The sequence below is a fragment of the Rhea pennata genome, chromosome 1 (assembly GCF_028389875.1).
Source record: "Rhea pennata isolate bPtePen1 chromosome 1, bPtePen1.pri, whole genome shotgun sequence".
NCBI lineage: Eukaryota > Metazoa > Chordata > Aves > Rheiformes > Rheidae > Rhea > Rhea pennata.
Genome location: NC_084663.1, coordinates 142,109,627 through 142,253,805, shown reverse-complemented (window position 1 = coordinate 142,253,805; position 144,179 = coordinate 142,109,627). Strand labels below are relative to the sequence as shown.

The window sequence follows — 144,179 nt, the reverse complement described above, 5'->3', positions numbered from 1 at the left end:
CTAATCAGTTTCCAAGCCCAGAGGACCAAATGAGACAGATAGTCTCCCATATCTATAAACACGGAAATAAGAATTAAATTGTTTACCCTCTTCCTATTTTGAGATCTCAGAATAGCACAGCATCCTCTCCTAGTAATATGGGAACCTCCCTTCTAGCAACTAAAATATCCAGAGGTGGAAATAACCAGTGGTATTTTCTCCTTTCCCTCCATTATTATAACTTATTCACTTCCTCTGGGAAGCCTAAGAGAGGAATGTTTTGCTAAGATTGTGAAAAAGGGAGCTGAAGCTTGCTGAACTTGGGTCAGAGGGTCATCTCACCCATCAGGAGCAGCACTGAAGGTCCAGCAGGAAGGGAAGGGGGAGAGAGAGGAGGCAGGAAAGTCAGGACACGAAACACTACACTGAAGGGTTACTGGGGGCAGAGAAGTAAAATAATGCATTGATCCTTATGCCAAATCTGTGCAAATTGCCATAATAGGAGAGAGTAAATTTATTAGAAACAAGTATTGGTGGTCCAGAAGAGTTGAAAGAGGTAAAAGCAGAAAGGTAAGAAGAGAGGGCAGTTGAGGGAAACAGTGTAACAGAAGTAAGTATAAATGAGGTGAGCAGCTTCTAGAGAGGAGGAAAAAAAAATAAAAGCCCTGCTGACTTTAATAGAAATTACACATTCACATTAGGGAGAAATATGAGATCTGCTGAAAAATGATATCCAAAGAAAAATGTCTTCTCAGAAAGCAGTCTGCAGGTAACTGAATCAAATAAAAAAAACAGGAGATAGAAGATACCCTTTGAAAAGTTCTAAATAAAAACAGGTAAGTCAGAAAATTTTCAGTTATTTGTTGATGTGGGAAGTGTGAGGAAACCCTACTTCAGCCTCAATATGAAATCTCAGTGCTCTTTTCTTTGCACAATGACAAACAAATAACCAAAAATTCTAGCTTCTTAACTTGAAATTCAATTTTGATTTTTAAAACTCTTTTAATAATTTCTAAAATCATGCTATTTTTTAAACATAAATATTATGAATAAATTTTAGAAACACTATAAGAGGTTGAAAAATATAGAAGTACTATAAGAGATTAAACATGAAATCTTTTGATTCTTCTGATTTTCCCTCTTCTGATTAGTTCCTGAAATTTCACTAAATTCTGTAATAATTACAGCTCCGAGTAAATGATAACTTTATGTGAATAAGCAGTTGTTTGAAGCAAAAATGAAAAAAATACATTTTACAAAGCTGATCCATGAGAACACAACATATTTTTCATCCCTCTTCTTTAAAAGCTGAACTCTGACACACTTCATATCAATTATAAAAAACTGAAATTGGATATAGATTTATTACCAAAGCTGTTTGCACTGAAAACAAAAACACCAGTGAAAAACAAACAAAAACAGTTTCAGAACTGGCCACTGTGTCTTGGAGCCCCTGAAATACCGTTCACAGTGGGCCTGTAAATTAACAGCATTTTTATTCCAAGGAAGGCAATTTCCTTCTGAGAAAGGCATAAAATGAGTCATAATTGTTTCTCAAGGCACTCTCCCCAAAGAACAGTGAGATATTGCTCAGCTTGAAATTTGGCAGCAGCATGGACTTATGAGTGGCTGATTGTCCTTTATAGTTTAGTAATTGGAGAAAACATTCACCTATGGCAGAAAAATTTCTACTGTATTGAGTATTTGGGAGTGAAGAATGAGAACACAACTCCCAGCACACGAATGGAATCACCTGTACTGAGTTCTTCTCCCCCTGTCCCACTCCCACCCCAGCTTTTTCCCTTGCATTTATTAATTTTCCATTATGCCTCTAAGAGTTCTTAATGGAGTATCATCATCAAGTCCCACTGAATGGGAGCTCTCAAGAGCTCGGCATCTAATTTCCACAAGCTCCTTTTGAAAATCCAGACCACCACAGGGGAAAAATACCGTCCTACTGAAGAGCAGGCTTTACTCTGTAATAGATCGTAAATGTTTCTGCTAACCTACTGTTTATGATCTATGTCTCGATCAATATCTTATGCCAGAATTCACCAGTCCGTAATTGTCCTGGGATATTACACTTGGCACGAGTTTGATACTTTTTTTTCTTGTGCTGTTATCTTACATTGAGATTTTGACCTTTCAGAAATAAAGAACGTGCAAGAACGTTTGATCTCTTTTTCATGGCTCACTCATTTTTCTTAAAAGCAGTCTATTTTCATTATTTTTGATGATAGAATTTCACCTGCTAGAACAGTGACTACAAACATGAAGACACAGCATTACAAAGATCATCAGTGACTTCAATGCCTTCATGACTAAGAGTTTTGATTTTCATATTCAGTATAGTTCTAGCTTTCTCAATAACTTCATGTTTTATATTGTTCTCAAATGAGCACAAATTTAGTAAACAATAAAAAAAATGAAATGTAATACCCTCTTTGACCGTTTCACATTGTCAAAGGAGCAGCCCATAGTTTGAAACTGATATGCAATGCAAGTATTAATCATACCATTACAGTCAGAATCATTAGTCACCTCATTAAGTTCTGCTTTGTATCTAAATCACTTCAGAAAGGCAATGGTAGCTGAAGGCTGTTCAGTTTTGCAAAGCAGCAGAGGCAATTCAGCTGATTAAATACACAGATCAAGGAACAACCAGAAAAAAAGAAGCTTCTTACAGCTAAAAAACTGATTCTACTTCATTCTAATAGGAGTCTTATTACGACTACAGTGAACGTTTGGATTAACAACCATGTTATCTTAATCTAAAACTATAAATTGGTGTAAATTGGTATCTTCAATACTTCCAGTATGTCTGATTAGTTGCATGACATGTAAGCATTCTGAGGAGGAAGAAAGCCTGATATTCTATATAGAATATTCAAAATGCAAGAAAGAAAACAGAAAAAAGACTTTATTCAGAAGATGAAGTCTAGTAGATGATATTAGAAATTTGGTAACATAGCTTTAAATTTCTCACATTAAACTCATAAACAATCTGAAGCTAACTATGAATCTCATTGCTAAATTGTGAAAATTTATATAAACATTCTTTTTCAGATTCAGTGGAATCATTTATATAATCAATACACATATGAATTGAACATCTGCCAAAGCATCCAACTAACTGTATACATATATTGTAAATCTAAATGGTCTACTGGTTAAAACAAACTATTTCCACCCAGAGTTTTAGGGTTTTCCTGTCTCTAACACTAACAAAGGACTCAATCTTACATAATACTCTGTATTTTCAATTACTGCTCAACTGGGATTAATGTGTGGATAAGGAAAAGGGGTGTAGATGGAAAGTTATGTACATGCAGCCAAAGAAACAAGATAACTCCCTAAATGTTATTTTTACCATGCTTCCTGCAGAAATGATACATATTATAAGTAGTTAGCTGAATAACTGAACAGAACATTTTCCTTGAAAATCCTAAAGGTCTGAAGTGAAGAACTAGCTCCAATGAAAGCAATTGTAAAGCATTATAATTTTCTTTATAACTTTGGTATAAATGATTCCATGGGATAATTGCACGGTCTTGTCTCAAAAGGCAGATATTTAAAGACATAAAATAGATTATTTTGCTATTTTATTAATTTTTAAAACTAATATCGAACATAGTTAATTTTATCCAGAAATAATTCACAGAGAATGCACCTTTCCTGAAGTGCGGTCATCAAATGATCCAAGCGTTTTTCAACTTTCAGACTGTGAACATCATTTATGTGTTACATACTCACAACTATGGCACCAGTGATAAAAGGTATAGAAAGGAAAGCCTAATGAGAAGCAAACTATTTATTTGCAAGTTTTTCAAAGAAATTACATGTGAAAGGTGAGATAAGTTGTGTACAAGTAGAACGTGTTTTAAGATCTTTCCTCTGGGAAGAATATCTCCTTTTTTGGAGGCGTATGGTGGCCTCTAGTGGCTCCAATACCAAGACAAAAATATAATAGCTGCCTTATTTTTAAATATACATGATGAGTAGGTTTATTTCAAACATATGTTAGACTAAAAGACATATTTATTAGCTCTATGTATTTGTAACTGCAATTAAGTGCCAAACATTGTTAATCTGCTGGAATAAAAGTTGCCAGAAAAATATAAATACATATAGATCTAACGATTTAAGATAAATATAAATCAGAGCTACACTTGAATCAGACCCCTTAATTGAAACATCTTTATAAAAACATGAGAAGCTTGGGTTCAGATCCAAGGTTTTGAGCTCCAGAACATCTGCACTGCAAATGCCCATGTGAGACTCCTTCATTTTAGCTTATTGCAATGTAGAGAATAATAGTTGAATGAAAAAAAAGTATGCTCCCAAGTCCAAAGCACAGATCCTCAAAACTTTTGCTTAGACCTTACCTAAACCTAGAGGTACCTAGAACTTGTAGGAACATTGAGTTCCTTGAGGTTTTTTCACAGATCTTTAGGACCTTTACAGTTCTGATTTGGTGCGGGTCCACAGATCCTGCAGTGCTGAGCAGTAGAGTAGTAACTAATGCTTATTGGGTCAGGGTCCATACATGAGGTGTTAGTTTGCCTCACTTTCCTGAAGCAGGAGTTTTCTCCAGAGAGCATGCTTGCCAAAATGGTCTTTATACAAGACAGTAGGAACTATCTCTTTGCTCCTAATTTCATTCTTTTACCTTTTACTGCAATTGGACACAGGGTAACTAACCTCTTGGGAAACTGTGGGATGTCACAGGGGGTAGGTAGGAGATCATTTGTCATTTTCCTCCTCTGCTTGAGAGAATTCAGACTGATATTTCTCAGTTCCCTAAACCCCAGACGATACTCTGTTCTAGTGTGGGAGTGTTTCCTGTCCTTTCTGATGAATCTGCACCACTTTCCAGGAAATAATTAATAGTCATTGGCTAAGAGCACACCTCACTAGTGGTTAGGAAGTGGTCCAGTCCCAGCTCCCAGGATTATTTATTTTACATTAACTCACTCACTAGATCAAACAGAAATAGTCTTTGAAGGCAGACACAAATTTAAATCTCATTTTAAAAGGCAGCTTATTCTGAAGAGTCTAATTCTTCATGTTCATTGAAGAGAGAGGATAGTTACTGAAATCGACTGAAATTACTGAAATCTGGATGCCAGAAGCCATATCAAAGTAACTCTGACTGTCATAGCTCCTACAGTGCATTGCAAAGTTAGGATGAATGACAGTCACACCCTACAATTTGTAAAGCCCTATCAGTCCTGATACACCTCTACAAGGAAGTTATCTACAGCTGAGCCAGGCACTCCTGGAAGCCCTAAATATCAAAAGAGAGAAATGGGTGCTTCCAGGGAGTGGTTCATCTGATCTGTTTGAGAGATCTTAGGCATATGCTGAACAACAAGTGTATGCAAGTATTTAATTAATTCAGCTGTTAATTAATAACGTAATCATTATTAATAATAACTAAATGTCTGGTTTTCAGCAATTTTCATAATTCGTGAGCAAGCAGGATTTGAGACCTACAGGATTACACTATGGAGACAGTCAGTTTTAGTCTATGGATATATTAATAAATATCCACAAAACTCTTAACTGCGTGCAGTTGACCACTCTGACAGGCTGAAAAATAATGATTGATATTTTATTAGTGCATCATTGTGCAATCTTAATTTGGCTAATGAAATAACAAACAATTCATCTGGAATAAAGATGCTCTGTTCCCTCTCTTTGGACATTGATTATACTTTTTAGTTTGATGATATTAAATGATACAGAGCTCTCTTTAACTTCTTCTGGCAGCCCAAGTAGTATTTTATACTGTTATAAAGATGAGCAGTGCTGGATGAGTTATAGCACAACTGGCCTGTATGAAGAAGTATCTAGCATGACCTGGATGAAACAACAGAAGAGATTTTGTGGACACAGGTAGAATAAGTTGAACCTATTACTGTCCTATTTGTCTCCTCCCTTTCTCTGATGGAAGTTATTGTCTTAAAAGCAAAGGCAACAGAAATGATTATTCACCTCCTCTCAGGTCTTTGAGTGCCCAGCACTATAAATTGATAAAAACTAGGGTATACATTCTTTCTTGCCATCACAATGTCAGGTTGGTTATATCACTCTGACTGCAATACAGATTTTGTGCATTTTGTGCTCTCTGAAATAAAAAATCATAAAATATCTCTTAGGGCTACATGGCACCACACTGGCCTGAGAGGACTCAGGCTAATTCGTACTGAGTGTGGATATGGACTGTTTGCTCCAAAGGAAACAGCACCAAACAGGGTCCTCCACACCATTTTGCTGGGCAGTGAGTTCTTGCTGGAGAGTAAATGTGAAGACATGGCTTAAGCTGTGCTTTGGCCTGGACTTGATGCTCCTCAGGACTGATTATTAGCAGCTGCAGAAAGCTGCCTTCACTTCCTCTCATCTCCTAATGCTGAATATTTGCTTTGTCAGCGATCCCCCCCTAGAAAGAATATATTAATACAGACTACATTATAAGAGCACTTTTTATTTTTAGGATAATTCACAATTGTTTTAGTTGAGAAAAGTTCTCAAGAGATTCCCGAGAAGATAATAAACAACATAGCTGAAGTGTATAGTCTGTAATGCTGCAGAAGAAACCAGTTGAACAAACTGAGCTGAGAACATTTTTGTCCAGAATGAACCCTTTTGCTGATGTTTTAACAAACATTATTATTATAAGTCAAAATTTGAAAAATTTGTCTTTCTTTCTAGGTTTTAAAAGAGTTTCTATATTGATTCCAGCAGCTTGAATGGAATCCAATTAACACTGAAAATAATGTAGTATGTCCTGAACTGTGACAGTGTCAGAGAGCTTTACAAATAGAGCAGGCACTCAGTATGTCAGGAAAATTCCATCATCTGTCTAAAATAGCGATGTCTGGCTATGGCTGAAATACATTAGTATAGTCTGTGTGATGTCAGAAATGCTTTCATACTGAGTATTTGACTGGGAAAATCATCCCTGCTAGTACCATGCTAGTTCCAACAACCATTAACACAACTTCCTAGTGGCAGCATGGAAATTGCTAAAAATTTAATTACGCAGTAGAATAATTTCAATACTATTTAAAATTTTATAAATAATTGTGAAACAACAAACAAAGAAATTAGACGGATCCACTGGGAAACCCTCACTTGTAAGAGCAGGTGGAATGTTACTCTCCTTTCAGTACTTGCACAGTAGCAGATATTTTTCCAAGTTCTTTTAGTGATCTCTGGTCTACTGGAAATGGGCAATCCTACATATTTCTGAAAGTTCATGTTATCAGGAGTGTTACCTAAGGTTTACAAAGTCCTAGAATACATTCACAATAATCTCAGGAAGCTTCATGCTGGCCTTCAATAATTTCCTCATCCATATTTCATATGGCTGTGCTCTGGAGAACTCCCAGATCTAATGCTCTCCAGAAATCAGAGACCAGGTTCTACTTTTGTCGTATTCAGCTAAGCTGTACTGTGCTTATCTAAGAGATGAGGGAAAGTTATTATTACTACTTACTTCCTCCAGATTTGGATACAAACATGCTCTTGGAGGTCACCACAGCTCCACTGGTCATAGTCCTCTCCTTACTGGCTCACCTAAAGCTTAATCTTTTGCTCACTCTCTTATCCAAAGCTGTAACATTGGCTCATACAAAATCCTACACTTGGCAAATTTTATATAAAGATTCTGAGAAATCGTTTTACCATTTTAACCTTAACTAGTGGAAGCTTTCTTTTGTCCAAAAGGAAATATATGTCTGGAAGTAAATCATATTAGCTTTTAGGCATGATTTGCCACTTCTATGTGCTACTTTCTTCCAGTTTATCTCTGTAATTTTTAAACTGGAATCCATATGCTTGAGAAATAAAGTATGTTATGAATGGACTTAAATTCACTATATAAGGCAGAGTGCTTCATCAGAAGGGTTTATAGGTTGGCAAATGGGAAAAGGTTGAAAACTAGTGATTTGGTCTAGCCTGTTTCTTGAGGACACCATGTACTTACTGCATCTGGGAAAAAAAAAAGAAAGAAAAAAAAAGAAAGAAAAAAAAAGAAAAAAAAAAGGAAAAAAAAGTATCCAGAAGAAACCTCCTCCTTCAAAACCCATCACTTTTCATCAGTCTTCCTCAGAAATGAACAACAAAGGCAAGGCACTTTCTAGTTGGTGTAAGATGGTTTTTGCCTTATTCATCTCAGATTGGCAAAAACTGTGATTTCCCTGAAATAAAATCAATGAAAATTTCCTCACTATTTTCCAGTATTTTTGAATTATGATATTTCAATTTTTCATTTTAAAATATTTTATACTAAATTTATCATTCTTATACAACTTAAAATATACTTTACGTGATCTGAAAATATTTCTTCCTTTGACTTCTATTTTGCTTCACTGACAAAGTAGAAATAATCATTTATACAGTGCTGTTTTCCACTCATTGCTTTTCAGTTCTTTTTTTTTTTTTTGCATCAAAGGATGCAAAAAGTTCTGCTCGAAAGTTCTCCCAATGAGCCTACTGATCCAAATTTGGATGGCATCCAGATGCTTCCACATTTTCAGGACTTCCCACTTATAGAAAAAAAGATCCTACTTTCCAAGGCAGCTAATAGTCATGGAGCTTCCCATGGTGCTTTTCCATTCTGCAAGGTTCCCAAAGCCCAGGGCAGAGCGTGAGCACCCTAAGAAAGACACCTACTCTCGGCAGTATTGAATTCCTCTTCACAGACATTAAACGAGCAAAAGGAGAGCCGGATCCTTTCCCTGAATAACTGTGGCCCTTTCCTCCCTCTTCAGGCCTGCTGCAGCAACATGCAGCTATTTAGCTGTTACCCACCTTGGCTCTTATAAGACAGATGAAGAGCATCTCCATGGTCCGCTTAGACACCTTTCTTCCTCCAAAGATTGTAGTAGCTGTTATCTCTGTAACTGAAGCACCACATGTAGGACTTACCTTTCCTCTTGCGACCCAGTATCTAGGGCAATCCTGACTGGAGAATAGTCTCAGATTTCTCTAACAGACTTTTTTCCATTACAGTCACAAGAAAAAGAAATATGGTTGCCATTTGCCTTTAGAGACTGACAAAAGGAGGATTGAGTAGTCTCATTTATACAATGAGCTTCCTGGGTTAGTTTTATATCATTTTGTTTCCAGGGGTTTTCTGGTTTTGTTTTGTTTCATTTTGATTGGTAAACTCTTAGAAAAGGAGATAAAGAAGGCATGGATCTGTTTAATCCAAAAGGAAACCAGAAAGACAGAATGAATTTGGATTTTCAGTGTCAAATGCCTGGACGTCTACCATTAGAAAAGCAAAAATATGGAACAATTTCTTCCCCTTTTTCCAAAGAGAAAAAAAAATAGCTCCTTGTAATTGTGGAAGGACTGTGTCTTTTACAGTGGGTGTGAACCTGTTACAGCTTTTTATCTCCAAACGTGAATACATGATTTTGTCTCTGGGAGCCCTTTGGAGGCCACGATTGTTGACCCTCCAGCAGCTGTTTCTCGTGCTGATGGTCCAAAAGCAGAAGGCAGGTGGCTGCAGCGTGCCATGGGCTTGACAACCCGCAGATACCTGGGTGCATCCTGCCTCCCCGCTCCTGTCACGAGCCGTTTGCCTTCCCACCTCAGCACCATGTGAGTAGGTGAGTGGCTCTCACGTCTTTCGGGGAAAGAAGGAATTGTGGAGGAACTATGTCACCATTTCAAAGCGTTAGTGTTATAACCACAGTCTCTGATGTAGCTTTGTAGTTTGCAAAAACAGTTCAACAAATGGTGTCCAAAGTTTTTTAAGGAAGACAAGAAAGCAGGTTTCAGATATATCTTATATGAAATTAACAGTGTTAATAGCTTCACAACTTCATGTCTTCCAAAAAAAACTTGAAATTAATATGGCAGACACTCAGATCCAGAAAGTTAGTGGGAAAATACATTTCTACTGCATCCTGAGGCACATAACTCAAAACTGCTCTCTTACAGTATTTAGGAGACATGGAAAGTGTTTTTGGCATCTCTGAATGGAAATTCAATCATTACTGGTGAGCTTGCTTAGAAAAATAGCTCGTTCCAAAGTGTCTGGGTGTGGCTGTTTGCACATGAATTCTATACTGTGCAAGTGTCCACTTATAGGTGTCTGCTGTTACAAAAACACAGACCTATAAATCCTGAAACATTGAAGAGTTCCATGCAGGGGTTTAGGCAAATCATTTTCCACTGTTATTTTATGCTTTAAAAGTAAATATATATTTTTTGAACAACTTACCACCTTCTGTGGGCAAATCTGTGATCAAGTTCTGTAACATTACCTACCTCCCATAACTGCTATTTGTTCCACATCTAAAAATATGAAAACAATGGTTTAAATACTGAAAGAAGAAAATAATAAACATTTAAATGAAAGCAAACATTTAGATAAGACATCTAAGTGAAGGTTGTAATGGTTTATCTCTATTCTAGCTGAGATTTGTCTTTCTTTTCCCTTGAAAACACTGTGTCAGGATACATATTCCAAAAGGCTATTAGTAGATGGAAACATGAAGCCTGCTTCTTCACTGCTTTCCACCCAATGGAACCGTGACACAAAACAACCTTGCAGGAGGTGTCAAACACCATTTAATCACAACGGGAACACAGTGAATTTCCTCCCAAGTGGTGTAATGACTATACCAGGTGTACTTTAATGCAGAATCAAACTTGTACAGTCCAACATACTTATTTGGAATATCTCTAGAGGGATTTTCTATTAGCTATTTCTTTGTCATTTTCTCTAAGTATCATTAGCACCTATGCTGTATTACAATACAGCGCATATATATAAATCTTTACCAGGGTTTGTAACGGAATTGGTGCCAAGTACATTCCCAAGAGAATGTTATTTCCACTACTTTTAACACACACATTTTGCCGCAGGTAGCTGTGTGCCATGGCCCACCCAACCAGCAGCGGATCACAGCCTGTGTTAAATCATTTATAATACACATGATCGTGGGTTGAGAGTATTACAGTCATTGCTGTCCGCCCTGAGTTGGAATGCACAGAAATTCCCAAGGAGCCCATTCCTAGCTGTGCGGGGTCCATCACTTGCACAGTTACTGAAGCTGTAAAGCAGACTTGTGCTGCACATTGTCAGCTTCATCGGCTCTGAAAACCATTTTGTTGCCAGTGTCACAGTATCTGCTGCCACAGGCAAGCAATATCTGTGGCAAACAGTCCTTCTTCATTACAGTACATCTCAGTTAAAGGTCTCTCTTCATGAAAGTAAATTTCAAAAATATAACATTCTAGGAAAAACACTTTGACAGAATCACAGGTGTTGGCTTGGAGGAATGTGCTGATGAAAATTCCAGCTCAGCATCCTTAGAATAAAGCTGGAATTTTATAATTTAAGGAGAAATTATGATTTGTCATTATTTAATTTAAATTGACTGGAATCCAATTTGGGAAGAACACACAGGTGTTTAAACATATATTTATACACATATACATTTATACATATATACGTATATGTATATACGCATATATCTGTATGTCTGTGTGTCTCTGTGTGCATGTGTGTGTTAAAATTTTATATTCATCTAACATCTACCTCTGCTATAAGGAATGTATACAGTTGGGATTTCAAATATGTTGTTCGATAAAACATGCCTGATTTAAAATATAACTTAATTGCTCAAAATAATCTATTTTTTACACTGTGTTCATCATGCAATCTAATCAACTGTACGTTACATTTACATATGACATTTTTGAGTATTAGCATTGAAAGAATAAAAGAAATTTTTTTTCCAAACAATTTCTTTATGACCTTTAGGGGGAATAGGTTCTTATCCTAGTCTCTCTCTCTTTTAGGTTTTAGGACTGTTACTGTGTACTGTTACTTAAAAAAAAAATAACAAAATAAAAGAAAACAAATACCCTCCTGAGATATTAAAGTCTGAAAGTTCTACATGACTTAATGAATTTTGTGCATTGATATTCCACAATTTGTGCTACACACTATATCTGCACAGTAATACAGTAACGATCTCTTTCTATCACTGATCAGTTGATGAAACAGAATAATGAAAATCACTTTCTCTTCTCAAAAAAAAACACAAAAATTTTCTGAAATACTTTTGTATTTTTAAAAAATATTTGTATGCAGCACCAACTTTTTGACCGAAATGACATTATTTTTACTTAGTCAAAGTTTTTTTTGTTCTGTTTTGTTTTATAGTCTCTATCTGTGTAAAATGCTAAATATGTCAGATGGCCCTATAACAACACAGAAGAGGGTTCAGACAGAAGCCGTTTCTGAAGAAGTGACATCAGTTGTCCAAGCAAATTGTTTTTTCTAGGTTATATCTCATCCAAGCACTGCTTGGTCTAATCTTACACTCTGTACAACTCTGACTTTTCCTGACAGAAGCCCCCATCCCTAGGGAGATGAAATTCCTTAGGTCTCTTTACAGCTTTCCACTAAGTCTGTTGTTTAATCCAGGTTCATCAAAGTCTGCTTTGTAGACACTAAAAGGCCACTTTGTCCGCCTTGCAGAAGCCAGGCTCAAATACCTTTAGCATGTAGTCGTGTAGCCAGAAGTATCAGAAAATAAGCAAGCAGCACTTGAGAGAACTTCAAGAGATATTCACAGCAGTCTCCTCAATAGGATTAGCTCTTCCTATCTCACTTTTATCATAGCTGTCTTTCTTGCTCTTCAAAGCTACAAACTCCTCAGCCTCCTTCACTGATCTAATGCAGTCTCCAGTAGCTCACGAGGTTACTCGTGTGGCCTGCAGAGGCATGGGAGCTATCTAAAATAACTATTGGAAGGCATGAAAGGTAACAGGGAATCTGAGAGCCAGGCACAGGTAGGTGCTCGCCAATGGTATGCACAAAGCTTGGAAATCACACGCCTGTTCTTGGACCTTCTCCTTTGCCTTTCGGTATAGATACAGTCAAAGAGCCAGCTGGAACAACTTCTAATTGTATGCAGAAGATCATCTTACAAAATATTGATTTGTTAGACCTCTGCCAGTAAGGCAGACCTCTGCTAGATTGCAGCTCTGCCTGGTTCCGAGCAATCATCAAATAAAAATCTTCAGAAAAATCTGATGTAAAAAGTAAATGCTTTATTTTATCGTTCCAGAAAGATGTTGAATAAAAATAATGAATGAATTTATTTATAATTAACTGCTAGAGTCTGGGGTGAAAATGCCTTGGGGCACCTGAAGTAGAAAGCCAGTAAAAATGAAAACTGGAAAGTTCACAAATAAAACAAGACTTAGATCAAAAAATGCATTAATTAAGTCAAGCAATTCATTCTTCCCTTTGAACCAGTTAACTGTGCAGTTACAGCTGCAGGAGGGAGAGGAAGGCATGAAGAATGATCACAAACGAAACACAGAAACAAGAAGTACATAAATAGCTTCTGCTGCTGCAATTTTCCTCAGTCCATGCACTTCATCCAAATATGAATCCAACTTGGAAAAGAAATCAGTAAGCCAACAGGTCATTAAAGAAAAGGAAGATACTTTAATTCAAGCTGCCTATTACAGGTTTACTTCAACTGCTTCATACTCATACTAGATATAGCCCAAACTGCAAAAGCAGCCCCGTTGTTTACTGATGAAGATCTGAACTCTGCAAAGGATGTTTACTGAACAATTTTCTTAACAGTAAGGTTTGAATTCAGTCCTGAGACTGGAGGAAGAGAGCATTGAAAAAGACAGTGTGACATCTGCTCACACCTGGCATCTAGTGTTTTATTTTTATTCTATTTTTTTTCTTTTACAAGGTATTTCAAAGTTTCTAAGTTTCCGTATTTCTGCCATTTATATCTAAGAAGTCTCTATTCAGAAACTGAGTAATAGTACAGCATTTGCCTTAAAAATCCATTCTGTTATGATTTTTTTTTTCCTTTTTTATAAAGAAAAAAACATATCTCATATATCTCTATATATCTAGTTCATTCCAGAAAAAAAACTCTCATCCCTCATAATCTTGTTTCAGTCTTCTCAAAGTAAAACCTGAAAAATATTTTAAAAAAGAAAATCTAAAAACAAGTTGCCATTTTTTGCAAGTCAAGTTGATGACATCACCTTCTCACAGGAATAGACTTCAGTTGCAAACATAAGTACATACCTAAAATTTATGGAAACGTATTTCTATCTGGATTTTTTGTTTCACCCTTTTTTTTCTTACAGGTTCTGAATCCATATGGAAACTCTTCTGGGGTTCCTCCTTCCAACACCAAGCTGTCTAAGTTATTCAGTTCTTTCCTGTGCTTTAGGTGTTAGTGATCTCTTCATTTACTACTGTGATACTACAGGACAACTCAGGAACCCAAAGCTCAGTTCTTAAACAAGTGAAGAGGACAGTGTCATTTCAATATATTGTTTTACACTTGTAGATCATCTTTTTACAACTCCATAGATATAATCATATCAATTTGGACTTTCAGAAAACATCTTTTTCTGTCTTCCGTTTTTCAGTAAAATTTGTTTTTTTTAAAACCTTTTTTCTTTTCCTTTTTCTACTAAATCCTCCTTGCTGTCTTTCTAGGCGAAGGAGTGGAAAAACAAGATTATAAAAATAGAAAAACAACATGCAGGCAAGTAACAGAGAATAATTGTTTTGGTCATTTAAAATTTGTACAGAAAGAAATGCTAGAAAGATGTGGCGAATACAATATCACTTTGTCCTCAGCACTACTGATGGAGCAATAAGACAACCGTTTCATATTTTAGTAACTTTCTCTTACTTCCCAGACAAATGCTATATATCTTAACTGCAGCAGAGTCATACCGATTCGTGCACAGAACTGTTGGAACAGGCCAACATCACTGAGAAAAATAATCTGTATGAGTTCTGCTTGTTTTTATAAGAGGACTTGGTGGGGGCACATGACTTTCACACATCAGCTATGTATATGAATGGGGGTGCCTATAGTTTGAAGGCGCAGGCTACTTGGCAAGACTTGTAGAGTCTGCCACTGGCTAAGTGGATATTACCAGTCCTCCGTATTTAACAAACCTTTTCATGCAGAAGTATCCAGAGCTATAGCAACAAAGAGTGCTTAATTTTTATAAGAATCGGTGGTGATATCTTTTCCAGACAGATAATTCATCAGAAAACTTAAGCCTTCCAGGAAAATTTATATTGTCCAATTTAAGATCAAACCAACTGCTTCCAGAAGCTTCAGTTTCTGTTTAACACCATTTCAACAGATAACACATCATCTACTTTCACTATGTTCATTGCATTTGTCAAGAATCTTAATAAATTCTAAAAAAAAAAAAAAAATAAATCCGTAGCGTATACATCTGATTTGAAATAAGCCTTTGGACATTAAAATTTTTTTTTTTTTCCTTTTGCTGGCTCTATCCATTTCAATCTGTCAGTTAAGTGACCTCAGAGCCAAGGCTTACTTTCCAAGTAACACAGATGAAGCATGTCACACCCGCCTTCTTCAGCCATTTCCCTTGAATTGCTTTTAGTCTTGCATGTTGTATCTCTAAGTTTCTTTCTGAGACAGAAAGTCACCTGGCTGGTTCTTTATTAAATGGTGCTCGGTTATTCTATGTTCTTTCATAGATTCATATCAAGAACTGTTAGAAATGTGTTTTCCCTTATACGGCAAATGAATTAGAAGTAATCTCTTTAAAACTTGATTAAAATTCTGCTTTCTACTTTTGTGATTTCAGATAAACTTAAATATATTAACATCTGTAGCTAGTTAGATACACTGTGGTCCTTTGGGGAAAATTCTTGTGTTATTTCTTTAATTAATCTATTATAAAATTTCAAGAATTCAAGAAATCTTATTCCTAGAAAGGAATGTATTTTATGAAGAAAATTCTGATACATTTACGTTTCAGCTGAATTGGTAATCAACTGAGGCATTCCTCAGTGAAAAAGATTCTGAGATTTTTGAAAAGACTACAGAAATAGGATTGCTTGTTTGAAAATAAGTTCAACTGCATTTATGTATCAAAAGATTCTTGTTGTTGTTTTCATCTTTGCAATAGGCCTAGTTTCCTGGAAATATATAACACTGCTAGAGTCAACTAATCACTGATGACACCTGTCAGTAAACTGTCTTGCAGCCTGTACCTGGGACTGTGTTTCTACATCTGGGGTGAACGTTCCTTTCTTCTTTTTTCTTTCAGGATCTATTTAATCTTGAGTATGATACAGAACGGTCTCACTGGTGCCTGAAGTTTATAATTTCTTCATCAAAAATATAGCTGAGCATAAAAATATAGATGTTTACTGCAAACTTATTATATGGATTCCTACTTTAAAACCATCGTCATGATTACCTGGGCTACCTACCTGCATAGTGAAGGCAATGAATTTTATTTACAAATTTCTACATCAAGTTTATAAGGTTTTTTGTTGAAAATATTATCTAACTCCACTGAATTAACAATAGATATCAGCCTGTTTGGAATAATCTCTCTTTGTCTCCTGTAGCTTTTACTTATTTCTCCTGGACATCCACCCTCATTAACCCTCATAACCTTATTAACCAAAATAGTACTGCAAAGAGATTATATAAATAATTTACAGGATAAATTTATGTCCAGGATACAAGAAAAGAGGTAAAAGTCAGTTTCCATGCCAATCAGGAGAAGAGTATGTCATATTAAAAGAAGTCAAAACCATCTGGTCTGTCATTTGAGAATGAAAGATTTAATTACTCAGATACTTAAAAAAACAACCAAACAAACAGAGCAGCCAAGTTGTATGGAAAACAACAAGGTTGAGATCTATACTTTTGTAGGAAGTTTGCCTCTGCGTTCCTAATGATGCCTAAAGTTCTTTTTATTAAAATACTTAATGTAAGTTTTAATTGTGTCTTAAATACTTTAGCTGATACATATAAAATACTTTGCACAGCTCTACCCAGATCAGATGGAAAGAGGTAAATTCAAAGAGGTAAATTACTAAAATGTTCAAAGAAAAAGTTTTGAAATGGGAAAAGGCTTTCTGTTTTTATATCCTCAATTTTTAGGAAAGGAAGACTACTGAAATCCAATTATATATAACTGTGTCCTTTGGGTGAAAGCCAACTAGTGGCTCTGTCTCTTATCATCTCCTCTGACTTCTAGGGCTTTGACTCTGGTCTGTGAAAAATTAGTAAGAAACTAAGTGATATAAGTCGTATACTTTAATCTGGCCTTCTATTTATTTTCCCTCAGAAGTGCTGCCTCTGAATCATACCTGTTTTCTCACACTGTCATGGTGGTCTTATGCTGGTAGAAGAAGTGGTAAGCTCAGGTCTCATTTTATTTTTGGCTTACTTCCCCTTTCCTTCAGCAATGATTTAAGAAAAAAACTCCAACAACCATATCCTTTATCCTTTCCCCCATATACTTTGGGATATTGATCCTTTAAGGAAAAAAAAAATACCCTCCCAAACACTGTTTAAATTTTCAGAATCAATAAACTATCTCTAGTTTGCAAGAGTAAATCATCTGAATACAAACACCTCTTCAGAGTACTAAAGCATGTGGTATTGAAGAACATAAGTATAAAAAAATCATAAGAAACATAGTTATAAAACAAGGGGTTATATTCATTTACCATCTGTCTCAGTAAAAATAATTTAAAACTAAGTTAGCACCAAATAGCAGGACTTGCACAAAGTCTGTCTGGTTGCACATTTTTTTTAAGTACAAAATTTCAGTTTTCCCTGAAGAAAAATAAAATCAGTACAATTTTATTTAATCTGATATCAATATAGATGCTGTTGGTCCCTAACTGTGAATGTAATAAGAGTAACTGAAACTTTAATAAGTCTGTACCTAGAAAAGTACCAGTGTTTTTGTGTTTCTATGAACATCTACCCTGAATCCTACCATTTTTAATGTCTTCTGCAGGGCTGACAGTGAGTATACTCTGAGGGCAGAACAGTAGTTCTTCCTGTACTGTAAGAATATGATGGGCTTTCAACAGAAAGGAAGGTAGCCATGGGATCACTACCTACTCAATTAGCCTAATAACCCATTGCCACAAGTAACCTGAATAATACAAATGCACAGATAAGAGAAAACAAATGTAACCTGGCCTAGAAGAACAGGGACAGAGACAGCGCTGGTATCAGCAGAGGTGGAAGAAGTTCTGAGATGGAGCTGACCTGAGCTTGGAAGTCCCCATGTCACATAGGACAACACAGTCCTCCTGAAGCTGTGTTGTTTCATATAGGCTTATTAAGTAAGGAGTCTCTGTATCAAAAAAAAAAAAAAAAAAAAAAAAAAAAAAAAAAAAAATCAAAAACTCATATCGTCCACCCCTGAATGATCAAGACTTGGCTATAATCTTCCCAAACTGATGGGCTTAACAATGGGTTTCCTTCAGAGTATGTCAGGAAGATGGCAGAAAACACTCATATCCAATTAACCTTGATAGTGCTTGTTCTTTTATTACCATTCCTAAAAGTATGGGTTTCAAGAAATGGTAATTTTGAGTGGCTTCAATTTGGAGCACTTCAGTATTTTCAATGAAATCCAACACACTTAAAATACAGGGAGTTTGGTCGATGGATACATTTCAATAACTACTGTTCAAACAGCATGTTGGCTTCACTAACAGTTTTTCTTGAGTACAGTAGTCTCCCTCCTCCCTTATTCATGTAGTATTTCTACTTAATTTCTTTTAAAAAAATGCATTCCTATCTGAATTCACAAGAAGGCAGCCATCAGGTTTTTCTATAGAATTAAGAAAGCTGATACAATTGAAAAATGAAGCATATTTTTTCTGGGAATGTGGTTGGAAGTAAAAGAGGAAGATTGCTGCAAGATGGCAGTTCAGAGGTCCTGTGAGGAAGGCCTGAAAACAACTCCTCAGAGAACTATGTTAGAGAATCAACAAAGCCCCTAAACCTCAGAAGTAACTGCATTAAAAATCACTGCATTTTGAAGATTACAAAGGTTCTCATTCCATTTGTTATTCTACTTAAGGCCTTGAATCTACTCTTTGCATTTCCAAGGTTTCATTGTCAGAAGGTAGAGTAATACATCACATTCCACTAAAAGACAGTTTTTTTTGAGAGAGGCTTCACGTAAAATAGGCAAGAATGTAGTGTTAGCAACAACGTCCTACCAGGTAACACTCTTGTATGTTCATTCCCTTAGCTTTCCCCTTTGCATTGCCGTGTTCATCTTCCAACCGATTACCCAGGAGGAATAATTCATTAGAATATTCTTTATAGTGAATCCATGAGACTATATTCTTTACGATTCTTGGTGGCTATTCCAGCATTATATAAAGCAGACATCAGGCTGACTTATCCTACTCCATTATGATTGGGGACCTATTGTATTATTAAAGCACTGGAAAGCAGTAAAACAGCACCCATTTTAACATTCATATAAAATATTAATCTGTATTGGGTAAGTTTTTCATTTTTAATGCCTAACATACCATTCCTAACTTTAGTGGCAGAAGTTGACGTTTTTTGAATGTATTTATATTTTTCATAGGAAAAGAGATATTTTTTAATTTCTGCAAAAGAATGAGAAAACTTGTTGAGCTGTCTACAGCCTCATGTTCTCAGTAAAGAGCTAAAATGTTCAGTTAGCAACAAAAGCACTTCTCGTTTCTTAATTATCTCCTCACTTTGGCATTTGACAATTCTCCTCAGTTTGGATATACGGATGCACTTTACCTCCCTGCCAGAAATGCTAACACCTCCAAGACATCCCCAGAATCAGGGGACTGAGTCTATGAAACGTGCCAGTGAGGCCATAGCCTCAGTACAAGTACTATTCACAGGAAAAACTGTATCCTGAGGTTGGAAGATTTCAGCCTTTTTTTCTGACTCTTTCACTCCTCTGATTTTTCTGGTATTTACCTTTTCTCATGTGCTCCTCTGACCTAGAGCTAGCATTTTACATTTGCTAACAACAGACTTTCATTGAAAAAAAAAAAAGAAAAGGAAAAAAAAATGTTAGGGGAAGTGCTAAGTCCTGCTGGAGCTCTCCCATGGCTTTTGTGCACACAAGTTCTCAAAGAGTGGCAATGTGTTTTTTCAAAAGAATTGCATAACTATTAAGAAGGCAAATGAAGATAGGATATTGATACCTATAATGCTTTTTTTAATGTCATCAGCCATCAGTCCTTGAGTCAAGACACATGATTCTGGTTGTTTACTGTTATTTTACTGATAGACAAAACCCAGTTCCACTTAAACTTATCTATCCTTTACCCTTCTTTTTGTTTATGTCTTTCCCCCTCTCTCTTTTTCTTCACAATCCTAAATAAGAGCCTTTTCTAGGCATTCTTCTTTAGCCCCATACCACTGAAACTTCACTTTTTTTCCCCTCTTCATTATGTTGATAAGTTCTTCCATCCCACTAACTGTTGATGCAAAAAGAACAGTTGCATTCTTATTCAGGAAATTTCAAATAAATAGTACATATAAACACAAAGCATAGTCAAGTAAGGGAAGATTTAATATCATAACATTGTTTGAAATGCCTGGGATTTCAAAATACTAAGAAAAGTGTCTAAAGCAAGTATTAGGGGAAAACTACTAAATAAATTGAGTAGATGTCTGTATATATATATATATATGTGTATATATATATATGTATATATATATATATTCTGAAACTGTGAAACAAATTATCAGAGACAGCAATGCACAAAGAAATACAAACTAGATCAAGGGGAAACTCAGGAGAACTTTTGTGGAAAAAATAGTATACAATGGTGCAATTATCAGCTATTTTGGAGTGGGTGGGTTTATGGGTTGCAGATGGCTTCACATACTCTAAAACTGAAATGGCCAGAAAGCTAAGTTTCGCCTTATTCAGAAGTATTTTAAAAATAGAAGAATTTCTATAAAACAGTATTCCTGTTTCGAATGTATTTGCACGAATGTTTGACTGGCATGTAGGGAAGCATGGATGAAGTACTGTGAGTGACAGCTAATACTGTAGTAGCATCACACAGATCGGACTAAGCTACCAATTATTATTTTGAAATATGCTACAATTGGCAGGGCTCAGTCAGGGCCAGAACCCAGTATTTCTGAACCCTGCTCAAGTACCTAGGAAAGCCCTTGCTTCTGTGCGCTTGCAGTCAGACAGACCTGTATTCCTCATTTCTCTCTGACAGCTTAAAGATGAAATAAGTTAAGTAATCCTACTTAGTAGCTGGTCCACAGATGCAGAGGACCTAGAGAAGTCAATGACAAAAAAAACCCTCTTGCCATAAGGCATGTGATCTGTTTTTTTCATTCCTGATATCTTGATCTTTTAGTGCTTTTATGTGTTGCAGGGCTCCCATCAAGCCAAGATCAGACAAACATTACCAACCAAATTATAAAAATGTCAAAACAAATTACTGGTCTATAACCCATGACTGAGTCCATGAACAACAAATAATGACAATCAAAGACTCAAAACTAATGCTTGTGGAGAACTGGCCTTCTACATGTATTCCATTTGTTTTCTCCATTTGTTTTTTCCATGTTTATACACTTCCTTTATGCAGCTGTCTCATCTGTCCACTATGAATGTAGGCTCTGTGCTCTCTAGGGTGAGGCTATCCTCGTATTGACTGTTTATACGACACACAGCAGAGTAGGGTCTAACCAGGACTTGTAGCTGTGCTGCAAAGAAAACAAACATGATTAATAAGAGAACTTAATATTATCTGAAATTTTCCAACTGAAGAACCAAGAAAACAATTTAATAGGCTATTCCATTTACCAAATACAGTCTAATTACAGTTTGCTTTTTTTCGCCTCCTCTTCTGGTAAATGTATTCCTGCATATGCTAAGATTTTAGAAATCCTACAATAAAGGATAGGTATTTTGTATCTCTTCATGTTATTTAATGTGTTCAACCCAACAAGGCAAAAAGAATTTTTATGGGCTGCAATATACTCCTGCTCTTCAGAGAAAACTAAACGTTATATCACTGCATTTACAAGGAATTTACAAGGTAAGTGGGAGTTTCAGAATCTTGTTCTGAGATAAAGATTCCATATTAGGAGAGGGAAAGAGTTCAATGGACACTTGCGGTGGGGATGGGGAGGTACATCTGGAATATGGCATGGTTATTACTATCTTAAGTACAACTTCTGTATTTACTGCACAAATATTCCCATAGTATCAAAGTACATTTTAGGAGAAGAGCATCTCTCAGAAAGAATAGCTTACTGAAAATGGAGTTGTAAGTCCCAGAATAGAAGGGTAAATGTGAAAATTCACTATATCTCCTAACATATTTAGATCATCTAAATATCCCTTCTGTTCACAAATAACACCTTCCGGATCGGTTTGATTTCCCTACACTACCTTTACTCCCCTTCACTATATTTCCTCATAATGGTCATTTTTGTTAAAAAATCCAACATGGAATAGTCTGGTAATGATGTGTTTAATATGCATTTTGTATTTTTAACAGCGTCCTACTTGCAAAAGGTTATTTTAGAAAAAAAAGTTGGTGCAGAGCACTCTGGGAGAGACCTGAGTAGCTCTAGCAAAATGGGGTCCCCTTGGGGGTATTGGTGGTATAAAATACTATCAATTCTGCCTGCCAGGCTTCCTTTTTCAGGATATTACTGTAGTGCATCTGAATGTTCTTTGACAGGGCCAATGCTTTTTGCTTTCTTATTCTGGGAACTATTTGTTCCTTCCTACACGTTTGTGTCTTTCCGTTAAGAGAGACATTAAATGATTGAACAGATCCTAGTCTTATTTTTGGTCAGTAAAAGTCAATGAATTGCTGTTTTTTTTTTTTTTTTTGTTTGTTTGTTTTTTTTTTTTTTTTTTTAATTCTTGGTTTTACAGAAGCTTCAAATCAGCCAAGAGAAAATACTATACCAAATTTTCCTTCTGCAATCTTGGGAAACCCCTACTTTTGAGTCATTTACTTAAGTGCTAAGAATACATCTAGATGCAGCAGCCATGTAACTTATAAACTTACGTTTAATTAAAACCTTACTGCAACAACAGAGAAACAGTGGGCTTTTCCATGCAGCCAAATGGAATCTGTGCATTCTGGTTTATAATCCAATTTTTATAGTGCCCTTTTTAAAGGAGACTCTCTTCTCTTTCCTGTCTGTCTTTGATTATTGTTGGGCTGGTGCCACTATGGTCTGGACACTGCAAGACCAAATCTGCATTTATGTAACACAAAAGAGCTGGTCCAGCTCCTCAGTCACTCCAGACTTGCATCTGACAGCACTCTGGAAGCACAGACCTTACACAAACTGCCAATAAAAGCCAACCTACCCCACTGCATTCTTTTAAAAGCCACTATTGTTCTCATTCATGGCTGAACAGTTCAGCCTTCAGCTTTAATGAAAAAAAAGAAGCCCAGGCTACACTGAACAGCTTCCAGACCTTGCCTCCACCCTCCAAGCATTTAAATCCTATCTGAAGGCTTTTACACGCAGTACCCTTGAAACGGGTATGCTTATTATTGTTCTCTCAGATATAACAGCATCTCTCCAACTAATATCAGCTTGTCACTCAATTATTTCTTTAAGCTTAACTTCAAAATAAAGTCTTTGGATTATCATGCAAAATTTGAAGGGCGTCACAGAAAATATACACGAGGCCTGATTACACTGGTGGGCAAGTTTGTGATTGATTAAGGCTGGAGATACTTCAGCTTCTTTGGTAAGAAGTCATTTTCACTGTGATGCCACGTTGTTTTTTTGAAATCACATTTTATACTTCAACACAGTGTAAGTGGTTATACTCTATTTTCATTTTTCCCATTTTTACACTACAAAAAACAATCAGCTACAGGGAGATGTCATGAATAGAAGTGTTTTAACACAAATCATTTTGATAGCCTTTTTCACCTATCTCTTGATTATGTTTCTTAATGTATCCCTTTACTATAATTACTAGCTAAAATTATGCCACCAATTCTGATGTGCTAGAAACCAAAAAGAACACAGGGTCTTTACCCAAGAGACATGGTGATGTAAAATGCAGAACAAATAGACAGTTAAATGAACGGTATGTGGCGAGCAAGAAAAGAAACATCTGTCAAAACATATATTAAAAGGCCTAAAGCTGCTGTTTTCATCTTTTGAAACATATTAGGAAAGAAAGAATACTGATATAAATCTGATATTCTCTATATTTTCTTATATAAATCTAGATTTGATACCCTTAAAATCAAATGAAATTGGTTCCCCTGAGGTGATCCACCTTCTCAGTAGAAATGCCCAGGATCTATGTCCACATGGGCTTAGGTGCTTTGCTCCCTACTACAACCCACAACAGAGGAACAAGCACTGAGGCCTCCCTCCATGGCACAGATTCAAATGCAAATACGTAAAATTCCTCTCCCTTGAGGATGAAGGCATTTACGGAAAAATGCTACGAGTGTCTTTAATCCTGCTTTCTGGTGCTTGAGTTCTTTTACTACAAGGAAAATCTTCTTAAGAAACAGAACCCGCTGCAAGTTGAGTGCAAGCACAATTCTTCATTTAAACACAGCCCATGGAGGAAAAAAGAAAGAAAGAAAGAAAGAAAGAAAGAAAGAAAGAAAGAAAACTTCTGTTCAGAACACTTCTGGACAGAATCAATCCCATCATGTGGGAGCACTTTAAATCCTTCCTCCTGAAGGCACTCAGTCCCAGTGTTGCCACTGCTGAGCCTCATCTAACCTGAAATGAGAACGCTTTCCAGGCTTCCCATTGAAGCTGTGCATAAAATCATTCAAAACTCATTGAAAGCTGAGTGACGGTCTGTTTCTCCTCTACTGCTGGCACCACAGGACTCTTTCCACTGGGTCCCATCACCTGTAGTCATCACCATATAAAAGCTGAAGATTTATCTCTCTGAGGTGCCGGAAACCTAAACTTCACAGGCAGTGGTAAATAACTGGGGGACAAGTCTGTCACAAAGTAATTCAGCCCCTCCTTTCCTCTCCCAGGTATTCCCACCTCTGCTAGAAGAAGGCAAGATGCTCAAGCTAGTTTCTTCAAACTGTGCTCAACACTTGTGATGTTAGAAATAGGTAACTGACAAATATAAAGCTCCATTTCTTTTCCCTGCCACCCTCATATCCAGACTCTCATCCAGGTGCTAGAAGGGAATGAATTCATGCTTTCTTTCTCTCTCTGTGCTCCCCTTCTTCCCCAGACAGGTGTCCCCTGGCATACTGTCCCTATGGAGCACCCTGCTCCACTTGGTGTGACATCCAGCAGCTCGCACGGATGTTTCCAGTTTGCTTGTATACACAAGGGACTGGACTCTTTCAGAAAATCCTGCTAACATGGAGACTGGTCAGTCTGCATAGAAAGCCCTGGAAGGTACTAACGTGTTCAGCATGTGCAAGTTTATTAAGCTTCTGACCAGAGGGAAACATAATCATCTGCATATAATTAAAGGTAGTGAGAAGAGAAGTTATTAAAAATGGTATGAGGGAGTTTATTAGGAGTAATAGGATGGAACTTAGAAGCAAATACTTGAACATATGGAAAAACTGTCTGACAATAAGATCAACTTTAGTATGAAAGTATACCATAAGGAAGTGGTAGAAACCACACTTAAAATTAGACTTTACACTAGAAAACGTGCTGTAGGGAACATGCCTGCATTGCAGAGAGCTGTGCTGATTGATCTAGTAGATTCTTTCCTCTCTATTCCTAATATTTTCTGATCTGAAAATAGATCTAGTCTACAATAGACCTAGAATCCAAATTTTGAGGCTTCACATCCTCTCTGCTATGGTCCTCTGAAAAATTTAAACTTCTTAATATGTGTTGCCTGTTACTGGAAATCATTGTTGCAGATGGAAGTTACAGCTGCCTGCATTGTAGGCTAGTGTCTTGCAGCCTTTCAAGCCCAACTGACGTGAAAAAAAGTAGTGACTTTGGGGGAGACTGTGTGCTGCTGTATCTGTTTGTTTTAAATAGACAATGGAAACTGAGGAGCACATCCAGAGGTCAATCATCAAAATCCATTAAAGAGCATCTGCAGCTCCTTCGAGACAGACGTTTGATTCTGATTCAATTCCACAACTCATCAAAATCATCTAAAAGAGGAAGAGGGAAAATAATGGGAGGTGGGAGTCTGCGTGAGCGACAGGGAGAGCTGAAAGTCACAGAGAGAACAGGGAAAGCAAACAAGAGAGGCAAAGCAACCTTTGCAAACGAGGACCTTACCAGGCCTGTGAGAGTTTTTCATTTTTAGACTTGCCGCAAGCTGTAGCTTTGTCTCATAATTTTATCATACATCTAATATTTACTGGAAGGCATGGGTTGGAAGGAAGCTAAGATGTGAGATAGTAAAAAAAGAAAATCCTTAAAGTTATATCCAGGCTGTGAGAAGCACAGACAATGTTATAAAGCGCTTTGCCTTTCTACTTTCAGCATGAAGGGAGGAGAGCTGGCAGGAGAGTCTGGCTTTATTATTTCTGCCGCTGCATGACTATTGCTGGAGACAGCATGAAAACACCACCTCCTGGAAATATCCACCCCACCTACGTATTTATTGTGAAACCAGGACAATGCAGAACTCATCAAAGCTGTAGTTATTAAGTCAGTTGTGAGTATCAGAAATCCTCACGGCCTTTCAAAAGCCAGGCAATTCTGGAATTCCAGCTTGACAGCAAAATCACAATTCTCAGACAATACTACACTGCATATATGAGTCTAGGAAGGCTTGAATTAACTGTCAGACATTGCCTCAGGACACAAAGATGCATAGATTTTTCCATTCTATTTTTTGCAATCTCTCTGCTTAATCCCACACAGCAGTTTCAGTGAAACCTGATAGGTCGCTGGTGCGTTGCTGCCTACAACTCCTGTTTTCTTCCTGTGCAGACAGTCTCAAATGTAGAGGCTAATTCAGGTTTAAATGTCTGGTATGCAAATACTGGAAAAGAGCAGAGGTTTGTGTGGATATATTAATCGGCACATAGACCTTAATGATCAAATAGTTCCTTATAGGAGGTAAACATGGAAATGGCAAAACCTATTGTTGCAATTTGGTATTTTCTAAGGGTGTTCTGGTTTTAGGGCTAGAGTTTTACATTTTTGAAAAAAATCTCTCTTTTGCTCTATTTTATGATATGTTGCAGTTTTATACCCTCATTTATGGACTCCGGGGGTGTCTTTGACCTCTTGTACAATTTTTATATACCCAAATCAAGAGTATTCACTGTATAAACACACACCCAAATGAGACAAACTGAAGCAATTCTATTCCCAGCCACCTGCTCTATTTCAGAGACTCTACAAAGCAGTTACACAGCCAAATACAATCTCTGTGGAATTTGATGCTTTTTCATTATGAAATCTTGGCTAAGAAATTCTGAGTTTATATTTATCATCATTACTTTTATGGACTTTGGCAGCATTACACAAGGAAACACAGTAAGGTCAGTTTCATTATTTCCCCCAAACGATATACATTTTCATCATGTGCTTTGCAGAAAATTTTGTAGGTAAAATGCCATGGGGAAGTTGATGAGGTACTTAGTATATCAAAAAAAATGGCAGAAGCATAATAATAATAATAATAATAATAATAATAATGTTCAGAAAATGATCTTAGGAGCCCCAAAACTCTGTATCTTAGCTGTTGTTAAAAACCAAAAATATTTGCATTAAATGCAAACACTGTTGTTCTTGCTAATATTTCTACTCAAGTATACACAGTCAAAAGAAAATCAGGAAATAACTACAAGTTTTTGTTTGCTTTTCTTTAAATGAGACAAAAGACATCTGTGTTTACTTCATGTTTTTGATCTATGTTTAAATTAGTCTGTAAGTGGATTTTTCTTCATTACTATGCAGTCTGAATCACATCTCCTAATCTAGTCTCACCTTTGACATAGGTGAAAGGATGTCAAAATGGGTTGCTCTTAACTGTTATGAAATGCACTCTTAAAAGATTAACAAAAATCGTCTCAGCTGCCCAGAAGTCTTTGGTGACTCAACACCATCATATTTCTTACATTTGATTTTAAAATAGATATATATGAATGGAAATTACACAATACCTCTTCTTCTACTGAATTCCTGTGTTATGCAGTATGACCAAAGGAGACTTAGAAAGAAAAAAAAAAAAAAAGGCTTTTTTATTTATTTAATTGAGTGACTGGGCAAATCACTTCATCCTTCTGCACATCAGTTTTCCCTCATGATAGTCATTTGTAATATAGGGATGCTGAGATTTTTGAGTAGGTGGCACTGTTATTAATTATTTGCATGACTTACATCCAAGAGCTGTGGTCACAAAGCAGTCCCATCTGTGTTTAAAACAGTAGAAAGCACACCAACACACATATTTAGAGCGTAAAATCATGTGTTACGGACAAAGAAACAATAATCCATAATGCAATCAACATTAATATTAGCTGTCTTTCTTGACTCTTGCACTGGATAATCCTGAAGGAAGCAGAGCTTTGAAAATGAGACAAATAGATGAAACATCCACTAAAAATGACTTAGTCACAACTAAGTTCCTTGCTCATCATCTGATTGTTTTAAGAAGCGGCTATCTGGAATATTTGAGGCAATGCAGCTGTTTTCAGCTAACCCCCAACAGTATGGTCTGCATGAAACGTGTAAGGCTAGGATACATGGGGAGAGCTGGTGCCTGCATGATGTCACCCTTCAACAGTCAAATATCTGAGTTTCGTTTTATTTCATAAGGCTCTTTTCATTTACAAAGCCAAGTGCCACATTCTATTCTCCTAGTCCTTCCCACAGAAGGATTAGAGTCGTCTAGTTTGTCAAGGGTCATTTTTTGCCAGTAGTGCCCATGTTTATTTCTCTTCACAGCATCTTAAGATACTAATCTTGATTTTCTACTAATCACTTGAAAGATTTTAACAATACATTATGCATGGAGAGCAAAAGAACTGTCAGCTTGATATAATTAAATTCTTTCTCGTTGACCCTTAAAATGTTTTATAGAGCCTCTCACAGCCTCATAATTAAAGCAAATTGCAAGGAAAGCTTCCAAATTGTTATTCCTCTGAATAATAACTGTTTTCTGCAATCCTGAGTACACAGTTGTATGCATTGCTGTAATGTTGTATTTCAAGAATCTCAAAAGAGCAACATTTTGTAACCATAGTAATATTAGGTTGAAAATCCTACTTAGATCATTGTTGATTTGATTGATAACAGAGATCTCACTGTAAAATGTTTCAATTTTCCTTTCAGAACATGGTATCTAGCACTTATTCAAAATAAATGATTAAATCCTTTCTCCAGTGCCTGTGTTCTTGGTAACCATATCTACACAAACAGACATCAATAACAAATATTTCTGATTAGAGATATTCAGGGAAGTATCCTAGACCATGAGTCTCAGAAAAATTAATACCATCTCATGCCATTTGGAAGTAAGACTCAGGAACAGAGGTATAAAAAGTGAAAAATCAAAACATGCTTCACTTTTAAAAAATGTTTGCCTGTGGTTCTTATAATCAAGAAAAGGAGACAGGACACTTATTACCTCCTGAGATATGGCCATATGACAGCCTAAATTAGTTTTTCTTTTTTATTTTTCTTATTTGAATTCACTCAAGCTATCCAGATCTCAGTTTGAATCCCTATATATAGGATTGCAAGGAATTTTTTTAATGAAAATCAAGATCTGTTTTACTTCAAATGTTCTCTTTCAACATGCAGAATTTCCATGCAATGACAGCCAGGATCACCTGGCTCAACCCCTCAAATGCTGCAATTTAAAATAACTGTACAAAAACACTAGTTTGCCATCTGCATCCTCTGCTGGTTCATTTCCTAGCTGGTGATTCAACATAGATTTCTTCCCTTTCAAAGCTGTGCTTATCTTGCACAACTATTACCATACACAACTAATTTGATAACAAAGTGAAGCAGAGGACCTGCGATGCCAAGGGATGTCGCTGCCAAGCTAGAGCAGCCATTCTTCTGATTCGCACCAGTAAAGCTCTGTTCTCTATAAATCTGATTTCCCTAGACTTTTCCTGAAGATCAAAGTATCACCTAGTGATAATGCAGAGCAGAAATGAAGGTTTCTTGGCTGCTGCATGTGGACATGACAGCACTCAGGATTAGCAGATGTTCTTGCTTTATCAGAAAATGATCTCAGCTTTCGCCCTCTAAATTTCTCCCTCTATGGGAAAACCAGATTAAATCAATGGATTAGGTATTTGAGGAGTGGGAGGGGAGGTATCTTTCCTTTAATCTTGGCACTAACAGGAGCCCAGGCCAACTTTGACACTTCCATCTCCCCCTACTTCTGTGAGCATTTAGGATGGGCAAAAGTCATTTTCCTCACTTTCTTCCTCCCCAGTATGTTCAGGGCAGTTTTCAAGGCTGCTTCCTCAGCCAGGCAGAGCTGCTGGGCCTGAGGCCAGGAATCTGGCTCACTATCCAGAAATGTGAGTCGTATTTGGACTTTGCAATGGGTAAGGGAGTCGCACTTAGGTTCCTTGGGGAAGAAAGGAGTTTGGCCAAAGCCTTTGTAACACAATGCAAGTGTAAACCCCAGAGCTTGGAAACATAAAAGGACAGAACCAGTTTGGCCAGGCTCATTTATACCACTTGCGACGCTGCTATGTCTTGCAGCTGTAACATGACTATACTACATGTAAATGCTAATAGATCATCACTGCATTTGTAATCATGCAAGGGCACAGGAATCATTCAACATATTCCCTAGAGTGTACAGTTCATCCTGACCTTACAGCTGTCTGTCCCTAGTTTGGAATAGGATTAAAAAATCATGGAGAGTGAGGAAAGGATCTCTGTACTAGTATCCTGCTTGTTCAGGGCTCCTCCTACCCTGAGAAATTAAGTAAATGTGGAAAAATAGAGAGGTAGATAAGCTCCCTCTCTGAGGAGTACTGGCTTTTCTCAGTCTCAGTGGGATTTTGCCTGGTTGGGTCTGAGAAATGCAACATTATTTTGCTGCATTTTATTTTGCTGGTTGTTGCAGGATTATTTAAGTAACTATTTCTTTAATGCTTCATTCTTTATCCTTTCTATTTCCTCAGGAAAGAAAGGAAAGAAATGTAATAATATCTGAAGAAATGTAAAGATACCTGAAGCATTTCTAAGATCTTCTGTCCTACATGCTCAGGACCAGGAGAGTATGTTATAGAGTGTATGAATTCACACCACCAGTAGTTAGGATGTTGATAAAGTGTATTGGATGCTAGGATGCTACTTCCTAGCTAGACTGTGTTTTACATTATACGGAAATAATCTCTGACTCAGAGATGGAGCCCAAACCTTCTTATATGACTCCAAACCCATGAGCTCCTGCACTCCTCCTCATTGCACCATCCTAGATTACACCTATAACACCACCTAGCATCAAGAGACAGAGTGGCTAGGCACTCTGTGTGAATTGTGAGCTGTCTACCTGAGCCATTCTGCCTTACAAAAAATGACAGTAGCACAATTTCCTTGAGAGCCTATGCTTTTATGCATACCTGTCCAAAGCTGCAAGACAGCATTTCAAGATTTTACTCTCAGGCAGCCCAAAACATCTAATGTGTGAGTTTATGCTTCTGCCTAAGCTTAAGAATGAAGGGGGGATTAATTTCCACAACAGCAGTATGCATAGTATTTCTAGCAGGAGCACTGATCCTGTGTTCTTCAGACACACTTAATTTTTGCCTATTTACCAATCCTTTAGTAATTCTTGCTATATAAATAAGTACTTAATTTTGATAACTCTATGAAGGCCAAGAACTCATGTTTTACCTAAGAAACTGTGTTACCTCTGTAACTATATTAACTTTGTGAGCTGTCAGAACTGCATTTTGGAGAATCGGAATTCTTTTTATCACTCTTAGGAATCTCTAGGAAATTTACAACTCCAGATCTGCAAGCTGAGTCTTTTTTTCAGAGTTCTCTTCTCAGGAATTACAGTTCTCTCTTCTCAGGCCAACGGGATCTTCCTTGATCTTGTATGGTCCTAAAAAACATGGATTTCTCTTTTTAATTTCCCCAGATGAGACAGAATCTAGATATAGCTCTTGCTCTCTGACATTATGTGTACTTGAAAAAAGTGACCTTTACATAGGGCAAACACAAAGTGTAGATTTATTTTCACAGTAAGAATTCAACCTCACTATTTTTATAAGCTTATGCCTCTAGATTTTAAAACCTCATTTTAAAATCTTAAAATATCCCAGTAATTTATGCTCTCTTTATTTCAGTTCTTCTGACCTGTGTGACTGATTATCCTTATTGTGCTGGTGACTACATTGACTGTCATCCTATCTCTAATGAGGAGCTAAATCTGTTAGTTCCAAACAGATAATCCCATCCAAAATCTATAGCAGTCTACAGCATGGTTATACTGCTATACTTTCCAAACCTGAAATTCCAGGTGCATCATAGAATAAAGATTTTTAAATATACTAAAGGCCTTTTCTTGTCAGTCATGGTTTACATAAAATCAATCTTGCCATTCTTCAATGCAGCTACAGAGAAAACAAATACAGTCGTGAGCAGAGCAGTTCTTCTACAGGAAGGTCAGGAAACAGATAGAGACACAGAGCAGGTAAGAAACACAGCAGAAACCAGTCTTAGAACTCCCAGAGTGGTTTTGCTCAGCTAACAGCAACAGCAAAAGCTAGTTCTTTGTAATTAGCCTCCAAAAATCTTGTTGGTTTACCCCTACTGTTACTTTTGTGTTATTATCTTCATTTTTGACTGGAAAAAGATTCAGTATCACCAGGCTCAGACAAAGAAACATTTTCACACTGCAACCAAAGCTTTTAAGTGTATGCATGTACTACTAGGCAAAGGCGCCAGGCAGACACGAATATATAGGAGACAAAGCACAGGTAGTAATAATGTAAGTCCTGACTGTAGAACAGCACTCCAGTGAATAAGACTAAGCTATCTATTTATCCTAGAGAACAAAAAGTAACTTACAGCTGTGGTGCTGCGCAACAGATGCTCAGTTTTTATGGGAAAATTTGAGATAGTGAAGGAAAAAGAGGCAGATCTTGCTATTACATATATAACAACAGTAATAAGTGTTTTAGTTATTCACAAGATAATAAAATAATGTTCATTAAAAATAACAAAAAGAGAGAGGAATGGAAGGAGAAGATAAGCAACTCTGCATCTACAGTTGTTCTCAGGTTCAGGTATTTCAGATTATTTGTCTCCAGAGGGAAAGAAAACTGGGGTTCCAAGCAGAGCAATTAGCAGGCAGGAGCAGGAGAACTGCTTGCTGAAATGAATATTACACCACTATAAAGCTGGGTGGAGAGGGAAGAATCTGTCCTCTCCCTAACCCTCCTCAGGAGAAAGGGATTTCTCTGCAGACCAATCTAAGCCATAAAAAGAGGCCTACTCTTAGGGAACAACATGTTAAAATACTATTTTTTTTTTCCTTTCTAAAGACATTGTTTTGTCATCCAAGAAGAGACAAATTAAATTTCTCCGTTCAACTCCTTTCAGTCTCATTCCTTTTAAATTCATTTTGGCCTTGTGACAGCTCCCCTTTCCTACTCTGTTGCTCTTTCAGATCTCTGCTCTTTCCCCAGTTAGCTGTCAAAGTTCTGTTTTCTATCTCTGGTTGCTATTTAACATCTCTGTGCAAATCCCAGACCACAGGCTCTACCCTTGTCTTTTTTTTTCCCTTGGTCTGTGCTTGCACACTCTCATGTTACTGAAATACAATGGAAAAAGACCACTCCTTATTTTGGCTTCCATATTTATGCTACTGTTAGAGAAACAGTCTGTTGAAAGATGGAAGAGACAGAAGAGTGTTTGGGTTTTCAAACTGCAGAGCTGTATGCTTCAGCATTTCAACACAAGTGCACCCCTTAAAAATGTCTTTTTGGCCCGCGTGTACTTGTGGTTAGCAGGTACTGATAGGTCTAAATAACTGTGTCAACTCACAGTTTAAAGGTACTCTGACTGCCCTGTGTTTTTACTCCTCCCTGCACTGCATTGCATGTGAACTCTGAACAGATTTTTACCCTTTTCAGTACCAGTTAATCTGCTTTCTTGCAATACTTTTACATATCATTGCTGCAAAAGGCATATGATTGGAGAGACCAATGGAAAGCATTAAGCCCTACTGGTTCATCTGGCAGACAACTGTACAACTTCATTAACACTGACATGCTTGCAGAGATACATAAAGTACTAATTTGACTGCAGAACAACATTTACAGTGACTACTCATGAAAGATACTCTGTAACTGTTTGGAAAAATACTAAATATTTGGCTCATGCTGAAATATGTGACTCATAGTGACAGGCCTCCTTTAGTATGTTTGACAACGTGTAATAATTCAGTGTACCATATGCCTTCAAGTGAATTTTAACCCACTACTCTGATGAATGTAGGCTATTGTGCTGGATTAAAAAAAAGAGCAGACTGAAAAAGGTTTATAGAAGCTCTTTATTGTAACATTGCACTGTGATTATATATCAGAATGCTACATTTCCAGCCTGTTGAATCAGATTTTTTTTTTTTTAATGGTCCTGTATGGGACCTGGATATGAAAATATTTCTATTAGTACAGTTTTTTCTAGTCTGTGATGTTGAAGTGTTCTTATGAATCACTTTGTCCTTAATTTACATCCCAGCTACTTCTCTGGGAGACTACTTAAAAGTGAAAAACAGAAAGTTAGATTCTTTGACAGGTTTGGATTTTTGTTTCTTGGGATTTGTTTCTTTATTCATTTTCTTCCCAGTGCTTTGGTGCTAGTTCACGTACCATGTTTTTCCCTTTCAAAATGACTGATATGTATGTCAAAGCTAATGACCATTATTTTATTCAGTTGAAGCTTGAGTATTATGATGTTATCCCACTATAACTATCTGTAGGGATATCGACTGGCAGACATAAGAAATTTATTATCCTGTCTTTATGAAGTGCTTAGAAACTGCTACAGAAGAAATAAAGTCTTCATTCTCATTACTATGTTCAAATACAAGATATTCAAATACACGTTCAAATTCAGTGCCATTAATTTGATGACAAGTCTATTTTTTTCAGCGAGCATGGACTACTTAAAAGAATAGCAGGGTGACCTTGACTTATCTTAATAGTGAATATCTAATGATTACTCAGTTATGCAGTTGCATGGCTTTCCTCTGAGTAAACCAGTGATTGCAACTCTAGATTAGAACTTTTAGAAAACATCAGCAAAAACAAATGAAAAACAAGATTACATTTTGAAAATGAAGTAGTTACCTCACAGTTCTACTGAATATATTTTATGAGTAGTATGTACCACAGTTTTTGACACTAATGACACCATTTGTCATTTACTATCAGAACCACTAGTATGTACAAATGTAAATATCACAAAGAACGTATACTTCAATTGTAATATACTGAATTTGGTGGACTTGCAAGGATATAGTAAAAAAAAAAAAAAAAAAAAAAAAAAAGTGACTCAGGTTTTGAAACCCTTGAGCCTCTAAATCCATACTTAGTATCTCAAAGGAATTCTTGATGCCCAGGGAGGGTGGAGACACCCTACCGCTCCAGCAGTGTAAACTCCTTTCTTGTTAAGGAATTTACCATTTATTTAATTCTTGGTGCAAAACCTCCATTCTCTACTTCATTTCTATCAGTCTTCTTTGAATCAGGACCATCACAAAGAATCAGAGCACTTGCTGCTTGAGAGATAAGGTCCAGGTTATTGCCTTGTGTTTTACAGTGTTTTAACTGCTACATATTATCTTTTCGAAGTTGTGATCAACAGTATTAGAAAGCAATACATAGTAGATTCAAAACACAGCAAGCTGAAAGTAGAAGTCGCTTCTGTATGCAGTAGTAGAAAGTCATTAGTGCTGTGGCTCATTTTTAAAGAAAAATTCTTTTTTTTTTTTTTTTTGTTTTCTTTTTCTAACAACACACACTGGATTATAAATTCATGTTTTTCATATGAGAAGAGGAGAAGAGGACACTGTGATCCTTGAGTATAAAGACAGTTCATGGGAGATTAATGCTTGCCAGGTTAACTACAGAGGAGCCAAAATTCTCATCAATTTAAACAAGAAACTGTTTTGTTTTCCTGTATTTCATTTCAAGATCAATTCTTTACCTCCAACTTCAGAACTGTTTGGAATTAAGCCTGGCTGAAACACTTAAATGATTTTTTATTGTATAAAAATAAATGCAACAATTTTGGAATATACTATAATAGAACTTCTGTGGTTATTTTATTTTATTCCTTTTTTTTTTCTTTCCTCCTTTTTTTTTTTTTTTTTTTTTTTTTTAAGTAGGAGAACAATTCCCCCTCTATCTTCCAGTTATCAAATAATTCATGTTCTGTTGATTAATAGGAGTCAAATGCTTCTTGACTTTGTGTGGAATATTTTTCATTTTATAGTATTTCAAAACAGGAGGATTCAGAAATAATGATATTACTATAGACATATAACCTAACTGCTAAGTACAACAAATGTATCATAAGAAAGGCATTACTTGGAAATGGCATCAACTTCCTCTGTTTTCAATTAAATTCAGGCCAATTCCCATGACACAGTTTTCAGCTAAGGAGGAATCACAGAATTGGTAAGGTTGGAAGGGACCTCTGGAGATCATCTAGTCCAGCCCTCAAATGAGTAGCGTATATGGGGATCGAACCTGTGACCTTGGCATTATTAGCATCACGCTCTAACCGATTGAGCTAAGTATATAGGAAGCAATGGAGGGTTAGACCAATACTCTGTCCTGATGATTTTGTCTCTAGCAGTGATAATAGATGCCAGATAGGGAGGAAATGCATAATCCAACCACCGTCTCTGATCTGTCATCATCATTATCACAGCATGGTGATCATAGAATGGTAAGGTTGGAAGGGACCTCTGCAGATCATCTAGTCCAACCCTCAGGATAGCCTGTATGGGGACTGAACCCGTGACCTTGGCATTAGTAGCACCATGCTCTAACCAACTGAGCTAAACCTGCCTCTTCGATGGAGAGGTACTCTCTGTATTAGCAAAAGCCAAAATCTTAGAATGAATTCTTTTGTTGACTTAAATAGCCTGGCCTGAGTAACATTTAGTTATATATTTGAGGTGCTTGCATGAAGCTCAGTGGGTGCAGACTGGTATGTATCTTTAGACCTATCATACAGCTCCGTGTCACACAACCCAGGAACAAATATGTAACTGCTGCAGCCTTCTGCCTTTCAATGCTTTTCCGGCCCAAGGTAATTTTTTCTTTTCCAAGAAGTCTTGCTGCATGCTCCATTCCTGTCTGCATGTGATGAAAGAGCTGGCTGCTAAGTTGAACACAATCATGCTTGCAATCATGCTTGCTGGAAGGGCCTTTTTTGTGATGATACACTCTCTTTCAATGTTCCAGTTAGCTGTACAGGAGCTCCTGAGAATTTATAAATCATCCAGACAGCTGCATCTGGTGGAAATGCAAGCAAAATGTTACAAGAGATTTCATCATTTGTCAGTTTGTCACATCACCATAGAAAGAATAGCGTGGAAACTTCTGCTGAAACAGACCAAAGCATATTTTGAACAGCATTTGGTAGCTCTTTGGATTCACTGGACATCCGGCAACCTGTCAACACACCAGCCTGCTGGCCCTGAATTTGCATAGAGCTTGATCCTATGCTGATTTCATTCCCCCTTCATAAGCCGGAGCAAGGCCACTCTGGCTTACTAGACTTGAGAGAAATGATGTTCAACAGCATAGCAATTTAAAATACTTCTGAGGTAAATGCATTTATGAACTACTGGAAACTTGGTTCTACCCATGGAAGAGGATGTGGTAGTATGGTTACTACCATGAGTTGGCTGACACGAAATCAGTTTTCTTCAAATTGAAAGTACAAAGCCATTGATAGAGACAGTAAATTAGCATCACCATTAACAAAAGGACTTGCTTGTTTTGAGCTAGTGTGCGCAACAGTCCATGTAAGAGAGTTCTCGTATAGTCCATTTTACAACTTCAGACCTCTGTTTAGTCTGGCAAAGTCAAACAGTCATTTGATAGTATTTGAGAAAACAAGGAACTGCACAAATTCTTTAGCTCATTATTTCAACTCTTCTGAAATTGAAGTTGTGAGAATAATAAATTTATTAATTTGGTGGCCGACAGGAAAAATATAAACACCAAAAATAATATTAATCTGAAAAGAAATGCTTTGGATTTTTTTCGATGAATTACAAGAAATTCAGCATTTTATATCTTTGACAACTTTTGGGGACAATTTCAAAAAAAAAAGTCATTTGGATTGAGTGCAAAATAATTTGAAAAAGTGAAAACTTTATTCTCCTCTCTTCAAACTAACTTACCCATATTGATCTTTGAAGTCCTGAGTGCATTTGATGTCACATAAAGCACTGAGCATAAGATTCAGACTGAAAATTTCCAAAAACAAGCATGTTTCCTCTCTCATTCCTAAGATGTTGCTATACTTTACTTTTGTGTACTCTGTCCATCCCTAGAAGCATGCATCTGTTTTAAATCAGCTTCTTCAGAACTGGTGGAGTTTTTTCAGTTGGTTTTGTTTTTATTCTTATAGAAGTAAGAACAGAGTATCAAACAAAAAGAGTATCAAAGATTTTTGTGCATGGTCCCTTTTCCAGTCTGAAAGAATATAAACCTAGATGAAAGGACCGCTGCTTTAAATGTTCTACAGTGATACCAGGACAAATCCAATGCAGCTTTTTTCCCCTCTTCTTATCACAAATACTCATTTATTATGCAGTGTTGCAATTCCATTTGACAAATTTAGAGAAAATCTATTGTTTCACCTATTCCCTTACCCAGACCCCTTTTCTTCCAGACTGACTGTATACACCCCAACTTACTGACTTCCTCTCATTCCAAATGAGATCAATGGGTCCATGAAATAAGTAATACTAATAGGAGAAATTGTCTCTGGTTCTTAAGCCTCATTATCTTAAAAAGAGTTTTATCTTAATCATGTTACTGTAAATCCTTTTAGAGACGCTTTTCTTTCTCTCTCTCTTTTTTTTTTTTTTTTTTTTTTTGCGTGCTTTGGTTTATTTCTCAGTCCGTTATATGACTCACAATAATGTGTTATTTTAATCTATAATTTATTGCTATCTGCTGTAATACCTTTGAGAAGAAAAAGGACCACAGATCTTCCAACAGAATAAACAGAAGTGAACTCCACTGACCGTAACCCTTACGGCAACAAGGAAACAGGCTAGAACATGAAGCAAGCACTCCAAAATAATACAGGAAAGTATAGCCATGGATATCTTCAAAGCAAACTATTTAAAAGAAGCCAGTAAATGTAACAACTTTTTGGCAATATATGAAACTATACTGTAACTCAGATCTGATTTTCAAGGTGTTTTGTATTTTTCCTTTCAGTATGTCATATGCTATGACCCTATGCAGAGAAAAAAAACCTCACACTTTTGGACAACATGTGTTCTGAAAGTCAATGATTGTTTCTATAATCTTCTTGCAGTTTTTGCCTTTTTAGCTGCTTGAAGATATGCCAACCTAAGATCAACCAAAGGGATTCAGACAGAAAGAAGTTATGGACTGAATTATTCTAAGTAATCTCCTCCACTCAGTATATAGAAAACATGAAGATGCAAGATTTTAAAGTGTGTTTTTTTCCTCATCTGTATCTTTATAATATTAATCACTATTTTTGTTGACAGCCTAAAATAAAATAAAAGAGTAATCAGACTCATAACAAAGTTAAATGAGGATATTTTTTAGTATTGGTCATGATTTTGGCACTGGGATGGGAAGTCTATCATCTAGTCTAGTTTGTTTTTGTTTTTGAATGGTAATGACAAAAATCATCAATCCTTTGATGACTGAAGCTTACTTTATATTTGGAAATTAGAACAAACTTTCTTGTAACTTGTATCTGTCACCGCACACCTAATGGGAGTTTGTTTCTCAGGTTGATAATTTATTATTCATGTGAGAGACCATTTTACTCCATGAATCCCATCCGCTGGTAAAGTTTGTTACCTAAAAATCAATACTCTGTTCAAACCACGGAAGAGGCTGCAAACTTGCTTGTATTGAAAGCTTTACTCTCCAATGACATCTTCCTTGCTTAATATTTACACAAGAAAACCACACTGAAGCAGAACTTACTGTATAGCTGTATTTTTAATGTATTTTTGTTTAAAAAGTGTGGTATGTCACATATTGAGCTTAATATCTTGCACATAAATACTTAATAATTTTGAACAGAGAAAAAAAATGTAATTAACACCATCTCATCTGCTCCATTTCCCTATATGTAAGCCCTACGTTGTGGGGAGAAGAGGGAGATAAGCTGTTTTACACTTCTGTCAAAGACTTGGACTTTAAAGCCATATAAAATGCATTTAAAGTACCAATGAATGACAACTAAGAATTTGCTTTCCGGAGATTAGTGATCCACAATCTGAGGGAGGAGAAACTTGAAAGAACGGAGGCACCCCTTGACATTCCTCACCTCACCGATTTTTCACTGAAAGCATCCTAGTAAAATTTGTCCAATACAAAATAGAGTAAAAGCTACGAATCATTCATCATGATCTGATACCCATTTGTTCAAGTAATATTACTCTGTTTCCAATATTAAAATATTTTATGTCAAAATCTTTAATATTTTAAAATATCCTAAACTGAATTCACAAATTTTCTTTATTCAGTTGCCAAATGAATTTATTAAAGTATTACATTTTTTAAACTAATTAATGTATTAATCTCAAATCTGTCATGTTTTGCATGTAAACCATCACCAGCTGTATAAATAATATTAAAATAGTTAATTGCTAGAAGAATCTGTGGAGTCTTTAAACAGACTTTGCAGACATTTTCATAATCCAAGAATCTATCACCCCAATTTCAGTGATCAGCAAGAAAATCTGATTGAGTAAAGGCCACATAAATACTGACTGTCTTCTTAGAGAGGAAAAAAAAAATATATCTCCCTTTCCTCAGTGGCCAGACAATGAAATTAAAGAACAGACTTATACCCTAAACATTACTTACTTAAATGATCCATCACCAATTTTTCCTTCTTTCGTCACCAAGATGTTGTTGTAGATTATCTGGGTCACAAGAACTTTTGGTAAAGATTTAAAAGTAGGTTCAAAACATGCTATTTGAATCCTGTGTTACTTAACAGAATAATGCAGTGTGTTTGGTTTGCTCTCCAGTGACAAGTACCTGCAAAAAGAGAATATAAGCACCGCAACCACAGCCAGTTATTGGAAAACTGATGAAATAAGCAGAATCAGCGCTTTTGATCCAAAGTCCAGCTCACAGCAGGGAAACACTTCTCATAGACCAGTTGAGTTAAAGGACTGATTTATTACTGCTACGTAGATGATGGCAGAGATCAGCAGCAGCAAGTGTGTGTCACAGTACAGGAGTTCAGAACTGCTTTAGGAGATGCTCAGTTTTATTAACATGAAAGATAACTTATCTACTTTTGTTTACTTGTGGTCCTTTTTTTTTTTTTTTTTTTTTTTTTGTAAAATGTGTGACTGAGATGGGTAAAAGCTTGACCAAGAAATAAGACCAAAATACCCAATGAATAATTTATCAGCAAGTCTCAAATGAGACTTTAAGAAAAATAGGTCAGTTGCTTACAAGTGAAAAAAAGCATGCTACTTTTGAAGGTTTTATCACATCAATAAGGTCCTCTCTTTTTTTTTAAAAAAAAAAAAAAAAAAAAGGTGCTTGTGGATGCCAAGTTGACCATAAGCCAGCACGTGCTGGCCAAGAAGGCCAATGGTCTCCTGGGGTGCATTAGGAAGAGTGTTGCCAGCAGGTCGAGCCAGGTGATCTCTGCTCAGCCCTGGGAAGGCCTCATCTCGAGTCCTGTGTCCAGTTCTGGGCTCCGCAGTACAAGACAGACATGGAGCTACTGGAGAGAGTCCAGCAAAGGGCTACGAAGACAATCCAAGGGCTGGAGCATCTGCCCTATCAGGAACGGCTGCGAGAGCTGGGCCTCTTCAGCCTGGGGAAGAGAAGACTGAGGGGGGAATCTGATCAGTGTGTGTAAGTACTTGAAGGGAGGGTGTCAAGGGGACGTGCACAAACTCTTTTCAGTTGTCCCGTGTGACAGGACAAGAGGCAATGGGCAGAAACTGAAGCACAGGAAGTTCCACCTGACCGTGAAGGGGAATTCCTTCCTTGTGAGAGTGACGGAGCACTGGCACAGGTTGCCCAGAGAGGTTGTGGAGTCTCCTTCTCTGCAGATCTTCAAGGCCCGCCTGGATGCAACCCTGTCTAACGTGCTCTAGGTGACCCTGCTTGAGAAGGGGGGTTGGACTAGATGATCTCCAGAGGTCCCTTCCAACCTTACCAATTCTGTGATTCTATGATTCTATAACCAGCTTGAGAGAGTAATTAAAGTTTTTAAATAAAAGAGTACAGCTACTTCTTTTAATCACTGAGATTACTGTATGATGTTTTAAAATAGTAGTTTCATAGGGAAGTAATAAAAAAATCACATTTGCCATGCTAATTGCAGTAAGATTGGTTAGACTGGCATTACAGCAATATTTACAAGCAATGTTGGTATAGCTACCTCTAAGATTGAAAAAAAAAATCTTAAACCTGTCTAAAATGGTATGCTTTAGCAAGTATACCTTGGCATTAAGAAAGACTTGTAAGTAGTTGAAGAGGTGCTTTAAATCTGTGGTATCAGAACTTAAAACTTATTATGTGCTAAACATTCTGCATATCAAACTTCAAGTAAAATTTGCAGTTAAGAGGTTTTATACTCCCCAGAAGGGGAGAAGGAAGGGTTCCTTCAAACATCACTTACAGTAGCAAGCTAGAGTTATTGCTATACAATGTAATGTCTGTGATCTTTTTTCATAAATTAGAATACCAGCAGGAAAATAACTGAAATGTATGTAGGAAAAAAGAAAATCTCCAAAACAGCTGTAGCATTGTTCTTTATTCCCAACTTACTCAGCCAAGTAACAGTGGATAACAGTTACACAAGCGAGGTTAAGAGAAAATGATGTTGCCAATACTACAGGAACTATGCACTTTTAGATATGTTTCTATTGCTAAAGTTTGAAATACTTCTCGTTTAAAGGATGAATAGGAAATTTGACATACATTCATGGGTGGTTTTTGTGAAGAGTGGATGGAAAGCAGGAGGGAAAGAGCAAAAGGACAGCCCGACTCTGCTACTGAGATGTGCCTTTACTATCCCCTGTGAAAAACTGCCTAAATTTGGAAGTTGAGATTGTACCTGCTAGCAAACATTCAGAAAACGAAGAGTTTGATATCCAAATTACATAAAGATTCACAAAGCATGGGGCAAGCACCAGAGTTGTGAGGCTGCCAGTGGCTTTTAGCCATTTCTCATTGTAACACAGGGTTATTGGTTAACAGTGAACAGTTAAGAGCCTGAACTAATGCTGAATTACTTAGGAGGTTAAAAAGAAACAAAACAAGCCGTACCAAAAAGAGTAGAGGTGACGTTGAAGATGAAGGAAGCAAAGTCACCAATCTGCTGTGTGGAGAAAGAAATAGTGGGGAGGTCACAGAAGGTTCTTGTCAAACACTGTTTTAACAATGTTTTGCAGTAAAAAAGGCTGATGAACCATAGAGCTGAGACAGATTTGGAGGTAGTGAGTAACATATTTTCCAGACGAAAAATGTTATTAAACAATGAGAGCTACCTGTCTTTCATTAGTAAGAAAGCATATTTAAGTAACTTATCTTATCCAACAAAGGCTGTGTGCACCCAGAAGTTACAGAACTCAGGTTGAAAATAAACAAACAAAACCCCTCTGAAACATCATGGGAAGTTGGAGTAAGAACAAGCTGCCAAACCAAATTCTTTACACACACTCTGGACGTTCACTAACATTTAAAAATTTGGTGTGTTTTAAAAGAGTAGTTCTTTCCCTTTGATTCATGTCTAAAACATGACTAAAAGCTTGCCAGGACCCATTGCAGTGTTCCTTCACTTTCCATTAGCAGTGTTCTGAGTCACATGACATAGTGGTTTACAAGAGAAAAATGCCAATGCACAGAATTTAGATTTAGGAGAGGCAGAAGGAAAGCATTAAATTCTGTTTTAAAAAAAACAAACTCTGATCTAGAAAAAACTGTGTCCAGTCTATGAACACGGTAGCTCATATGGACACTGTGCAATATATATTTATGTAACTATCTCTGCAAGTTAGAGGTGTCTAGTGGCCAAGAAATAAAATGTAGTTGACCAGGGAGAAGCAATCTGACACTAACAGCTACATCAATTTTCATAAAAGTAGACTTGAAGTTCCTGATGGAAGATGAAATAAAGGTTCAGTTAGCTGTGTCTGACATCGTAAGCATGTTTTTTCTGATGCTTAAAGAAATGAGGCAGTATAAAATGTGTGTCCAGGAGAGTGTTCAAGTCATTAAACTGTGGAAAATGCTGATCCAAACAGGACCACAGAATCATTAATGAGAAGTTTGAATTAACACTTTTTAGTATGAGAGCACTACCTGAATCAAACTGCAAAATACACTTCCTGGAACTCCTGGGCCAATAGTTACTGAAATGCTCCACCACTTGTGTCTTTCTCTGGAAAGATTTAACTCCTGAAAAGAAGGAACAGTTATTTTATCCACTGCTCTCCTTTCTCACTCAAAACATTTTGGATGAAGAACCTTTACCTCCTCCCAGCATGAATGGAAGCAAACTAGGTTTAAACACTTAAAAAGATATAAAGGTTTATTAAATGAATCCAGATTTGACAGATATTACATAAATTAAACAGCAATAAAATTTTACTAGGGTTTATATACAGATCACAGTGATTTTCATTGTGCAATGAGGGCTGATTTTGTAACTTTGAACAGTACTTACACATGTGAGCTACAACAAGCAACCAGCAACATACATCATTAGTCCAAGTTAACCTGGGAGCTCTAGCAGTTCAGACTGATTATGTAGTACATCAATGCCTACTACTACTATCACTACTTACTACACAGAGTATTCATAAAGCAGTAAAGGTTTGCCATAGAAAAGTGCAAAACATGGGAAGTCTGTACACAGTACAGTACAAAAAGGAATCATGCTACAGTCATTGAAAGCTGAGAAATAATTCTATAGCATAGGAAGCACTGCATCACAAGTCTTCTGAATGGCAAGCAGATGGGCTGAGGAACAGCCATATCTTAAATTGCTTTCAAAACTGCAAAAATCCCTGTTCATCCATTTAAACATAGTTTAGTACCTATATTTTGATCAATTAACAATGACTTTTCTACAGTGGAAGATCACATTAGTTAAAGCTCAGTAGCACACATATTCATTGATCAAGCTAATTTACAGGAAATCTACAGCATGTTCTCCATTTAAATCATGAAGCATTTTTACCATTTGGTTACAAGGCAATTGTGTTTACAATGCACATTTATTCACTTAAAACCTCAATTTGGGCAATTAAAAATATATATATATAAAACTCAAAAATAAAGATTGTTTTGTTTTTTAATGTTTAACATTCTAGTTCACCAAAGCAGAAGGAATATGAAAGGCCTGTGGGCTCTTGCAAGAAAACAGTCCTTATGCAACAGTCTATATGCAAAAATACATGTTAACAGAAGCAACCATAATAAAATGAACTTCAGAGAATATCATACCTAAAAAAAAAAAAAGGGTGTTCTAGCTTGCTTCAAAAAAAAAAAAAAAAAAAAAATCCAGAGTCCTTAGTGCACTTTGTATCTGGGAACTCCTCCTTTAGCACACACACAGAACTACATTAGTGGTCCATGAGGTTCCAGCAAAGACTTAAAATAAAACCGACTCACTTGTGCAAATAAAGAGTGGATGATTACAGCTCATTAAGTTCAAGACTGTAGAAAAAAATTAAAAAAAAATATTAAATAATGCTTCAAACATTCTTTTCTTAAGGATTTTAATTTAAAAATTGGAAAAAGTTTTGTACTAGAAAGCATATTGACGAGGTCAGTAGTTAGATATATGTATTCATGGCTGTGGAAACAATGTAAAGTCAGTGGATCAGCATAATTACTAAGATTGTATTTGTTTCTTTAGTCTCTATTATAATGAGTGTCAGTGCATCCACTGCCAGCAATGGATAAGGTTCATAAACAGAAAGAAAAAACACTATCTCCTGTTGTTCAAGCATTCAAAACTTCTAACCACTAATGTGGTAAATTTGTTCAAACATAACTTCATTTATTCAGCTTTGAAGACTTAAACACAGTTCAAGTTTTCATTTTTGCAAAAAGAACTTGTCATTTAGGATACTAGCTTACTGTAGTATATATATCTTTAAAGAAGAAACAGTTTTTGCAGTACTCTGATTCCATAAATACTGTAAGCTTACACATTAAAATGCAGAAGTGTACTTGCTCTCTTTAGACACTGCAAGTGGTGTTTTTACATACTTCTGTTTCTCTAATTGACTTGGAATATTTAACACCAAGGATATAAATATAGTGGACCAAACTTTATTATTATTTCTTTAAGAGAACAATGTATTTTTATGATGTTAAAGCAATGGTTCTCTATGCATTTTCTGTACTTTATTATATATTCTTATACAGTTTTGAGTGGCTGTTGGGGCCACCAACTTGTGGCATTTGTGTAACATTATCAGGACAACGTTTTGATGTTCCAGAATTACCAACTTTGAAGTGTCAAGATTTTGTTACATAAAGAAAAACAAAATTTGCAAATTTCCAAAAAAAAGTTACACAATCTCTTACAAATCTGTACTTCTTATAGAAAGATAGATCTAATGATCTAGACATTGCAACTCTTGAAGTACATCTACTGTTTTCCTATACTTCCGCACTATTTAGAGCTTGGCAACAAAATGGAGGCAGCTTTTCTACCTAGAGACTCCAGCTATAACTTTGTCAGAAAATAACTGACAGAGTAATTTTACTAGTTATTAGCAGAGTATCTACTTTTTAAGCATGCTGAATTTAGTTCAGAAAAAATCATCTTTGGCTTGGATTTCTTATGGTATTTTAGAACAAAAATATAGGGAACAGTTTGTGGGGCTACATGATCTACTTAAACAGTTTGAAGTTTTATACAGAGCCATCAAAGAACAACTCCAGTGAACTGATGCGCTTTTGAAAAACATATGTTTGGTCTAAATATAACAATTTCACTAAAAGTCATCAATACCCACAACATCTAACAGAATGCATTTGTGTTTTGAAATCAAAGCACTTCAAAATCAATTTCCCTATATTAGCGTAATTATCACAATATGAAACAAAAAAATCTGAAAGATATCCTGATTTGTATACAATCTACCTTCACCTTTATGTATATTCATATACATAGATACATACATACACACATAGTGATATTTGGTGCTACTTAAAATGAAGCAATATTGCAAATATTTCCTAAATATAGTGTACTCAATCTGCCAGAGCCTCACATAGAAAGCTGTCAGCATAGGATCAAAGAGAGACTCCTTACATCTAAGGTTTCAACTCAGTACATATGGAATTCCTGGCAGTAGAGACTTCAGAATATTTCTAAATGTGGCACAGAGGATTGGCTCTAATACATATTCAGTCTTCTCCTTGATATTCAGGAGTGCTAAGCATTCAACAACTGTTTCAGTAAGGAAAAGAGTCTGTTATGGCTTGTGCTTTAAATTTGGAGAAGACAGCAAGCTTCGAGAGAAAACAACTCCTGTAAGATCCACTTAGGGAACTTACCAGAGCCCTTTTACCAGTATGCACTGAATTACATGTTACAGAGTCCTTACATGAGGAATCTCATTTTAGACAGCGTATCATTACTCAATATCCTGGTTTGTAAAGAGACATCACTGTAACAGAACTTCATGAACTAGCCAGTCAGATGTTTTTTAAATCAACAATAAAATATGCCCTTGTCTTTCTGCTTTCAAGTACTATGGTTGCAAGTGTGAGGCATTGGAAATTTTAGGTACAAATCTTTTTAAAACTTAATTATTTTTATTTTTTACAAAGAATTATAAAATGTATATAAGATGATGAAAAACTCATTTATCCTTTTAAGATTTTTATTCCTAGAGAACTTCTTGAAAAACATTATTTGAAAAATAAAAATCATAGACTCTGCAAAGTACAAAAATTTACATCTTTGCACAGTTCCTGTGCTTTAGTTGTATTGTATTCATTATATACATATATACTAATTTGTGCTTTTAATTACACAAGTTTAGTATAAACTTATAAAATTAAGTCTGAGATAACTATGCAAAAAGGATCTGAGAATAGCAGGAAACTCAACAAAACCATAAGTTAAAAAACAAAAATCTAAAATATACCATTTTAGTGAGCCTACTTCAGAGTAGACTATCAATATTACAATTTGCTAAACTAATGTCAAATCTTTACAGCTAAAAATGAGTTTTGTTTGCCTCCAACTATTTAAATATTTAGTACGTATATCTGAATGCAGTAACATTCTCATCCACATCAAAAAAGTCTTCATTTACGTATGAAGTCATTTGTCTTCAGACTTGCTCTTAGAACTTCAGTTTCCTTCCAGTTTCTAATACAAAAATAACAGGAAAAGAACACAAAAGACAGTATAGAGCACGTAACTTCAGAGACAATTATCAACCCATCACAGTTTGGGCGGAAAAAAAAAATCGAGAATCTAGGGTACAGAATTACTCTGATCTTTTTTCCTCTAGCTAAGGTTTTGGTTCTTAATGTAAACAACTTGCAATCAAGAACAATCACATTTGATTTGCTTATCTATCAAATCAATCTAGATCTTTGCTTTTAACACACTACTTAAAAGTTTTAAGAATAGCAAGTTTAAATGCCTATACATGCAGAACTCTTGATCATTGTAGAACAAGCAAAGCCTGAGAGATAAATTACTTTTGTCATCCAGTAGATCTACTTTACAACATTTTACAATGTATTATTTCAACCATTTCCTCTATTTTATGCTGTTTTCTTACCCTGACCAATTCACATTGTTTTTATAAGCTATAATAAAGCACTAATCCGTGTTATGAATCAGAAGATGTGATTTCTGCATAAAGCTCTCATTCATAGAATTGAAGTGTTCTGAAGAGAACTCTTGAGAGTGGACATACCTTGTCCAGTGTGGATGCCACATTCAGAAGTTCTTGAAAATTTCTAGATCTTTAGGAGGTACTGGAGGTGTTTTGTTCCAGTCATCTTCAGGATAAGCTTCAAAATTGGATGTATCCCCATCATTGGATACTTTCGGCACAATAGGAGGCTAGTCAGAACAAGCACAACAAAAACATAGTTTCTCAATTAGACACTTTCCATCATATTATTAGAGAAGAAATTCTGTGAAAAAATGATTAAAAAAGTGATATATATTTATGAAAATACACAGCTTTCACCAATAATGAATGGCACAAGAGAGAAGCCCGTAGCCTACAGTTAAAAGACACTTTTATAAGAAAGATGTCTATGTATTTAGGCCTCTAATTCTAGCTGCTGTGCAAATAAAAGATGACTGCAAGAGATTTCATTAAAGTTCCAAGCATGTTGTGCTGTAGCATAGTCTGTCATTCTCCTCTTTCTCTCCTCTCCTCCCATTCAGCCAGTCAGCAAAAAGAAATGTTATCACATTAGGACCCTTTCTCCTAAAAGGGAATGAGTCCTCTTGATAGTAGTGTGGGTAAAAGCTCTGTAATTGAAGAGGGGAGAAAACCCATACATCTCTTTCAAGTTGACTGTTTTTAAAGAGGCTGTGATAACTAACTTGTGCAAGCTTCTCATTACCTTCTACACTTTTTTCTAGTCTAGCAATCAATTCAGGAGGAAAAGAAAGTGCTCAGCTGTAAAAATTGTGATTTCACAAGGAGGTCTGCAAAAGAACCTGACATTCAAATCTCATTTTTTCACAGTTTTACTTCTAAAGGACTTTAATAAGCATCTTATGGTGTTGATAGTTTTTGCAAACATTAGACCTTACATAATTACGTTCATAAATCCTTCTCTCTCACTCTCTTCCTCCTACTGCCATATGTTTTATGTTCTCTTAGAGCATTTATCTGAGCTGAACTTGGAACAAAAATTTAAAGCCTAGAATAAATAATTCCCACGGTTCTGTAATGGAAAAAACAGAACAAAACATTCATTTCACAATAGTTATTTACAAAATCCTAAGAACTGTAAATTAAATCCCATATTATGTAATGCAAATCAACTTCATATTAGCTAAATGAAGCAGGGATTTTTTTTACCTTGTTCATAGCAAATATATGATGTAAACAAACATTCAAATAAAGTAACTTTGCTGTGCAAAAGGGAAAAATGCATACATATTATTAGCACAAATATCCACACACGCTCATACACAAACAATAGGCAAAAAAGCCTCAAACAGTTTAACTGAATGATAATTTCTGGTTGCCATGGCCTATACAGTATTTTGCAGAGTATACCTTCAGTTTTCTTTGAGGTACAGCATCCCAATCTATAGACCTGAACCATCGATGTCTCTTCACATCATCTGCTCCATTCTTTAAAGAAAAAGCAAAAAAAATTGTTTAAAGAAGCTGCTCATATGCCAAAACATGTATTTCATCACAAAAACTGTGGCATGAAGCCAGAATGAAGGTGCATTTAACCCTGTGTTCTCTCTCAGGTGGTAACCAGTAAAAGATTCTATAGGACAGGTTTATAGTGTCACTTTCTACCATCCCCTGAGTTCCATAGTAATATTGGACTAAAATTTTAACTTTTTTTAAGCATTCTTCTGATATAAGGAAGATCAAGAAAAGGCTTTCTATAGGAAATATATTACAAAAATATTAACTTGACCACAGAAAATATTACTTTGGCCTAAAATATTAATTTCTACAGAAATATTAATATAATTTAAAATTATTTAATACATAAAAAAAATTCAGAAAATTTTGTATTAGCTCAATGTAAATCAAAAGATTGTTCAAGTATCTCAGTTTGGTTACTCATCTGGTAAAAAACTAACAGACAGACAAAGGAAACCAAATCACCATTGTACACCGTTCAACCATTCACTACAGTTCTGTCACTTCTTTTTTCTCTAGCGTTTTAGAGAGTGTCTCTTATTCAGATATGCTTTTCAAATCTTACACTAATTAACAGAATAACTGAGGGTTGATGGTGTATTAAACCTATGGCTAAGAAATGCTTAATTCTAGGACCTAAATGTGTATCAATATATTCAAGGAACCTGGATGACTTTTCATCCTTTACCTTCTTTGGTAATGCGTAAAATAATTCATGTTTTAGGCAAAACAAACTCACAGACACCCCCCTCGTCCCCCAGTTCTACCGTTCTCCATTGAGTGAAATGGAAATTTTAGCTGTCTCTAAATACCTAAAGGATTAAACAAGCTAATATAGTTATCTGTAATGCTGTAAGCATCATAACAAGTCAGTGAATACAAGATTAATTTGTGCTAGAAGGTTTTATTAATCTAGTGTGAGTTTTGAGTTGCCCTGGATAGCCTGTCCTAGTTCACAAACAGCTAACTTATCACAACACTACCAGCCACGACTACAACTCAACTGCATAATCATATGAGCTGGTAATAAAACTGTCCTCCTCTTGGCATCAGACATAGCACCTCATTAGGACACCTGACAAAATATGCAAGATTGTTTTGTGTTGCTCTTTGACAAATCAGATACAGATGCATTTCTGAGGTAGACTGAGATGCTATCTGATCCACGCAAATGCATTTTTGACTAGTGAACTATTTCCACCAGAAGTCTACAAGATGACAGTAAGAAAAATTCTTCCTGGCAGAAGGAAATGAATTTGATTGTGCTTAATCAGTCCAACCACCACGCTATCAGGACAAAAATGACTGCACATCACAGTACAATACCAATCTTTATGTGTCTAAGTAACTACACAGCCTCAAATTTGTTTAGTGCCCCTTCTGTGGTTAAACACCTTCAAAAGAAGAACCAAATCACTTGGTTCTCTCAGGCCTACAGATTTTACATTAGACCAGAAACACAGTGCTCAGTCTTCAAATCACTCAACAAACAGGTAATATGGGCTTTGGGAGCAAGGGGAAGAGGCAGGCAGGGGCATGAGGAAGAGAGGAGGAGGGGTGAGCACGTGTGTGTACACAAATCAAATACAGATTAATCCTGATAGTGTAAGTACGATTTTCAGAAAGATAGTTAAATTTTGCATTTAGATCAGCACTAAAAAAAAATAAAATATGGGAAAATATATTTTAATTTCATGCTTACAGAAATGCACAAATACCATAAGAGTTTTTCTATATCTTTCCTATAAATTTCTTCCAACACTGTGTCTTGATCTGCATGACATGCAGCGTCTTATACTGACCTTCATATTTCCTAGTCGTCTTGTCCTATCAACCACAAGCAGCTTCTTAATAAGGTCTCTACAGTAAAGAAAATATTATACATTGTTAAATAAAAGCAAATTATGTTTGCTGCCATACACATTTTACAGAATGTGAGCATACATCCCTTTGACTAGCTAATATCATGTATAATATACCCAGTTATTTCTTCCATACTTCGGAACAGTTAAGAGTGAATGACAAAAATGGCAAAATTGGGTAACTTGGTCTAAAAGGAAATAAAATTTATTCCAAGTCTCTTTCAAGAAGCTATACTGCAAAGGAGACAAAAATTGTATGTCCCTCTCTTTCTCTCTTTTGTAATATGGTATTTTTCTTAGCATTTTGCTGGGATTTTCAAATTTCAAAACATATCAAATCTATTTTGCAGAACATAACTAATAAGCTGCATCTCCAATTTTATAAATTTGTATTTAAGTTCTATGATAGTTAAATATTCAAAGAAACCATATAAGAGCTAGTCATCTGCCTAAAGCTAGTAATATTCACAAGTTCTCATTTTACTGCAAATGAAAAGCCTCCTTTGAGACTAGTTCATTGAACAACTCTACATGAAGCTATGTTAACATTTTAAAAGATGAAGGTAAGTTTAGAGACAGAGGACTTCACTTGTAATAGCAAAATAAGTATCAGGCAACAACTCCAACATAAACCAACATGAACACCACAGATACTGCTGAATTAAATCCATTACATATGGGTTAAGAGACAATCTGATTGCACATTTCTATAAGCAGTTACTTTCTATTTTAAAGACTATTTTGCTATCTAATTTCAGCATAATGCAATTTGCATAAACCACCAAAGAGAGGAAAAAGAGAATAGTTTAGCCATTCTTACCGTTTCTACAGCCTAAAATAGACACAAAAAAATACAGTACTGCATGAAACTCCAGGGAACTGAAGAATGTGGTAAATTGACTTTTAACCATGCAGAAGGCTAACCCCTCTCCCCCCCACCCCCCAAAAAAAAAAAAAAAAAAAACTTTATTTACAGAAGAAAGCCAAGTACAAAGGGCACATCTGCCTCCTTGCACATCCCCCTAAACTGTAACACCTACTATTCTCCCCCCTCAAAGATATTACGTCATGTACCCTAGAAATCACAAAAGCTCACATATAAAGAATATATGAACTGAGACAGAATGTGTCAGACTGTTGAAAAGCTGTCGTATTTGGCAGGGATACAATTCTAAAACTCAACTGGAAAATATTTAATTGCCAGATAAAAAGAGAATAAAAAAAGTCAAAGCAGAAAGCAATTTTCTAAACTCTTATGATCATTCCACCCAGTGTTTGGAAACTGAATCCTTTTGCAGTCACCCTCAAAGAAATACCTCCTTCTAATTCTTTATGGAGAAGACTACTCTTTATAGAAAAGACTACTATAGCTAAAATCAAAATTTTCAATTAAAGTAAAACTGAAAGCAATCCACAAACCCAGAACAGATTCACAGACCATATGATCAAAATTAATTAATGAGGTTTGTTTTTCCCATACAACTAGAGAATATGCAACAGATCATTCTTGGCTTGCTTTAAGAATTCTTCTTGGAATTACACAGCTACGGGATGAGCTTGCTCAGTGATACTGTGTTATCATTGAAGAAGAACACACCTGCTGCATTCAGTAAAACAAATAATCTTTAAGTCTCATCAAGTAATAGGTAGTTTATTGTTTCTTTATTACAGAGTTTCCCAAATATGATTTAGAAATGATCAAGTTAAAAATCAATACAATACATATGTTGCTGTATGTATATGGGGGTGAAATTCTACATCAGGGCATTCCCAGACCAATAATCACTAGGCTGCTCTAGCACTGACATTATGCTTTGCACTTTCCAAAACTGTTTTTGCCAAGAGTTTACAAGAGCAGGAAAGAAAAATGAAATAGAATGGAATAACTTACAAACTCATGAGTGGCCAAAGAAATAGTTGGAACATCAATTAATACTTTGTTTTACCAGAAGTGATGTAGTGCAAAACTACGCCAACAGCCTCCTATTTCAGAACTACCAGTTGGTTAGTTTATCACCATCTTCACAGTAGAAGTGTTTCTTCAGAAGATATTTGACTTAATGATCAAATGTATCAAGGACTCTATATATGCAGATTAATGAACTTGCAGAAAATATCTGATCAAACAGTAAGAAAGCTAGCAAAAGGGACATAGTAGAGAGCAGTGTGAGAAGAGGGTAACTTACGCCAGAAAAAAACAACAGTTATACAAGATCTTATAAAATATTAAAGGACAATGAATGTCATATGATAGGAGAGAAAACAAAAGTGATAAAAATTCACAGAATAAAATAGGGAGGTGGTGGTGGTGGTGAGAGAGAACAAAAGTTTCGGCCAACAGTTTGTGTAGCAGATCTTGGTAGAAAAGCTTTCCCAGGGGGCAACAGTAACTACAGGGAAAACAGTCTGGATTCTAAAAGCAGACAGCTGAAGTTCAGTTCTTCCAAATACTGGATTACATTAATATTTTAGACATAGCCTGGATGTGACAGATAGGACCCAATATATTCCCCATCCCTGCAGAGATATCAAGTGATAGGAAGAAGGGAATGAAAACAAAGGGGATAAAAGGAAAGGGAGAAGCAGACTGACACCTTAGTAAACGCTTTTTAAGTTAATGGTGCAGAGATGTCAAGAGACCATCTATTTCTGCATGTTGTGGTTAAGAAAAAAAAAGAGAAAAAAATGAGAGAAGAAAGAGAGGAGGGGAGGAGGAGGTTGGAATAAGAGACATATTATGCTAACAGTTCTCTGTAGTAAGAAGCTGAAGCCATGCAAGTGGATGACATCACCACAAAACAAGTTGTAAAAGGTGGAGAACCTAATCCAAATCCCATGAGATTCTTTAAAAACAGGTGCGTAATGGGAATGAACTGCCAAGCACACACTGCAAGAACATCTGGACCATGTATGAAGGAAAACTGGGAAAGTGTAGTAACAACTATATTTATTAGTAAGTCTACACTTCATTGATGGCCATATCTAGATTGAATATCAAGATCTATATATACACACTGACTACCACAACTACAAAGCTTCATGGCATCAGGTATCCTCTGTATAGTCCAGATCAGTAAGTGTTGGTCTGTGAATGCTGAGTATGAACAGGTACTACATTTACATGTTTTCACCACGTTAGACAGGTTATTAGTGACAACAACCTACTTTGTTGTTGCCTTCTGTTATTCATCTTTCTGGCATACTACTTTGAGCTGTTCATCTTTATATCACACTCTTATAATTTAGTGCACACAATATGTTTGGAGATACTCAGCCTTTCCTAAGAAAGACTGGGTTAGGAAGACTAGGCAAGGAGACGCTAAATTGGAAACAGTATCTAAATAGTAAGTGAAAGGTCTGTTAACAACCTCTACAAACAGGACACACTAATCAGCCTATGCTGATTCAGTGCAACTTATGATTCAATGGAGGCTTAAAAAGTCCTCCTTGAAATGATTATTTTTTTAATAAGCTGTATACCAAAAAGTATAATACATAGAAGTTCATAGAAAGTAGGACAGATGCTATTAGATTTGCCACACAGCATTTCACTTATCTACCTAGCACTTATAAAACACAAACCCATCTTTATAGGCCACTTCCACCAAAACACCTGGGTATGTAAGAGTAATTTCCTGTCCTTATTCAATCATCTGTGCCTCTGAAGAAAAACTTCACATCAAAACTTGTACTTCCTCTGTTACAATATTGTATTTTAGCACAGCTAATAGAAGCAGCAAACAGACAGCAAGCAGCTTGCGCTGCAGTGTCTTGGCTCTGCTTAGAACCTTTGAGGACCTTGTCTGAAGTTGTGGAGGCTTTCTGGGGACCTCTGAGGAACTAGAGGGTGACTGCTGCTAACAGGAAAGCAGAGCTAAGCAAGGACAGCTACAGGAAGCATTAACTTCTCCTGGGAGAAACTCTAGCTAGCTGTAGCTGCCTCTAACAAGCTCTCTCGGTTGCCCCTAATCAGAGGGAATTGGGGTCTTTTATCCATGTGGCCCTTGATTAGGGCAGGTCAAGCACCTTGGGAGTCAGCACGAGGGAGATACCTATGTAAGAGCCAGGCTTAGCATGTAGCTCCCAGAGCCCAGTTAACAGAGGCAAGCAAACAAACACAACAGCTTGCACAAAAGGGTGCAAGAAGGTACCTTTGTTTCCTATCCTAGCAATGTACATTTCCTCAGATACGGTTATGACATGCCACAGACCACATTCCCCAGTAGCTGTTGGAGTTGCTGTGTCAGATGCTTTGACCCAGACAGACCTTCTGACAGCAGATGCAGCTCTACAGGTCTCTGGCTGCTGCAACTGCTCGGGGCCTCTCCATGAGGCCCGGGCTGACAGTCAGCTCTCCTGTAGGTTGTTGTTGAGGAGTTGTGTCACCAGGTAAAGGAGATACGGGAGGAAGTCAATAGGCTGCAAAGTATTCAAGACAGGGTATGCTCAAGGACCATACAGCTCCAGGAGTCCCAACCCTTCACAGTAGGGGAGTTGCCGAAGGGCTCTGTACCATGTGAAACGGTACCTCGTAACTCTGCAGAAGGCTGGGAACAGGTCATAGGAGCTGAAAGGCCTTTCTCATAGGTAAGAGGAGAAAGGCTCTCACTACTCCTAAAGACTCGCAATTGAGGAACAGGTTTAGTGCCCGCCTAGCTCAGGAAGGGTTTGGCATGGTTTTAAGGGAAGCAACTGACATACCCTGTGCCTTAAGGGAACAATGGGAAGAAGTGGCAAGTGAGTGCTGGGGGGACTACATGCTGCAGGGGACAGAGGCACCTATCTGCCAAACTGACCTCTTGCCTGTTGCCCTCCAAGGGCTTGAATAAGAGATGTCATACAGAGACTGCCAAGGCTTTTCCACACATCTGACCATCTACTGCTCTTCCATGTGGGCACTAATGATACCAAGGGCAACCTGGAAATCATTAAACAGATTTCAGAGCTCTGAGGGTGGTGGTCAAGGATGTGGGAGCCCAGGTCATTTTCTCCTCAATCCTGCTATGAGGGCAAAGGATGGGAGGAGAAGCAGATGGATTTTCCAAATTAACAACTGGCTGCACTGCTGGTGCTGGCAACAGGGTTTTGGTTTCTGTGACCATGGGATTCTGTTTGAAGATTGGCAACTAATGGAGAGAGACTGGATATACCTCACTAAGACACATGTCTTTGCCAATAGGTTGGACAGTCTGTGAAGGATGGCTTTAAACTAGGAAAGACAGGGAAAGAGGACAATTATAGAGACACTATAGTCAGTAAAACACCACTCAAGTCGGGATACTCCAGCAGGTGTGTGCAGCCAAGGAAGTATGCACAAGATATGACTATGTAGGATCCTCTGGCACTCATCATGGGAAATATGCAAGCTCAGCTGCCTCTCTAAAATGCCTGTACACCAATGAACACAGTGTAGGGAATAAACAGGAAGAATTTGAGATCTGTGTGTGGTCACAAGGCCATGATCTCATTGCAATTAGAAAGACATGGCGGGATAGCTCACATGACTGGAATGCTGCCATGGCTCTGCGAGTGCTCAGGCTACATGTGTTTTAGGAAAGACAGGCTAGGAAGGCGAGGTGGTGGAGTTGCTCTTTATGTGAGAGCGCAACTGGAACCCATCGAGCTCTGCCTAAGAGTGGATGAAGAGTGAGTTGAGCACTTATGGGTAAGGATTAAAGGGCAAGCTACCCCTGGGAATCCCAAATCCTGGAGACAAGAGAGAGAGTCAGCAGAGGGGGGGGCTTTCCCTTAGATGAGGAGGATCCAGTTAGAGACCTTCTAGGCAAACATGACACCCACAAATCCATGGGCCCTGATGGGAGGCACCCTTGAGTACTGAGGGAGCTGGCAGATGTTAGTGCTAGGCCACTCGCCATCATTTTGGAAAGGTCATGGACAACAGGAGTGGTGCCTGAGGACTGGAAGAAAGCCAGTGTCACTACAGTCTTCAAAAAGGGCAAGGAGGAGGACCCAGGCAACTACAGGCCAGTCAGCCTCACCTCCATCCCTGGAAAGGTGATGGAACAGCTCATCCTGGAAGCCATCTCCAAACATATAGAGGAAAAGAAGGTGTTCATTAGAGTCAGCATGGGTTCACCAAGGGGAAATCTTACTTAATGAGCCTGATAGCCTTCTATGATGGAATGACTGGCTGGGTAGATGAGGGGAGAGCAGCAGATGTTGTCTCCCTTGACTTCAGCAAGGCTTTCAACACTGTCTCCCATAAAATAGGTAAGCTCAGGAAGTATGGGACAGATGAGTGGACAGTGATATGGATTGAGAACTGGCTGAAAGGCAGAGCTCAGAGGGTTGTGATCCAAGGCTCAGCCAAGTTAGAGGCCTGTAGCTAGTGGTGTCCCCCAGGGTCAATACTGTGTCCAGTCTTGTTCAACTGATTCATCAGTGACCCAGATGAAGGGACTCAAAAATTTGCTCATGAAATAAAACAGGGAGGAGTGACTGAGACCTCAGAAGGTTGTGCTACCATTCAGAGACCTGGACAGGCTGGAAAGATGGACAGAAAGGAACCTCATGCAGTTCAACAAGGACAAGTGCAGGGTCCTACATCTAGTGAGGAATAACCTCATGCACCAGTACAGACTGGGGGTTGACCTGCTGGAAAGCAGCTCTGTGAAGGACTTGGGGAGTCCTAGTGGGCAATAAGTTACCCATGAGCCAGCAATGCACACTTGTGATCAAGCTAATGGTATCCTGGGGTACATTAGGAAGAGCATTGTCAGCAGGTTGAGGGAGGTGATCCTGCCGCTCCCAGCCCTGATGAGGTCACATCTGGAGTAGTGTGTCCAGTTCTGGGCTCCCCAGTACAAGAGAGACATGGAGCTACTGGAGAGAGTGCAGCGTAGAGTTACAAAGATCATCAGAGGACTCGGGCATCCCTCCCATAAGGAAAGACTGTGAGAGCTGGGCCTGTTTATCCTGGAGAAGAGGAAACTGAGAGGGGATCTTATCAGTGTCTACAAGTATCTTAAGGGAGGTTGTCAAGAGAATGGGGCCAGACTCCTTTCACTGGCACCCAGTGACAGGACAAAAGGCAATGGGCACAAACCAAAACACAGCAAGTTCCACCTGAATATAAGGAAAAACTTCTTTACCATGAGAGTGACAGAGCACTGAACAGGTTGCCCAAAGAGGTCATGGTCTTCTCTGGAGATACTCAAGACCTGCTAGGATGCGCACCTGTACCACGTGCTCTAGGTGACCATGCTTGAGCAAAGGGATTGGACTAGAAGATCTCCAGAGGTTCCTTCCAACCTCAACCATTCTGTGATTTACTAGAAAATTATTTCAACTATGGAATTTTAAAACAAAAAACAAACAAACAAAACAAACAAACAAACAAAAACAGAAGAAATCCACCAAAATTTGCAACATATCTGTAATGACTGGAGAATGTTATGAATAAAAAACTGATGACACATTTAAGACGGCATACTGAAGTGGAGCCCTGCTATCAGAAATGGAAGTGCATGTTAGATCTGTAAAAGTATCAAAGAGTCCAAATAGTTATGCAGAGAGTGATTTAACTGAAAAATTGACACACAAAGGAACAATTTTAAGTCCTCTTCCTGCTCTCCTGATGTTAATTCATGTTGAATTAATTCCTCATAGTTCTCCTCTTTTCCTTCTCCCACACCACCCTGGCAAAAATGAGCTTTATAAAAGGTGGAAAAGCATTTAGTATTTGAAAATTAAGAGAGAAAATTAAGAGTGTAAGATACTACAGAATATAGTAGGATATTGTAACCATATCTCCATCTGGAATCCTATTCAACACAAAGTTTTACTTGAATTGCAAGACTAAATATAAACTAAAATATATTCAACACAATGTTCTAGAAAATCAGAATCTAGCATCTTTTTATGAAAATAATTTAAAAATAGTAATCAGGAGGTAGCCAAGAACTTACTTTACATACAAATCCAAATGCCTTGGGAAATCTATTTTGCCAGCAAGAATCTTCTGATATATACCAAATGGATTGTCATCAAAAAATGGAGGAAACCTATTTTAATACAGCAAATTTTTAGAAGTTAGAAAAAGAATCTGCAAAAAACTTATAAGCGGTGTTAGACTATAGTAAGTGCCCACAGAAACCATGGGTTATGTAACTTTTTGGTAGGGCAACATCATCAACCACATACTACTTGAAGAAAAAGTTTAGTTACCAGGCCATTCTGAGGCTGCTATTGCAAAACAGAAAACACTTTTATATACAGTACATTCAGAACGTAATTAAATTATTACAGGAGAGCTATTTCTCTTATTAATACAGTAAAAAATTATTTGTGAAACAAACAGTCAGTATCACAAAGTCAGAAGTTTCTGTCTTTAGCTATAAAACCCAAGGGTATGCTTTCCAAAACAACATGACCATTCTTGATCTTTTCCTGCAACTGTTGGCCTACACTTAATTCACTGGTTTCCATTCAGAGTGTCAAAGGACCCTAATATGAATATAGCATGAAGCGCCGTTATTTATTATACTTCTTTAATGTTGGTACAGGCTTCGTACCTACATAGAGGTTTGAAGATGACAGCCTTTTCAGTCCGTAAAAGTCTCTCAAATGGCAGCTTCTCTTTCATGTTGGGGCAGATACAAGTCTCATGTTTCATCATCTCTAAGATGATCACTAAATTAAAATTCAATTAAAATTCTTTGCTTAGTATTTTCCAAAAAGTTTTCCATAAAACTAGCAGCCAGTTCACAGACTTTTCCTTGTGTTATACCTACAGTAACAATTGAGATTATTTTCTGTTGTGCTTCCTTTACTAGTACATGATATACACTAGTAACTCGAAGGGGAACAGAGTGTAAATCTATCAGTACAGTAGATTTAATTAGCTTAGATCAAGTGCAAAGAGATTTCTTTCTAGGGGTTACAATAAAAAGCTTTTTAGGGCAATGGGATAACTACCTATTCATTCACTGATCTCAGTCCTAGCTTGACTTACATAACATGACTTAAGCACCCCACTTAATAATGATTTTGTCTCAAAATCTTGTATAGAAAACAGATTTTGAATATCAATTCTATTAACAACATCTAATAACTATTACATTCTGACAACTAGAATATTTTCACATCTCCCTTAAGTTTAATATTTTTTTTTCTAAGAGAACTGAACAATATACAAAAACATACCATGCTGATAACTTTGGGAGACACTGATAATAGAAGCAAGGGCTGACCCAGTAATAATTGTTCATTTCACATTACTACTTTCCTTAACTTTTTGTTATTCAGTTGAGCTTATTCCCGAAAAATGCTGTGTACTAGTCATACTGCGTAAGTGTTTTCAGGAGTACTAAGTCCTTTGTTATTCAGTTGATGGTCAAGCGGATTAGCGTCTCGTTTACATATTGTAAAATTCAGACACAGACTAACCCAAACTCTGTACGAACTGTTAAATAATGCTGTCAGCATGTGTAAGGTTAAAAAAAAGAAAAAAAGAAAAGAGAAGAAGAAACAACAACAACAACACCCACCACTTTGTAAATTTATATAGTTTTCTTATTGATAAACTAAATTAGTTATTTGCCAATAGTATTGGCCAAGTTTCAGCCTCCAAGATGTCATGCAGATTTTGGACAAGACAGCATAGGTCTTGTGCTGGACGCTACCTAACAACTCAGCAAAAACAACCTTTGAGTTTCAGACCATCTTCATACTGATAAGGCATATACAAACAGCTGCCTTTTTCCCATCAACTGGCAGAGAATTAAAAGATCTCTGTGTATGGGGCAACAGCTGCAAACCGTTCATTTTGCTAACTGATGCATGCAATGGCATTGACATTGGTGTCACAGACAAGAGATAGAAGAAATGTTGCAAAATCTCAAGTGAATACACATAAGTCTTAGAATATGAAACTGTAGACAAAAATCATTAGCTACTTAAATAAACAGACCAATAGGTTACATGTGATCACTAAAGTAAAAACAAAAAACAAACCTCTTGGCCAAGTGAAAGTTTTCATTTAATATGTGTCTGATGACAGTATAGTTATGACCTAACACATTTAACATCTTAAAAAAAGTATATTTTCCTTTCTGGCAGATTGTAACCTAATATGATTACTCAAAATTGCCCTTTTTTGAGGGGAAACATAATGATCAAAGTCACAGAATAATCTTTGAACTCTTTCTACTGACTGACTGACTGCTTTGCTTTTTTTTTTTTTTTTTTTTTAATAATTTCATGAAGGACTAGTATAACTAGTATGTTTTTATCCTATGATTTCTTTTCATTAAGCTTTCCCTATTTACTCCTCTACTCATACTTTCTTATCTTGAACATAACAAGATCTTGGAATCTTGTCTTACGTCTGTGCAAAATTAGAATTCCACAGACCTCTAGAGATAGCAGCAGGTTAGAGAAATAAGACACAGCAGAACAGGAAAGTGTAGTTTTATTTTGTTTGTTTGTTTTTTAGACAGACCACTTCCTCAGACACAACTCCCTATTCTTTTATTGCTTTTGGGGTTCAGAAAGAATTATTTAAGGAAATAACTACCAAATGTCACAACTCACTTCTTTATGGACAAAGACTTAGTCATAAAGTTAAGTACATAAGAAGTAGGAGAATTACTTGAATAAGTCTTTAAATTTCAAGACTTAAAGTTAGCCGTAATTGTTTTTGCATTAAAAGCCTAGATAGTAAATAAGAAGCTACATGCTCAGCTGGTGAGGAAAGTGTTTTAAAACATTGCTACTACCAACAGAAGTGAAAAAGTCAGTAAAATGATAGAAGTATATTCCCTATGTGGTAACCTGCCTGCTTAAAGAAAATATGCACAGAACAAATTCCTCCAAAGCAGAAGAAAGTCCTAGAATCTTAAAAATTGTCCTGCTTTGGATAGGGACTTTCCCCCAAACAGAAAAAAATGAAGTATCTAACCATTATGAAGAGTATATATACACAGATACTTCTATTAAATCAGAAATACTGTAGTGGAAAAAAAGACTATTACAAAATCACTTGCAGACAGCTGCTCTGTCAGTCAGGGGAATCCAGACCTCATCACTTGAGCCTTCTTGTCTCAGGACAGAGAATATCCTATCTAGGTTGCTGCTGTTCCCCTTTTTCTATATTTCCTCTTTGAAAGAATATATACCAGCCAAACTTCAGTGCGCCCTGGAGTCTTTGCATCTCACTGATTCCCATGCAGAGATCTTCCTTGTCTTCAGTTTGTTAATTTTGGAAAATAAGTTTTCATTACTACTCTAGTGGAGAGAATCCTATCAACTTTTGTAAGGCAGGGAAAGGAAAAACACCCCACTTCCACTTGTACTAGCACCACTTAAACTCAAGAGAAAGCTGATATACAGTGGTCCCACAGAGTCATGTGAAGTTAAGTTGCTCAGATACAGGCAGAAAACAGATAATGCCTGAACTAGTATTACAACAGGGGACACTTCTGCCTACACTCCTCATGCTGCCTAGGATTAAAGTTTATTGGTGATAAGGCTCCTAGAAATGTCTTGCTCCCTTTACCACTCCAAGGAGCTTTGCCTTGACTAACTTGGCCACTCACTCTTTCAGAGAGTAGTGAAAGGAAGGAGAAGCTTGGCCTCTGCACAGTTCAGCCTATGCAAAATGATGACTTATTAGATCAGTCAGCCAACGCTGCCTTGGTTAGTACAAAACTACTCGTGCATTTTAATCTTTTTTGTCCAGAAATTGTCTTGAGATTCAAAGTAAATGCATATACAAGCCTCTGGGACATTAAAAGAAGAAACCAGCTAGCAGCAATATTGTATTGAGATAAACCTGATGGTATTGACTGTGCTTCTTCACACCAAGTACAAACACACACACACACACACACACACACACTTTATGGAAGGGACCTCCACACTGACCATCCCTCAGGGCTGCTCTCTGCTCGGGCACCCTGATGGGCTTGCTCTAACACCAGAAGAAGAGTCACAAAGGTTACCCAGAGCTGATGGTATTATATACAGAAAGGGAGGAATAAATCCACACTAGGATGCTTTTGTTCCAGCTCTGCTTTATGGGAGTGCTGATCTAGAATGAAAGACCACAGTCACCACCCCCCCCACACACACATGTGCATGCACAAAGTGAGAAAGCACAGAGCACACCCACAACCTGGTACTGAAAAGCAACAGGTTCTAACTACTGTAAAACCCTAACTAACTGAAATTACTGTTTCTTGGGAAGTTATGAAAGCCTTAAGTTTGACCTGCATATGTTCTACTGCAGCTACCATTACTGGCAAAATTGATTTTTGCAAATAAGTAATAGATTAAAGCAAATATATGCATGGATACCTTGTTCAGTATACAAATACTAATTATTCCTAATTATTCCAACAGGTATCTTAGAATTCCATGTTCTTCCTAGTCTAGTTACTTATGTTAATATATATTTTTTTAATCGGAGTACATTAAAGCAATTACTTTGCTCCACCTAATAATTAAGTCAGAAACAGTTAACTATTTTAATGCCTGAAAGTCTCTCTTCAGTGGCAAAAGCTTTATCTTCTGAGAATACTGCCATCAAGAAAATTCCAAAGCATCAAAAATAATGTTTGAGTCAAATATCAAAAATGTTTCAGCAAATTAATTTCAAAATAGAGTATCTAACTTTTTCCCTCATATTTTTTTCAGTTTAAATTAGTTCAAATCAAAACTCATGAGTTATGCAATTTGTACTGATTACACAGCCTTCCTACTTAACAGCTACGTGTTTTGACAGAACGACATTCCTATCACAAATATTTCACTATGCTAAAAATTAATTACAGATGGTTCAAAGAAAATTGGTAGTCCTTGCTTTCATGCTTTATATAAGACAGTTCGTATATAAAAATTTAAACTTAAACAAAATCTAAATTTCCACTGCGAATTAGAAAAAGAGCTGCTGTAAATAAGAAAATCATAATCATCACATTTAATTAAAAAAGAGAGAGAAAGTAATGATGGTGATATATGTTCTTTTAAACAGCTCTCAACTCCTTTCTTCAGAGAAAGGCAGAAAAGAGGTATATCGGTATTAGATTTAAACCAGGTAGTTCAAATTTGCTATCTGAAGCATCATAAACAAAGTAGTAAAGAATCCTAACCTCAGCTTTGATACAGTATTACTGTGACACAGTAGTCAATACTACTATCACTTACCCTGACAACATCTCAAATATCAGGATTCCTAGAGCCCACCAATCCACAGCTCTTCCATGGCCTTTGCTTTGTATGACTTCTGGCGCAAGATACTCAGGGGTACCACAGAGTGTCCACGTCCTGGGAGAAGGGAAGAACAAAAATCAGACTGAAGTGAAAATGAAATTGTAAAGAGATGGGAAGTGCTCAAGATGAATCTACATATTTATTATATATAGAAATAGGAGGCAAAAAAAACACCTAAGGTCTAAAACGACTCCTGAGATAATCATGTCTAATTGTCCTTCAAGAGAGGCATGTGGAAATTAAATAACTTCCCCATGGTTACAGGAAATACCAGGACACCAGTTTTCCTGCCTGCTAGCATGGTACCCAACTCATTCAGCTATATATTGCTTTGTAATTGGTAACAGTAGTTTTCACCCTATGAGCTGCAGACTCTCCCCAGGACCCCATGGACTACTCCTGATGGGTCCTGCAAAACACAAGATTATTAGCAATCTGAATCTCTATCAGAAAATATTTTTGTTTAGTAAAAATAAATGTGTGTGGTAAACATATGAATTTAAACATTTTTAAATAATCCCGGTCTTAAGTAAAATTCCCTTTTCAGTTCGTCTCTTTAAATATGTTTTTCAAATAGTATTGAAATACCACCCAGCAGCATTTTTATAATGTTTATTAAAGGGTGTACACTTTCTATTTTTAATTAAAATATTTAGAAAGTGTAGTTAAGCAAATGCAAATTATGTAAGTTATAGTACCTTATTTTTGACACACTGTGTCTTGCGTTCACTTATAGCTGATGTCTTATAATTCCAGGATATAAGTATTATATTGTTAGCTAATTGAAATATATACGTCCCATCAGTTTATGAAACAAATTGAAGATAACTAGTTAAAGTTTAAAGAGTGCAAGCTACCATTTGAAGCAATATTATGAAATCATTTATTCCAGAAATATAGATTTGTCTTTGTAAAAATAACTGAACAAGGAAAGCAGAGTTTGACTAGGTTCACTCTCTTGATTTATTTTTGAATATAGGCTACTGACACAAATGTGTTTTCAGTTAAAAAAAAATAAAATAAAAAAATAAAAGAAGAAGAAGAAGAAGAAAAAGAATTTACACTTTCCTGGTAGCAAAACAGAAGATAGAAGACTGAAAAAGTGCTTATCAATTCAAGAGAGGACAAAATAACAATGTAGAACAAGAAAGCAAAACGTATGTTGGATTTTAAGAAAAATTGTGGTAGAAATGACAAAAAATATAATCGTAACATTACTGATCTCCACATAGTTTGAAAACCGATTCCTAACTTGCAGCAAAAGCAACATTGACTGCCAATGAGATTCGCAAGCGTGATACAAATCTTCTGCAAAACATGCATCAAACTGGTAACTTAGTTCTGAACAAATGAATTAAAACGAACACCAATCCCCTTCAGCACCTTCTAGTTTTCCCTACCACTATTCTGATAAATTGAACAATTCTTCATCTTCCCAAATATACAACACATACGTGGACATTCAAGATCCATATTATTACATCTCAGATTATCAATATATTTGTTAACACATTAAATAATTCCACAATCTCAGAAAAATATTTTATTTGAAACAAAGCAGTTGATAAAAAAAAAAAAAATCAAGTGTCAGCTTTGATTCATAAAATACTCAAGATCAAGGATGAGAGGCTTTTTAGTCAAGCCTTTACAAGATTTATGATGCACAAGACTGAATTTCTTTAGGCCTGATTTTAATATGGCAAAAGTTTTAATATGTCAAAAAATTGCTTCATCTAAACTGTTAGAATTGACACGGACACACACCACACTCAACTGCTCCACAGCTTTTGAATTATGTTCATTAGTGTAAAGAATATATCTTCGATTTCCATTACACAATCGGGAGGCATAATTTTTATTACTAGAAAATATCAACTCGTTTTCCAAATCAACCGTACACAAGAGATCTCTCGCATCCAGCCCTGCTTTACGCTCTGCCGCCATCTAGCAGCTGTCTAGGTAGCGACTAGGTAGTAAAGAAAAACACAAAGTTTCGTTACCTTTTAAAGCAAACAAAATTTAGGAAGTTGTATCACAGTTCTCCGTGTGAATTTTTGTTCGCACAGATTTAGCCACCCCCTGGAAATGAAATATCTGCCTGTTTTTCTTGAATATCTGGAAAGCAGGGCTGTACAAATAAAGCAGGTTAGACAGACACCCTTGCGTTAGCTGACAAGCTGGACAGTGTGCGGGGCAGTGCTCTGCAATGCTCATCCTTCTCTCCCCCACCAGACTCCACTGGGCCAAAGAAAAAATCTTATGCAGCAAAGGCAGAGTCTCTGAATATTTTCATCACTTTTAGAAATCGATTAAAAAAAAAAAAAAAAAAAAAAAAAAAAAAAAAAAAGACAGTATATCCTCAAGTTCCTAGTTGCACCAGTAAAGAAAATTTATTATCACCAGCTGGTCACCCACTTCTAAATTTTAACAAAGAAATTTATGTTTACTAATTACACAAAAATTTGGAGGAAGCTCAAATTCTTTGCCAAGCTGAGCATAGTTGTGTCATGGTCACTACCTGCATCTCTTCTTTTGCTGGACACAAAACAAACCATTTAATACTTAGGGAAATGCACAACGTGAATTTTATAAAAAGATCATATTTTCTCATTTTTTATTACTATTTCATGACTGTTGTATCGTCATCTAATCCTCTAGAAGACCCTTCTGAAGGTGTATTTATTTACAGGATCATTTATGGGGCATAAAACGTATCAAAAATGTGTATTTCTATTGTAGGTTTTCCGTAGAGGAAGCTTATTTTCACATGTCATGTCCCCTGTCTAGGAATACTACTGTTTGTCTACATCAGCAAGTTCCTCACAGCCATTTGAAGAATTCACATGATTTGCATTTTATTTTCACATAATTCTGATGGTCTGCATATATATACACAGACAGACAGTACATGTACATACATACACTGTGCATATGTATAGATGTGCCATACATAAAACAAATGTGAACATCTGTATTTTAAATCAAATGCAAACCTTGGATCAAATAGTCTGTAAAAAAAAACAGCCTATGGCAGAGTACTAGTGGATAAATTGCTGACAACTATTATTAAAATGACAAAACCAGGCTTGTTAAAATGTCTACTGCTAACGGGGAAAATGCCACATAATCATCAAAAAGATCAGACTCTCATAAGTAGCTACCTGTGCTCTGACGGATAAAATAAATGCAATCCTCAGTCCTTCCACCTTGTGTTCTGCACTTTACATCACCTGTTGTACATTCTAAAGTAGCTAATAACTTAAAGCTAGTACAGCATTCTGTAACTCAGTTCAACGGAAAGTGTTCAACTTCACCCTTTCCTCCAACACCCCAAGGATGCAAGGTACACAGGAAATGTAGCAGTGATAACTTGTTCTGTGTCCTAGAACAGCTCTGAATGAGCTTACTCTTACAGATATGTCTTCCAGACTGAGAAATATACTTTGATTTGAACTATCCCCTTGTTTGATGAAGGGCTACTCCTGTTATGCCTTAAGACCACAGAACTTCAAATTAATAACCACTAAGTGGCAGTATGTACATTTGAAAGTCATGAGAATTAGTATGAAAATGCCTTATAAAGAGGTCATCCTGCTTTCTTACATGGGTGTAAATTTGCCGCTTTCTGAAAAAAGTCACTTTGATTTAAAAACAAATTTTTTTTTAAAAAAAATGCCAATATTTAGAAACCTATCTACTTGCCCAGTAGGAACTGAATTTGATCAAACATACAGATATTAAAGATCAGTAGTAGCAGCACCCTCAGTTCTTGGCCAAATTCAGACAGAAGAAGAAAATATATACAATGTGGAACAGGGGACAGGCCACTTGGGAGAATTATAGGAATGCAGTCAGAGTATGTAGAGATGTGGCGAGGAAGGCTAAGGCCCAGCTGGAATTGAGTCTGGCAAGGGATGTCAAGGACAACAGGAAGGGCTTCTTCAGATACATCAGTAGCAAGAGGAGGACTAGGGAAAATGTGGGCCTATTGCTGAATGGGGTAGGGGACCTGGTGGCAAGGGATACAGAGAAGGCAGAATTACTGAATGCCTTCTTTGCTTCAGTCTTCACTGCTAAGGGCAGATCCCAGGAATCCTGCAGCCTGGATGTGAGGGAGAAAGTCCAGAGAAGGGAAGACTTTCCTTTGGTTGAGGAGGATAGGATTAGAGACCTTCTGGGCAGGCTAGACATCCACAAATCCATGGGCCCAGATGGGATGCACCCACAGGTACTGAGGGAGCTGGCGGATGTTATTGACAGGCCGCTCTCCATCATCTCTGAAAGGTCCTGGAGAACTGGAGAGGTGCCTGAGGAATGGAAGAAAGCCAGGGTCACTCCAGTCTTCAAGAAGTGCAAGAAGGAGGATCCAGGCAACTATAGGCCGGTCAGCCTCACCTCCATCCCTGGAAACATGATGGAACAGCTCATCCTGGAAGCCATCTCCAAACATATAGAGGAAAAGGAGGTGATCAGGAGTAGCCAACATGGATTCACCAAGCACAAATTCTGCTTAACCAATCTGAGAGCCTTCTATGATGGAGTGACTGGCTGGGTAGATAAGGGGAGAGCAGTGGACGTTGTGCACCTTGACTTCAGCAAGGCTTTTGACACTGTCTCCCATAACATCCTCCTAGAGAAGCTCTGGAAGTGTGGGTTAGATGAGTGGAGAGTGAGGTGGATTGAGAACTGGCTGAAAGGCAGAGCTCAGAGGGTTGTCATCAGTGGCATGCAGTCCAGTTGGAGGCCTGTGGCTAATGGTGTCCCCCAGGGCTCAGTACTGGGTCCCATCCTGTTCAACTTCTTCATCAATGACCTGGATGAGGGGACAGAGTGCCTCCTCAGCAAGTTTGCTGATGATACCAAGCTGGAAGGAATGGCTGACACACCAAAGGGCTGTGCTGCCATTCAGAGAGACCGGGACAGGCTGGAGAGTTGGTCAGAGAGGAACCTCATGAGGTTCAACAAGGGCAAGTGCAGAGTCCTGCACCTAGGGAAAAATAACCCTAGGCACCAGTACAAGCTGGGGGTTGACCTTCTGGAGAGCAGCTCTACGGAGAAGGACCTGGGACTGCTGGTGGATGACAGGTTGATCATGAGCCAGCAATGTGCCCTTGTGGCCAAGAAGGCCAATGGTCTCCTAGGGTGCATTAGGAAGTGTGTTGCCAGCAGTCGAGCCAGGTGATCCTGCCCCTCTACTCAGCCCAGGGGAGGCCTCATCTCGAGTACTGTGTGCAGTTCTGGGCTCCCCAGTACAAGAGAGATATGGAGCTACTGGAGAGAGTCCAGCATAGGGTTATGAATATGATCAGAGAGCTGGAGCACCTGCCCTACAAGGAAAGGCTGTGAGAGCTGGGCCTCTTCAGCCTGGGGAAGAGAAGACTGAAGGGGGTTCTTACCAATGTATACAAGTACCTGAAGTGAGGGTGTCAAGGGGATGAGGACAAACTCTTTTCAGTTGCCCCGTGTGACAGGACAAGAGGCAATGGGCAGAAACTGAACCACAGGAAGTTCTGCCTGAACGTGAGGGGGAATTTCTTCACTGTGAGAGTGATAGAGCACTGGACCAGGTTGTCCGGAGAGGTTGTGGAGTTTCCTTCTCTGGAGATCTTCAAGGCCTGCCAGGATGTAACCCTGTCTAGCATGCTCTAGGTGACCCTGCTGAGTAGGGAGGTTGGACTAGATGATCTCCAGAGGTCCCTTCCAACTTCACTGATTCTATGATCCACTTCTTTTCAGATTGCTCTTGTAAAATTTCCCATACATACTTAATGGTAGTAAAACAAGCTTCAAATAGGTGAATAAGTGAAGGATAACAGGACAAGCAAAGATAACAAACATCTGTTTAATGAGGACTGACTAGTTTACCATACTGCTCCAACCAGAACGATCAGCTATAGTCTTCCTCCAGAAGTGGCACTAGAGCATAATAGCAACTTTGTCAGGGCATTTTGTCTAATATGCCAGCCTAGGATCTGTTGCCTTATATTCAATCCTAATAACAATTCTCACTTTCTTTTAAAAATACCTACTATATAATTGAAGAGTAGTTCAGCTGGAGAGAGTAGAGAAATAACTGAGGGAAAACTCTGCAGTACCAGTAAAACCAAATTATATATGATAATAAGACAGACAAAGCTGAGAGTAGTGTAGAAGTTGCATAGTTACATTATTTTTGGTGAATCTGGCATAACAGTTCTTCCTAGATTCTGTAATTTCACTTTAGCAACATGCCTGTGAAACCACACAATCCAGTTTTAAAATGTTACTCCTACCTTTCAAAAATCTCTCTAAAAAGAAAATAGAAGAAAACAAATCAGTTACAAGACAATCAGTATTTCAATTCATATGGAAGACTGATGCTATAGTTAACACAGATGTGCTCATCTCAGTATTTGTTCATTTTACTTCACTGAACTCACTTTTCTAATACAAGGACTGCTGAAAAAAATGCACAAAAATTATTCACACAAAAATAATTTCTACCACAACTTATCTCTAATATTGCTTCTAGCTGTACCTACAGCATAACGCTGTTTTCAGTACAGCGGGTAAGAGCATCGTTTTCTTTGTATTAAGGAATTTGACATGTGTGAACCATGCTGGGTACAGATGAGATGCTGAGCTCTGAAATCAAACTAAATCTCTTCCAACTGTAATTATGTTCATTAAAGCTTTAAAAAAACAACTTACCTGTCCACCAGTTTTTTAGCAAATCCAAAATCAGTAAGCTTGATATGTCCTTCTTTGTCTAGTAATATGTTCTCAGGTTTTAAGTCTCTGTAAACTATTTCTTTGGAGTGCAGGTATTCTATTGCACAAATAATCTCTGTAGAGTAAAACAGTCCTGTGCTGTTGTTGAAACGCCCCATGTTGCGCAGGTAACTAAAAAGTTCTCCTCCTGGCACATATTCCATTAACATGTATAGAAAACGTTCATCGTGGTAGGTCCAAAATCTGTAACAAATATATTGTTTTATCAGATAAAATCACCTTTCTCATTTGCTTTAGAAGTAAATTTCCGTAAATTGATCTCTACTGTCCCAAATATGTACATAATTTAGTTATGGTTCTCATTATGCAAACATTAAAACCCCCAAGAAGCTAGCAGGATAATATAATAGATGTTCAAGCAGTTGACTTTACCTGAGTAAGTAAAAACTAGATACATAGACTTGAAAGAAAGCTTAACTGTTAGACGGACTGCTTTGTATTATGCAAGACAGTTCTTTGTTATCCACCTAAATTGACTTAGTACCCCACTAGTCTGCTAAGACTAGGCAATTCTCATGTCCCTTACATTTTATTTAGCCAAATACTGACAAAATGATGGGAGGAAGGGAGCAGAATCTGTAAAGATTATTTATGACAATAAAGATTATTTATGACAGTATGTTCAAATAGAGGACACTACAGAGTTATACTATTTCTCTTCCTGTCTCCCACCATGTGGTGGGGGGTGACTAGTTACCAGTTAAATGCAAGACCACATTGCTCTTCTACAATCCCTTTTCTACTGCTTCTGTTAAAGAGGAAATGACAGCAAAGCAGTACTCATTTCCGTAGCTTGGAATTATCTTGCTGATAAGCACCTTTCATTCCTCAGTCTGTTACCTCTAATTTAAAGAATACTGTTGTACTCTATTAATTACTAGACTGCAATAAAAAGCAACTAAGGAACACAAAGAAAAATATTCCAAGCAGCCTTCAAAAACATCATCACAGAACATGAGAACCTTCTCTCCTACAGTCTCAAAAACCAAAACGTTTTTCCTTCTACCCACATTAAGCAAGTGATACCACATATATAAATCGAACTCATCAATTAAGAAGCAGATCAGCATTTGATGACATGCGGAGCATATATTACTCTTTTAAAAAATAATAATTACCATCATTATTATGACATTAAAAAACACTGTACCCCTACCTACTTCACTGATACAACAACAGATGTTACTTCTGTTTCTAATAACTGCTCCTTGACTATCACAAGAGTAGAGAGATCAAATATCTTTTCTTTTCTTCATTACTTGGTTTCTAATCAAGCTACAGAGCCTCAAGAAAATCAGCAGAGCAACTGAGCTCCCCAGCCCATGAGTAACTTTTGCTCAAGTAAGATTTCCTTTTCTCCTACAGGCACTAGGGGAGCCACGGAAAGGAGACAATTGGCCATCAAATACAGCTCCTCCCTAAGTTCCAAACGATAAAGAAAAAAGAACCCAGGCTTCTCTCTCAAGCTTTTATGAAACTACTTCCTTATTACAGAGTCCTGAACATAATTATTCTGCTGTTATTTGCATCTTTAGTGACTATATTAAAAAATACTCGAGAAGCATTTTAAGATGTTAGGCAAAATTACAACTAGAAGGAACAAAGAAAAATGAAAGTCAAATAATCTATTATAGTTTATAGGACTAACAAGACATGGTTGATTTTTATTAATTCTTGTTTTCCTGAAAACACCTTAAACCTACAGTACTATACATACTGCTGCTCCTACAGAGTTACAATACTTCACACAAAAATGTCAGTAAAGATTGCCTATGAGAGCCCACTCTTTCATGGGATGAAGAACTTTTTTTCTTGTTGTTCTAAGACCTAGAAATATCCTAGACTAGAGTTCATTTTAATGAACTCTCTCTATATAGAGTTCATTATAATCCTAACAGTTCTTTGTTAATATTTTCCCTTTCCTAAGAAAATTCCTTTTCTGCAGTGTGGAAAAAGAGGCAGATTATTATTTCAGCAGAAAAGCTTTATAATGCTTAAATATTTAAACTATGCTTCTTCATTTCAAATACCTGATTCTTTTATATTTTAGTCTGAAGTCTATTTTAACCTAGACTGCAGAATAGAAACTGAATGCTTGAGGTTGGTTAAGTAAATAACGGCTTGCAATTAGAACACTTTGTTCTTACTGTACTTTATGTAATAGCTAAATGAATAAAAAAAAAAAAAACAACATACAAAACTTACAATCTGATCAAAAATGGGTGATTGACCTCTTTCAAGACCGATTTTTCATTGTGCACGTGCTGTTCTTGCTTCAGTCGAATAACATCTGGAATGCTCATTACTTTCAGTGCAAAGTAACGTTTGGCCATTTTTTCCTTCACCAGATGAACACGCCCAAATGTACCTGTGCCTGAAAAGCGAAGACAAAACGTCAACTGACTGCATTTCCCTATTAAAAAAGGACTATTCTAATAAATATTGTATTTTTCACTTTTTGCTACACAATTATTTTCGTGGAATTCGTTTACTGAAAATGATTTAATAAAAATAAAGGCAGGGTATTATGGCCATTCCTTTTCAGTAGGTATCCAAAGAAGAAAAGTGATTACAATGAGAAAGGTTAGAAGTAAGGTATTTATATAAAGGATGCAAACATAACCAAAATACAGAATGAGGAAGCCTAACTGTTCTGAAGTACAGCAGAAAGAAAAGGAAATAGTCTCCTAAACTGTGGGAATCAGTTTTTAATTTCAATCAGAGCAAGGGAAACATATATTCAAAAGCAGCATTGAGCTTATATGTACACACATACAGTATGTATTTAACAAAAAAAAAAAAAGACAACCAATGATTTAATATTCAATTGTAATAGATTTCATAATCCCTCAACAAAGAACAATTTAACTGTCCATACATTACTTATTAAATCACAGATAAATCAGTATTTAAAAGGTAATATAACACAAAACTACAGAATACATTAAAATGGGGGGGAGTAAAATATTAATCTACTAAAGATTCAATGATTGAAAATAGCTGTCTGTAGATAGTCAAGTTAGGAATTATTCCCATGAACGTGCACAGACAGGTGAAATGATTCAGTTCAGATAAAGTGAGAGATGAGAAAAAGAGTGTTTAAAAGTTGCTAGCTGCTCTGAAAACAAATAAAAACATGCTTGTAGTGCTGCATCTTTATAGTACATGGAAACAGTAAAGATTCTGAGAACCCATTTTTGCAGGAAATGTATTCCTTTTTCAATTAACTATTAAAAATATCAAAGGAATACAAGAAATATTGAAAAATATATCAGGCCTGCTGAATCATATACTTTGTATTTCTCTATTTAATGTAGTAATCATTATACTTCCTTTGGAATGCACTGTTTCGTACATAACTGAACTGAGTATTATTTTTTTAGTTTGTAAAGAAAGTTAAAACTATTATGTTTAGACCATACTTCTATCTCTCCTGCAGCACAACATTATACATTTGAAAAGAAACACACATTTCAACACTTTGGGTAGCTGCTTGTTGTTTTTTGCTCATTAAACAATGTCATGCAGGCTTCATTAAAACAGTACATCAGGCATTTTTAATTCTAGTCTCTGAAAGAAATGCATTCCACTATACAGGATGCTTGGCATCCAGAACAATCGCCACATCTGTATAAAGCCACTTTTGTAGAGAAATGCCTTCCAAAATAGTCAAAATCTTACACTGGAGCTCAGGGTTTCCCCCTTTCTTTGCACATATTTTGCTTGTGCCTAGAAAGGGTCAACAGACCTGTTTCAGTACTATTAAGTGGTATGTCATCTGATTGGTTACGATCAACCTACAGCAAAAGATCATTTTCTAAAATGAATAGTGGAACAGGGGGATGAGTATGTATGTGAAAGGAAAGAGGATTTCTTTTCTGAGAGATGAAACAAAAAAAAAGGTATTGCAATATAGCAAGCAGAAAATTACCAATCAGACATACAGAAATAGTTTTGTTTCTAGTATGTTCAGGAAACAGGAAATTTAAGATCTTTCTTTAATGTTTTTACTGTATGTATTTACATCCTTAAAACTTTTACATTTTATTTAACAGTTCTCTTTGCAAACACTTGTAATATTGTTTAAAAGCATGATAGTTACTGAAAGCAAAATACTTTTGTTATAGACTTGATTGATGGATTTATTAATTCCTAATTTATACAACTTGCAGCTCCATTCCCAATACAGCTTTTCAAAATCCACAGATAAAATTTCTAACTATATAGATTCACAGAGTATTACAGTTGACCAAGCACAAAGGATTCTAACAAAGCAATTTTTCCATTCCCACCAGTCCTGAATTACAGTTCTTTAACCATGAAAACAGTAAGCAAGTCTCAGATAAAGCTTGTTACCTTGGGAAATTTATCATGTAATTAAATCCCTTAATGCAGTCACATTACATGACTACACCTAAAAACAACTTTGTTTTCAAGGGAGTGGGCTTAAGCAGTAAAGCATTTTACAAACACACACCAAGAATTTCTATCTCTTCAAGGTATTTAAATGTGGATTATTTATAGCCCTGTTGAATGTATTGACAAAAGTTTACTTAGATTATCATGCCGTCATGGTTTAAAAAGAGGTATAATAGAAAATGGAAGAAATAAGCATATAACAAAAGAACAGTTATTTCAGAATTAGGAACTCAATTTTCACTTCTAAGTATCAAGAAAGATGTTGTCAAGAACTATGGTCATATTGCTTACTGAAACTACAAACCATCTTGAAAATTACCTACCTTCAAACATCCAAACGTGAACTCAGGCAAATTAATCTTATCAGCCCCACAAATAAGTGCTCATTTTATATGCATTTTGATACTCGGGTGAATAAAACACTTCCACAGACAAGTCAAATACGGTCAGCTATCTAGCTGTATTCACAATGTATAATGTATTCATTTCTAACTTGTCTAGGTCTTTAATGATCTCGTGTTTCATTCAAGAATTGTCCTAGCTATCCCAGAGACATTTTTTTTTTGGGGGGGGAGAGGGTTATGCTTTTTTATTCTGCCATTAGTCTAACACGATAAACAGTGGTGCTCAGAAATAACAATAAAAAATAAAAATGCCCAGCTCCTATGTACTCCCTCCATTTTCAAAGGAGGGCCCTGCCATGGAATTGCTAAAAGTTCTAACTTTAGAAACACAGTCTCTTTGAAAAAGTTTTCTGCCGGGAGCTGCAAAGCCTGACTGACCATCCCAGAACTGTGGCAAGCACCTAATCCAGAAGGCCTGCAGGAAAAACAGAAGACCACACAGACAGGTAAGAGCATGCAATCTCCCTGATCAGTTTTATTAAGTGATTGCAAGCAGCGTTTTTTTTTCAAACCTCTTTAGCCTAACTTCAAGCAACTATGGAAATTAAGAAGACAATACAGAATCACTCTAACTCAATAAAGCAAGAAGTCATCTAACATTTGTTTTCAGAAGTCTCATTTTGCAATATGAATTTTCTCTCATTCAAGTTTTCTCAGAAAATCCATTAGGTCTACATCAGATAGCAGTGACAGTACCCAGACATGCAATCACCATCCTTCCAGCACTTCTGGCACAAACAGTATAACCTCTTAAAGCCCCAAGGCGGGGGGGGGGGGGGAAGTGTGTTCTGGATTTACACTGAGGTTTTACTTACCCAGTTCAAGCTGTTCCATCAATCTCCTCTCACTGCACAGAAAAGCAAAGAGCACACACACTGGTGCTACACACTCGTTCAACCAAGAAAAAGCTTAACCATGTGGAGCCAATATTAACAGGAATTGGGGGCCTGGGAAACTCAACAAAAATTTAAATCAGTTGTATACAAGTACACAAACGAGAATTTATGCTTTTGCACATGCACTTACAGGACCAACTGTTCACTATTTTCTTACATTTACCTGCTCTTCAGACAACTAGATAAAGTTTGCATATAAAGACAATTAAAATTTAAGGTATCACACTTAAAGCTTTTCTTCTGGATTTCCTGCTTATGCTTTTACCTGTTTCTGAAAAACACTCTGTAATTCTGTTCCTTGTAAATTCTTGGGGAGCAAAGAGGGAAGCTGCTGTAGGGCATTGCTGTTACTGCTGTTTGGCAGAGTCATGCAAAAGTCTAGTGACTTTATACAGAAATCTGAACATAAGGCAAGTGCCCTACCACTGTGACTAGGCCGAAATTCTGCACCTATCTCTACGATAAGGAGCCTAACAACCTGAAGTATGCAACTGAAGTGGCAGTATGCAAGATGGATGCCACAGCCCCACAAAAGAAGGGAAGATTCTGAAGCAGAAAGCAGGGAGGGCTCTTAGGTGGTCTCCTGTCAGAGCACCACTGCCTTTTGCCCTCCAGGAAAGAGATACTAAGGTCACAGCATAATCCCCATGAGAGAACTGTTCATTTCTTTGCCCTGATTATCTCAGAACTCAGCTATTGGAGGTGGCTACATTTGACCTTCTGTGACAAACACGTAAACAATCATTAGGATTACCTTAAAATAAAAGTATTCTGTTCTTGCACATAATTAAAGGAAAGATGATGTTTATAGGTTTGCAGAATATTCTAATGACATTTGCCGTTGAGTTCAAAATGAAAGAACTTCAGTGCCCTCATACCATTCTAGACAAGTCCTGAGATGTGATAAATGCTATCCTGCCAGAGAAAGAGCAATGACCACCACCTTACAGCCCAAGTGCCACAGTCACCAAGCACGAATGTTTGTTCGTCTGAAAATGATCCTTTAGTGAAAACCATCGCTATTAGAAGGCCCGAAGACCTGTAGTTTATTTGTGCACTCCCTGCTCTCCCCTCCAAGGCATTCAGCAAATGAAGGTCTCAGGCCACCAGTAACAAACACAAGTGCCTGAGCTATCTGCAACACACAAAAAAACACAATTCAAGATTTTTGCAGTAAAAGGGCAAACAGAATAAGTATGCAAAATGCTAACCTCTAAGCCAGTATAATCTGTTTACACTAGAAACAATAAATTTTTTGGATCTCTTTGCAAATTTAGTGTGGTTGCCGAACTTAAAGGAATGCCAACAACCTTCTCAATTAGGTAGCCTTCCCATACTAAAGGCATACGAATACGAAAAGGAGGTCAAAAACTGCAAAAATTCAGTTTGGCTTAGCTATCATCAAAAGCAAGGAGGGTGTTCTCAGTCACACAAAACAAGCTAGATTCCCGAACACCATGCTGAAATACCACAGCCAGATTCCAGGACTTTGCTCTCTTTGAAGCCTGGTAGAAAAGAATAAAGAAAATATTTCTGATGCAATTTTAGATACTTTTGATGTTAGAAAAAACAATCCTATAACTTTTGATCAGCTAAAATAATTGTGTGACTAGTCATGTAGTGACCATTCTACTGTTAATGTAGGCAACTAATTTAATGCTCTGTCTGCTTCTTTATTTGCTCCCATTAATTAAGTCCAGCTGCTCCAGCTTCCCATCCTTTCAATCCCCATCTCTTTCTTGAAACCAAGTTTGCTCTCCTCAGATAGATACCATCTGTTTTAATGAAGAATAAACAAGGCCATGTGAGATCTGTGACCCTGAGGGCTGCTTTCTGAGTCCCAAGGGGGTTGGTCCTGACTTCCACAGATGTCTACAAAAAGTATCATATGTATTTGCTTTTATTTACAGTTAGGAAAAAAAAAAAAGTTTCCTACTGTGCCACATGGCATTTTTTTTGATAGCCACAAACATGCCAGAGATTTAATTCTGTTTAATATTAGAGATTAACTAGTTGAATTTGTATCAGATTACATTCTCCCTATTGAATGTTGACTGTCTGCCATTTAAACTCTGTCTTGGGATGGAACTTAAGCAGCCTAGTAATACAGGGGAAGGAAAAAAAACTTGTTAATTTTGAAACAAAAGAGACTCAACAAACAAAAGTACTTTTTTTTCCAACCCATAAACAACTGCCAACTGAAAAAGCCTTGCAGACTATCACTCAACTTTCTCAAATTCAGTGTCTCCACATCGTTCCAAAAATCAGCTGTGGCCCATTGATTGAAGTCCTAGACAGCAGCTTCTCTATCTCTCCCACTCTAGAGGGTTCTGATCTAAACCTAAAAACAGTCCTGAGAAATATAGGATGCCTGTCATTCTGTCTAGAACTGTACATCTCTTATACTATCAAATGTAAGTAGTAATTGCTGTACAATACCTTTTGCAAAGCCTTTGTTGATCTTCCAACTAGACTGTCTCTTCAAGAGATAAAGGATGACTAAAAGAGCTTAATAGCGCAGAAAATGGGGCCAAAACATAGATGCCTCATACAGCATTCACAATGTGTAGCTTTGCCAGAGCAGCTTGCTTCTATCACTTTGATCATCCATCCACTCTGTCTCTCTCACTAAGAACTTTCTGGATCGAAACTTCTTAGCAATAACGTGAGGCAATACAGAGCAACAAATATGCTTTAAAATATTTATTTCTTCAGTAAATTCTGTGCAAAGCTCAAGATCAGCAGACATAAATGCAGATGATCTTAACTATTTTCCAAATTCATATAAATTTACATTGTAGGTAACTCACTTCTTGTTATCAGCCTACAAATATTTGGGTATGTCCTGGAATTATCATTTCTACAATTATCTTTTTTACACACTCAAAAAGTAGTTTTTACTCAGTTGCTGGCTTGTGGTTCTTGATCGTGTGGTGGCTACTGTTTTGTAAAAGATGTACATGTCCAGTATTCCAAGCAAGATGATCACTGCTCAGGAATATAAGACTGCGCATCTCCGAATTATCACCAGAGTAATCTTTACTTCTATTCTGGATACCAGTCAACCCTCAGCAACTTCTTTTTCCATCTGAAAGCTCACTATCATTAATTCTTTATCTCATCTCAGTTGAAGTTGAAAAGAAAGTAGCATACATGTTCTAACTACAGTCTAGTTTTTGACTCAGATCTAGCTCCAACGTGTTGTGTGGAACTTCTCTACCTCTCTGCAGCTTCCAGGTCCTACGGATTCTAAAAATAAGTCAGATCTTTCTTACCTGGTATACTGGAAGTCTATAGAAATACACCACTAAAACTGGATTTAACAATCTAGAATTTGGTATAGTCTCTATTCAACTTCCCACCAGATTTGATAGGCCAGAGAAGAATGCCAGGCAGCTAAGTGTTTCTCTATTGCTGAACCACCCATTTAATGCCTTCCGAATTACAGACTATAGAAATTAAGGTCATTAGAATCACAAGGCTAATTAACACATATCCAGTCAAGTTTCCTGTTTTTCCTATCGTTCAAAAACAGGTTCCTGACCCTCAAAAAGTGCATTTCAACAGAATACTCATACGGAGAGTTCCTTTTTAAGTTCTAGATAAATTGTTTTTGGTTCATCATTTGCTGGGTCTCTCTGTAACTATTAGGGTGTCAAGTTCCTCCTCTCCCTTTACATATGCCTACTCTTTACTGGTCCCTGGTATTTCAAAGTGTGTATGTGGGGGGCGGGGGGGGTGGAGAGAGAGAAAGTATTTTGATGAGAAAGGCACCAGCTTGCAGATATGCTTATTCCTTCCCATTTCTAAGCAGTTCTTAACACTGACTATAAATATGCACCCATATTTCTTCACAGATCTCTGACATCCAGAGTCTTCGGAACAACTCTCATAAAGCTAGTATTTCCCCACTCACTTGATTCTTCAGTGGCATTTTTATATCTCTTCCCATGCCCTTGACTATGGGCAATTCATTGTATCTAGATAGAAAAATACATGTACAGGTATGTGTATGAGAAGAGTCTCTTCTCCATATTTAAAAACAGGACATTCCAAAGCCATCATAACTCTTACTTCCTCGTATTTAGATATTACACATGAAGTGTTGATAGCCCTCAAAAAAATTTAAAAAAGTAAATCTGTAAGGACTTTAATAGCTCAAATAAAAACTTTATGTGCCTCTGTTTTATCTAGTAACTAAGCTCCATATATTTTTTTTTTTAAACTAGAAGAGGGCTGTTGAACAGCCTATTTTAAATGATGCCAAATATTCAGCCTATATTTAGCTCATTTTAAGATACCATCTACCACATTTCACAGTAAAGCACAGTAACTTAGAAAATGGGCATTCCATTATTTGGGCATTCCAAATTAAAGCACTGGAAGCCATCAAGTTATCCAGAAGTATTATCAGACTTAACAGATGACTAAAGCATTATCTGAAAGTGTCACTTTTTAATAGACAGAAAAGAATCTATAAATTAGAAAATATACTAGCAATAAAGATTGTCTTTGGCCCTTTTAAAGTTGTAAAACCTCACTGAAATCGTTTTCACAAAATTACTTCTTTCAGATAGGGAGCAATTAAAATAAGGAAGTTAAGCAAGAGCTTCTTGCAGAACAAATACCAGAGAGAAGGTGCTTCTCCAGTATCCCAAAGCCCTCAGTCAACAAAAAATGAATACCTAAAACCCAACATCTGGTCACCTCCTGCCCACTAACTATTGGTCAAAATTCCCACCAAATTCAGGCATCTTTCTAAAATAGCTTGTTCTCAAAGTTAATTAGTCTATGGGTTAAAAAAAAAAAAAAAAAAAAAAAGTAATTATTTTTAAATACATATTTTTAATGTTAAAAATAATATGATACAGATTCCTTAAAATGAAGGTTAAAACAAATCAATAACAGTTCAGGCTAAGTGTTACTAGTTAATTAAAAGTTTGTCACTGTAAAACATGTAAGCAAAATAGTATATGAATACGTCTTAGAATAACCAGACACGTGGAAAGAAGAAGAAAAGCTATAGGTTTGTCATGTACCATGCTAGGTATCATCAAATCCTAGATTTTAGTCTACAAGTTTGATTTTCATTGTTAGTGTGTGTGTGTGTGTGTGTGTATATATATATATATATATATATATTATATACTCCTCCTAACAGAAGGATGCTAATCTCTCTTCAGAGGATACAGTTTAATTTTGTGGCTGCTGCTGTGAATATCTGCCTCCTACTCCTTGAGCTTGAATTAGTAGTAAGTTCAAAATTTTGAAAAAGCTTTGGGTATCCCTGAAGCAGTGTAAGCCAGAAGTGACTTACCTCCAGTTTTATACAAGAAAAGAATACTTTCTATGTACCTCTGGTAGTGCATGTCTATCTATTTTATGTTATCTATTTAGATAAATCATTCATACACATTATTTTTCCACTTAATTTTTTTCTGACAATGAGCTACTAAGTGCTTAGCAGTGTGCCCTCCCCACCAACACAACCTGAAGGATAAAAAGAAAGGTAGAGAATAAAACCTGCAGGTTATGCAGGAATATACTAAGTTGCAATAAACTGCTAAGTACCTTGGTTTAACTCCCTAACCAAATCTTTATCCAAGAGGAAGCTTTCTCCCATCATTTGTCTGCACTTTCATCTTCTCCTTCAGTTTCCCTTATTAAAGGAAGTATTTTCAAAATAGATTTGGCCAGGAGCTTTTCTTAAATTCAGTATAGAGTTATTTAGCTTGGATGTATTTTTAGAACTCTAAAAATAAAACAAACAACAACAACTCCTGCTGCAAACAGTAATCACTGTCATTCCGAAGGTTTGCATTCTTCAAAATCCATAGATTTTTATTTCATTGTTAGCCTCAGAGTTGCAGGGGCTGGCACATACGTGTGGGATTTCATGATATGGAAATTACTAACACAAAATATATTTCCTTATATAAGGAAGCATGCATCTGTGAGGTGTTAGCATCTCATTAAATTCCTTCTTTCATACCTACCACCAAAGGTACCTGAAGGCAAAACTACATCAAGGGATACTTAGAACCTTCAACGTCAGGTAAATACAACTTACTGGCACAGTATCATGAAAATACAAAAATAAAACTTAAATAATACACTGTGTCACTGGGTTAAGAATAGACTTTGACCTTTCAACTACCTTCAACAAAAGGAAACAGTCACTAAAATCTTAGAAGTCTAAAACAGCAGCTGTGTAAAAAGATATGCCACAGTTCAGATGCCTATTAGCTTGCTCCAGTAATTTTTGCTGTGTCAATTACTATAGAGGAACACACACAGTCCTATACACTGCTGCCAGATTACTCTGTGGAGCTTATAATTATATACAGAAAAAAACAGAAAACCTTATCTTATTTTAAGTTGAACAGCCAAACTACAGAACTCAACTGCACACATAAACATGTTCCTTCCTTGTAAAAACTAACACTTCAAGGACTAAGAGAAGAACACTTACAAATGAAATAATCCACAAAGCATTTAGACTCACTTCATTCTAACAGTTACTTGGAGCTTGATAAATATGAGGGCTACAGACAACACTATGGGTCCAAATAGTGAAGCAGCTCCCTCTGGAGTTTGTGAGGCTACAGAGGCACTGGGTAGGTATTTAAGACCTGCTCAACCACTCGCCTTTGCAATCCAGAAATCTGTGCCTTACAAACTGCCAGGGTTTTACATAATAAGCCTATCTTTCGTCCATCTTGAAACTCAACTGTTGCGGATTTCTTAGCTTTTTCAGAAACTGCTTGATGCAAGTCAGACTCATATTAATGTAAATAAAGTATCAGCCTTAATATCCTTGACTGCGTCCTTTTAAAACGCAAACGGGGAAAAAAAATCTTGCTAAAGTACAAAGGTTTATTATTGCTGGATGAATGCAATAAAAGCCACACTGTTTGTACTTGACCGATTTCCTCCTTCATCAGCATTGAACAGCAGCCTTTGAGCGATTGGTACTCCTTATAATTCAGTCCTTTTGAGTACATTTCACTTCCATCTTCACCTAAAGTACTGCTAGAGCAGAAAGGAATCAAGAGGTGGGGTTGATATAGTGCATAGAAAATGTATTACAAAATAATTTTGAAACAGATTACTAACATTTAAGCAGATTCACTGCTTAAAGTAGTAAATCTAAAATGCTTCTGAGGTACAAGATTGAAGAATGAATTATGTTGAAGAGCACATGGGCCCCTGGATAGGACAGATCAGAGATTTTGACCTAATTTTAATGTATTTGACACTTTCTAGTTCTTTACTTGAATGTTTCATGAATTAGTTATACAGGAAAGTAATAAAAAATGTTCAAGATTATCTGTTCCTTGCTATTTTTTACATCACCACAGAAATAGGTATTGAAGGCCCTAGTTCAGAAACACTCTTGTTCATATTTAACCATATATGTAACAGTTAACAAAACTGAGATTTAACTAGGAAGTTGAATTGAAATCAGAAGTCAAAATCTATCAAACTAGCAGCACAATTAAAGTTTACTGGCAGCCAGTATCTACCTTTCACAGTTTCCTAAGTTTAAACTTTTTCAAGTCTTTTCATTTCCATTTCTAAAATTCCACTAATCTGGGATTAACTCACAATAGCAAAAGAAAATACACTACTGACATTCCTGTTGAAGATGAAGCCTGGCCGATGAATAGCAGCAGAAAGCCCTGAAGCCTCAGGAAGCTCATTCTTCATGGTATACCCTCAAGCCTGGTATTTTTGAAAAATGACAAACTGGAGTTCTTCCTTTTTTCAAAGGTACAAGATTATAACAGAGAACTATGTACCCTCTAATCATCTCTTTATGGTTGGATGTGACAAGATACAACGAATACATGTCCTCAAACGCTACCACAATTCTCAGCCTATTGCAAGACATGGTGGGTTAAATCTCCTTTTACAATGCAAAAAAATAGAAATAGTGAAGTTGCATGCTAACCTTACAGGGACAGTAACTGACGATCCCACTGCACCTCAAAAAAAGAGAGGAAGAAAAAAAGGAGACACCGACTCTTTCTCCATCTTTTAAAAACGTAACATAACCAACAGTCTCTCCAGAAATTTTGGGTTGGAACTACCTCATCTAATTACAAAACCTATTCTTGAACGAGACATGTAGAATCTTTTCTAAGTCGACAGAAAAGAAGATGTTTTTGTATTCAGTCCAACAGTTTTACACATCTACACATGAATTCAGAAGGGTCCATTTTTCTCTGCTCATTGTAAAAGGATTCTGTATGTGCAGGTTTGACACAGCTGTTTACACTGCACAGGTCTGAATTCAGACAGATGAAACCAATGTTTGTTTATCTTGTACACCTTTTCACCCATTCGTATCTTTTGGCCTATTTAGGTTGAGCCAAAGAAGTGAGAGCAATTATCTCTTCCTCTGGTTTTCAGCCGATCTTGAAGACAAAATATTAACAAACACAGTAAAATAAGGTATCCCGAACTAACAGGGTTTCCTCTGCTTCATTTTCCTGTTTCATTACTCCATTAGAAAAACTTCCTGTTATTTGGGAAAGCTTTTTCACTAGAACCCTGAAACAAACAACAACAAAAAAAACCTGCTGCAAACAGTAATTACTATCATTCTTATGAAGGTTTGCATTTTTTAAAATCTACAGATTTATTTTATTATCAACCTCAAAGTTATATGAGCTGATATGTATGGGTGGAACTTCATGACATGGGAAAAAAACCACACTTCCTTGTATAAGGAAGCATATATTTGTGAGGTAGGTTTGTTTGTTTGTTTGAAGTGCTAGCATCTCATTAAATTCTCTCTTTCATACCTACCATGAAAGGTACCCACTGGCAGAACTATGCCAAGTGATACCTATATAAATCTCTCTCCTTTAGCATCAAGTAAATACAACTTACTGTTATAATATCACAAATGTGATAAAAGATCAATTAATCTAGTAGTTTAATAGTGCTGTGATAGTAAGTTAAGAGGATATTACACACAAGAAAGAGGAGATGCAGTTTTTACAAACAGTCCTAGCTGAAACCATATTCAATTTGCTGGTTTGCATTTACCTACATAATCTATTATTTTACATATGTTATTCAAGTTTATGTAGCACAGAAATGTTTCACCTTATTGAGCTGTTTGCAGACAAAAATAGAAAAATAGAAAAAAAACCTAACATAACTGAGCTTTCCTCTGAAATCTGTATTTAGTTTTATCTTTGTTTTATTTTGAACAGGACACACTGAGCGTTAGAGAAGAGTTTATTATAATATGCATGAAGAATTTTATTTTAACCATAGCAAAATCAATACCTGTGTGAATATGACTCAAATAGCTTCTATATGCAAATAAATTATGTATGGTATGCTGGGAAACAGAGACCTTATAAATTAAATTTTACAAAAATAAATCAACCAACAAATGAAGAGGAATCTTCTCCTAAAAAAAAAAAAAAAACAAATCAATCTGGAACTCTAGCTGCAAATGGATTTATTTTGATGAAGGGTTAACAAGACCACTGACAATTCACAAGTGGGACAAAATATTCCTCAGAGGGAGGGTTTTTTTTGTATTCGTAAGCTGTATCATCAGATATTCCTGAGAGACTACGGAAAGATGCATCACATATCTAGAATTTACTTTAGGTGCCATTACCCTCCCAGATTCACTCATATTATATGTATAAAAAATAGTGTAATATTCTCCAAGGAAAGGTGATGAAATCACTGTTGTTTGGCACAAGAATGGACACTAATAATAGCTTGTTATGTGGAGAACATCATGTAAGAAACAAGAAATAGGTCTAAAGGATCCAAGTAAAATATATGATAAGAACTGAATAAATATACTAATACAGATTTTATATTTCAAAATTCCACTCTCAAAATTCCATTCTCAAATAGCAACCAAATAGCAAAATATTTCAGAAGAAAAATCTCCAAAGGACCCTGAGGAAGTTCATTACTGATAAAATGAAAGAGTGAAAACATTTTAATACTTAACATTGCTAAAGATATACCATCTTAATGTAGCAGTTCTAGGTTTAATGTAAACACTTTGATACTGCAGCTGAAGAAAACAGTGGTCTGAAATTCATCATGTAATTCAAGATCATAGTTTCTTTTCTATATTGCAAAAACATAAATCTAAACTCATTTAAATTTCCAGTGTGTTTATAGCTTCATTTCAGTCTGTGTGGCTAAAACTACTAGGATATATACATATATATGTGTGTGTACACATATATACATATACATACATATACATATATACACATACATACACATACATATATATATACACATACATATATATGTATGTATATATATGTATATATGTGTGTGTGTGTGTGTGTATATATATATATATATATTAAAAAAAGCATGTCTTTTAACTATGACAGTCAAAAGTATCTGGTGATTCCCAAATACGTACAGGGCTTGGCAATGAGATCTAAAGCTCACCAGTCCACGTATTACCTAACTACATCCCTCTCCACAAGTCTCCATTCTAGGCACAGAAGTTTAACTTTTACATGTAGGATATTTACAGTATTGAATATTGCACAGAAACCACGTTTCAGCATTAAAGACCAACTAATTTTTCCCAGAATTTAACACTTAATGTTCTATATGGTCATAAAAAAGTCAAATATATTTATAACAGTAACAGTAGTGAAAACTATTACAGATCTTAGTAATAGAAACAGAGTTTCTACCTCAGCATATCACAGTTACACAGGCTTGTTTATTGGTCAGTGTTATAAAGCCTTTTTTATATCCCAATGTTCTCACTTTCCAATCGCTAGAAGTAGTTACATTTATTAATACTCAAATCTTAAAAATTTTCTTTTAGATTTTTGGTTATTTTACACTGCTATTCTGTGAATACCACCAAGTTTGACAGCTTAACAGTTTTGCCAATTTAGAGCAAAGCATTCCATATGTTGTTTCACCAAAGCTAAAGAAAAAAAAAATCCTCTAATACATGCAATACATCAAATTTCTTAGAAACATTTAAATATATCCATACGCATATACACACACACATTTTATTTTATATATGTGTGTGTGTGTATATAGAAATATATATACATATATATAAAAAATACACAAAGAGTGAGTGAGTGAGTAAATACACGCACCTGTATGTTACCACAAGTTAACCTATTTTATTGTTCACTGCCATGGCTGTTTCTCACTTTTGCCCTTTCCAATTCTCTCCTCCCCAAAAATGTCAGCATTAATTATGTGAACCTGTTTTTCTATATTTAGAAACAGGATCGCAGGCCACAGGAAACAGAGCAGTGACTAGCAAATTCAACACCACATTGATAGATTAGATTCATGAATTCATGCGCTGTATTTCACATGGCACAGAGTATCTGACATGCCCTTATGGACTCTTAAGTTTCTCAAAAATTGTAGCATCATTGCTTACTAAGAGGTTTGCTCACTATCACTAGTTGATATAACACATTTCAACAGAGAAGTGTTTTAAATTATTCACGTTAAAGAACAAACTTTTTAATATAATTTGTAACTCAGGAATAATGCTTAAGGAAATGATGCACATGCACAGATGTGCTAAAATTAGAGGGTAGGGCCAGAAGTGAACACAAAACCCATCTCTCTGTATAGGGTCATTGGCTCAAATACAACCTGTATCAGTTTTGACTGAAAGCTACTGGTCTATTAGTTTATCATCTCTTAACACTTCTTACAGAAGTTGAAGCATCTTAAGTTTTATACACCAGGAAAAATGGCACACCTCTGCCATGAAAAAAGATCAATTGTGCCAAACACGAAATATTATTTGGTATACTAGGTACTTACAACTCTACTAAGTGAACTGCAATTTGTTTCAGAATGCTTGAACGTTTCCTAGATACAAATTAACAGTCTCAGAAGACAGGACAGAGACTGATGAAACTATTTCACCTCTAAGAGATGAAGTGTATGTCACTGATGGAAGAGGATATGAGCATTGCACTATCCAATATATATGTCCTCAGGAGATACCAGAAAAAATTATTAATATAAATAAAAGAAAGGTAAATACTATCAATAACTTTTAAGCATTATCAACATTTAAGGAGGCCTTACGCAACATTTTTTTCTATACTGTCCTCTTTAGTCATTTACTGAGTTTCTCAATCTTTAAAATGAAATTTGTATACTATTTGCACAATCCTTGGAAAAAATAACTGTACTTTATTGTAATTCTGTAAAAAAGTTTGCAAAAAAAGAGGATTCATCTTGATTATAAAAATAAAGCAACTATGCTACAGAAGGATATCTGAAGCAAAGCAATCAAAGATTTTTTCCTTCTCTCTGCTCCCCTCCCCCCTACCAAGCATCCTAGCATTTCCAGGTCTTTTGTATTACTGCAATCACTATCTGATTTGCCTATTTCAAGAATCATATTTCAGAGAACTAAGGGAGGCCAAGCAACAGAGTTGTGTTTGTTCTCAAACAAAATCTCTCTTTAATATCTCTACCAAAAATGAAAACCAATTAGGTTCTATCCAACAGTTACAAGCAGCAGCATTTTTCCTCCTACAAACACTTTAAATGCCAAAATACATGAAGATTAGAGAAAGATTTATCAACGTATTTCATTACAGGAGATAAACTGTAAGTATTCTATGGCAGTATTCTATGAAGGAATGCCCAGCTTTTGGATGTCAATGAACCCATAGCTGGCAAATTTCCCAATGAAGTACAATATGAAATTGTTAACATCTCACATTCTGTACTAACCATCAACCAGTATAAGTTCAGATCTTCCTACCAAATCAAGCACTTGTAAAATCTATTTCTTCATATACACTCATCTGGAATATCTAGTTATGTGCCTAGACAGGCTTCCATTTTCTTCTATTCTACTTGTTTTGTTCTGAAAAGAAACTGAGGCAACAGAGACCTACCTGAACAAAAGGGAAGAGTGCATCAAAACAGCATAAGCCCCTTTACCTTACCCTGCTGTTTCAACATCCATCAAGTTTGATTTTGATTTCTTGAAGAAAAATGCTACTGCATTAGATTTGCACTGTTTCACTTTTAAAGGGGGAATTCAAATATGCAGGATAAAAGATAACGTCTCACCAATACATCCATCTTTGTTATTGTCTGCTAGTCTTCTCTGACTATTCACTCAGTTTAGTAGTCCGTATTTCACTAAGTAGCCTCTTTATTAAAATACAAATAACAACTATGCAAAGAAGTCAATAAAAATGAAACAATATTTGAAGTTAATATGAAAATGTGAACTCTCATCTCCAAATATATGATTTCACAGTATGTCACTTATAATGAACCTTTCAACATCAAGATTCAAAGGGAGATAAAAATTATTTACATTTTAGACTTTTATTACCAAGGTACACATCCTAGACAATTCTTAAAAGCATCAGGAAACAAAACACATAATCCAAATTCATTTACACTCTGAACTATGCAACTAACTCCTGCTTTAGTTTTAAGTTAGATAGGTTTACCTGAAGAACTGACAGAAAAAAAAATAAAAAAATAAAAAAGTTGTTAAGGGACTAGATTGTTTTCCAAGTATCTCATTTCACAATTTTGCTTCTCTACTTAATATTACCATACACAACAAGCTCTTCCCAGTAGATAAAGAATTCCACTGGAAAGGAGTACATTCTGCAGAATAGTAATTCATATGTATTTTATGTTAAAAGATTATTAAAAAAAAAAAAGCTAAACAAGCCTATTTCTCAATGCTCTGATGTCACTCCAGCTGCACATTTACGAAACTACATCCCAGTTACTTGGATATCCTATTCTCAATTTCTGTTTGAAAAATTATGTCCTTTTTTACACTTCTGGAATATACCACACATTCCAAAACACTTTTCAGATTTCGGAGTTCAAATATGCTGTTATACCACAGAATGCACATGACCCACTCAAATTGTCTTATCACTAATTTCCAGAAGATTAATTTCCCATAATTATCCCAAATTTGCCTCACAAACCAGAAATGCTCTATCAAACTACATTTTGTTAACTCACAACTGACAGTGTAGTGGGAGCACTGAAAGTTTAGGCCTACCTAACTTCAAAATAAACAACATAAAGGAGTCGAACATCCTCCTCTCCATCAAAATAATCTTTTGGTTTACAGTAAACACCAGGTGTTATGGATAACAAGAGAAGAGAATTCTAGAAACTCTCTTCACTTACCCACTTAGAATAAAGGACATATTATATTTTATATAAAAAGGTACAATACATCACACATACTCCCCCCCAAAAAAGTATAAATATTTAGTTGCAGAATGATATTCAGTTACAGGAGAAAAACCCTTCACATTTCAGTTTTCAAAGACAAATGTAAGTTTAAAGAAAGAAGAGAAACAGCTAAATAATGTCTGTTAACACATAAACCTGCGATAAGCATAGCTTTCACAGGCTTAAATTTGAAGCATCACAACTGGCCTTTCCCCAATATGTCATCTACTTTTCAGCTTACAAAGCAGGGAATAAACACAGCTGACCCAAAAATGGATTTTAAAATAGGTATTTTTAGAAGAAATATAGTTCCATTTCATTTACAGTATTTTGCATTAACTTCAGCGTTAGAAACCCCTCAGATTATTTCCTCAGTTACTTTGTTTTCCAATAGCTCCGTCTTATGGGACATAGTCTTTCACACAGCTTCTTCCCAGCTGCATTTTCTAGCAGAGAAACTACAGAAATAACTTCTAGCAAGGAAAGATTTCCATAGCAAGGTCCAAGGAATCACTTCTACTCACTGTGAAATTACTAATGTGGAGCTTTTAAACAGAATCATTTAAATTAAGTTGCAATGCTCGAGATTTCAGAAATACCTTTTTTTTTTTAATTGATTACATCTCAAATTACATTATTGCAAAAGATATTGCTGAATGAGCAATATCTGCATAAATGGTCACTAACGTGAACTTTTTAAGTGGATTAAACTATGCTGGTCAATAAAAGAGGAGCAATGCTGTTAATCTAATACAACCGCCACATCCACCACCTCAGACAGTAAACAAGTGAGTTGCTTAAATAGAGAAACATAGTGCAGAAGTCTTCACAGGCCTTCAAAAGTCTCAAGAATCCGGGACATCTTTGTAGCATCAGACCACATAATCAGCATACTGAAACGCAGCCCGAAACATTTTGATGAAAGAGGCAACAAGAAGTCCAGTTTAGAAACTGACTGACCAGTAGCTGTGCTAATTGTTGGTTAGTTCTCCACGGACAGAGATAAAACCATGCAATCACCTCCTGCACCCAAAGGGATGCAAGAAGCCAACAGCAAGCTGGGGAGAAGTCTGAGACTAGAAATATGTCATCATTCTGGGATAGGGGGCCAGAGCAGTCTGCTATTATAGTACCACAAGTTTTATATAAATACTATCAGCATCCATGCATCTTATTTTTATATTTAACATCCATATAGCTATTACAGTGCATCCTAATTAGTGTATCAGCAAAGTAAACATCTTCTATCAGTTTAGCCTGTTTCTGAGGAGTCTGTGCAATGACAGCTCTCATAAGAGCCACCTAAACAATTTTGGAGTATATAATTTACTGACTACAGCACTAACAGAGAGGCATAAGAAGTAATACTAATAGATATTTTGCTTTAATTCAGGGAGCTCCCTACACCTCCACAATAACATCAGTGTCATTACGGTAAGTATTTCATGTTGCCTGAAGCCCCCACATTCCCCAGTACCAATAGAACAACATTCCAGCAAATGCCAAGAATGCTACGTAAGAAGCTTTGTTTTAATGAAGAACCATTCCAAAACTCAAACACATCATAGAGGATCCCCTAAAAATGCACAATGCACTTTTTTTTTTAATGTAACAAACCATTACATCCCTTGCAAGAATCACATAAGACAGGGGGAAGGGTGAAAGGGGGAAGCACATTAGGAGCACTACATATTTTTCTCCTGTATTAGAGGATGTTGAGTGACTAGTCGTATCTTGCCAGTAAAATAATACATTGCACTGTCATACTACAGCTTTAGTCCTCTTTAATACATACTTAAGACAATGCCAGGTATATACAAGGAAAATTGCAAGATTTAAGTCATATGTTAAACATATAATAGTTTACATTAAATTAATAATAATTAAATTAACAGTAGTTTACATTAAATAGTTCTTCTGACTTGAGCAACCTTTCCTCAGTCATTACATCTTTTGAATTCTTGCTAGTTGCACAATAGAATCAAGTAAACATATACTAGATATGTGTCTTGTCACAAAAAATTAGCTCAGAAATAATCCTCTAAGGGAGTCAGATTCAGCCTAATTAAAAATAAACAAAAGGTAGTTTTGTTATATGTTGCAGATTTTTTATTAATAGTTTGTAGAAATAAAGAAGTGCTAAGTGCTAAAAGCAGCCAACTAAGAAGTTCTATGCTCTGACTGATATAAAGCAAACCGAAGACTTTTCCATACTCTAATTCTCCTTCTATTTTAACTTGCAGAATTTGTTCAGTAAGTTCTATAAATGTTTCTTTACTTCCTATAGGGAAAGCTGCAGTTCATCTCCAAAATGAATGTCTAGAAAAGAAAGAAAAATGAAGAAGGTTTTACATAAAAGCTAGCCTGTTTGGAAACCATAACCTGTTGGCATGTAAGTGCTAAAAAATACATTGTGAAAAGTAGACTGGTTATCTGGCTTTATTTTTATAAATTTAAACAGTCAATCTGCAATAAAGAAGAGCATTAAAATTGCTTAACGAGAACAGTGCAAGACCAATTGATCTTTTTTATTATTATTACTATTTTGCAATAGAATAAGGGGTACATAGAAAAACTTACAGAATGATACCAATGACAGGACCAAAAATCAACCTGACCCCAAGCCAAGTGTAACATTCCATTGCTATTGGTATTATACAGAAATATGTTATGTCACCAAGTTTAGTCACATGGAAGCAACGTGACTTTACTAATTTTAATATATTGGAGTTATAAATAAATAACTAAACTCACATACTTCTCTTGATACACTTCTCCGAGATGAAGTGTATCAAAGCAGACCAACTGAGTCCCTGGAGAAGAAATTATAACTCATTTGCACGGAAGTTACTGTCAGTCAATTAATGGACCAGCTATCAACTGCTCGGGGTTGGGACTAGAATGAAGAAAGAGGGCAGCCAAGTGGAAAGTTCTCACAGAACAAATGCAATAGATTACCACAATTTAAGGCTGCACAGAGTAGCTGTCAAAAATCACCAAGTGAAAGGAAAAATTTTGAAGTGCATACATTTGAAGAGCACTTCCACAGTGCAAACCAACTCTTGCAAATGTCCTCAAATTACCTTTAAGATAGGTAGAGATACTAATGCATCCTTCAGCATAAGCAATACCCACAAGCTCAAACAAGCTTATTTTACCAATACAAGAGCACAGACATATTAGCTATACAACCACTGCCCAAACTGGACAGTTTAAATTTATATTAGATGTGTCAAGAGCAGACAGCTGTAATTGTCTACAAAGCAGCTATTCCGAATATGCGCTTCTGGACATGCTTCTAATATGTTTGGACATACAGCTTCCACATTGTTTTTACCTACTTCACTTATCTTTCAGCCTTTCAACGAAAAAAGCTAAGTATTTACACAGATGTAGTTGAATTGCTTAAACTGAATTGTGAAAGCACCAAATTCAGAGTTCACCAAGACTGTAGCCCTTAAATTAAGGAAGGGAAAGCTCAAATTATTCCTAAATAGGAATACGCTACCTTAGTTTTCAGAACTTATTTCAGAGTAGAACGTCCAGTTCAAATCATCCTTCCGAAACAACCTGTATTATCCTCAGAAATTATATTTTTTATTTTGAGATTAAAAATCAGTGCAGTACAAAAGTGGTCACAGAAGCATTGTATCTACTTTACAGATCTAAACCCTGTCCTTAAGCCTTTAAAAACAAGCAACCTTCAGTGTTTCAGAGGTAACATTTTTTTCAAACACTCCCCCAAATCCCTCAAGAAGCCTTTAATTTGCTAACTTACAGTCTTATCATCACAACTAATTTAAGTCCTTGAAATATATCATTTATGAAAAGTAAAATAGTAAGCATTATTCATATAAAGGGCAGAAATTTGAAGACTTCTTTTGACCAAACTTAAATCCAGACTACAAATATCCACAGAAGTACACAATGAGAGCCAAATTAACTAAATTCACTGACCTAAATGTTTTGCAGTTTTTTTCTTGTTCTGTAACATTCCACTCAGTTTTCAGATATGCCATGTTAGTTTCATTGGCAACCTCCACATTTTACTAGACACTGCATATCTCACCTGTCTTCTGGGTGAATTTTCTTACCACACTCTTGAGTCTCTGTAGCAAATAAGAGGCTCCACTAAGACAGGGAAAAATCCCTGATGTGCCTTAGTATTAAAAAAAATAAAGTAACACACATTTCAAATCAAAATTGAATCACTGTGCTAGCATGAAGTGCAGTCAACGAACAGAGCTTAAAAGAATCTTATGTATCCCCTTTAAAATATAAAGGGCTTGTTCGTTCATTCACTTGAAAGTTTTCCTCTGGGAAAGCAAAATTATATTCTTATTTTGAGAATTTAAATGAAACATACTGCCTTAGCATCTGAATATGCAACATTTTTGAAGCTGTTAATAAAACCCTCAAGACCTGCGTAGATGTGGGAAGAGGTATATCATGCTTTACCAAGAGAAGACACCATGTTAAACTATTACAAAACAGAACAAGCTAACGTTGAAGATTATTTTACACTGATAAGTATCAACAGTAGGAGAATTATATTGTTTAACCTAAACTAATTTAGTTAAGTACAGATTACATCCAGACAAGCCTTTTCAGGGTAAATATAAAGTTCCCATCTTTTAGTTTATGAAAATTCAATCTTCATTGCTGTATGCACGTCTACTCTTCTCCTAACAGACGTGGTATATAAATCCCACCACCTCTCTTCACTTCTGAAGTTTATATATCACAAATGACCTTTAAAGTGGATTAAATCAGGATTAAGTGTTATTTAACCAGGGGTGCATTTCCCTTATTTTCAGCAACATAAAAACCAATACAGCAAGACATTCACCTCCAGAACACTACTCCCTCTGCCCACTAGACAGAGAGTCCAGACATGCACATTCATGTTCATGTATGTTGCCAATCATCAGTATTTTAATTTCTAATTTCCTCCCTTGCAGGGAGGGAAGAATATAGTTTAATTCACATTTCCATTCCATTTCATATTTTCCATCTTTTTGAGTTTGAGCAGACACACACCACTTCCTGGTCAAAGATTTTTTTCAGTAGTATCTTCTATTTAAAGCAAACACTTTTTTTTGGGGGGGGGGGGGAGCGTTCTTGATTTTGTGGGAAAGGGGTTTTTCATGTTTCCTTTTCCCACAGCATTAGAAGTTAGATCCCAGATTACTTAATTCGTTGCATCACAACAGACACTTTGGGGCATCTCTGGGTTATTTATAGGACTTACTAGATTATTTATATATAAAAGTAGTATATCTGAGCATCAAAGGACACCCATTCTATAATATGCTGTCAAGTCCACAACATTAAAGAAAGAATTATGAAGTTTCTTCTGCAATCAATTAGATATTTAAATACGATTAAGGCAAAAGAAACAGTCAAGAAGCAAACACTAAGTCATTTATCTCAACAACCGATTTTTTAAACTGAAGATAGTAAAGTAAAAATGTGAACTTTCAGTTTTCACATACTCAGACTTCTTCCATATGCTTTCTCCCTTTTCTGACTTCTCTTTCTGAAAGACAAAAGAATATTTGTTTCAATCCATTTTTTCAGTCTAATAAGAACCTAATTGGAGAGGACCTGTTGCTGCTCACTCCATAATATTATGCTACTTCAGTTCTCCTCACCAGTGAATTGCAGGAAAAACAACATAATAAAGCTAATTCACACTTGGTCATTTTCTCTGTAGAAGATCAGGTACAACAATAGCAAAGATTTATTTTAGGGCAAGTATCATCTTGTTGAAAAGATAAATTAAGTAAAAAAACACATTCCAAGAAAGGAGAGAGAAAATAAAAACCAAATCCTTTAGTCTGATGACTAAAGTCTCAAAGATGTACTAATACAATGGTGAATTTAAGTCACTATTACAGTCACAACACTCATATAATGTTTTCTTTCAAAACTTTGTGTTATGTAAGGATATTGTCAAGTAAAATCATAGATTATTATTCATCATTTCAGTATCAAGGAAAGATGACAAACAGGAAAAAAATCCTCATACACCCTTCAGAATAGTATTTTTAACAGGTAAGAGGCTAAATAGTGAAACTAAAAATAAGACTTGCTAAGAAGTATAAATAATCTGAACCCCCTTTAAAAGGCTTTTAAAAAAGTATTTCTCTTAAAAAAAGACTAGACACTAGTGTTCTTAGCAATTAAAGCAGAACTTCACTATTCTGGTGCAGAATTTTTTGCTTAGACTACATAAATGGAAAAATATTACTGTGATGTTCTGTACAGAAGAGCAGATTCATTCTCATAGTTTTGTACTACATTTTTACACCTACTGCCCCTCTGACATAATGTAATTTAAAAACATATTTGGCTATCATATTCTATGCCTGTGAACGCAATGAAATTAAATACGTAAGAGTGTGTTGCTTTGCAATTTTCCCCTGTACTTTAAGTTCTCCCTCTGCTCAGAAAAATTAAAATACTGGTTTGTCCAATTCTTTATTCCACATTTGCTTAGTTTAAAGTACTTCATAGGAAGAGTTGTTTAAAAGAATCCTTTCCAATGAAGATGTTGCTTACTATTAAAATATTTCAATCAATTTAATGGATGTACAAAACCTCATTTATATTTATAATATGTTTCAGTATTCATTGTACTTTGGAAAAAAAAAAAAAAGGCAGGAAATGATCTAATAAGAGAGAGGGCAAAAATTAAATTTGTCATCTTCCTTGTCCTGAAAGTTCTATTTTTCCCTGTTATTACCACACATTTCATTTGGAAGCAAAAAATTTCTTCTCTCATCTTACTTATCCAAAAGCAAAACAATCTCTTCCTTTTTTTTTTTTTTTTTTTTTTTTTGGTACTTATTATTCTAGTTTATATGAATTAGTTCTTTGCTACAATGTAGCTCAAAAGTTAGTATCTTTGTTTCAATGTAATATGTAAGGCATTCAATTGCAGCCTCTCTGGCTCCTCTGAATACTAGGGCACTTTCATTAAATGCTCTTTGCCAAAAAGGATGGTTCAGGAGCTAGACTGCTAGGGTTCACAATCTCTTTCTCTCTCTTTCACAGCCCTTTTGAAGTCTGGACTGAAGAGGGCTCACATAAAATTTATGCAAGTAATTAATTGCTAACGCACCTCTTGGGTGGACCATGAAACTTTAGCAGGTATATTACATTGAAAAAGGTTAAGGCATTTAAGTTTTTGATTCTGCACATACCACAACCTTGGCACAGCTGAACATTACTTAAGTCCAAAAGAGATTCACAAAATATTTCAGGCTTGTCTGAGCAAACTGAGTATGCCAAGCAAACCTTCACATTTTAACTTTCTTTGAAAATAAAATTAATTCAAAAATAGAAGCGAACAAGTCACCTTCAATAGCTCCAGAGTGAGGAGCACACTTAGCTCTAATTTTGGAGGACTAGCCAAAAAACATGCATCTCAGTAAGTTCAAAGCCGCATCTTCAACCTCTCAGGAAGTCCCCTTGATGAAAGCTTGGGGGCATGCTAGGGAGATAAATGCCCTCCTACTCACCATGCTAAAACCATCCTCCCTTTTTGCTCTCCTGTCTTCACATTGAATTCTTTGCTAGAACAGGCATACCTTCCAAAAGAAACTATACAGAGTACTCTCAATCCAGCCTGCACTATAGCAATAAGGTTAACAGAGAGTTTCTAATCATCTTAGATTATGAAGGATATTAAAACAGTAGCTCTTACATGCAAAGTGGGCACTATTTCCAACTTAGTTTTCACCCCAGAAGTTTTTATTCCATCCTCCAAGAGAAGGCACCTAAATTCAAGGATGACCACAATTCCATAGACACCTAATTCAAGAGACAAAGAATTACTTAATTCTGGGGGAGGGAGAAATGGCATTTCAGACATATTCCCCTTACATAGCTTAAAAAAAAAAATCCATAGTTAATCTCAGCAGCTTGCTTTACAAGCCCCATTTTTAGGTACTTAAGTTCCTCCAAAAATTACAGTGAGCAATAACAGATCTAAACCAGATTTGTAGATCCTTTTCTTGGACCAAATAAGTAAAAAAAAGTCAGATTCACTACCTAGAACAATGAAATTCCTTAGAGGAAGTACTAGCTAGTTCGTAATCTTTACCCTTGAATGGACCAAAAAGTAATGGAGACTATAAGCATCCAAAGACCCATCGTTTAGTTAGCTCAAATATTATTTATACTGCAGCTGTACCAGCATGGAACTCACCTCCCTATTTTGCCACTTTCCAAGCAGGTAGTTTCCAAGACCATGGTTTCTAAGCCTGGGTATAGGCAACAGTGATTCTAGTAGAGATGCATCCTAAAGGCTGAAGCACCCCAGCTGCTATGTTTTCTCTCTCTTCCTCCACTCCTTTATCGTACACACATCCTGGTACCAGAACTTCCTGCCCTGTAACTTCTGGTCAGCCCCCTCTCCTTCATAGATGTCTCTAAATCTCAGATGGAGGACACAGCTTTTGAGAACAGCAGCAGAAAGAAAATGGCTATTCTTATCACAGCAGTTACACTGCACAAAGGACTAAATTGCTGCAGTAAAATTGATGACAGTACACTTATCACCCCATACGAGAGGTCAGAAAAGTGGAATATGGTATTATTTAGTTAAACTTTTGCTTTAAAAAGTGTAGACATACACACTCTTCCAGTACATGTGATATAAACCTAAACTGCATTTAATTTAATAAAAAAATAGGTTTAAGCCTAGCCAAAATGAGCTTCTCAAGCTAAATTGCTACATATATTCTGGAGTGTGCTGCACTGTTGCAGTATATTTAACTAAAGAGTGCAATGTAGCATATTAGCAGGTGTGTGCAGAACGGCTCAACCTCACGCAGAGATACTGGCTCAGATCTCAATGTACTACTGACACATCAGCGAGGCATTGCATCTTTGAGTGCGTAAACTCCGTTGCTCAGAGGCAGGTATAAATGTGTTCAGTTTCAGTATCACTTTGAGGCAGCTATTTTTCTTCCCAGTCACAAGGTAGATCTCTTCCCTCTTCAGAGCCTTTTACAGAGGAGCACAGGCATACAGTAAATACACTTAGAAACTAACTTACAATAAATCATCTCAACTTCTTTGTTTAATGCATTTACTTGGGCACATTTCTGTATCCTTCAAGATTTGTGTTTTGTCTCTCCTGTCCCTACCCATGGCTCTTAAAAGATACAAAGAATGGCTAACTTTTCAGGTAGAGCTAGCAAAGAAAAAAAAAAATATCAAGCTGAGGGAGACAGGGAGGGAAGAGAGAGTTTCTTTAAGTATTTTGTCAGTGACCTAACAGGCAACAGTCTGCTCTTTTCACCTTGCACTCCCTTTTCCAGCACTGTCTCTTCATATCAAACAGTATTTTTCTTTCCAAGAGGAATCTCCTCTTTACTCTTTGTGGAATGATGACCTTCCTTTTTCTTAAGCTCGAAGCTGCACCTTAAAGAACACTGTAAAAAGATATGCTGTTCAGAAATAATCCTTGTGTCAATTTAAAATATTTCTTCATTTCCTTAGGAACATTTCTATGATAATTAGGCCTTTGTTTAAGAATCAGTATTTTCCTGCTGCCTAATATCATAATCCTCTATGATGACAATCACATCTATAGCAACTAGTTGTGATATCATGCATAGGATTGATCACTTCTAGTGGAGAAGCAGCATCAGGATGCTTTCACACAGTCTTTCAATAATCTCATTCAACTTCTCAATAAGACACCAATTCACGTTTTAACTTGGAAATATTGTCTAAAAAAGTAATGGGCTTCAGTAGATAATAATGTGGTGTGCATCAATCACAACATTCTTATGCCTTTCCAACAGCATTTTAAAAAATATAAATCAAATCATCAACTTAACTAAAAAAGGGTTTAAATTACACCATCTTGACTGAAGACAACTTAACTACAGCAAGGCTGGGGAAGGAAACTGAAGTTTACAGCACTTACTGGAATAAATCTGTCCAAAAAAATCATTTCAAAGCTAAATAAATATAATAACAAAAAACCCTTCTGTATAGCTGAACAAATAATCAAGTGCAAAAGCATTCATAATTATGCATATATAATCCCCTTCAAGCACAATGCACTGACAAATACCAGAGTGAGTATGAAAACAGTTAACATCACCACAGATGTCCTTTGAGATGTCATTTTATTAAATATATGCATATACTTTGCAATATTGCAGGCAGGGTGGAGTTTTTCTTCCCCCTTTTTTGGTAAGTGTGGTAAATCTGAGGAGCAATTTTGCCTCTTACCAAAATTCTACCCAAGGCAAGACATCTTTGCATCAATACGCACGGTGACAGCACAGCTCCAGGTTTTTAAATACACCTACCTGCATTTAATGAACCTCTCTGATCTCTTCACCGGCCCTACAGCTGCATTTAAATAATGAATTTCTATCATGATGCAAGCAAATGAAGCTAACCACGTCAATCGAGTTTTTACAACAAAAGGTGTTTAGACTTCAGCGGCGGTTCTGCCTGCTTCACAGACAGGCCAAACCACGTTACAAATTCATTCAGCTGTAGCTCTGAAAACACGGTTATCACACACAGCCAGAGCTGACGATCCCGGCAGTGCTCAGGCTTGTTAGCGCACTGGCACAACAGTGTCAAGGAGGAACAATGCAAGCAGGCTCCTGTGCTCCTCTGCCGACTCCACACACAGCCGCAAAACTGCGCTAACGCTACCGCTGCCCAGCGCCTTCCTAAAGCCTCACGGCGACCATAAAGCAGCTTGGGAAGAGAAGCCGCGGCTGCTGCGGGAACTCGTGCAAGCGACGGCTCAGATCACACGCAAGTCTGATAAAAACGGCTCAGCAAGAAAAAAGAAAAGAAAAAAGAAGAATAAAATAAAATTTTAAGAAAAACCCAACGCAGCGCCCCGGAACTGTGGACAAAACCAGGACGACAATCCCCCCCCCCCCCCCCGCAAACGCGACTAACTTTACGCGCGGAGCAGCGTCGGCACCAGGCGGCGGCCTCCGCCCCGGTGCCGCGGCGGCGCGGGCGGCGGGAGGGGGGGGAAGGGGGTCCCCGGCGGCGGCCGGCACCTGCCGGCCGTTAAACGGCCGCGAGTCCCGCCCCGCCGCCCCCGAACGGTCCCAACATCCCCAGCGGCCGCGCTGGGGGCGCCAAGGGGCAGGAACAAAGCGGCAGGCGAAGCGGCAGCCGAGGGGCGGCGGCCGGCGGGGGCCAAAGGCGGGCGGGCGGGCGCCGGGGCAGCGCCTTTGTCCCTCCCGCTCCCGCCGCGCCTCCCTGCCTCGCTCACCCACGGTGGCCAGGGTCTCCAGGTCCTCCAGCTTGTAGGCGCCGGGCTCGGGCGCGGCGGGCGAGCCGTGGCCGGCGGGGCTGGGGGACGGCGCGGCGGGCTGAGGCGCGGCGAGCCCCAACGCCGCCGCCGCCGCCTCGCCGCCGCTCTTCGCCCCCATTTTGGCCTTGGCGGCGCTGAAGGCGTCCATGGGGCCGAGCGGGCGCCCCGCGGCCGTTCAGCGCATGGAGAGGGACGAGCCGAGCCGGGCCGGGCCGGGCGGAGCAGAGGGAGCGGCGGCGACGCAAAGTTTCAGTCTTCAGCAGGCGGCGTGGCTGCTCCGCGGCGCCGGAGCCAGTTCTGAGGGGGCGCGCAGCCCTCCAGCATCGCGGCCCGGGGCGAGCCGCGCCGCCGCGCCGCGCCGGCAGACAATGGCGAGGGAGCGGCCGCGCCGAGCCGCGCCGCGCCGAGCCGAGCCGCGGCACACGCGGGGCGGAGGGGCGGGGACTGTCCGCCCGCCCGCCTGCCGCTGCGGCACGGGCCCGCAGAGGCCGGCGGGGCGGGGCGGCGGCGGCGGCGGAGGCGCGGCCCCGGCGGCGGGGCGGTGCCGCCCGCACAGCGCCGGGCGCCCAGTCTGCCCGGTGCCCCGCGGCGCTTCCTTGGCGTCGCCCGCATGCTGCTTCCTGGCGGAGGTGGAGGGCGACGGGGACGGACGTGCCCGGGTAACGCGGGTGTCTCGCTCGGGGTCTCCCACCCCGAGGTTCCCAAACGTTTCGCGTCGTTATCCTGCTCCTGCTTTTCGGTGCGCGGTAGCTCCTGCCGCCGCCGCGCAGCTGTTCACGGTTGTGCTGAAAGATGGGGGAAATCGGTGCGTGAGCCAGGTCGCCCAAAGACCTCCATGTCAAAACCGAGAGGGAAATCCGAGTTATCCCCCCCCCCCCCCCATGCCTTTATTCTGGTGCGGTTTTACACAGTTCGCGGCTCCCATCCCATGCCTCAATAAGGGGGGTATATCTAAACTTGATCTGTGGATCGAGTCACACGAGTGGCGTTCTGCACCATACCAGGCCTGTTGTCCTCTGTGTGGAGTAGATTCAATAATGGTGAGAAACAGTTAGGTGTGTATGTTAAATATATATATATATGTAAACACATAAATTATATCTCTTCTAAATTTACATATCTCTTTCTTGAATTTTAAGAGATGCTCACAGTCATATTTATAGTCATGATGCTCAGTGACTGTACTATGCATTTTTATCTTTTGGCTTGTTGACATGATGGGTAATGACTCATTCAAAAAGATGCCAGGTCATCTCTGCTTCCTGTCAGCCTGTGAAAAAATCACCTATTGAGGATATAAAGAGATGTCGCTTTTACTATAGCGACAAATTTCATTGGTGTAGACTTTAGAATGTAATGCAAATTTTGAACTCCTGTTTTCCTTTAGTATCTTATGTTGTTCCCTCTTGTATTACACTTTGTAAGTTGTCTTCAAGAGTTGCTGTGATCCGTGCTTTGAATGGAATATTTTAATGGTTTCTTAATTTGCAAATAGTAAATATTCTGGCACGCTGTAAATTTACTTGCTATTTGGTCAAAAGACAAGCAAGCCAATAAGCCTCTCTTATCAATGGCAGAAACATATTCTTTAAAGTAACAACTGGGAAAATCAACTTAAACTGCCTTTTATACATTAAAGATGTTTGAGTATATATATAAACAATTTTTTTTAGCTAGAAAATTTCAAATTGAGATGATTTTGAGGAAGAGGTGCAAGCTAATTATGATCATTATGTTCAAAAGAGAGTACTTTAACTTAAATCTATCAAAAAGCATCAATATATGATGTTCTCAAAACTATTTTTTATAAGAAAAAAGAAATTACTCAATGTTCAGATGTTAAAGAGGGCAGAATATTTTACAGAAGATGCTGATTACCTTTAACTCATATTTCTGTTTATGCTACAAACTTTGCTTTTCTGCTGGTTATATTCTTGTATTGGAGAACTTAAGGCTTCTTAAAAGTTCTAATGCTGCACTTCAATAGTTGATGGCCTAACACATAGTCTGTATGACAGGTTATAATCAAAAAGGCTATGATTCAGGAAGGTTTATAAGCATAGGATTAACTCCATTGCATTCAGTGCCTCTTCTCTTACGACTAAAGTTAGCCTTGTGCTAACTAGCTTGCTAGAGTGGCATCCAAAGCATTTGCTAGTTGTAGTTTTAGCAGTGTAATTGTAGTACTTATATTTAGACTGTCAACATATTATTACTGTGCTTTTCCACTTCTATATGACCTGCTTAGAACTTGTCTTGCAGATGCTGATTATTTTCCACAATATTTTAAGAAAATACCATTCTTCCTAGATAAATTGAGATTGAGAATCACAATTCTTCACTTCCTAAATTACATTTGGAAGCAGTATTGGCTGCTGGGCTACAGTCATAGGTATGAAACTTAGTTACCTTCCCAGCTTGGTCACACTTCACTGGAGAGTCCACAGCTCTGTTCTACATATAGTCTTTCACTTTTGGCACTATTTTAACTCTTTACAGTAGTCTTGCATAATACACAAACATTTGGTCATAGGTACTTCTTGAATAATCTTAGCCTTTCCTTACCCTAGACTTACCATAGTTCTGATCTTTTTCAGTTTTCCCTCACATTCAGTAGATACCTTCAGCATGATTCTTTTAGATTAAAGCAGAGTTTAATGCCCTACATTTCCATTCTTTTACCTTTTAGGTGCTTATGGGAGGAGCTACCTCTGTTTTCATTTTCCTCTAAAAGTGCTGGACTACAGATGATTCTTTATAAAAATGGTGACTTCTTTATTAATAGAGATTTTATTTGAAAAAAATAGAGGAAAGTAGGTTAGATAAAAGTTTTCTCAGTACTTGTGATTTTGAGTGAGGCTTTCCATTTCAGCTGCAGAAAGTGTTCAGTTACTTATATTCTCCTATAAGCATAGAACTTTGAGGGGCCAAAAGGATCCCAGTCTTCAATTCTGTTCCCCTGTACTGCCTTCTTTGTATTTATGTATGTCAGACTTTGGTTTGGCATGCTCTAACCACACTGATAGTTCAGTGATTTATTGGATCCTAAGTTACTAGCTTACTTCCCCTTCACTCTTTTCCTCATGAAACTTTTGGTGAACAATTGTAAGCTAATGGAAAGGATTCCAGGCTTTCTACCAGGCTATCTATGAACCTGTAGGAGAGACCATTGCTCTGTCATTTAGTTAGAAGGGACATTGTGATACACATATCAAACTTAAATGGAATATAATTTAGGCACTTAACTCTTCGATTTTGGTTCTTTTTGAAGGAAAGTCATTTAGATATTTTTCTATCTCTAGACAAAGAAATTTTTCCATTGGTCTGAACAGACTTGCATTTGTCTACCTGAAAGCTTACTTTATTCTTTTTCTCCCCCCCATAAATATATTAATTTCCTTACAAATCTTGTCAAAGCATATCTTTACCATCCCCATAGTACTAAAAGAACTACAACAAGTTAGAGAACCTGTCAAGACCTGTAGAGAGGAAATGAATAAGTCCTTCAGCAATGATTATTATTAATAAATACCTCCACATTTTCTCCTTTTGTCACTTTATGTACAGTACCTAAAAATGTGAGACTGATCTGAGGGAGAAGAATAACTAATAGAGGTAATTAGTACTGATACGTGTTTTTCATTTGTTTTGTTTTGCTAAAGAAGCTCATGGAAGTTGTATGAAGTTAACAAGCTCTATTCTGTGCAAGAAATCCCTGCCTATGACAAAGCAAAGAGGGAGATAGTTCCACCTATCTGAAGTAGTTCCTCCATAATATGGAAATAAGACCATGTGTATAATGAACAGTATTACATTATGCAAATAAGTCTACACATTCGTAAAACAACTACCACATTTGTATATTAACACAATAATGTTTAATGTTTTTAAAAGCATTTAAAAGCATTCTAATTAATAGTGAAAATAGTGACTAAATCCAAATATTTTTAAAAGCATTTAATTAATTGTGAAAATAATTTCTAAATCCAAATAATTATTAAAGCACCAAAAATATAATGGAGGTTCCTACACCCAAAACTAATTTTGCATTTTGCTGAGTTGATGCCTAGCTTCAGAAGTGCCTTAACTCATCCAGTTCAAACAAGGAAATGCTATACCTGAGGTTTCTAGACTTCTGCCCAGTCTGAGCAAGTTTGTGCATAGCTTCTGCCAAAACTAGATTGAGATCTTGAAACGAGACATTGCTTTGCCTATATTTGCTAAGGAACTTGTTCTGTGAAGCATTCTCAAAGCATATCTCACATATATACAAAACTACTCCCCTCACAAAATTAAGTTTTGGCCAGCATCTTTTTAGAAAGCATGTTGGAAGAATGATGTATGTTATAGGTGACATTGGTATTTACTGGTGACTGGTATTTTCCAGTATGCTGGATAACCATTTCAAACAATGGCATTTTCTTCAGACAGAAGACGGAATTGAATAGCAGTACTCTAGAACTTCTTTTTGGTCATGCATTTCCCCAGATAACCTGCTACGTGTATTCGTATTAGTACATCTCATTTTGACCACTCAAGATAGTGTACTGGTTATAGGAATCACTCAGCAAATGGGATACCCAGAGTTTTTGATCTTAATTGTATGAAAGGAGTTTTCATTCCAGCTTCATTCCTTTAAATACCAAAAGCAATTGCAAGATATGTTCTCCCATACTGCGTATTACTTTTTTTAATGTGCCCTTGAGATAAGATTGTGGATTCACTGCTTTGTGAAATGCTGCAAAAGTCTTAGAAGTTATATATAGTTCTTTCTAATGATTTGTGGTACAGTACAAGACACATTTATTTATATAATTTAAGCTAGATAAATGTGTGGTGTATTTTTTTACAATTTTTACCAAGGTTCTGCAAAGAGAGAATCTTCTGCAGAGAGACTGTAGATATAATAAATTCCCAAATGATTAATTGGTGTGAGGTTTATCAGATTTTGTAGTATTACAGATGTTGCATGAACTTTATAACATTCAGTGTCATCAAACAGAACAATCAAACATATCTGCTGCTAGAGAATAACCATACCAACCTCAGGGAATGAAACCGTCTCATCAAGGAGTCCTCAATTAGAAAAAGGCAGAGTTTCTATGTCAGATCATTTTTTAATATAAACCATAATACTTAAGAAAAAGAAATTGAAATACTTTTACAGTGAATTACATGTAATGTCTTTTCTAAGGCATGCAAATCTAATCCATAGACAGAGTAAATTCTGTTCAGTATCATGTTGGTATCTTCATACCCAAAAGTAAGGACTTGAGTGAAGACAAAGAAACAGCTAAAATCTTCCTCTAGCCACAGGCACTAAAGCAGGAAAGATACTAGGTTCAGTCCATCGTATCTTCAGGCTTTCTCCATGTCACAATTTATGCAGGCTTCATAGGTGTGGTTCATTTTAAACTGATCTAAATCCAGACTGCCACGATTTTGTCCTCCTCCCTCTCCCAGCTGAGCAGTCCCACCCACACCCTTGCTTTTGCATTTAATTTTTGGGCAGCTCCTTGGTGAGCCAGTTCAGGAATTAGTTCAGGGATTTATATAGAAAATAAAATGATTATTTTTTTAGCCAGATCAATTTCCAGAACCATTGCCGTGCACAAGCTTTTGTGCGAACAAGAAAGGGTGTGGGAATGCCTGGGTTACTAGGATTACAGTAATCCAATTTTAAATTAGTTTGAACTTTGAGAGTATTGTACCTTAAATCTTGAAAGGTAATTTCCACAACCTACTCTGAAATGCCCTTAATCCTAGGGACCCTTACATCTATCAGCCCACCGACTTTTCTCTGTATATTTTTAGTAGTGCCTAAATAGAGGCTCTGAATGTGTTGCTCTGGTGGTATTATCTGGGAATTTTGCATTAAAAATTGGTTATGATTTAAACTGTAAGTGGTCTTTATGTCTTCATCTTGAGCACAGTGCTGAAATCCCAGAAGATACGGGGGTATGAGAAGCTTTCTTTTGCATAGTAATAAAGTTTTAGGGAGAACTGGCCTGGACTTGTGAAGAGTTTTAGGCCCAGTGTATCCACATTGCACTGAGGTGCCCTAACCACTGAGCTACAGGAAATTCTGATGTCTGGAGCAGGCTGAGTTTCTGTAAATTTGGTTCAGTTTTATCCTTCATTTTTTTTTACTTACTCCTTCCCTGTCCCCATCATTCCTCCTCAAAAGAAAAATTTACAGTCTGAATCCTTTGTGGATATACATGGCTATCGCCAAAGTTAACAAAAAAAAAAAATGACATTATTAGCTGAATCCAGCAACAGTAATTACTCCTTTATCCATAACTGATTCCTTCTGCTCTGAAATGTGTTCTCTTCTTAATATGTTCTATGTTATTCTATAAATTAATTAAATTAATTTAATTATAAATATTATCAATTCTTTTAATTCATTCTGTAGTGATATACTTATCATTTTAACATTCAAAGCTGACCTAATTTATACTTCTGTCTTTCACTGTCAGTTAATTTCATTGTGGAAACATAAGATAAAGCAGATAGAATATTTTTTTTCTATTTCTGCCGATCTTCCCACATTCTGATCGCTACTAATAGATTTTAGATTTCTTAGAATTCATTTTTGTAATCTTACATAGGAAATAAAATTTATGTATCATTTTCAAACTCTGGCTCTTCTAATGGAATATATATTTTGCCACACAAATGTGGAGTGATACAGTTGTGATTTATTCCCCTGTTTACAGTTCAGTTCAGTCATGCATAAGAGTCATTGCAGACTTGTTAAAAAAAATTGAAGTACTTATTTAATTTCTATTAGTATTAATCAAGTCCCTAAATCCTATGGAATTAGTAACAAGATGCAATGTTTTAATGACTTGGTTTAGTTTTCCTGCATACTTAGTTATGCATGTGCTTATGTACTTCTAAGAATGAAAGCATGAAACAAAAAGGTTAAAACTGTTCAAGCAAACTGAAAAAGAATTTACTTTCAAATATAAAACAAAAACATATTCTACTCAAGCATCTCTCCCATTTGATTATGAACTTCAGAAACAAAGCATTATGTTTTATTAGAAATGTCAAGTTAATACGTGATTAATACATGATCTGTGCAAACACTATATTATGTCTGAACATGCACAATGTATCAGCTGGTCACCTTTACTCCTGCAGAAGGGTAATTTGTATCAAGGACTTTTCATATGAATTCATTACTGCATTGACATGTTTAGCCAGTTTCCGGTGCATTTTATTTTTCTTTGTATACTGCTTTAGCATAGTTTTAACAACTGCAAAATAGCCAGCATAACAGAAATTTCCCGCAGCTTCAAGGAGAATGAGGGAGACGATGGCTTGAATTAGAGAAAAAAATCATTTAGGAAGAAGAGGTGCTTTAAGTCAGCTAAAAATAAATGAAAACATTCCTTGTCAGCTTTGAGAACTAGAAATCAGATCATCAATCCATCATAAGGTAGAAAGGTAGAGAGGGCATCATGTTATTCTCATCATTAACAAATTTATTTTATCAAGGATTACACCACTGTTCTGGAAAGTTCCTCAATACATTTTTCATGTTTTTCCATGATTACTTTTTGCTATGATTACTTTTCTTCATCTACCAACTTACTCCTCACAGGCACAAGGACATTGTGATTGCAGAAACGTTGTATCAGATCTAATCTACATCCACTTGGCTTTTCTACTGCAATTAGTTGATTAATAATGACATACTCCAAATATTAGAATATGGTTGTTTAGACCATAAAGCCTAATGAAAATTAAGGTGAAACCTTGTACTTTTCAATGTCCAAGAGGAGTAGATAGTATGTTTTTGATAATACGTTCTTTTTACCTTACAACAAAGAGCTGATGTTTCCTTTCTCTGTTTTTTAGTAAATTTCTTACAATGAGTTATGTGCTTATTCACATTTCATATTATTTTATATATATATATATATATATATATGACAGCTTTTAATAATTATTAGAAGTTGCTTAGGTTGTTGTAACTTGGAATTCCATTTTAAACATTAGCATTAAAGTGTGTTCCCTGCCATAATCACAGGCAACTCTTTAAGTACTTTAAGTTTGTCTGAAATGCTGCTAATGCCATTTTATATGCATGTGGCCATTCCTTTTGTGCAGAAAGAATCAAGAAACTAACTCTAACTGTTCCTGTTTAAGTACATTTGCAGGTAATGCAAACTGCAGGTAGAAGAAATGCTTTGGAGACTGGACTGGTACTGCAGCTAATTCTTTGCTGCTGCTGCTCTCCTTTATAAATGTGATGTGCAATCCTGCTCATGTTGGGACCAAGAGGAATTTTGCCATGATTTCAGTGGGCTTGTGGTTCAGATCATGGAACTGACTGCAAATCAGCATGCCACAGAGCGAGAGAGAGCTCATGTTAGTTTCCTATTGGAAAGAATTGTGAATTTATGCTTTTGACATGATTTGTCACTTCATAGCCCCTATCTGCTCCAGCCAGCAGCCTTCACAAAGCAAACATTTCGGTCCACAGCTTCCCTTGAACATATTGCTTATTCATTTTTCCCCATACTTGAGAAGGGAACACAGCAGTCACGCAGAACCCCTATTCCTTTTGATCTGATACCGTAGTGCATAAAAGCATACTGAAGAATAAGGTGATGATCGGATGATAAATAAAAAAAAGTTTTTTTTTTTTTTTTTATCTCTTACATAATACACCTGTACTCTAATGTATCTGCACTCATTTTTTTCCCCCCACGTGTTTAATTCCTGTTGCTATGCTGCTCTCAGATGTTCCTGAATGTCTTTCTGACCTGTTAGACAGAAATGGAAGAAAAAAACCAACAGGATTTGGAGGGTCAGGACAAAAAACATAAAAGTTTTCTTTCTACACTTAAATCAGAAAAAAATGATTTGGCATTTAATCAAAACATTTTCATTTTGAACAGCTTTGTTTTCCTTTTTATAAATCATGGAAGCTACACAGATTTCTATAATCAATTTTATGTTTAATTTAGATCATTATTTTAAAAATCCTTGAAATATATTTTAAAATAAAAATATATCTTAACTCTTGTTTTCAACTCAGTCTGTCCTTAATTAGTTGGTAGGTCTTGTAGTATGGGGATAAGGTTTTGATCTTTGTTTGGCTACTCTTTTTTGTGACAGTTATTTTTCAGATACTTTACTGCCTTAACTACTTTGTCAGTGGTGCTGCTTTCATGTTATAAGAAGCTGCTCATGTTTATATACTGTGAATTTCTTATCTGCTTCTGTTTTTACACACCCTTCCATTACACAGCCAACCAGTTTCCTTGCTTAGAACAAGGTGTGTATCTCCCAATGACATTTATGGAGCTGATAAGGTTATTCCTTGAAAATAAATAGAAAACAGTGCCAAATGACCTTTTTTTTCTCTCTCTCCTTTTTTTTTTTTTTTTTTTTAACATTTTCCATTAAAATTGTACCCAAATTCAGTATAGAGAAGCATAATAAATGAGAAATGACAAAAGTTAATAATAAATAATAGAGGACATAGAGGCAAGAGGAAAGACTGTTCCTGTCTCAAAATGTGAGTGAAATGCAGGGCCAGCAGAATGGTGGGAATCAGGACAGCACTTCCAGATGGAGCTGCAGAGAAGTGCTGCAGAGGATTTCCATGCCCTGGAGACACTCTCTCAAAGGAGTGAACTGGCATGTTTCCTTTTTCAGCGTCTCTCTGAACTTCTAATGGGGAAAGGCAGATTTAAATTTCACTGGGGACTTCCCAGAAGCCCAGTCCATAGAAACTGCTGAAGAAATAAATTGGTTCAGAATGTACCATGACTAATTATATGACTTTTCTGGCCAGCACTATCCATTTTGAGTCCCATAGGTGGGATGGGTAATGAATGCACATGTGGGTGCATATAACTCATTTTTTGTCAAGCATCTGTGCTGCCTGTAGTTTATGTAAGCTTTACTTGATTTAGAGTTCAAGTATGATTCTGATCCTAAAATTAATGGGCGAATGAAGAAGCCCTTTTGTGATGAATTAGCTGGTTTCATTAATTGTTCTTAGAATCTGATTTTGGACAGCAAGAACTTGAGGAAAATCAAAATGAAGAAAATTACCATCATTCGAAAAGAAAAACATGAAAGAGGATGAGGGGATTTTACAAAGAAACAGGGGGAAGGAGCTGAAGTGCTTCTCTATCAATTTAGACATACAAATTTTAGGGTACTGATCCTGAAAAATTTTTCTCCTGTCACCCATCTCTGAGCAAGTATATGGTCCTTAGGTTGGCTGGTCAGTTACTGATCACCTCACCTTTATATGTCAGTTTTAATACCTGACTGTGCTAGCCTGATCCATACCTCCAGCAGATGTCACATAGAATGAGTGATGATCTTAGCCAAGACATGCAGGCAATTTTTCAAAAGTTAGGAAATCAAGAATTGAATTTGTGGAAATCATATTATGATGATGTTACGGATAATGGAGTTAAAGGCACAGCACAGTTAGAAGACAGAGGCACCAAAAGTTTCTTTGAGTTTACTCAGTGCACTGTTCTACTCTGTTATGTGGAGTAGAATAACCTTTAGCTATCATATGTCAATATTCCTTTAACTGCAGATATTCAAGATCTGATGTTCTGCTAAAATTAATTCATTGGTCATGGTTGATGACAAAATCAAGACAGCATAAAGATGATTTTGGAATTTGAGAAGGGATGTAAGAATGGTTATATTATTTCTGAGATTGTTCAGTGGGAAGTGATTAACGTTAGATAATTTGAAAAGCATTAAAAGCATTTATTTGGTGATATTATAAATATTACATATCTTAATTATGTTACAGCATAGATTATTTTTATTTCTTAAAAATCAGTAGTAATATGTTGAACATAATATAACAACTTTGATATTCATTTTTGACATAGAGGCTTAAGCTTTTGATAAGATTTCAAAGGTTGACAATTTTTATACTAAGATTATCTCTGTAGAATTCTACCATGAGTTAATCTTCCCAGCTATACCTGGGGATTTTGAGCAGGATAAAAACTTTGATGAATTCTAATGGAATCACATATGAGCTTGCAGCTTTTTCAAATAAGCCCATTTAAAATGTATTTCTCAGTTTGGCCTTGTTTCATGAAAGAAAATGTGTGTGTTCTTCAGTTTAACTTTATAAATCATTTGAAGTCAGCAGGAATGGAAGAAATGCTTAAGTGCTTTGCTGACTAACAAAAACTTAGGCACTTATTAGTGAGGGCCTTGCTGGACTGAAACCCTAATTTAAACATTTTCTCCAACAACAGTGAAAGTAGAAATGTGAAACTACATTCGGTCTCACTGAACCATTTAAATTATAGACATAGGTGTCTAAGAACCACTTGTACCAAATCAGGCCAATTCGGCAGAACGAAGCTTCAACCTAGATGCTCTTATTACATGTAACATTAGTTTTACTGTGTGTGAAATTGGTTTCTGCTAATCTAAAAGCATGAAATAATCACACAGAAAAGGAATGTCTCATAAAAATAAAGTACCACACTGATGGTTTCTTACTATGAATAATGATTTGAGATGGGTAAAAGCTGTATTCATGATACAGGTATACTAGAAGCTCAAACATTCACATATTTCTTTAGCACCTCAATTTATTCTTTTTCAAAGATATGCTAAATTTTTAGTGGCACAGTGCAATGAAGATATCAATAGGGAACTATCGATGCAAAGGAAATACAATATTAGTAATATACACTTCTATGATTTCATACATTACTGAAAAAATGAAAATCATTTATTAACAAATGAGTTCTACAGTGCATGCACAAATAACAGACTAACAAAGTACATATCATTGACTAGTGTAAATCTCTGTGCTAAGGCATTCCAAAAAACTACAATATTTTCTGCATGTCTACACATCTATCATCTAAAGAACTGGCTTCTTTCATATTATAGAAATACTGTTAGTTGTCATTAGAAATGATTATGCATTAAGTATCTCAGAATGAAATGGCAGTGATATAATATCCTGAAAAGATCATTCTTCTCATGAGATGAAGGTCTAACTCTGTTCAGAGAAGTGCTCCTGCAGAAGCTGTGGCAAGCATTCAAGGACAGAGAAATACCTTCTCTAGAGTGCAGTCTGGCTAGCTTTAAGCAAGGAACTATTTTAAAATGAGGAAAAATGTATGACCTCTAAAGCTTCTCAAGACCTCTTGCTGTACCATAGGAAGATTTATGTTGGGGTCTATTTATTCTTACGCAGCACATCTTCATATCAGGATAATGAGGAAATGTTCATCTCAAAAGTTTTATGAGCATTTCGTATGTTGCCTCCAAAAAAAACTTCTCAGAATGTTAACTATTTTATGTTTTAGACTTTGCTTTTGCAACATATAAACATGAACATAAAGAAAGTAGTTTGGCACTTACTTCAATCTATTTCAGTATTCCCATTTTATCAATTTTCATTCTAATAAAAATCAGACATTTTCTGAGCAGTTCATCTACCTGACATAAGGAACTTGAAAACTGGTAAGTGTTGAAATCAGAACTTATATTGCCATATTTCATTAAAAAAAAATGTTGCTTAGGGGTCTAACACTTTTTTTCTAGAGACACTTTTGTTTATTGCTTGAGTGCCTTTATACAGAATTATGCTTTGCATTTTCGCAAAAGCATATAATTACAAGGAAAAATGCTAAGCTATATCATTTACTCTCTTAGAAATCTTTGCTAAAATTGTGCTTTTCACTGTTTAAATTTTGAAAACAATACAAGTATATTTGTTCAAGATAGCTCATTTAGCCTTTTGAACAAAACATCAGGAGTTTGATTTCTATGAATGCAGGGGAATTACCTGTTCTATTTTTCATAGTCTGCAAAAGTTTCCTTGTTTCTTCCTGAAAAACTAGATTAATTCTGTGATTAGAGACAGAACAAGAAGGAATAATCACCACTGCTAACTACACTGACACAATACTGAACCTGAAGTTACAGAGCCCAGTACACTGGGAACTAGTTGTCATCCATAGGTGAGAGGTGGTGGAAGAAGGCAAGGGCAGGTGGGATGTGGACAAAGCCATGACTTTACCTTTGATATACAGGTAATGTTGCTCAAAATCAAAAGGGAAATGCCATGAGATGCCTTATCATTCCAGTCGCTGGAGCAAGATAAGATTCAGGCCAAGTTAAGCAGCCCTCAGCTTGTTGTTTCTTCTTCCCCCAGGATCTTCCTCCCTCAACTGTATAACAACCCAGTGCCAAGGCTAGCCCGTATTGTCAAAGTTACCAGACAGAAAATTGATCAAATAGAAAGAGGATTCTTTTCAGCTGCATCAGTTCACAGTCAAGGAACCTTGATTTGAGTCACCACAGATCTGCAAAAATAGCTCTCCAAGAAGAAGGGAATGCATGGTACATATATGGTCATATACTACGGCTCTGCAGCTGAAGAAACCCACATCCCATGGTGACCTCAGAGATATGTTTTTATTAAGCTATTTCTTTCCATTGTCTCACCACAGAATGTAGTAGATTTGCAACATCTATGTCCCCTTCTAAACCTAGACACAGTTAAAAGCTGCTTTTAAGACCACTATTCTTTAAAAAAGCTTACTTTTTTTTTTACATGCCTTTGGTTATAAATATTGTTATTTAACCTGAGAAATAGTTTCGTCCATCAAAATTAATGACAATAGTTAGAAAAGACACAAAGATGGTGAAACCTGTCTTTAGTGATTTTAGCTTTCTTTGGATTACATTCATAGCTGAATCTTAAACTGTAGTCATTGATAATATACTCCCATGAATTGATTTCATGTGAAGAAAAATATTTTGCATTCCTGTAATGCATTGCCTATGTTTTATAATATAGATATGTCTTTTTATATATATATGTATTTCTTTTTTTAGTCTTATCCTCTCAAATATTTGGGAGGAAATCATCTGAATGCAATTAGAAAAGAAATCTGACATTCTAATTTTTATTTTATTTCCTGTAATCTTATAACCGCAATTGCTCACCAGAGCCACGTTCCACCCAAGATCTTGTCAAGCTTGATCTCTTTATTTCATTCACACTTATATTATTCACACTTTACTATTTTCCTCTGATACATATTGTTACAAACAGTGGACAGGTCCCCTGATGAGCTTCTCAGCAGATATTATTGAGGTAGCATTATCCTTACTGATTTTCTACATTTTTTTTTCCTTCTTTCTTCCATTATTTCATGTCTCTGTTTTTCCTGTCATTAACAATCACTTTGCTTTCTTTTGTAACGATGCCTCACCATTTATAATGTAAAATATGTGAAATCTATGATCGTTTTTAGTTTGACAATTGGATCCTACAGTACTGTAAAAGATATCTCAACTTTCCTGTGTTTCTTAGATTCTGTTCTTCCTCCCAACGAAGTGTTTACCTTTTCTGTTTCTCTGTATTTTTCAATATCTTTCATTTATTTCATATTTCTGGAATATAAACCCTCTGTTTTGGAGCTTTCTCTACTTTTTGTTGTTTAGGTGCCCTGTGTACTTACCCTCTGTCCCATCTAGTTTTCATTTACGTAAAACATGCCACTGTTTCTCGCATGTTTCACTCATTCTCCCTCAGTACTGTTGCCTTCTGCTGTTTATCTCACCTTTTAAAACAGTACTTCTGTTTGTTTATGTCTTGCATATATGTATTGATCCCTGATGATTCCATTTCTACTTACTTTGCAGTAGTAAAAATATTTAGCAGATATCCTATTGTATTACTTCTCTGTCCTTCTCATCCATTCCACATACATTTTTTTTGTCAGCTGAGATCTTCATTCTTTTCAAAATCTGATGGGCAAAAATTCCCTGTAAGTGATTAATTGCTTGCTTGACTGTTGCTGCTGTTGGTGATAGATGAGAGTAAAGTAAATGTAGCAGCTGCAGCAGGATTTCCCCAATATGAATAGCAAATCAAGGAAAAGTTAGAATTTGTTATCACTGCAGAGAGAAGTGAAGGGTAGAGTAGAGTCACTAGCTGTCCTCACTCAGCCTGCCCCAGCATTTAGAAACACTGAGGGCATGCAAGCATCCGTCTGACAGTGCTTTTTAACTCAGGCGTGATGATGGTGACAGTAGCAATGATGCTTCTGTGCCATAGCAGATGGATATATTAACTGTGTTGGATCCTGCAGTTGTGACCCTCGTGTTTGAACTTCCTAAAGAAATTAACAGTGAGAACTATGTGGAAATAAAAATTGAGTTGAAGAGGAATAACATGCTAACAAAGAATCATGTAAGCCCTATAAATCAGTATAAAGTCTACTGCTTTAACTATGTCTCACAAGGCAACGTATCCATTTCCACCTTTGGCCTCACTGTGCTCTTCACAGTACTACTGAAATCACTTCACTGCCAAGCTTTGCCTGGCTGAAGGCCCTGGAGAAAAGCTCTGCAGAGAAGGTATAAAAATATTAGCACAAAATAAAGAGAAATAGCTTCCGGCTTCCTAATCTTTTTGAGGCTGATAAAAACCTCTGTTTTTTATGCCCTATCTCACTGACTCCAGAAAATGAACTACTCAGTAACCACCTCCTCTTCTTTGTGAATTTAGGCCCATGACATTGCTGTAAAAGCTTAAGAAGGCTGGATGGTACCAGAGAGGCAGCCAAGCCGGCCTTTTGTATTGGAGGGGAAAGACCTGTACTTGCCAGGTCTCTGCCAAGGCTGACCTTCGGAAAAAGCTCGTCCGTTCTGCAGTTTTAGAAATATTTTTTCCCCTGGGTGAAGGAAGATAGACAAATCAAATGACATACGTCTCAGTTTTGTAAATACTTTTCACAATTTATTAAAATTACTAACTGATAAGCAGACTTCAGCCTTTGTGTAAAAAAGACTTCCTGAAGCATCTCCCATAGGGCTGAACAGCGCTGCGCAGGTCAATGTTCTGTAGCACATTCCCAGGTCCTTATTAATATGAGAGTGAAGTATTTTATGTCAAATTGTTCAGCTGAGAACAAGCCTTTTGATCTTATTGGTGAGGCATTTATAACTAGAATTTAAAAGTCAAGCTGGTTTAGGCAGCTAAAATATATGTTCTACATTTTTTTCCTATTATTTCTCATCAGAAGTTCTTTCTCCCACACTTGACTTTTTTAATACCATTTAACTTTCACATTTTTCTAATTACATTTTGCTGAGCATATGCCCTGTTCCATTAGCACTCTCTCTTCTTCTTGTCATGTCCATTCCACAGTCTCTATGGATTTTAAAAAGTATCATTACTGCTTTGGATTGCAGTAAAAGATGGACATTGCTGTATGAAGGGGTGGCTAGGGCAGTGGTTGTTCAAATTACCAGAAATGATCCACTCTTCTGTTTTTCTCAGGAAATAAATTATCATTGTTGTAAAATAACCATTACTAAAATAGTGCTTTATGGTCACTTTCTCAGAGTGTTGGTTTTAAAGATGTCTACTTTTAAGATAGTGAATTCACATTTAGTCCCTGAATTGATGTTCTGAGTTTCACTAATGCTGAGTCTCTTGTAGCTTCATCTGAGGCAGTTGCTGCATATCTGATCCCTTTAGAAATCATGCTATTGATGTCCCTATGTGGTCATAATAACCAGTTTTAAACATGATATAATTATAAAATTATTATGTTTTATTTTTACTTTTTCATGCCAAATGCACATTGTTATTAAGTTCTTAAAGATGTGCTCTCATTTGAAAGGACAGAGATTCACCTGTGCGTTGTTCTCTGGAATTAATTGCACATGACAGTCACAAAAATCCCACACGCTCAGATGTGATCTTACTGCTTAGGCAGTGAGTACTTTTTTTTTTTTTTTCTCTCTCTCTCAAACTGGAGTACAGTGAAAACTTATACAGATAGTCTTATGATTGTAGTCATTCACTAAATCATTACTAATATCTTCTACTAAATTCCATACTGATAATCTACCTTGTGATTTCTCAAAAAATACTACTTGGATATCTTGTTTTTTATTATTTTGAAGAAAGAGATAAATTATTGAAAATTCTGTTATATTTCTGAGTACGTTTGATCATATGTGCTATTCTAGGACATGCTACACCTTTAATTTATGTACTTTTTGCCAGATGATTCCATGGTCATTTACGTGGGTTTAGGTTGCTACTGTAATTACCGCCATGTAATCTAAAGCGTAATGATCATCTATAAATTCCCTACTAATTACCCTATAATCTACTATTTGTTGATTAGAAGAGCATGGGATGAGTATTTCTGCTGTTATTAATCTTAATTTACATGCTAATTATAGGGCTGTCACAGATTTTTCTGGTTTACTCGCTTGGCTATGTTGTACGACATTTTGCTGTGTTAATAAAGTACTGCCTTTTCCTGCTCGTATGTGTGAACCTTTCTCAGCCAGCTTCTCCTCACCTGCGCCTCTAGTCTGCATTGTTCTTGGGCTGGCACGCATGCAGGTCGCCACGATAGTTCATCCTTTGTTTTCTCTGAAAAAGTACCCAGACAAGTTTTGAGGCTTCAGGATATAAGTCAACGTTTATGTGAAATAGTCACAATGCTCACTTCTAGTTTAAATATAGGCTGAAACTCTACCCCTGCTGAAGGAAAAATACAGGGAATTGTTACTCTGCGGATCAAGAATGTACACATACCTGCTCTGAAGTTCAGGAGGAGGCAGTGAAGTTGAATATTTGGGTGAAGATGGAAGGGCAAAAGAATAAGGTTATTGCAATGATAGAAATTTACTATAAACTGCCAAGCAGAAGAAGTAGGTGGATGAGACTATTTTTGTGTAGTTAAATACTTCGTCTGAATAGTAAGGTTGTAATAGATGATTTTAATTAACTTTGTACCTTTGGAAGACTAATTTTGATTTTCACACAAGGAACATCAAGTAATCTAGATGAACACAGTATTTTTATTTGAATAAATGGTACTAGCTGTTTTAGATGTAATTCTAATTAGCCATATAGAATGACTTGAAAATCCAAAGACAGAAGACATTTTGACATAAATGATCGTAATGTATCTGGGATCTTAGGAAGGCAACGTGTGGATGGAGGAAAAGGATCAGAAGAGACAGAAGGATGTTTCAGAAAAGCAGACTTATATTCAAGGAGCTAGTAGGCTGGGTCTCTTGGGACAATATAAGGGAAGAAGGAGAACTACCAAGACAAAAGGCTGGAATTCAGTGTAAGAGATTATATTAGAGATGCATTAGCAAATTATCTCAATTCAGGAAAACAAAAAGTGCACTAAAGTTGAGGGAGTACATTAGACTTCTTTTCCTTATTTAATTCTCATCCCAAGACACAGCTGAACTGAAAAGATGGTCTTTGTCCTGAATTTAAGAAGCAATTGCAATTGCAATAGCAATTGCTAAGAAGCAATTATAGCTGCACTAGAAACCCTTTGTAGATCTTAACAATAATAATTAAAAGAAATCATACAAAATGGAAACAAAATGTAAAGGGAAGGATAATGAAGAAATAATACAGAAATGTAGGGATAAAATTGGAAACCCTAGGCACTAAAACAAGTGATGACTGGTAATGACCATAAAAGAATTTTAAAATATATTAGAAATAATAGGAAGATAAAAGAAAGTATTGGCTCATTACTTAATGGAGAAAATGAGAACATGTTTGGTAAAACTAAGAAGTTTCATCACCTTCTGCTCTTCATTTGTAACACAGAAGATTAACTCTGCCCACTTATTAATTCTTAGAAGGAAAAAGATGTTCATACCTGAATAAGTTTTGAGAGATTAAATAATTTCTGTGTAGATTAAAAGTATCCTGGATGAACTTACTGTAAATTAAATACAGAACTAAAGTAACAAAAATATGTGAGCTATAAGTTGCATGAAGAACATGAAAGGGGTCCCAGAGGATGGCTGAAGGCCATTTGTCATACTCGTCATTAGATGTGAGAATAGGTGAGAGGAGAAAAAGGGAACGAGGGGATTCATTTCCAATAAGTTAAATTTGGTTTCTCAAAGTATTCAAGGATAAATCAATTTTTATGCACTAGTGAGACTGAACGATTAAAAACAAATCCAATGTCAAAAGGAAATCATGGAAATCCAATCCTAATTTTGAAAGGCTCAATTCAATAATTGGTGAATACAACTGAGAAAATATGAGAAGAAACTGATCTGAAACAAGTTGTAAGCTATTTGAAGGACAGGATCAGAATTTAAATGTATATCACAAATTGGAGAAATGATCTGAAGTCAATAAGATGAAATTCAATACAGGAAATTCATATTAAAGCACTTGGGGATTAAAAAACAAATTACATAAATAACAAATGGGGAATCACTGCTAGTTCAAAAAAGGATTTGGGAGATATAGTATACAGCAACATAATATATGTAAATCAACATGTGATGTGGTTACAGAAATGCAAATGTCATTCTAGGGTATATTAACAGCTGTGTTATATATCATCTAACACAAGGAATAATTATTCTGCTTGTTCCAAGTCTAGTAAGGCCTCAACTAAAGTGATATATCTAATTTTAGGACTTACTCTATCTGAAAGATATAGGAGAGTTAGAATGAGTTCAGTGTAGACCTGAAAATGCTAAGATTTACAAAATATGATCTCCAAGGAGAATTTGACAGAACTGAGTTAACTTAGTCTACAAAAAATAAGACTGTTGAAGGATACATGTATCAAGGCTGTTATATAGTGGTATTCAATTATTTTCCATGTCCACTGGAGGATAAGGAGAAAATTTGCTGAATTTGCAGCAAAAGAAGTTTAGACTAAATTTAAAAATATATATTCTAAAAACACAAATAATTTAATAATGTTAAAAATCTGCCTAGTGTAAAAATGGCATTTCTATTCCTCAGGACTTTGCAAGTGACTAGATGAACATCTGTTAAGGATGGTCTATCCTGTCTCAGGAGAGAGAGATGGACTAGGTAACTTTTTGTTCTCCTGCCACTCTGGCATTTCCATGTTACTTTTAAGTTGATGGCAGTAGACCTTAGACTCCAGGAGGGAATTTCACCCCCAAATGAGTTGGATGTGAATATAGCTTAGAGGCTGAGAGAGGAGCTACAAACCAGTATAAACCTCGTGTTTTGCAGCTATACTCGTTGGAGACTAGGGATTTGATTCAGTATGTGGTAGACATAAGAACGGTGGAGCAAAAAAGTGAGCTGTATGCCTCCTTGCCTCTGATCATTATTTATGCTGGATCACTGGATCATGAGATTTAGTGTATGCTCTCTAGGCACTAGATAAATAGAAGGACAATAATCTAAGTACATAGCATGAAATTGCATAGCTTGAATACATCATGGTATTTGAAAATTTTCATCTTTATAACTAATTACAAAGTTCAGAGCGAGGCTAACAATTTAAAATAAAATAATTTCCACTTGAGTGCTTTCTTTCAGATTCAAATTATAAATTCCCATTACAATTGACTCAGTCTAATAACTCCTTATTCTTGCAGATGATATGTTATCAATCGTAGTTGAATCATTGGGAACAAATGCAGAAATTAACATAAATAAATGAATAAATCCTAATGAAACTAAACCTTTAGTAATCAAATAATGTTCTAAATTTTTTAAAAAACAACTCTAAATATGGAGAGGAACTGGCTTTCTAGAAAATACTTGGAAAATTTGAACAATAGAGCCTTCTTTATTTTACATTTTAAAATTTAAGAAAAAAATTTTGCTTACATCTCCTTAAGTCAATGTCAGTCATGAACCATAGAGAAGCCATCACTCGAGTTAGCCTTATAGAGTGGAAGCCACCAGCACATAACTGGTGTTATAGTTAATGAAATGATTTAATAGCCCATTCAGGGCTATTTAAAGAGGGTCAGAGCTGCCACCCAAGAATTTTCTGTCAGCAGTTTTTGCAGTTCTGACATGTACAGCTCCTGAGATTCAGCATACGATGCTGCTCTGCTTAACAACCAGGCATTCCATAACCTTGTTGCTGAAAAAATAGCTGTTACCTAAACACATCTTGAATTACAACACTTCTTATGGGGAGATAAAAAAGTCAGATAATAGGAAAAATTGCATTACTAAAGGAAAACAAAACTGCAAAGTATAATGTGACACAATTTATTGATTAGGTTTGAATACCTGATAGAAAAATTATTGTTCCACATAGCAGCAGTCTTTTGCAAGTAGCGATATATTTATGTACTATTATTGTATATGGTGTTATGAATGATCACACTGTGGTTCCTACATATAATAGGTTTCTAATCACCTTCTGTTATATAGAAGAAAAAGTTAGGGATATTATTTTTTTCATTTTTATGGCAACATAACTGAGTATCTTTAAAAGCGAAGAACTCAGCAGTACCAGGATACAAAAGGAATAAGATGAGCTGTACCTTTAAACTGCTGTAAAATATATTTCCTACAGGCGAAAAAATCTGTATGTGCAGGTGATTACTCAGACTTAGTAGCAATATTCAGAATATGCCTTATTAATAGTCATTTGCTCTAGAAAATAGAGGTGTCCAAGGTGCTAAATTTCTGACATTCCTTTGGCTGTCCCTTTAAAATTCTGCCCAGTCATTGTAGCTTTTGAAGAACTGTAGTGTACAAATACTGGGTAGATTTCTTTGATTTCACCAGCAACAATCTCAGAAGATTCTGTCCCCTGTGTAAATAAGGGAGTTCCCATCACATCTACTTCTGACATGATAGAATGAACAGCATGTCTATAATAAACTGCATCTGTTCTAGGTTACAGGGTGCAGAAGACTTTTTATGTGAAGCTTCCTTGAAATTAATGGTCCAGAACTGTGCTTGGGAACTGAAAGAGGAAGCTGCTCAGGAACCCAGCACGGTTGGTATCCAGGTGCCCTAGGCAATACACTGCCTAAAATTAGGTCTGCCAGTTGCAAAGCCTTTTTCATTTAAAATTCTGTATGATCTGTGAAGAGAGTTAGGTTTCTAAAGTAAGCTTCTTCTCTGAAGTGGAGGATCATTTTTTTCCCTGATCTACACTGATGAAAAGGGAAACCTCAGGAATCAAGCCTAAAAATCTGATGCTTCAGACTAGATGAGCGATGAAAATCTCTCTTGGTGACTGACTCAAATGTGGTGATATAAAGCCCAGGACTATGAACTGGAAGCAAAGGAGGAGATTATAATATGCAGTCCAATAGAACTGGGACAGGGGAAGAGGCAACCCAGACTTGGAGGTTGGGATCACCAGGAACGAATATAGTTACCAGTGGAGTATTGAAGCTAGATGGATAAAACTGTGGGACTAAGACATTTTTAAAGAGGGAAAATATCTTTGTACAGTCAAGAATAAAAGGAGAGGGAAAAAGAGCTAACCTGTTGGGAAAAGCCTCATACTAAAAAAATGGAGAAGATAGATAGAAAAGAATGAGTAAAGAATATGAAAGGTTCTGTGACTACTGTCACATACTCTTATTTATAAATTAGAGTTGAACTAGATACTCCGTGGGTGTCATCAGTCCTCTGCTGTACTCTACCAGTTCTACTGGCAAACTGTACAGACCATCATCGTGATACAAACATATTCCATTTTCTTTTCATTCCATTTTATATTTTAGAAAATATATACAAAAAAGGACACACTGAGGAAGCATAAGGTTTCCATGCACTCAAAATTAAGAAATGTCAGGCAGAGGCTTGCCTCTTTTGCATCTATACTATTATCTTTATTTACATGATCACATAACCATGCTTCATGGAGTTATTCTTACAGTGAAGGAGATTTTAATCACAGAACTTAGGTTTACTTTTCACAGCAGCTGGAGGCTTTGAAAAAGTAATGTCTTGCTTCTCTTGAGCAAACACCATCTACTTTGTATACTGCAGTTATTCGCTGAATGTAGCAAATTAATACATGACTATGTAATAATATCCGTGCTAATGTAGATGATATAGCGGAAGCCTGAATAAAGATGGCATAGGTGACTGCAGAATGAAGCCTAGTGTGGGTTATTCTTTGCTCTGACCAGGTCTCTAAAATTGCTCGTGAAGAGTAGGAATTGCCAGGGATAATATTCCTCTGCAATATGACTTTTTTTTTTCATTTACCTCGAATATGAAAATTTGCTTTTCAAAGCTCACTTTTTAATCTAAGTTTCACTGGAGCTCGCTATATTCATCCTCATTTCTAGACAGTTTCCTACCAACATTTTTCACTCATTTGTAATTATTTCTATTTTTGCTTATGTCCATCTATTCTTGATAGTGTGGTGATTCTAGACAGTTTAATTTTTATGATATATATTTTTTGTTCAGTCAGCATTTCAGTTTTCTTTCATAATACATGGTCTCCTTGGTATTGTGACATAAGAATTTTTTTTCTGCCAATCCAAAAAAAAAAAAAAAAAAAAGATTATTATTTCTCTTTTGATGTTTTTAGCTGCTTTCTCTCTCATTCCAAACAACCTACAGTAAAAGAAAGCTATAAACATTCTGTCTGGCAGAGTCATTTTGTGTTGCTGCCTGATTTGTATTGATCTTGCAGCTCTGTTGCTGTGCCCATATAATTTTTGCTAGTGTCACTTGGGTGGTGTGTTTTACTTGTAACTAGACAAACAGTGGTGAAGTTTTATCCTTATAATTATTTCATGAATTCAAAGCAGAATCTTTATTCAGCAGCGTTATTTGTCATTTACTTACTTTCCTCCACATTATGGGAGTGAGAAATAATTTACTTGGACATTTAAGGAATGAAATCTGTCAGGATTTCTGTTTTTTTTTTTTTTTAATACAGTTAATTGAAGAAAGAATATGCAGTAGTCGAATGAAAAATTTCTTTAAATGTTTGTAAGAACAAGCAAAAAAACCAAAATAATAGATGAGAAAAGGAGGAAGGAAGAATTCTGGAGAAAAAATGAAGGTGTCTCATTAAGGAAGGAGAGAAAAGTGAAGAGTTTCTTCTCAGTATCTAGTGCCTCAAAATTTGTATGAATCTTTCTTCCATACACAAATGGGGAAAAAGCTGACATGACACGTGTCTGTGGAGCTATTCTGATAATGCAGTTAAATCAGAAACAGAGACTAGCAAAAAAAGAGCTACTCTCTGGTAGATGTATAAAATCATCCTCTCCAAGATTATTCCTCTCCTATTTTGTCTGAATGTCTTTCTGTCCTCTTGGATTGCTGCTGTCCCAAGACTGCATTTGTAAGCCTAGAAATTTACTCCCAACGTGAGCTAGTTCTTTGTTTAGTAGAGCTTACGTCTAGCTCAAAAACTGCTTTCTTCAACTCACCCTCCAGAAAGGTAAGAGTTGCAAAGGATGTGACAGGGCAAACATTCAAAAATACTCAGACTATAATGCAATTTATAAAAATAGCTATATGTAAACCCTGTGGACAATACATAAATTAATTATTAAATGCTGCCAGAACGGTGGCAGATTTACTATGTAGAAAAAATGAAGATGCCTGGGACTACTGTGATAGCAAAACCCAACTGAAGAGAAGACAGACAAACAGACAGAAGCTGACTTGCTGATTATCACTGCTAAGAAGCTGTCTGCTGGGTTGTCTGTGTGCCAAATGCCACTTTTAGAGGGTGGAGTACAGTTTGTTCGACATTTCTTGCTCCCTTTTCCCCCTCCCTTCCCTTATACTAACCGAATGAAATGAAATTATCTTCAAGAGAAAGGCAGTATGTGTTTTAATAAATAAAACTATTTCTGGCTTGTTTCTCCCACAGGCATGGCAGCACATTACAGAGTAATCTATTCAATTGTTCTCGAGGAAAGCGTGCTCATAAATTTGCCCGAAGATAGAAAAGGGACAGTAGCACATTCATGGCATGTTGCAGTATTCGCTGCTTGTTAAAAAGCCGGTAAAGTTATCTGGAGGGTTGAAGAGAGTTTAGACTTGTCATTGTAGAACCAGCAGCAATCCTCCCTTGGAGCTGAATAAATGCTATTATCTATACATGGATATCACCAACAATTTAGATACAACAGATACACATTAGATTCAAAATGTGTTGTAGACACCATGAAATTATGTAGCTGCATCACTCAGTGCACACTCTCTCTTGTTTTCCACTCTCTTACACAGCCCTGTTTAATAGGTATCTGTTCCTCCAGTATTATATTTATATTAAATATGATTTAATTAAATTCAGCAACATGAGATACTTGTGAAGCTAAAAGAAAACTAAAGGTTGGCAATTTGACAAAGGATAATTGGGTCCTCAGGCACCTAAAACAGCATAAGAGAGTGTTTAGTTTTCAGTATCTAGGGAGCAATTTGATTTGGAGGAGACATACTTCTTTATTCTCTGATTTTGCTGGCCAGGAACAGAATTAAATCTACAGAGAAAGGATTTGTATGTCTTTAACTGCACCCAGCAATCGTTTAACAAAAGCTGTAGTTCTGTCCAGTGTGGGTGATTTAACACAATAATCAGCAGTGAAACAATTCATGGTAACAGAATTGTCACCAGACTTCACCAACAACATCATGCAGGAGGTACAAGGTAATTTATGCCATTTCAAGACAATGTTTCAGACTGTAAATTCAGAGAGACAGCACTGTGTTGAATACATACCTAGCTTATGTTTTAAAGCACTAGGAATAGAGGCAATTTAAATATAAACCATGAATCTGAAAAATAATTCTATAGCTGTTTAAAAAAGAATCTGAGATCATGCAACAATGTGCCCGACTCCATAATCATACACATTCCCTGGCAATAAGGCTTAGGCAAAGTGGATGGGATATATCTGCCAGTCATTACCATTGGCAAGGATCTCTCTGGTCATAGTGACACTGTGGCTTTTGTGGCTAATAATTCTCGGGCCACTGGTGACTTTTGCATGAACAGTATGATGTTCTGAAAAACTTCTTTATGTTTGGACAATGCTCTGGCAACTAGAAACCAAACTCGCAAAATCAGGTGCTTGGCTTGGTGGAGGTCCTGTGATCTCACTAATTATTGATCAGGTTAGTTATACGTCTGAGCGTGGATTTAAATGACTAGCATTAGATGTACTGGCTTGAAATTTTAGAGCTCCTTCTTTTCTCCTGGCTTTGCATTTCACTATGATATAATTTTGCCCTGCTGGGTCAGAATTATAGCTGTGGCCAAGTGTCAGGCCACTTCTGTCGCATTGCACTCATTTTCTGCAGCCAGGAGTGAGCAGGCCAGCCTCCCCAAGCTTATTATCACCTCCAACTACTCCTAATATCATCTGATTTGTGGAAAGATTTAACAGGTAGACTTACACTATTAAACAACTTTTAATAGTCAGATTTTAAACAGTTTCAGCATGCTAAATCTTGTCTTGAGACTTGTTGCCTGCAAGTAGTATGGGGACAGCATGTACCAGGACTAGAAGCTCCTGAAATGTTTTGTGCACCTGCAGGCCTGGAGCAAAGTAAAAGCAAACTTAACTGCTAATACTAAAGAACAGGAGGCACTCTGTGTTTTCATGCACACACATGTCAGTGTCACCCTCGCTAACTCTTTGAAGGAGCACAAAGTGAGCTGCTCCCATGTCTTTGCTGAGCTGGTTCTTCTGGCCAAAGCAGAGGTAGGCAGAGCCAGGATCCTGACCTTTACTTTCACATCCTTTTCTTTGTTAGAAAGCTCTGGCTGCTCTCAGAATCAGCCTTAAACAAGCTTCATAAGGGAAAAACACTTTGTATTCTGACCTCTATTTCTTTTAGAGGACTGCTCTAACTTAAAGGCTTGTGATTCAAAACAGGAAAGACTGGCAATCTCAGAAGCACGTGTCAGAATTTAGAATGAAGATATGTTATTATTAGACATTTTTGTATTCTCTTAACTACTAGTATGTTGTCTTTAAAGGCCAGTGTTTACATTTAAACTCTTATCAGCTCCAACAAAAGCAAGTCTTGCCTCTCTAACAATAGGAACCCTGTTATTACATCTTGATGAGCGCTAGGAGAAAAATGTCTCCCTGCTGCCATTGCTCAATTGGGCTGAAACAAGCAGTGCAAAAGGAAAACATGTGACCCATCACAGCTTATCTCTGAATGTGACTGTATCAAGAAAGCAAGGATGTTTTTGCAGCCTGTCATACAGAAATGCTCCAGTGGCTCTGCTTATTGTTAAGGAGTGTCAGCAGGGTGGTAGCCTGTCTCTGCTAGAATGCTGCCCAGAGAAGGTGAGCAGTATGGGGTTAATACAAAATATGAGATGTAAAACTTGAAACCAGATTAAAGAAATGAAAGTAATTAGCACAAATGATGCTGAGTCCCTTTCCATAAATAGCAGATTTAACATTTCTTATGAGCAAGAGCAGAAGTATCTTTCAGTGACATTGGCTTTGTGGTAGGAGAAATATAAATAGAAGCAAGCAGTTATGAAAGCCCTTGAAAGGAGAACTAGACTGCACATGAAAGACCTTGCAATCGTTTAATCTGATTACAAAGAAGTAGAAACCTTAACATTAAAGCTAATGTTAATAGTCTCAAAATTAATTAACAAAATAAAAATAATTAAGATGAAATGGGAAACAGGCAGCCTCACTAGTTTGTTGACCTAATTTGTTCAGAATTGTGCTTTCTTCTTTTTTAAATGAATGAGTCAGAAGGATAGATGGACTTGACTTATCGTCTCTGTTTCTGTGCCTGATGTGGATTGTAAAACACTGATCTGTTTCCTCTCTCTCATTTGGATCTCCTCTTTGTTCACTGGGAAATGGTTTTAAAAACTCCTCCTTCATTTTCTTTCTTTTTCCTAATGGATTGTATCGCTGCAGTTTCCTTTTTTTTTAGGGAAAAACAGAACAAGAAGGAAGAGAGTAGACATAATGCAGAGTCTCACTGGTAGGTCGCGGGGTTGTTTTGGCACAGTTCAAAACTGTCAGACAGTCATGTCTTTGGACATAAACCAGCCCTTTGAAACTTTCGATGAGGCTTAAATCTGATGAATCCCACCCTGAAAAGCTACCCACCCTGTTCAGCCTGTGCCCACATTTCTCAAATTATACCTTGAGACAAGACCCAGCAGCTCCCTGGGAAAAAAAGACTTGTACAAAGCTACTGGTTTCCCCCTCCATATGAAAAGGTAATATATTTTTATCAGGCTTTTTAAAACGTAGCCTATGGTTTGAAAAGTCATTGAACTACACTTGAAAAGCAACAAAAACTTTTACAGTTGACATCCTCTTTGGCTGACAAAAACCCAAATATCTCAGATATACTAATTAGGTAGTGAGGGAAGAGTTCATCTGACCAGCATTTGTGGATGTGGGCATGGTATATTCGTGGGAGGTATGATTTTTTTTTTTTTTTTAAGGTGCTCTAGTGTTTTGGAATAATAAGTTTTTCAAAAGAAAGGAAGATGAGCACTTCAGGTTTTTAATACAGGTAATCCATTTTAATGCAAGGATTTTTCCACCTTTAAACTAACGTATAATATTTAAAAGGCTTAAATTAAAAAAAAAAGACACACAAATAAGTAGCATGAGAAAACCTACCAAAAAAAAAAAAAAAAAAAAAAAAAAAAAAAAAAAAAAAAGGAGGGATAAAGAAGTCCCCAACCCATGAGACAAAGAAGTGTTAATGACAGTAGCAGAGTGAAGAATGTGCGGAGATGTCCCAGGAATGGAATGTCACCATAGAAAAAGAGCTCGAGGTTTCCACAGTGATGAAGAGATCAGTAGGCAGATGCAACTTCAGACAGAAAAGGAATCTGAGTGTTGTGCTTCTATGTATCATGTTGCAGAGGAGCCACAATGTTATGCCGAAGTGTAGATTTACAGAGAGTCAAGCAAGGGTCAGCCTAGGATCAAGCGAGGACTCCTGCATTCACAATAATTACATTTGCCTAAGGCTCTCTGGATAACAGGCAACCAGTTAACTCCTGAAGATGGCTACTCCTAGCTAGAAATGATAGGATAAGGAAAGTGGTTTTTAGTTACAAAGGTATTAAAAAATAAATATTAATTATTTAAAATTGTGAAGTAATTGCAGACTAAATTACAGTAAAATGAACCAGGTGGAGTTACTAGATTTTCCATTAAAAGTGCTATCTGTGACTGACAAAAGGAAGTAGGCAAATGTAGGTGCCATATGCTTCTGTTGAGGCAATCTTCATACTGCAACTTATTCTGCATTTGCAGTGCCTTTTGACCGCATTGACTAAAGCTGAATCTTGTGCTGGGTGATGGAGGCAGTTAAAACTTGCTGCTAGGATAGGCCTGTGTGTTCAAAAGGCAGAGTGTTTAGGTTCTGTGCTCTTCCTTCTTTTCCTCTTTCCTTCTCTTTTGCTTTCCTTCTCTTTCCTGAGTAAACTCAGGAAAAAACAATAGTAGGGAAATCAATGCAACAAATTGCTTCTGAGAGTGCAAACAACACTTGAATTAAATGGCACCATAAACATCATTAGGGTGATTTGCATTTTATCTTGTTCAACCTGCAGTCTAAGGTAACGCATTTTGGCTAGTTAGATAGAATTCGTTCTGCTAAACTAAGAAAGAATAGATCTGCTCTGATATAATACATCAAATCCTCATATATAGTTAATAAAGAAATTTCAACTGCAAGTAATGCAAACCTCACTGTACCATAGTTGCACTTTCAGCATAAATTAAATGATGCTCACTGGCATCTTTGACTTTAGATGCCTTTGAATATCCTGCAGTGCCCTGTGGTGTGGAGACTAAAGAACAGAGCCTATTATAGTAGATATCATGCTGATCAACATATGCCCTCTGCATCCAAAATAGATATTTATTTCTACTCAGAGAATGTTTGAGGTGTAAGCTCAAGTGAAGAGCACTTGAAACATTGAAGGAATAAGGAAAATAATCTTGTATTGGACTTTTGCCTCCTGTTGCTTTTGCTAGAAGCAGTTATTCAGCATCAGGACTTGAAAAGCCACCTTTGCTTTCAACGGATTATGGGATCAAATCCAATTGCAAGTTTCTAAGCTATTTTTCTGTTAAAAGCTATTGTGGCCATGTAATCGCATTAGTTGTTGACTGGCCTCTATCTGGGCAAGGCAGGATGCCATGATTGATGCAGAAACTTGGCACATGCTAACTCAGGCCAAAGAGCATTTTAAAATGGATTATCCACAGAACCGTTCTTGATACAGGATCACAGAGGAATCCACAGCTGTGCTCGCCCATCTCTGTGCCTAATGCTTTTTCATGGTCATTCAGTGGAGAATTGCTAAAATGCACTTTGTAACGCCAGTCTCCATCTCTTGTGTATGTGTTTTGGCTTTAGGCTTTCTTTGTAGATTTACAGTGGATCTGCTATGCCACCAGATATTTCTTTTTAGGGTCTGACTATCATTACAAGGCTTAAGGCAGACAAGGGTAAGAAGCTGTATATTTAAATTATATAAACACTTATGCAAAATATACTTAATGTATTCACAGAATAGAAGAGTTGACTTCATCATGCTCTGTAGATCAGTGTCTAGAAAATAGCTGCATGCATATAAACTTACCCAGGATATATCAAAAGCATAGGACAGATCAATTCATGGTCCTCACATAAAGATGCAGGAGTGGCTCTTAATCTTGACCATGTTCAATTTAATACCAGAGTGTTTTCATTAGCATCTGGTATATTCTAATATGCCTCACACCAGCCTAACTCTAACGTTCCTTAGTAACATTGACACTTCCTTGGGGACTGAATCCTAGCATCAGTGACTGACAGCCAGTATTAGTCCCATTCTCTGATTTTCATGGTGATGACTTAAACTTGGGAACATCTCCAAGCTTCACTATCCTTTTGGGGATCCCATGCTACTGTAGTTCTACGTGTGGTTTTCATGAGGGTTAGGCTAACCTGCATAGCTTGAACTTGGCAGTTTCGGACACATTCACTTCCCAGGCCACACCTGTGGGCCTGGAGATATAAAGAGAGTGCTTCACTATCTCAAAATCATCTGCATATGACTTCAGAAGTGTGGAGTAAAGAGTCCTTTTAATTCAAAGGAGCTCTAACAGGAATTAGGACGCAGCTTGTCAGAATGGATGGCCCCTTTTTTCCCTAATGCGCAACACAGAGAAGAGCAAAATGGCACAGGAGACACGAAAAAGGAAGCAACAAGTCAGGGAAACATATGGAGCCGAGTAGCAGGCGCACAGAACACAGCAGGCATACAGTGTGCCAGTGTGCTGGCAGAGTCCTGGCATTACGTCTATACTCCATGAGAAATGTAGAAGAAAAAGGGCATTTTTAGTTCCTTTAGCAGTTTGTTTATTGAAAGAGACTTTATTACGCTAATGCTGTGATCACCCTCTGAAAAATTACTCAAAGAATGTGTTTGGAACTACCCAGTGAACTTTGTTCTCTGTCACCAGCATATTTTGCTTGAAATTCCTGCATGAACATGCCCGTTTCTCAATATAGCACTCTTGGTTTTCTTTCTCTTCTCAAGCAATTCTGCAGCTGCTTGAGAGTAAAAGTGAAATCAGACATTTGCTTTTGACATTTATGAATGCCTTGTTCAATCAAAGGTAAAACAAACAAACAAAAAAACAATGGTATGACACCTAGGCTCTGTTTAAGGTATCCAAGTCTTTAATTAGATCTTACACTAACCTTGTCAAAAATAGCATCAAAACTAGTGTGTATGTGAATAATTTACATTACTCAATGTGAATATAGACGAAAACACTTAACTCACGGGATTTACCAGAATAGAAACCTTATTTTCAAATATCTCAGCATTGCAATATCTCAAAATATTTCTAAGTTTGTATCACTGGCATAAAAATCAGAGAACAAAATCAAGTGAAAGGGTGAGAGAAATTTGATTCAAGCAGTAATAGTATTTTTCCAGGTTCAGTGTGTGGATGCCCTCGCAGACAGAATAGGATTAAATTTATCTTTTGAAATACTTTCCAAAAGATTTATAAAACATTTATGTTACAATATAATACAAATCTGAGCAATTCAGATTTACATAATAAACATGATTGTCTGTGTAGTGGAGGCTATTTCGAGTATTTTAGGTAAAAACAGCTATCACCCTGCTGAATTAAGAAGGGGATAGTATTGCTGTAATGGATACTGTTGTTGGTGTATGTCATAAAGGTTTGCAGTTAAACAATCTATGATGAAATTGCATATGACTATTTCGATAACGTTTTAAAAATAAATTCTGTTTCATCATTATCTTCAGATACCTACACACTGACATTCTGTAGAAGCCTTTCCCCTCCACACCCCCAAAAAGATTATGTGAAAGGCATGTTTTCCTGTGTCTGCTGGATCAAGAACATATTTTATCCCCAAAATTACATTTTGAATAAGTGTTTTTTTCCCCTTCTAAATCTTTCTTTTTTTTTTTTTTTTCACACACATACACACATGCAAAGTTAGTAGACAAATGGACAATTTGATCAGAAGTAGCCTCTATTTACATTTTCAAAGTGAATGCGAGTCAGAGTGTCCTAGAGGTTTTGCATGTATATGTAGCTGAACTATTGTTACTGATTATAGCTGGTGAAACTGTAGTGACTTCTTTGCCCCAGAGGTATGTGGATTTCAAGGTGCCCTTGTGAGACTGAAGACCAATCTTGCAATGAATGAGATATTATCTAGTGCTAATAAAAAGGAGCTGATTATGAGCTTTCACTCATGTGTCAATATCACTGGGAAAATACCAGCACAGTTTGATGTGGTCAAATCTTCCACTCTTAACTGCAGTAAGAAAGACTTTCCTTCATAATATTCATTATTTTCTTCAGTTGTATGCCACATGGAGTTAGATATTCGCTACATAAATACACAAATCAGAATAAAGTTAATAGCAATTATGAGTATGACTGGGTTTCTTTGTCACAGGGTTGTTACGGTTCAATAAGAGTTGAATAATAAATGAATAAGTAAACACCATGTATATATGCAGCTGTATGCCTGTGTACTGATTGAGAGTGGCTAGGTGCATGACGCTGAACTAAATTGCCCAGGATTATCCATCCTTAGAGATATTCTGATCTGGGCTGGATAGAGCCTCAGCAACCTCATCTACCTTGGAAGACAGCCCTGCTTTGGGACCTCCAGAAGTCCCTTTCCACCTATACGTGTCCATGATTCATTTCATTCAATTTCATTTCCATTTGTAGTAACCTAGATATGCATAAACTGGGGGAAAAAGAGCACTTGCATATCTAAGTTTTTTGGCTGATGAATTAAAAAATAATCCATTTAAATTTGTTATATTGAAGGCATTGAAAAATACTATTACAGCTGAATAAAGCAATCTTTTTAACAAAATAAAAGACAAAATTTAACATTGAGGCTATCAATTCTGTCTGATAGGCCAAAGAAAGTAATTGTTTTGCTTATGACCTTTCATCAGCAGCTTGAACCTCTGTGGATAGGTATTGCCTGATGCAAATATTTTTCATGTTGTATAAAAACTAGATAGTCTTAGTCTAATATTTATGGATGGATGTTCATGTTGCTTAAAATGTCAGCTAAAACTGTGAATGTTATTGCACTCATTACAGGACAGTTGATCCCAGGCAGAAATTTCTGTCATAAGGACAGAAGGTTACAGATAATCTAGTGCTATCATACATATATTCTTCCTTAATCCTTCCTTAGAACTATAGAAGATGCACGTTCCACACAATTACCCTTACTATGAAATAAAGCAAGATCTGAAACCAGACAATTCTCAGTTCCTCAGACTGGATTGAGATATTGTGACTTGATTTCTAATTCTTAAGAAAACAAACAAACAAACAAAAATACCCCTCTGCCCTTTAGATGATGTTCAGGAGGGAATCACCTACTCACATACAGTGAAAATGAACCTACCAGTTTGACTGCCTGTCTGTAACCTTGTGGTAGCCACCTGACAACAGGTAGCAATATCAGCTTAGTGAGTTTGAATTGTATGAATCTGGAGAGAATTTCCAAACTAGGCTCTTGCCAGGCATCTGGGATAATTACAATAAATAAGGTGGTAGTGGACAAAGTAGAAATATATTCTTCCATGTTAATATGAAGAAATTTTTCACAAGAAAAGACATAATAAAAGCGTAAAACCTTTCTTGTTGCCGTGAAATGGCATTTGCACATCTTTAACAGTTTTACAGGCAATGTATATTATAGTGAACGTTCTTATCTTCGAATCTAACTCTGCCTGAGCAGGGTAGAAGATACTATTTCTTCTTTTTGCTTCCTCAGAGCTGTTCATTCAGTGAAATTTATATGAAATAGCAGCAAAAGTCCATTTGACCATAGTTATACAATATCAGGCATAGTGCAGGCCAAAGCCTATTTTGTTTTTGAGTTCCAATCTTCTGTGGTTTGAAATGGATTTTGCTTCTCAGTTCATTGGTACAATAAACAGCACAATTCCTCATAGCTCTTACAGTATTTCATAGAAACGTATTACTACAAACCCATAATCTATAGTTTATACGCATGACTTTTTTTTTTTTTTTTTTTTTTTAATCCTCAGGTCAATAGGATTTTATCTAGTTTAATCAAAACAAAATAACACCTCTAACCTGTGCACAGTCTGTTTAAATATTTCTGACATTTTAATGAAAAATGGTTATTGCACACCTTTTTTTCTTAAAATACCCCAAAATATAGCTCTTTTGAATTTTATTCATGTTTTGAAAGTATTTGCATTCTATTTTTCTGGGTCTCTGTTGCTTATGCCAGTTCTCTATAGAATTTAACATGGAATTGCATTTGATTGCATAGGAAGCATAAAACATTCCATAAAATTTTCTGGCTGAGACAATTATCTATTAAATCTTCATGGATTTAAGAATACCAGTTACAAAACTATGTTCAGTAGTAATAGAAACATAAACATTTAATTTATAATACATTTTGTAGGGTTTTGTTGTAAGGCAGAGTGCACAAGGGAATAAATAAATAGATTCTAAGGCATAAAGTCTAAATGAACACCTAAACAGAACATGATAAATTATTCCCTTCCACTTACTCTGTTTTATAAGAGGCTCCCATAGGAATATATGCTGCTGCGAGGCATTTGTGAACATAGACACACAAATGGTTGTTCAGGTTTTCTGTTTGTTTGTTTGTTTGTTTGTTTTGGAATTAAAAAGCTCATTTCAGCCTCTACGCTTCTCCAGTGGAAGCCTCTGAGTTTCTTCATTGGATTTAATGAAGGCAAAATGCTGGCCTTCATATTTCAAAATAATTTTCAACTAAGCTACTCCTAAAACCCATCCCTTCTAGAGCTGTTTAGCCATTCTTGTGGTGACACATAAATTCATTACATTAGGAGATGCTTTAAAATAATTGATATGGCTGTTTATGACTGAAACTGTATTTAATGAACTAAAAAAGAGCATAAACTAGTCTCTTTGTATTCTAAGAGTATCCAACTGTCACAAAATATTGCCTTTATTTTGGGTTACTGGATATTAATTCAAGTGCTTTGTATTATATATTCACCAATAATTTGGCACTTAACAAATGAAGAGTTAAGCATTAGAAATATATATCCATACTACTGTCTGGCATCAAATATATTTAGCAGTGTTTATTTTTATTTGGTCATGCATGGAACTTCACAGATCTGAAATATGCAAATAATTTGCACTTTCATAGACACAGTGCTGCTTACTTACACCTCCTCAAGAGGCTGCTTCATGGAGAAAATGAATCAACCATATTACAGAACTAGTGAAGGTATATTTGATTTTTCTTTAATAAATAATAAAAAAAAATCCTGCAAATTTGGGTATCTACCTACATGATATAAAATATGTTTGAACTAAAATTGTCCAAATATTATCAATTCAATTAAAATTTCCATGCTCAATCTTTAAAACTCTGTGCATTATGGAAACATATATTTAGCTGATCAAGTAATTATTAATATCATGAATTGAATCAGGGAGAGAGAACATGATTTTACCTGAATGAACAGCTGGCTACAACAGTCCCATAGACAAGGAAATTTTCTAAGGAAGATTTCAAAAAATATTTTGATTTTGTTTCCCTCTTACTTCTTCTACCACTCAAGAAATTTAAGCATTTGTTATTAGTGACAAGGCTTGAAAGATTACTGGGACTGCCTGATAAGTTGTGAAATATCAGAAATTCCTTTTTTTGGATTTGGATTTGTCTATCAATAGTGTTTGAAGAAGTTAAGAGAATGAGTTATCAGCGTCACATATAGACATCTGCAGATTATTTTTCATTGTGCAGCTTAGGTTTGTGAAAGTGAAAGTGGAGAGGAAGAAGTGAAAGAAAACAGCAGTCATCGATACATTACCCAGAAAGCAGGTGCAGTATATAGGCTCTTCCACAAGTTGTTCTGAGACATCTGACAGCTGGAGAAAGCTTGTGAGAAATTCCACGTCATGAATTTGCTTACGAGACACAACTGTTATCGCATTGCAGAACTGTTCTCTGGGTATTTGAAAGAAAAATTCTTCTTTGTGTGTGTTTGTGTGAACACCTGTGTTAACAGTTCTGGTTGTCATGAATATTAAAATTGTTTGCACTGCTGTCTAAGGAGTTCTTTTTAGAACATTCAAGCAAAAAGGGGCTGTGTACTCATCCGTTCAGGGCACATAAGCCATATTCTATAACTAAAAGAATTAACGCAAGCTGAGGAGTAACTACTTCCACTGAAGTTTTCACAGTCATCTCCAAGAATTAGCAACCTCTTAAAAAACCACATAATAGAAATAATTGAGATAATGATGAATTTGAGAAACAAATTTATTTTGAGAACCTGACGTGTAATCCACAAGCAACAGAGCTCTTTGGATAAATAATTTAAAAAGAATCAATCTCCTACTTGTGCTACTGAACTATTTTATGTTCCTGCCATGTGAGAATATTCAAAATACAAGTATTTTCTTACCACTGTGGCATTCTGTTTAATTAGTCAAAGTCTAGCTAAAATAAGACATAAAAATATAAATGACTTGTGTTCCCTTTGCATCTTGTTTTGGTAGTGGTCAGAGAAGAAGAGATTATTTTTATTTATACAGATTTACTGTATCCTTTCCCTGGTTGATGATAACTGATGCTATGATTCCCAAGGTTGTATACAAAGATTACAAAACTAATTGCATTCTTACTGCAAAACAGGTACATTATTTGAGCTGTTTTTTATATATTACATCTTCTGTAGGACTCATTTATTTGAAATAAGGTAAGCAATTTTCCTCTGCACAGTTGCATTTCAGAATGCATATGAATGAAGAAAGAGCAAAGAACAGAGGTAGTACTAATAGGTTTAAAGTCAATTATACATGATTAGTGTACTTGAAAGATAATAGATTTTTTATTATGAATAATAATAGAGTGATCTAGAAGAAGTTAATGAAGAAAATATCTCCATTTATCTCATGGCTATTTGATAGTTCAGCTGCAGCAGGAAGGGTGAAGAGTGTTCATTTCTGATCTGTGCTATAGAGAGGTGGCTGGACACTTCCCTGGAAAAAGATGTCACTGCGGAAAGACAAGAATCTCACACCTTATCCGAATATGTTAAGCATCAAGGTATTATCAAAGCTGGATGGTGACATATGTGGCAAAATGACCTCTTCTGTATCCTTCCGTTTTAAAAGCATGACCCCTGCTAAGGTAAGGGCACTGCCCAAGAGATGGCTCTGGATTGAATCCCAACAGCGGATGGGCTTAAGGTATCCTGTCAGGCAGCTCCAGGAAGTTTCCTGGCTAGTGCACAGAATTGCTGAACTGCTCCATTATAAGTATTTAGCTTTTTCTACTAATTAGTTGTCTAGGAACCTAGTTTGAAGTCTTAATATATGGATGCGTATAGAAATATCCAGGCTAACCTATCCATGCTCCGGAGTGTGCGGACACACACAGAAACAGGTCCATCACTAAACTGGCGGCCAGCTTCTCAGCCAACCAACATGTAAAGCAAGCAGAGGGACCTCAGGATGGTTTCTCCACTGCCATGTAAAAAAGTCCTGTATATTTGACAGTATCTGGATGCATCTTGCTGAGGACAGATATCCACATTTTAGGTATTGCAATAATTGCTTGGTGCCTAATGCACCCTCTTAGGCTTTGGCTCAAAGCCAAAACTGGTTTAAGCTAAGCTTCGTGGTACAAGAAGTCGAATTTGGACTTTATAATATGTGTTTTCTCAGCAGGATTGTAGAGTTATTGCTTGTATCACTGAATCATTATTACAGAGATTGTTATCTAGCCCTTAATTCCATTGAGCAGGGGAAGTACTACCCAAAAATACGCATGTGGCACTATTTTTATCTTATAATTTAAATAAAGATATAATCTCAACACTTGGCTGGTTTCCTTGGGCAGGAGTGGTTTTGCTACATAATGCAATCATTGAACTAAATAGGCAGCACAAGCTGGAACAGAGATAAAGGCAGGAAATGGAATTTTTTTTTTCCCCCTCTGAAGGTCTGGCTGAAAAATGGTTTCCCATCCAACAAGTTTCAAATTCATGGGCATTTCCAGTCTGTATTAAGTTTCATTCAAGAATTAAATTCTTAGAGATCTTTGTGTTGTACCACCAACTCAAGCTTTACATTAAATGAAGTATTATGGAAGAAGTAGCAGAACTCCAAAGAATTAGCATTAAGACAGGCAGTGGATGGACATTATTAAGCTGGAAAGCTACAACTTCATCATCTACAAATTGCAAATGTCTGAGGTTGTTGCAAGATTTCACTATTTTTGCAGAATTAAGTTGTATTGTATATTTTTGTCCCTTAGCATGCTGTTTTTAATTCTTGAGTATTTTTCATTGTTGAAAGTCCTGATCCCAAACACTTACTTCAATTTCCTTGAAATGCTTTTGATCTCAAATTGCTCACCTGGGCTCTTATTCCTAATTCTGTTTTGCCATTAAAGTTAATAGACTATAACTGTTTTTTTTTCAATGAGGATTGGTTTCATAGTCCAATTTCAGAAAATAAGAGATTCACTAGATCAGTTTAGCAATAATCACATCTATAAGACAGTAAAAGCATTGCACCTGCCTTGTCTAAATGCTTTTTATTTTGTATTAGTGGTGAAAAGAGCTTTTGATACCTTCTCAGACAGGTATAATTAATTGAAATATATTGAAATCCTTGGCCATACTTGCTCTAATATCATCTCAGCACTTCAGCCGACTTACAGTGTCCCAGGAGCAGACATGTGGAAGTCCACAGCGCAGAGCTGTCAGGCCAGCCCTTGGCTGACAGAACTGTGTTCTACCACACTAAAGGCACAGAGCAGACTGTCTAGGCTAAGGACATGGCTCATGGTGTAAAAAACGTCATTCCCCACGTATCCGACTCCGTGTGTTTGTAAACATACCAATTTTACTAATGTGGATTACAGTTTCTTCCCAGCCATAATTTTCCATTAGTACCTTTTGTGAGTTTATGTTTTGTGAAGACTGCAACACTGTGATTTTAAGAGACTGCGTGCCTGTCTGAGCTGTGTTTACTGGCTTTGGTGAAGTCATTTACGACTCTGCAACACGACCACAAAATGAGAGTGATTCATGTTTGGTAACATCCAGCATCCTATTCCACTCGCTACAAGGAGGCATAAGTGATCATACAGGAACAAATTGAAAGGCAATAGATGATTAAGCAATACTTACTCCATGCTTTTGACTTAAATGGTACTTATGCCAAAGAAGTAGAGAGGAAAAATAAAGACACTGTAACACTAAAAATGTTGCAATATGCAGACAATTTGTCACTAACAATAATTTATGATTTTTAGTGGTGATTTAAACAGTGTTAGGGCAGATTATCACTCTGACATACATTCACAAGCATCCACACCAGTAATAGCAAGTTGAGGAAACTATAAGGTAAGACAGGGAGTACTGTTCATACATCAGAGGCTCAAAGGAATACTGTTTCTCCACTGTGTGAAATTAGAAAAAGCATTCCTTAAAATTTGAGAAAATGTCAGAATCTGGTGACATCGTGCTTTTTGTCTATCCGATATTCAGGTTTTAAATTGCTTCACTAGTAAGTTATTCATAAGCAGTAGAGTTTACGTGTGTGTTTGTGGTGTGCATTTATGTGATTTGCACAAAAGTGTGATGCGACACAAAAACGAAGCAATGCTCCCCTCCATCAAGAGCAATCAGCACAACAGAATCCCAGGTAAACAGAAGGGAATTGGTCTGACTTTACCAGAAATGCACCGAAGAAGGAGTATATGTCTCAACAGGGAGCGAATTTGGAAATGTTTGGTTGTGGATTGGCATACTTGTTGACGAGGTCTGGTTTCCGCGTCAAGGAGAGAACACTGGCAGATTCCTGGCCTCAACAGAGGCAATGGCAGTAGTGCCATCAAACACTCTAGATTTTCACTTAATATGAAAATGTGAAAATATGCAAAAGAAGAGTAACGGCTGTTGTTCCCCGAGAATAACATAGGTTTATCAGCTGTTTTTCTGGCTGTGTTCTCTTGAAGGGGAGGAGCTATCATGATGCAGTGACAAAATTATTTGTGTGTAGGATGTGATGCAGAGACCTGCTGGGTAGTGTGCAGTGAGGTGAGATGAGAGCTGCTGCAGGTGCGCAGCTTTGCAAGGTGGTAGTTAGATAGCAGGTGACTGTAAAGAAGGAGCACAGATGATACTTGTAGATGCGACTGGGAGCCAAGGGACAATGCAAATTCTGTGTTTGGTAACATAAAATGATAAAAAGGGTCCTGGTTCTTCTGTTTTACTGAATTAGTCACTTACAGCTGAAAAAAGCGAGTCCAGAGTACACATTTAATTGCAGGTCTTGG

The 144,179-nt window shown here is 36.6% G+C and overlaps 1 protein-coding gene across 3 annotated transcripts; it reads right to left on the bottom strand.

The window, feature by feature from the left end:
* Nucleotides 1–44,495: 44,495 nt before the first annotated feature.
* Nucleotides 44,496–103,857, bottom strand: PRKX (protein kinase cAMP-dependent X-linked catalytic subunit). Of its 3 annotated transcripts, none has more exons than XM_062601415.1 (9): nucleotides 103,475–103,857; nucleotides 74,442–74,610; nucleotides 72,156–72,419; nucleotides 65,400–65,519; nucleotides 60,161–60,256; nucleotides 52,173–52,230; nucleotides 50,263–50,340; nucleotides 48,934–49,082; nucleotides 44,496–48,374 (listed from the first exon to the last, which is right to left on the bottom strand). In XM_062601415.1, the coding sequence occupies exons 1-8, from the start codon at nucleotides 103,662–103,664 to the stop codon at nucleotides 48,957–48,959; spliced, it is 1,101 nt and encodes a 366-aa protein (XP_062457399.1). In that variant the 5' UTR covers nucleotides 103,665–103,857; the 3' UTR covers nucleotides 44,496–48,374; nucleotides 48,934–48,956. The 3 variants fall into 3 exon arrangements, with proteins under 3 accessions (XP_062457399.1, XP_062457404.1, XP_062457409.1); XM_062601420.1 differs by having other exon boundaries at nucleotides 44,496–45,694; XM_062601425.1 differs by lacking the exon at nucleotides 60,161–60,256.
* Nucleotides 103,858–144,179: the final 40,322 nt, after the last annotated feature.

Coding starts and splice junctions, on each gene's coding strand:
- PRKX (XM_062601415.1), bottom strand. CDS start 103,664: ATGGACGCCTTCAGCGCCGCCAAGGCCAAAATGGGGGCGAAGAGCGGC. Junction 74,611..103,474: donor GGAGACCCTGGCCACCGTGG/GTGAGCGAGGCA, acceptor TTCGCTTTTCAG/GCACAGGTACATTTGGGCGT. Junction 49,083..50,262: donor TACCTCAAAGAAAACTGAAG/GTATACTCTGCA, acceptor TGTTCTGACTAG/CCTCCTATTGTGCCGAAAGT.